The sequence below is a fragment of the Pteropus medius genome, unplaced genomic scaffold (genome assembly GCF_902729225.1).
Source record: "Pteropus medius unplaced genomic scaffold, Ma_sr-lr_union100, whole genome shotgun sequence".
NCBI classification, from domain to species: domain Eukaryota; kingdom Metazoa; phylum Chordata; class Mammalia; order Chiroptera; family Pteropodidae; genus Pteropus; species Pteropus medius.
This window is the reverse complement of record NW_024340701.1, coordinates 89914-231097: the sequence shown is the minus strand read 5'-3', so window position 1 is coordinate 231097 and position 141184 is coordinate 89914. Positions and strand designations below refer to the sequence as shown.

Sequence of the window (141184 nt, the reverse complement as noted above, 5' to 3'; positions counted from 1 at the left end):
TCTCTTGGACTGGGCCCTCACTCTGTAGCCCTAGACACAATAAGATGAGAAGATCATGGGGATACCTGGGTTAGGGAACCCAGAGGCTACTGTAGGGTTACACAGAGGGAGAAGTCAAAGATCCCAGTACCAGGGAGGAACCAGGGATGTCAGGCCTAGGGCCAGTGGGTCACTGGAGTGACATAATTTTCCCAGCACTAGGATAGCAGATCATAAGAAGGGAAGGGTCCAGATCCCCAGTACCAGGGCTCATGTCACTTTCTGGGAGGGGCCTGGGATGCCCTAGCTCCAAGGCAAGGGATCATATGGAGGAAGGGCTTACTGAGACTGACCCCAGGGCCCAGGAGTCCCCATGGGCCCTGCCCTCTCACCGTTGCCCAGGGTGGACTCTTCTACCATGTTGCTCCAGTCACCAGGACCCTGGACACTGGCCCGCACACGGAAGAGGTAGCGCGTGCTGGCATTGAGGCTGCGGACAATGGTGCTTGTCTCCTCAGGCCTGTCCACGTCCATCCACAGTGGGTCTCCTGAGCCCCCGGCCACCTGCACCTCCACAATGTACTTGGATATAGGCCCAGCTGGAGCCTCTGGGCGCTGCCATGTCAGCTGGATCTCAGAGTCTGAGAGGGCCTGGGCATGGAGGTACCGGGGGGCAGGGGGCCCTAGGGAGATGGAGACAGAGAGGCAGCACTCAGGCAGAACCAAGTTACAGAGCTGTGGGGTCAGACGGATCCATCTAGTGGTATCCCCTGCTCTGAGGACCCCAGAATAGGAGCCACCCTGCTAACCTCCTCCTCCCTCCTAGGCTGAATTCTTCTCCCTACGGCCTCTTCCACCCCTGAGCTTCTGCTTCCCCTTATTCTCCTTATGTCCCAAGTCTTTCTGGTGTTCTAGATCCTCCCAGTGTCCTAGGTCCTCCCCATGTTCCCCCTGTGCCCTGTGTTACCCCGTCCCATGTCCTCCCTGTGCCCATGTCCTGTCTGCCTGATGTCCTAAGTCCTCCTATGCCCATGTTTTCCATATGCCCTGGGTTCTCTTCACATCCATCCAGTCTCCTGGAAACTCCCATGTCCTTTTGGGTCTTGTGTGTCCCCTCTGTCTCCTGTCCTCTCCTCATTCTAAGACCATCCCCCTCTCCTGAGCATACCACTGGGGGGCAGAAGCACCCGTGCAGGGGGTGAGGCAGGGCCCAGGAGGGTGCAGTGGTAGAGGCGCACATCCAGCTGGTAGTGGGTGCCAGGTGTGAGTCCGGTCAGGAGGGTGGTTCGGGCCTGGGGGGACGAGACGTTCTCCCGCCGCTCCTGTCCCCGTGTCCCGTCCCACAGGCGCAGCAGGAAACCATCGCCCACCAGTGGCCCAGGCACCGAGGGTAAGGACCAGCTCACTCGCAACCGGTCAGGACCCTCCACATGCCAGCCCTCCAGCCACGGCTGCAACAAGGGCTCTGGGGCCAGAGGTCAGGGGTCAGAACTTGTCTAGGGGGTCCTTGGGGCTGGACAGGACAGTGATCCCCAGGGGAAAGGGTGGGATAACCTCCAATGAGAAAGGCAGGGTCCCCTGGGGTAGATAAGACTTGACAACCCCTGAGTGCACAGGACAGTAACCCCTGGGGTACAGGAAGAGATAACTCTTGGCCTCTCACCAGGACAGTCTGTAGTCATGAGGGTGGGAGGTCCCCAGGCCCCCTCCCCTCCTTCCCCTGGCCGGCTCAGCTGTACACGGACACTGTATCCTGTCTTCGGCCTCAGGTTCATTAACGTCACATTCTCACTTGGGTCCACTGGGGGTGGGGTACACAGCATACATCATTCAGTCCCAGCTCCTTCCAGAAGCTGCTCTTCTCCCTTCAGCTCCTCTCTTCCCCTTGTACCACTCTTCCTCCCCCTCCATTCCCCCCTTCTCCTCTTATTATTACCCAACCCCTGTCCTGCCCCAGCACCCCCTCCTGCCCCAGCTCTTTCCCCACTCACCCACGATGGCGGACCAGGCCATGGTCCTGGGGCTGTCCTGGGGCCGGTAGTGCAGGCGGACAGAGGCAATGGGTCCATCTCCAGAGAAGGAGACCAGTGGGGACACCACAAGCTGGCGACTCTGCTTGGCCAGGAGCCTAGGAGCAGTCAGGGGCACCGGGGGCACTGCCAGGAGACTCAGGGTAAGGCATGGCCCAGAAAGCCAACTTCACCCTTAGAAACGAGGGGACTCTGTGTTTTGGCCAACAAAAATATTTGGGATCTCAGTTTGGATCTGGGGACCCTCTGGGCTGGGCAAAGACCAAGTTCAAGAGATGACCAGAGTGGCCAGGGCCCAAAGAGGATAGAATTCTGTCCCCTGGGCAACTTGGGGCATAAGGATATGGCACTCTGATTTACGTTTAAATGCATTATCAAATTTACTCTTTGAGAAAAAAATGGCGTAGATGATAGAGGCTCTGTTCATCCCTTTTGTGACCAAATCAGAATTGTGATGGAAACAAGGAGCAAACAGCAAGAAAAATCACCTAGGATCTAGATGAACAAGCCCTACAACTAGGAAGAGAAATAAGAAATTACCCTGCAACAGGACAAGGTAGGACAGGGAGTGGACACAAGGCTGCCTGGTCTAGAGCGGCTTAGTGGGACAGAGGTCATGGCAGTGGCAGAAGCCTCTTAAAGGGGCCGTGTCTGCGAGCGGACTTTCGCGGTGACGGACCTGCTCGCTCTGAGCATCAGTAGTGGGTCAGCTGCATACCAGGGACTTACGGGGGACACTGAGTTATCGGAGTGAGGGCCAGAGGCAAGACTCACTCTACAGAAGTGCCAGTGGTATCCACTGTTCCTCTGTTGAGCCCTCCCCCCTCCCAGTGTGAGGACTAAGTGCCGCCATAGCTGAGACGTCATCAAATTGGATAACAGAGGTTGCTCCACCCAGAGGATTCTCTGAAACCCTGCCTCCCCCAACTCCCAGCCCCAGCAAGCCACATCTAGGTGTATCCTCAGCCAGTTTGGTGCCCCTTGCTGAGCAGCGCCTAGACTCACACTGGTGGCAGCTAGCCTCGGTTTCTGATGTGGTTTCTTGAGGCAACTATAAGCACAGCATCTATGAGTTGCTTGCTGAATCTTAACAGGTGGCCCTAGAGGGCCACAGGCTGGGGCTAAATTTGGCCTGCAGCTGAATCCCTTTCAGGACTGTGCCACTGGACACCTACTACGCAAAACCATGCTAAAAAGACTGGGAGATTTAGGAGCTTTGCTTAGTACCTAGAAACAGATACAGAAAGGCAGCCAAAATAGGAAGACAAAGAAGCAGAAACCATACGAGAGAACAGAACAGAGATCCAGAAATAATGGAGTCAAGCAATCTAACAGATGCAGAGTTCAAAACACTGGTTATAAAGATGCTCAATGAAATTAGGGGAAGTGTAGAAGAATTCAGTGAGAACTTTAACAAAGAGATAAAAAAACATAAAAATGGAAATTATAAAAGAGAACCAGTCTGAAATGAAGAACACATTATCTGTGATGAAAAGTATATTAAATGGAATTAACAGAGTGAATAAAGAAGAGGATTGATTGACCTATATAGAGGAGGGGGAAGCCAATCAGAATGGTAAGAAAAAAGAAGTCAAGACTATACTAATAATTTAAGGAGCCTATGGGACACTATTAAATGTAAAAATATCCATGTCATAGGGGTACTTGAAGAAAAACAAGACATTGAAGAGTTATTTGAAGAAATAATGATGGAAAACTTCCCTAACCTGGTGAAGGAAATAGACATAACACCCCAGGAAGCTCAGAGAGTCTCAAAAACTAGGAACCCAAAGAGGCCCACATCAAGACACATCATAATTAAAATGCCAAAGGTTAAATATAAAGAATCTTAAAAGCAGAAGAGAAAAGCAGTTAGTTAACTAAAAGGAAGCACCCATAAGACTGGCAGCTGATTTCACAAAAGAAACTATGCAGGACAGAATGGCTTGGCACAAAATATTCAAAGTGATGAAAACCCAGGATCTACAACCACAAATACTTTATTCAGCAAAGCTATCATTTAGAGTCAAAGGACAGATAAAGAGCTTCCCAGACAAAAATAAGCTGAGGGAATTTATCAACACCAAGCCAGGATTACAGGAAATGTTGGAGGGACTTCTTTAAGAAGAAAAAACTTGTATCAAAAACAGGAATAAAGAATGGTAATAACTACATTCCTATCAACAAGTACCGCAAATGGAAAAGAATTAAGTGCTCTAACCAAAAGACAGAGTGGCTGAATGGATAAGAAAACAAAACCCCTACATATGTTGCCTACAAGAGACTCACTTCAGATTAAAAGACACACACAGACTAAAAGGAAGGGGATAAAAAAGATATTGCTTTGATGGACCCAGAGGGTGTTGCACTGAATGAAATGGGTCAGATAAAGAAAGACAAATATTACATGATTTCGTGGAATCTAAGGAACAAAATAAACAATAAGAAAAGTGGAAATAAACTCATAGATACAGAGAACATTTTGAGGGCTACTAGATGGGAGCGGGGTTGGGGGATGGCAAAAAAGGTAAAGGGATTATAAGGTACAAATGGATAGTTGCAGAATAGACATGGAGATGTAGAGTGTAGCATGGGGAAGATGGTTAATAATGTAATAAATATGTAAGGGGGAAGAGGGGTACTAGATTTAGTGGGGTGATTGCTTTGTGAGTTATGTGGATCTCTGATCACTATGCTATACAACTGAAACTGGTATATTATTGTATGCCAACTATAACTGAAAAAAACTCATTGAATTGTACAATGTAAATACAAGCAACTAATTGTCTATTATATTTCAATAAAGCTGGGGAAGAAATTGAGGAAAAAAAAATTTACTCTTCAACGGCAACCCTATCCAGTGAGCGCTGATATCCTCATTTTGCAGAGAATAACAAGCTATGAGGGACTAAGTAACTTGCTTAAGGTGATGGAGCTAGGAATTTGTAGAGTGAAAATTAGAATCCAAGTTGTCTGGGTCCAAAGCCTAGGGAGAGTGAGAAGAGAGAGGCTGGAGGCGGAGCTCCGGGGCCACGCTAATATTTCCTGGTGGTGGAGGGGGCTGCTGAGTGGCAGGAGGGGGAAGAGTGAGAAAGAGGAAATGAGAGAGAGGTCTGGGCGTATGTGGGGAGGAGGGAGTGCCAGGAGCAGAGGGAAAGAGGAACCAAGAAGTGGCAGGGGGTATGAATGGCCAAGGCTTATGGTGCTGGAGAAGGTGAAGGGACACCTGGGCCTGGGTGGGCATGCTCTGCTCTGAACAATCTCAGGCACTGGCAGCTCCCTCCTCATTCACCTATGCAGCACCTCTGTAAAGGCGAGCAGGTGGCCCTCTGAGCTCTGCAGCCCCATGTGTTCTCGTCTGGCACTGAGTAGCCCGTGGTATGACCCAGAGTGGGAGAAGCATCCCAGAGGCAGAGTTAAAGGCCACCGTGTGTCTCTGTATGGAGGTGGAGAAGGCAAGCAGGGCCAGGAGGGAAGCTGGGTGAGGACAGAGGGTGTCCCATTTCTGGGGCACGGGATGTCCTGTCCAGATGGGACTGAGAAGTGCTCCTACCCTGACAATGCCCAGCCCAAACTCTGGTTAACCACATGCCTTCTTCTTTGCCTGGTGCTGGGCCATGACCTCAGATGCCCTTGACCTTCCTGCTATGATGCTCAGTCTGGGCAGCATTGGCTGGTCCCCACTCTGCCTGCTGCTGTCCATCCTCCATGGCCCTAGGACATCACTGACCTTTGACGTTGACCCTGAAGCGCCGGCTGTCTTGACCACCAGACGTAGACACGCGGCATTCCCAGAGCCCACTGTCCCCAAGAGTCAAGCGTGGCACCTCGAACTCGGCTGTAGTCCTATCTGGCTCCACAATGGCCTTGGTGGACTAAGAGAGAGAGGGGAAGGGGACAAACCACAGACAATGTACATCTGTGTGGCAGATACACTCCTGTCTGGACTGACGAGGGGACAGAGGCCCGGAGGCAGCCCCTCAACAATCGGCCTGGCTACTTTAGAGCTGTGGTCAGGCCAGTGCGTAGATCTTGCAGAGAGCCTTGAAGGGCCAGGGGTCTGAGGGACCAACTGGGAAGCTGGCGATGGGGGGCCCTGCTTGGGGTCACGGGCTGACCAGCAGGACTGTGCCGTCTGGCTTGCGGAGCTCCATGCTTCCCCGCACTGGGAAGGGGTTCCCTGCGGCTGCACAGTTGATCCGGGGCATTGTCTCCAAGTTGAACTCCAGTTCTGAGGCTACGTCCAGGATCTGGGGGATCCGGTCTGGGGAGAGAAAGGACACTCGTCCTGGAGCCACAGGGGCAGTCATGTGACCACCAAAGTGTCCTTTGTCCTGTGTCATTCATCTCGGTGGAGGCACCGCCATCTGACCAGTCACTCAAGCCTGAATGCCAGCAAAGCCCTGCGTGAGTCCTCGAAGGCCCTCGTGCCCCACTTCTGATTAGCTACAGAGTCTACCTCCTGACTCTTCACCTCCTAAGACCTTTTCATACTGAAACCAGTGCCATCACTAGCCTCAGCCTCATGGCCAGGACAACGGTTCAGGCCTCATTCGTTTCTGGGTCCTGCCACGGCTCATCCAGGATCTCCATTCCACTCTCCACCCAGCAGCTGGAGTTTTTTCTCATACGTAAATCTGACCGCTTTGTGCCTCTTCAACAATTCCTTCCTGCCCCTACCATATTAAGTGCAAACCATCTGTGCTGCCATTCGAAGTCCCCAAGATTTGACCTCTCCTGACCACTCCCCAGCCTCCCTTTATTCCACTGTCCTGGTACCCGAGCCTTCGCCCATGCTCTTTCCCCATCCGCCTCTCTCTTGTTCTTCATATCCCATCTCAGATCTTGCCTTTTCCCAGAAGCTCTCTCTGACCCTCTCAGACTGGTCAGGGCCTCCTCTGGGCTCCCACCCACTCTGGGCTGCTGCTCATCTCTCTGTGGATGGTGTGGGCTGAGTGGTGAGAATTCCTTTCAGACCATGAACTCCCTGGGGCAGGATTTAGAGCATTAACAGAGAGATGGTGAGGGCTGGCTTGTCTTGAGGGATCTGAGACCCTTGTGTTCATACCTGACTTCTCACAGTGCACTCCATGCCACCCAGAGGGGCAGACACAGCCACTGAAGCGGTCACAAGTGCCACCATTCTGACACTGGCACTGGAGGCGGCAATCAGCCCCAAAATGACCAGGGGCACAGGCTGAGAACAGAGTGGGCATAGTTAGAGGGGCGCAGGTCAGAGGGCAATGAGGGCACAGCTGGGGCCTGGATAACAATGGGTTGGGTGGAGAGGGCACTGGTTAGGTGAGCAGGGTGCTGTGGAGGGCTTGGTGTGCAAGTCAGGGTCAGAATAAGGGTTCGAGTAGACCTTGGGCTGGCTCTCTGGGTCAGGTACCGTGGAGGGCAGGTTAATGCGTACCTTCTTGGCACTGGCTTCCTCTCCAGCCAGACCCACAAGAACAACCATAGGGATCTGGGAGGCAGAAGGTGAGGCCCCAGCAGCCTGACGTGCCTGGGCACTGCTCCTGGCAGCTCTGCCCAAAACGGCCCTCTCTGCAGGCTGGAAAGAAGGTATGTGGGGCTAGAGGCCTCTGTCAGGCCCCAGGGTTAGGGACCTACTTGGCATTCTCACCCTCCGAGCTCTATCCCATGGTTAAAGGGTCCTCCCTCAGCCGGGCATCCTCTCCTGCCTAGGTCCTGGCTCCCCCTTCTCCTTACCCTGCTCGCAGCGGGTACCAGTGAATCCAGGGGGGCATACACACTCGCCATCCTGGTCATGGCAGACACCTCCATGCAGGCAGCCTGGGCATTCCTTGGTACAGCTTGGTCCCCAGCGTCCTGCCCCACAGCCTGGAGGAATGTGCTTTTAGCAGCTGACCCTCACCCACCTGACCACTGCTGCTAAGGACTGGGGCAGCCCTGGGGACCCAGGGATCTAGGAGAGCCACAGGAAGTACCCACAGGGCTCCCAGCCTCCCACACCACCCACCACTGCTGCTCTCTGCCCCTAACCCCGCACGATGAGCCGAAAGAAGGCACTGCCCAGGGGGCTGGTTTCCAGGTAGGTGGCACTGTAGATGCCACTTGATGATGGTTGCACGTTTGGGAGCTGCAGCAGGAACCGCCCATCTTGGGCTTCATGCCAGTCCAGGGTATAGAAGTAGGATCCTGGGGGCATAAGAGGATCAAGGGCCTCAGCACCATGTGGGAACTGGTGTCCCCTCTCTCTGGTACCTTCCTCCAGATCCAATCACAATGCGTGGCACACATTGATGTGACCTAGGCAGAAGCGAGCAGAGGGAGGGGACACCAGTTCCCACATGGTGCTTCCCACTCACTTCTGCCTAGGTCACATCAATGTGTGCCACGCATTGTGATTGGATCTGGGGGAAGGTACCAGGGAGCGTTTGTACCCAAGTCAGAAAGCTGGGAAACATCCTCTCTCCATGCTCCAGCAGCCGCTCAGTAAGTCACCGGTCCTGCTCAGTCTGTCTCCTCTCATCTCCTGAAGTGTCCTCTTCTCTCCATGCCCACTGCCACTTGCCTTGGTGGTACCCACCTCCCACAGCCTTCTAAGTGGTCATTCTCTCTGCTTCCAGTCTCCCCTTTCTCATCCACTCTCCACTCAGCAGCCACTGTGTTTTCTCTGCAACAGACTCTTCAATAGTTCTCCACTGCCCTCATGACCACATCCAACTCCTGAGCGCATCATTTTCGCCAGTTCGGCCACTGCTTAGCCCTACAGCCCTATACCTCTCCACATCCTGTCTGACTCCTAACGTTCTTGAATTCCTGAATTGCTGGTTTCTCTTCTAGAAACACCAGGGTACTTCAGAGCTTCCTGCCTTTTCTCTCTCTCCTTTGACTAACTCCCACACCTCTTTCTGGGCTCAGTTCAGGTGTCATCTGCTCGGGGATTTCTCCAAGGAGACCCTCCTTCCAGGACTTGCAGGCCCTAATAGTACATGAGTGTCCTTGTCCCTGCCCCTGTCCCACCCTCTCCTTGCCTCTTTGCTCAGGACTTCACAGACTCTAGGGAGCCCAGGTCTACCTGACTATCCACATCTCTGGGCAGTTCAGAGGGCCTGGAGCTCAGGAGGCAACCCCTTGGCCCAAGGGAAGTGTCTTCCTCCTCCAGGAGCCCAGGGATGCAAGAGGCAGCCAAAAGGCTGTGAGTCTCAGGGCTGAGGCAGGAGTCTTTGGGGCCACAGAGGAAAACAGCTTCCTCCCATGGGGTGACCAAGCTCCCCAGGTTTGGCAAGGCCCCAGCACACATCTGGACAGATTTCCAGAAGAGGCTAGACTTCCCCTACCCGTGCTGGGACTTTGTTAACAGTTCTCTTCTTCCCCATGGGGATCGTTGCTCCCCACTATGTGAACTATGTGACAGCACCTGCTAGCTCTCAGGGGAGAGTCAAAGATGAGGGTTTAACATAGTGCTGATTTGGGGGTGACAGGGAAGGAGGTAGCTGATCACAAAGCTGCTGGTCCTCTGGGTGCATCTCAGCTCAGAGCTAGAGATGGATGCAGGTGCATCCCATGGACCTGGTCCAGAACGGTGGGGACCCCGGAGGTTAGCCAGGGTGGGTAACAGGTGTATGGGAGTGACAGGTGTGTTAGGGGCCAAAGCTGAGGATGCCAAGGGCCATGGAGGTATTGAGTGTCAGATCTATGGGTTCCCTTGCCCAGCCAGCTAGGATGCCCCTCTCACCGTTGCTCTTCCAGATCACATCTGTCTGCTTCTCCTTGCGCACACGTGCGGAAAGCACAGCCGTGTCGCCTTTGTTCACTGTGTGTGTAACCTTGTCCGGGATAAGGTGGGCTGCGGGGTGGACGAAGGGTGGGGTCAGAGGTTAACGGCAGCCCTTATTCTCCCTCCTGACCCGTGAGCCAGACTCACCTCCAGGGCTGTTGTGCACGTAGAGAACGCGCGTGCGCCGCGCCCCTGCGCCGCCCACGCAGGAGAAGACACCCACCAGGTCCGAGGGCTTGGAGAATCCGCTCAGCGTAATGCGCTGCGAGCCGTTACGGGTCAGCTGCGGGGGCAGCCAGGGCCGGGGCGTGCGCACGATGCGGTCGTCCTTCTCCAGCAGCAGGGCGGTGCCCCAGGCGTCTGCGCCCCTGCCGGTGCTCGCCTCGCCAGACACGCAGGTCAGGAAGAACCTCTGCGGCTCCGTGCGGCGCAGGTCGGCCAGCAGCGTCAGGTCCACCGCTGCGCCTGGCATAGAACAGCAGTCCTTGGATCTCACGGGGTCCCCGACCTTCCTCCTCCTTTCCCTCCTCTTCCCCCCCATCTCCAGGCTCTGCCCTTGGCAGGTATTTCCGTCCTCCTCCCTTCTCGTCCCTTTCCCCTTCCCGGTGCATTGGCCCCTTTCCCTCAAACCTCTTCATCCTAAAAGAGCAAAAACAAAAACAAAGTCCCCTTCTCTGGCCTCACCCCCTCCCTTCTCCTGCCAGATGGCTTCCCTTTGCAGCCCAGCTTTGGAAAGAATGATCTATGCTCCCTGTCTCCGTTTCCTTTTTATTCCCCACCAGTCCGGTTTCCCTGACCTGTCTTTCAAACTGCTCTGCCAAGGGAAGCCACTCTCCCTGGCCCCCATCCCGAGGGAATAGGCTGGGAGGGCCACAGAGAATAGAGTGCCTTGGAAGGACCCCTCCCTGTCACTTAAGACATTTAGACATGTTTGCTGTGCTTGGGATTTAAGGCGGGAGAGGCTGGGTTCTGCAGCCAGGTGGTTGAGGCACGGAAAGGAAGACAGCTCTGCGGCCAGTGAAAGGCCAGAGACAGAGAGCGCAAGCCTTGAGGTCTCTTCTTTGTTTTCCTAAGAGCTCCCAGCCTTGGCCTTGCTGGAACACAGACATGGACACGTCAGTCAAATGCAGGGCACCACAGAGGATGCAGGGGAGCACAGAGGATGGGTCCCTGACCCATAAGGGGGTGCTGCAGGGGATAAAGAGATGCCTTCTGAGAGATAAAGAACCCCCTGGAAGGTCTTAAAGCTGAACAGGACATAGAGGGATGAGGAGAATGAGGTTGGACAGAGGTAGGAAAGGGCATTCTTCGCAAAGGGCACAGCCTGACTTAAGAAGTGGAATGAAAAATATTATGAATATAAAAATATTCCGTGTGGCTGGGGCATACAGTGTGAGGCAGAAGAGTGGTGAGAGAACTAGAGCTGGAGTCCAGGCCCTACTGTGCTGAGCCTTTCCAGACTCTTCAGCCCCGTGATCCCTCGCCCTTCTGAGTCCCCCCTTCTCTGTCCCTGCCTGTTAGCTGTCAAATAATTAGTTTAAATGTCTCTTAGCTTATCAATTAATATTCTTTGAAAGTCTACCATGAGTCAGTGAAGCTAGCATTTGCTGACCACCTGCCATTTGCCAAGCACCTGATTTCCAAGGGATCCTCACACCCTTCAGTAAAGTTGCTGTCTTTCCATACAGAGGAGGGTAATCATTATTCTACAGGCTTCTCTGAGAGAGCTCATCCACTCCCTTGGCTTTAACTATCAACTCTGAGTCAATAACCCTAGGATACCTTCTCAGCTTGGGTCTGCTTGTCCATCAGCTTTCCCCAAACCCGCTGCTTTCCAGTGCTCCCTGACTCAATGGAGGGTCAAATTTCGGAGTCATCTTGTACTCCTACCGTCACAATAATTAATGTTTATTGGAGGTCAATTGTATGCCAGGCACTTTACTCATGTTTCTTTTTATCATCCTAACTATCTGGCAAGGTGGGTGTTATTACCCTGATTTTATAGCCAGGGAAGGAAGGCTCAGAGAAATAGCTTGCCCAAGGGCATACAATTAGTAACCGGCAGAGCCAGGTTGTCTGACTCTAAAGTCCACACTTTTAAGCATTATGTTGGCTGCCCTAATCCGTCACAAAATTCTATAAGTTCTGTTTCCTCAAAGCCTCTTGACTTTATCCCCATCTCCAAGCCCGCCCTTGCCTAGTCCTCACTCCTTACTCACCTCGACCATCCCTGCATCACACCCCTCCTTCCTCACCTCATCCTCCAAAGCGATCCATCTAAGACCTTGTGACTCTCAAGTCTACAACTTCTCATGGCTCCCCGTTGCCCTCAGAATAAAATGCATGCTCTCGAGCCCCTGCTGCTCACAGCTGTCCTTCCTGCTGCGTTCCCTCCGATGCGCTTCCCTGCCTCTGAGATTTTCATCTATTTCTGGATGCCTGGAATGAAGACCACTGCTCTTAGAGAACCCCCTTCTCACATACTGCCTGAGGTGGGGTAAGCTGACTCCTCCTCAGTACTCCTCTGGAGCTCCTGTGCCTGTGTGGTTAGGCCTCCCCCTGTGTCCTGTATCCTCCACTAGACTATGAATCACTCAAAGGCAGCTACTGTGTTTTAATCTTCTTTGGCCAGCACACTGAAGGAATCAGCTACCACTTACCTAGAAGCCCTTACCAAGTGCCGGGCATTGTGCCAAGCACTCTGTAAATTACCTCATTTAAACCTCATAACAGCCATAGGAGGTCAGCATCATTTAATTTCACTGTGCCGATCTGGAGGCTGCCTGCCTCTCAACTAATGGTCCACCACTTAGCACAGTTCCTGGAATATTGTTGGTTCTTGATAAATATTTGTCAAGTGAATAATTGAATGAATGCAACACACTGACCATATGAGCACCCACTGAAAACTTCACGGGGCCCATGGGTCCTGCTATTCCCCACTGATCTTAAGATCCAACACAATCAATAGTGGCTCTTCTGCCTTCCCCTCCTCCAAACCCAGGCTGCAGTGATTTCTAGCATCTGCTTAGGTTTTCCTGGCCCTGATCCGACTTTCTAGCTCATCAGGGTATGGATGAAAGTGATGGCAGTGATGATACGGTTTACCCTCCTTGGAGGTTCGGTTGGGGCTTGGCTGGAGGGGAGACTTACCAGCATGAGAAGCCAGGAAGATGATGGGAAGCAGCAAAGGGAGTCCCAGCCAGACCATACTCCAGAGGCTGACCAGGCCAGCCAGGACAAGGTAGGCCCACAGTCAGTGACTCTGGGTCTGGCTGCTCAGCCTGTAGTAGTCAGTGTATGTTGGTGCTGGGGAGGAAGAGGAAATGAGGTGGCTTGGGTGGGAGGGGTGGCAGGGGAGAGAGGTGGGAAGGACTTATCCTGCTTCTGGGCCTCTGGGCTCCCCAGTGTGATTCCCAAAAGACTGGGAATTTGTTTGACTTCAAAGACCCTGGAATGGGGTCAAGAGTGGTGGTGGGGAGGTTGTGGGAAGGACAGACCTGGGGCTTATTGGGCTGATTTTTCCATCCCCTCTTTTCCCCTCTGTCCCGAGTCTTGCCAACACTCAGGAGACAGGAGACAGGAAAGGGAGGAAGCCACTGGCTTCCGCCCATTGAGGAGAGATGGGGGGAGGATATTGTTCTGGGGTCTCCCCTCCCCCTCAGCACATACACACAATATGACCCACATGATTCCTCGTGTGGTTCTCAGGACAGTTACATAGGTGTCCTAGAAAGCTGTTCACACATGTAACGAGGATCTGTGTGGGCCTGCGAATGTGCACGCTCAAAGGAACAAAAGAACTCACACTCAGTGCAAAAAAAGATCTTCCATTCCCAGTTCTATCTTGTGTAATTCTCTCTCTCATTTAATGGCTGCAAAACCAAAGCGTGCTGTGCTTGAGGGCAGGCTGAGGTCATGGCAAAGCTGGGGCTCGAACTTCTGATTCGGTCGCTCCTCACAGGGAATGTGTTAAACAGACCCACGGAGTCTTGTATTTATAGTACTCAGCCAAAGCCACTAACAGAGGCTTCAGCTCTTTGTCTGCCTGATGTCATTCATTTTATAGCAAACCCTGCCTGTCCCTGGGTACTGGGGCAGCAGAACCCAGTGAGTGCAGCACGGAGTGCACTCACTCTTGAGGGCTGACAACAGCTCGTGGGCAGTCCCAGCCCTTTGGCAAAGTCTCCAAACCCCATGGTTCTTGCCTTTGCTGTGCCCCCTCATCTCTCACTGCCTTGGCACCAGTGTTCCAACTGGTGCCACCAGTGACAGTTTCTAGAACGGATCATGATCTGCAGGTACGGAATGCCTGCAGGATGTGTGTGTGTGTGTCCGTCCTTGCAGGGAGCAGAGTGAGAAGTCTTGGAGCCATCAGATGTCTGGAGCTTGCTGGTGAAGTCTGTGGCCCCTTTGGCCTGGAATGGATAGTTAGGGTGGGGATGAGACCTGGCGCCAGCTTAAGTGATTCGGGTTTAGAAGTCCAAGGCCTCCCTTTTGTGCCGAAATAGCTTCCCCAAGTCTGTTTCTGGGTGAAGGCTGGACTCTTCTTTGGACGTGTCAGGCTCTAATTCATTGACCTGGGGAAGCTGGGTCCCCATAGCTTGGTTAAGCTGGTTTAGTCCTGGGGCTCTTCTGAAAATCCCTGAAAAGTCCAAGAGAGACTTTGACTCCTGGTATAGCACAAAAAAGGATCACTCTATAGGCCCTTAGACAACCCATTCCTAGGTCTGAGGCTTGGAAAATCTTTCTTCAGATAAGACTTGGGTGGGAGTGGGAATAAGGATGGGGGTGTGTGTGGTTGATGCCTTAGACTTTAGCTCATCTTGGTGACAAGATCTTTGAATCCAGTATGAGAAAGGAGCTGGGAAATGCTAGGGCAGTTTGTCTGGCAGGATTGTAGGCAGAATATTTTTGTGGAACTATTGTTTTGTTTCTGGGAAAAACTGGTGGGCCTGATGTCATTTTGGCAATGTACATAGAACCCTTGGGCAATATCCTTTCTTCTTGAAAATGACACAGATAACTGGCACAGGTGTTTGCTCTGAATGAAGTTTGAGACTGTGACCCCATGGCACATGCAAAAGACTCCAGGCCCGTCTGCCCTCCGTGCTTTCAACTGGGAAACAAAACTCGATAGTAATGATGTGTAGATAAATACAGTGCAAATATTGCAGAGTTTGTATACAAGGATTTATAGTATAAAACAATGTCCTATAAGTGTAAAAGTATATTTTTACATGTGTTTGGTTATGCTGAGAGTAATTTGAATAGCGCCTGTTTACAAATAACATGTCACAAATGAAATATCACCACACAAATTTTGAGTAGTTGTGTATACATTAGCTGTTGCAGTACGAATACTTAGACCATAATGCGTATCTTAAAGTCTCAGTCACTGGAAAACTATAGGTCAAAAATAATGTTAATGCAAATAAGCAGTTCTACACATTGTAAGGCCAACCCTCAAACTGAAAACAAATTAAATTGATAATGATCACACTAAACTAATTTTTTTTTTAAAAAGCAAAAATAGCAGCATGAGCAACTCTACACAAGACTGATAATTCACTGCTAAGGAAGCCACCTTGCTGCAAATAGTAGGAATTCCAGCTGTCAGCACGTGGGCACGTGCAGTTTTGTCAGGTTGCCAGGGGGTTCAGGGTACCTGGGCTTCCTAGTGGAACACTGAAGTCGAGATTTTAGTGACTTCTACATACCGATTTTAGTTTCCAACTGCCAAATTTTAGGGACCTTCAATTCGAAGGTTACTAGTAAGAAGCCTGCAGTTGGACCTAAAAGGGAAAGGTAATGAAATTAGTTATCATTTGCCCGTAACAACTGAAAAAAGGACCTGTGTTTTCCAACTCCCTGAGACCCACCGGGACAGCTTCATGGTCCACTGTGGGCTGCAGAGCTAAATAGGTCTGTGTTTGCTCAATGGTGTCAGCTGTTTTGAATGATAGTGAAAATTATTGTGTATTTTTCATAGCTAATCTATAGATTGGGAGCTGCTTGTTTTGGAGAAGTAGTCTGTCTTGGTCTCTTTGGGCTATGCCATAACAAAACACCAGACGGGGTGGCTTATAAACAACAAACGTTTATTTCTCACAGTTCTGGAGGCTAGAAGTCCATGATCAGGGTGCCAGCATGGTCAGGTGAGGGCCCTCTTCCAGGTCGAAGGTCCTCACACGGTGGATAGGGCAAGGGAGCCCTCCTGGGCCTCTTTTATAAAGGTATTAATATCATTCATATGACCTAACCACCCCCCAAAGACCTCACCTCCCAATTCTATCATATTAGGCATTATAATTTCAACATATGAATTTTAGGGGGACACAAACATTCAGACCATAGCATTGTCTTCTAGGACCAGGTTAACGAAACCAAGGTGGGGCAGTCTGCAGCTTCAGAGGAACCCATGCCTGCCTGCATGTGTTTTCCAAGCCCCTCCTATGAGTGCCAGACCCCGTGCCACAAGCTGAGGATACACTCATGAGGAGGACAGACTTCGTGCTTTGAAATATTTAGCCTGAAAGGCAGGAGAGATCCTTTCATGGCAGACACCTGAAGACTCAAAGCTTCAGGGCATTTGTCCAAAGAATGAGAACCAATGTACTTTGGCAGGCAAGACCCACATTTTACTGGGGTTCCTCTTAGAGACTCAGTATATGATTTAATGACACACATGGTGATGTCTGATCCATATAGAGTTTCCTTTGGAATGATATTTCTTTTAGGGGGGCGTCTAAGTTTCAGAATAACAGCTGCAGAAGCGTAGGAAAGTATACAGAAGCTATGATTTGGCCATAACAATGCACAACCCTGATTGTTTTTTCTTTCTTTGCATGTGCTAGTTATTGCATGTGCTAATAATTAGTGTAAGAAAAATGATAAAATAGAAGCTGTCTTTTCATTTTCCATTTTGGAGAGACATAATTAACCTCTTCAGCCACCCCTCTACACACATGCGCGCGCGCGCGCGCACACACACACACACACACACACACTGTGTGTGCACACACGATGCCCAGCTCCTGCCCAACTATGATGTGTGTGCCTCCTCAGTGACTGTTACATTCTTTTCATGGCTTCCTGTACCTTTCCATTATGTAACCATCAACTTCCTTGAAATACCTGGCCAGTATTGCCTACTGGACAGTGAACTCCGTGTGGGTGGGACCACACCTGCAAATAATTGACAACACTGCAAATAATTGGCTCTCAGTAAATAGTTGGCAAAAAATAAATGTGTGTTTGTTATGACGTATCATGACAGGGAAAGGCATGGGCAGGGTCTAGGTCTTTTTTGAAGAGAATTTCCCGTTTCCATCATCCCAGAAAAGGTGGTCCCCTCACAGGAATCTAGCAGTGATTAGCAGCCTCAATCAGAAGTGGATTCATTCCTGGTGGAGACTGTTTGGGCAGATGCACTGATGGCATGAATATTCATGGAGATTCTCTATCTGATGATCCAGGTTGGGTTGGGGAAGAAGTGAAACAAGAAGGGGAGGGGTAAATGCCTGAACTTTGAAGTGATTCTCTTGGAGAAGCATTTCTTCTCCAGGAATGGGTTACAGGAGGAGCAAGAATTACCTGCTTCAAGGCTACAGACAGGAGAGGTGGAGGAGCATTCTAACACAGCTCCTCAAGTCATATTGACCAATATGTGGTCCTACCATTCATGCCTAAAAGGCAGCTCTTGCCATGTTTTGTTTGAATTCTTTAACATCTGATCTGGTCTATATGAGTCCATTGGTCATGCACTTGGATGTTGCAGCAACATCAATTTGCTATAAAAGTTTCTGAATGCTTACTCTCAGTTTTTGTCCTTGTCTCTTTGTAACAGTTTTTAGACTAGTGCTGGGCCACTGGCCACCTTCTGAGTAGCACTCATCTAATGGCGTAAAGGACAAAGAAGGTTGGGGGATGGATGGCTGACATCAGAGCCAAGGTCTGAATTTGAGAGTTATAGCATTTCCGGGTTGTGACCGGGTCTATGGCTGTGAGAAGGGCAAGGAAGTGAAGGTCAAAAGAGATGGAGAAGTCTTACAGTGTTTTGAAGGACCACCTATAAGGATATGCTCCTTTTCGCCCCCTCACTATTCAGAACACATTGTATCTTTAGATGCGGGCATATAAAGACTCTGCACTGGGCCTTTTCAACCCAGGCCTTCCTAACTTGTGTATCATTTGCATGGTGGTGGTGGCAACACAACAAGAAAGACCTTTAAACTAAAATGGAATTTTGTCTTTTCTACAGAGTGATTCTAGTTCTCATGGCATGGTGATGGGAAGGACAGACTTCCTCTAAAATGACAAGGGTTAGGGTGGCAATGCTGGCCTCCTTCGCCAGGTATGATCGATGTGTGTCCCTGGGGTGCTCAGAGGACCCCAGACCTTGGGAGACCTGCCGTATTTGCTTATTTGGGGCTGAGGACTGCTTTTCTCCATGTTGGAACATGCCCCATCTTCCATCTAGCCTCTACCATTCTCTTCTGTGAATGAAGGACGTGGCGGGAATAGGGAGCAGCAGGCCATGCTGGGTAGTGAACAGGAGCCCAGGTGGGGTAAGGGCTGGCTGGCCGGCCAAGGCTGCACCTAGTTTGTGCTTTAGACGGTGGTGGTCCTGAGAGAAATATCCCTTTTCCTCATCCTAAGTTTAAATCAAGGGGCTGCCTGACTTTTCACCTTGACCTTGTAGAGAAGTCAGGGGTAGGGCTAGTAGTGCCTACCCTAGTAGAAGTCCATAGTTTATCTAGATTTCCTCAGTTCTTCCCTATGCCTTTTTTTCTCTTCCAGCATGCCATCCACATACCATATGACATTTAGTTGTCATGTCTTCTCAGGCTTTTCCTGGTGTGACAGTTTCTCAGACAAAATGTTGCTCACATTGTTCCAGCTTTGGCCATGGAGAGGTCTTTGTTCCTGTGTTCTTTTGACATGTCCCCACCAATGTAGGTTTGTTATTGTTATTTGTTTGTTCTTTAGTACTTCCTTACTTCCTGGCACTAACAAGATTCTCCAGGGTCATCTCGTATTTCTTCTTCTGGTCCTGGAATCAGCCTTCTCTCCAAGGAGCCCTGGTTTCTTTTGAGAATGATGTTACCAACCAAAAGTTGGGTGCCAGGTGTGCTCATTTGCTACTGGAGTATTATTGCTTCTGGGCTCCCTCAGCTGACAGAGCAAGGACATGACGTGTGTTTATAGCAATGTGTGCATATACACGTCTATAAATATATATTTATTTAACAATTTATATTAACGTTAAAGATGAGTTCATAAGGATGTCTCCAACTCTAATCCATTACCACTGTGTCAGGGGCAGCGCTTTTTCATCTCAGAACCACCCTCTCCCCTATCAAACACAACATTCATCCCTATGGTTTGATTTTTTAAAAAGCATATTTTTAGAAATGAATCACATCTGATAGCAAGAGCTTATCCGTAATTAGAACTAAATGTACTTTATGAAAAATGATAAAAGGTTAACACATGATATCAGTGAATTCACCTCAAGTATCAGATTTCTAAAAAGGCTACATGAAAGAAAAGAGTTTTCCCCTGGTAAGAATAGCCAGGAACACTCTGAAATAGATAAGGAAGGATGTGCCAGCCCTATCGGAAAGAAAAATGTCTCAGATTGTATTTTCCCAAGTTGGCTGCAACAGTTTCTCCTCTCCCACGTGTTTTTCTTGCCATGTGACCTTGACATTTGTGCCACTGGGGGGTGGGGTCATGTCTCTTCTCCTTGGATTTGGGTGAGACTGACTTGTCATCAAATGAATGCAAAGAATGTGACGCTATGTGGGTCAGAAAGGTGAGGCGGCTTCTAATTTGTTCTTGGAAGCACTTGCACTGTAACTCTGAGCTGCCATATAAACAGTCCGACTTCTCTGAAGCCACCATGCTTTGAGGAATCCCAAACTAACTCAGGCAGAGAAACCATATAAAGAACTGTTGAAGCTACTCAAGGAGAAAAAGATGCCCTGCAATAAGACTTTCCTGAATTCTTGACTTACGGAGACTGTGAGATATAAAACAATTGTTTTAAATGATTAAGTTTGGGGGTGACTATTTCACAGCAATATTTGCCAGAACATAAAACGTATAAAGTCTCAGTAATTAAAACAATGTGGTACTGGCACTGAAACAGACCAGGAGTAGAGAAAAACCGGAATGGAACCAAATACACATAGGAATTTAGCATACATAAAAAGTGGCATTTCAAATCAGTGGGAAAAGTTGGTCTTTCTAATAAATGATGTTGCAACAATTGGCAACTGTCTGTAAAAAATAAAATTAGATCTATACTCTACATCATATATTAAGATAAACTCCGAATGGGTCAAAGATTTAAATATAAAAAATCAAACCCGTGAAAGAACTAGAAGAAAACATGGATGAATTCCCTTATACCTTTGGATTAGGTAGCCTCTCTAGGCCTCAAAATCTACAGACCTTAAAAAAGAAGATTAATCAAATTGACTACACACACACACACACACACATATATATATATATATATATATATATATATATATATATATACACCACCCAAAAGGCAAAAATACGAGACGAATGTCAAAAATATTTGTAACTCATATTACAGATTAGAAATCAATAAAAACACATAAGATCCAATGGATAAATGGGCAAAGTTCATGGAAAAGACAACATGTTAACACACAATTATGTGATTATGAAAATAAATTTTATAGAAAAATAAATTCAAATGGTCATTTTACAGTCTTGTGTAAATGGTAAAATTGAGACCCGTCTGGGTAAAACTGTTATGCAAATTATGCACAAATAAAATACTGGTGAAATTTAAGTCTGGGTTGATATAGGGGAAGAAAATTCATCTCTACAGGTCGCCTCTCAAAATCGACATCAAGGCCATCTGAAGAGGAGTGTCAAATGGGTTCTCTTGTGAATGACAAATAACTCCTCCCAAGTAAGCCCTTTCAGTGGACTACCTGGAGTGCACACAATTATTTTTCAAAATAAACAGAGTGAGAGTTCCATCTTTGCTCCTTGGATTTAAACTAAGCTATTATGTATAAACTGTGTAAAGTATGTGAAGTTGAATGCTGCTTTGTTTTCCTTAGTGATTTTAAAGGAAATGGGTAGTTTCAATATGCTTCCCCCTCCCCCATCACATTCCTGTTCTTCTAAAGCTGCCCTTGTGTCTTGGCTCCTAGAATATTTTGAAAAGCATTTAAGATATCTCTTTGTTATGTGCCACCCCAAATGCGTGTGTCTTTGTATACTCCATAAATGCTTTAACTCTGCCCTGTTTGTCGCAATTTCTTTTTGAAGAATGCAGTAAAATATTGACCAAACAACATTGCAAAGTTTTCTTTTGGTTGAAATAAGCAACATATTAACTCAGTTCCTAAGTCCTGTCTTTGCCTGAAATTGACTTTACCAATAAATCATTCTTCGTGTTGATAAACGAAGGAAAAAAAAAAAAAAGAAAAAGTAATGCTTTCCATTTTTTTAGGTTAATAGTTGGTAACAATGGGACTTTCACTTAACTTCAGTAGCAACTAAAGCCATATTGTCAACTCAAAAACAGTGTTTGCTGTTCTTCCAGGAAATACCTCTATACTTAGAGGAAGTTGTCAGCAAACACTTTTGGAACTTCAGGCTGAGGTTATGTTCCTGAAGTTAGCAATTGAGTGAGCATATGTGTTTTCACTCTAGGCTGAAAAGATGTGCCAGGTGTTTGTGACAAGCTGTGATGAGGACTATAGATTACTTGGAACCCATTGTGTTCTTTTTCCTTGTTGGAAAAAGAAAGCTTCAGAAAACAAGCCCTTATTTAAAGGAAGCCCCAGTTAATCCAACAAGGCTTTGAATAAAGTCTCTTTTATACAAACTGCTTGACAAAGGCCATTTTTTTCCCCCAAGGAACCCGGTGAGACTAGAAGCTGGAATCAACACTCCTCAGACAGTTCAAAGCTCAGGACCTACTTAAAACATAACAGAATTTTACTGACCTTGATAAGAATGAAATTTACCCAATAATGCAAGCAGAGGTCTTATGTAGAACACCAATAAACCTCAGTTGCAATGACAAATAGTTATGGAACATTTACAGGTGCCAGAAAAGTGTTGATGCCACATCATGGGCTCTCCGCCTGTTGAGGTTGGTTTCAGTATGATTATCCCCATTTTACAGATGAGGAAACCAATACTTTCTAAAGTTAAGTGGTAGAGCTCTGCTCTGACCCCAGACAATCTGATCTACAACCAAAGAGCTTAACTCTGCACAAGACCTGCTAGATGGTCCTACATAGCAAGCAGGTTAAAATTCTCTGCCAGCATTCACAGGTGGGCTGCTATAAAGGTCATCCCTCAAATGCTTAAAAAATGATTTAAGAATGCCAATATTATGTACTTAAAAAGCATGAGAGATTTTATTCTGGAAAAATAATAAACTCCATGCCATGTAATGATCCACTGGGGCTCCTTTAAAAGGCAGAGACAGGCAGGCACCAATTTTCAGAGCATCTCAATTTTAAGGTATACCAGGTTCTTGCTTCACCCCAGGTCACTCTGAAATCCTAGAACCAATAGCACACGACACAAACGACTCATTGTCCTCCTGACTCAACCAACAACAGCAAGCCTACTTAGAATACAAAGCACATTTTATGAGAGAAAGCTGCCACCACAAGCCACAGACACACAGGTTCTTGCAGAATCCACAGCCTGAGTGAACCATGGGGACTGCTTCCTGGTTAGTCAGTCTTATTTTAAATATTGAGGATAAGAGGCAGCAACAGCATAATGAATCTCATGATTCATTTGTGTGACATAGGGATGATAGGAAAACTTTCGAAAGCAGTTTCTCACTCTTTTCTTAGTCTTTTTTACCTAAAGGCGTATTGGGGCTTTGTCATCCCCATCCTAACCTCCACCCTGAGGAAAGAAAGCTAGTGCAACAACTCTGGAAGTGGGTTTCCTGTCCCCAAGGAAAGAGATACCTCCTTCTAAGCTTAAGTGGCACCTGCCACCAGATGAACTGCTTCCAAACCCTTGGGGTCTCAGGTGGGCGCCGACATTTTCCGATCCCCATGAGAAAGCAAGAATGTGGGAAAGATGACCATTCCTATGGCATGGGGCCCGGGGGGTGGGAGGGAGTGCAGCATGATGGAGCCATTTGGACTAGCTGGTCTGCCACCTCTGGCCATTTGCCTGGGCATGACATCTCCCAGGAGAGAGTGTGGTAGTCTCCGGCCACATCTGCTGAGCTCTGTTCTCCTAGACCCAGTAAGCCCAGACATAACCGATCACAGGGGTGCCACAGACTGCCACCTCATCACACTGGGCATGTATAAGGTCTAATTATATATCCAACATGGCAAAATGGAGCTGGTGGCTTAGGACGAATTTGTCCCATAAACCCGGATGCAGGATTCGATGTGGTAACCATATGAGGTAATTCGATGTGGTAACCATATGAGTTTCGGGGTGGTGTATTTGGGGATATAAGAGACTTGGTAAGTTCTCCCTTAGGCCTTCCTGAAATACCTGACAGACTCATCCAACTTGAAGAAGAAACCCTAGAAGCTGCAATCCTCAGTCTCAGGCCTAGGTATGAGAAGCTCCACTGGAGATATGTCCTCTGAGCTTACTTCAGTGAACGGTGACCTCTCAGTGGTGACTAGGTCAAAGGGCTTGTTTTCACCAAGCTTCAAGCCTGTCCCCACTGGGACTACTTTAGAGATGCTCTGAATGCTGGGACATATCCTGGACATCATCAGTGGCAGACCAGGAGTGGGGAAAGGTCAGCCTTTAGGGAAGGTGGGGGTTGAATAAAGGAGGAAGAGTGCAGGGTGGTGCTGAGGAGGTGCTGACTCTACCTCAGGAGGCTGGAAGTGGCTGGAAGCAGGAAATGGGCAGCCTCTCTCCAGAGGCTTGCAAAGAAGAAGGGGGTCCTCTACCTATTCAAAGGGTCATCTTTTTACAATAAGAGAGTGGTTCCTGCACATAGAGTACAAAGAGTTAACACCAGTTCTTAACCTGGAGGGAGCAAGTGAGCCCCCTAGAAATCTAACCATTTATTCATTCATCGGACAAGTTTCTATTGGGTACCTACCACATGCCAGGCTTGTGAGCATATTTGTGACTGGGTGTGCAAATGCATTTCCCTGCTCTCATCGGCTTCTGAAAAGGCAACTACAACACCCCCAAGGTTAAGACCCCCAGTTCTGCTACAGGGAGGAGTTGAGTCAGATGGAGAAGGGAGTGGGTATAAGGTGAGGACTGGGACACCTCCTTTTGCTAGCTTAGCATCCTTTTGAGGTTGGTTGGGAAATATAATCAAATCTTTGAAAGGCAGTGCGATTGCTATCTGTCACTCCAAATGATCGTGAGGAATCAAATACTTTGATGGTAAATTTTACTCTTAGGAGCTGATAATAAAAAAATAATGAGATGTTCTAAATTAATTCACAGCAGCTGGAGAATAAGAGAGAGAGAGAGAACTGGTAGTCTGTTAATGGCTGCTGACCAGCTAACAAAAGACTTCTCACTTTCCTGTTTTGCCTGTTGTAATTTCAAATTTTCAAGTGGCTATTTCTGTAGATTATTTTAGTCAGGCACCATCTAACTCCAGGAACCCACCCCACTTCCCCCACTCCTTTACAGGAGGGCTTCCCTGACTGCTGCCCGGGGGCAGATATTTCTTTATGTGGACTCAGCTATTCCAGAGCTGCCCCCCATCACCTTCCCACACCCCTTTGCCTATAGCTCAGGTAAATTCTTTCTGACCATTTTCTTCTCCCTTCTACATAGCCATGCTGCTGATAGTTTAGACTCCATGCCCAAGACTGGTTTTTCTGGTTAGCATTTTTGGCTCAATGAAACCTTACTTACAAAAAGACTTTCAGTCATGGAAGTGAAAATTTGTTAGTTTGACAGAGTAGAGGGATGTAGTTGGGATAAAATAGAAAGGTGCTGGACCTAGAGTCAGAAGAGCTGGGTTTGAATCCTGGCTCTGCCATTTATAGTAGGGCTATTAGCATGTTATCATTAGACCTCTGATGCAAAAGGTTAAGTTGATCACATGCTTTAGATAATAGTAAAACGCTCATTAGTCTGCAGGCCCTACCTCAAGACCACTTTCTGGTTCATATCTCAGAGCTTGTCTTTACCAAGAATTGCATTCCCTGGTAACCTCCATTTTCATATGTCACCATCTGCTCACCACTTTCTATTTTTTCAACTTACTCTCTCTAGTACCCCAGCAATTGCTCCTGAAATCCACTGATCCTACCTCTTTGTCAGGGCTCCTGACACCTCCCTACCCCGTCCTCACTGCCTTCTTTACTGGGCCCAGATTGCGTGAGTCATCATGGCATTGCTTCTGTGCCTAAAAGTCTGGCTCCCTTGTCCCTCCCTGGCTTTATCTGATTTGCCCCTCAAATCTCCATCCTGGTTAAATCGCTCTCTTCATCTTCTCCCCATCTGCACTTGGAATGGCTACAAAACAAAAATACTCAGCTACTCCAACTGACTTCAGATTCATGTTGCTCACCTCAACAGGGGTCTTGCTACTGCCTGGTGAGCCTCTCACTTGCTGGCAGGTTTGGATGACCGATTCATACCTTCTCTTCTCTCCTTGAACTCCAGTACCTCTCTGCTCTTCACTCTCAGCCAATAACATTGCTCTCTATTTCTCTGGTAAAACAGAAGCCATGAGAAGAAAACTCCCTAAGGCTCCCATCATTTCACCTTTATACTCCACCTTCCTCAGAGGGACTCTCCCTGCTCCTGCTCAAGGTCAACCTGTGCACTGGACCCCATGCCTCTTTACACCTTCAGGACGTCACACCCGCATTGTCCCTTCTCTTTGCCTTCTGCATTGTCAATTTTCTCTCTCTCCTGGATTATTCTGGCCAGCACACACACATGGTCTAACAGCTCCTGGCCTTAAAAAAAAATCCTCCTTTGATTGCACCCTAGCCTCCAGTGTCTGCACCACTTCTCTACTCCTTTTATAGCAAAATTCCTTAAAGAAGTGGTCTCCACTTCCTCTGCTCCCATACTTATGCATTGCTCCAGTCTGGCATTTGTCCCCAACATACCGGTGAAACTGCTCTTGTCAAGGTTACCAGTGACCTCCACATGGCCAACTTCAAAGTCAATTCTCAGTATATATCTTAGTTGCACATATCATCAGCATTTGATGTAGCTGACCAAGGCCTTGCCCTTGAAACACTTTTTCTGGCCTCCAGAACACCTGTCTCACATGTCTTATTCCCACCATGCTGCTGGTCATGCCTCGACCTTATTCCTGCTTCTCCTTCTTCTCCCCCGACTCCCACTGTGCTCCAGGGCTCAGCCCTCAGCCCTTTTTTCTCTCTACACCTAGATGACTAGATTTAAAAATCATCCACATTTTCCTATTCCCAAACATATTTCTAGCCTTCACCTTCCCCTGCATTCTGGCTAAATTATGCTACTGCCTACTTAGGATGCTACCTGGATGTCTCATGGGCATCTATCTCACATCTAGCATGTCCAAAACCAAGGTCCTGATTGCCCTCTCAAATTTGTCTCTTCAGAGTCTTCCCACTTGAATAAATGACAACTCTATCCTACTAGTCGCTCGGGTCGAAACTTTGGAGTTATTCTAGATCCCTTCCCCACCGCCCCCTTGCACCTAGTCAGCAAATTGTGCAGGCTCCACCTTCATAATACATCCAGAATCTGAGTACTTCTCCCCATTTCTACCTGACTACCCTAATGCCACATTCCCTTGTGGGGCAAAAAAAAAAAAAAAATTAGTGCTTTTCCTCCCACTGTCTTAGTTCTTTCAGCTGGGCTAATAATTAAATTAACAGAGACAGATTAATAGGAGAAAAGTCAAATTTTAATACATGTGCATGGGGAATTTACATAACATGAAAATTCCAAAGACAGTGAGGCAACATTGGGGATATGTGACATTTTAGACAAAGGAGAAGGGGGCAGAGTCTTAGATTTCAGAAGTGAGAATGGGCGATTTACAGGTAGTTGAGGAAGAGCAGAACACACTCGAACACACTCGCAGGCAAATTCTTGCTGGGCAACTCCGAAACAATGAGACACGGGATATCTAGTTAACAGGTCCCTGACTGAAGCCCTCCTATTTACCATACTTAATTCAAATTAGGCTATGGATTTCCTTCCTTAATCAGGTTTTTCTGTCTGAATTTCTTGGGCAGGAAAGGGGAAAGAGTGAAAGGTCCTTTCTGAGTTTTGTTTCTTAATAAGCAGATTAACATCAATATCTCAAAAAGGCAGCTTCGGAGAAGCAAAACTTTAGTTCTTTCACTCTCTCTCTTGGGTGATAGCAATAGCTTCCTAACTAGCTTCCTAACTGGCCTCCTTGCGTCTACCCAGGCCTCCTCTAACCCATTTTTCACACAGAAGCCAAAGGACAGTCCTTCAGTCCTCTACTTAGATCAATGGCTTCCCACCTCACTGAGGGAAGGACCTGATGAGCCCGGCCTCTGACAGGCTCCTGATGCAGTTCCTCCCACCTCTCTCCACTTACTGTATCCCACCCATCTGGCCTTCTGCTGTTGCTTGAACAAGCCAGCCATGCTCCTGCCTCTCGGTCTCTGCCCTTTCCCTAGATATGGCATGGTTGCTGTCTCACTCAAACATTCGGCTCAAACATTCCCTCTTTAGTGAACACCCTCTTTTTCTGACTATTTAATATAATGTAGTAGCCCCCTCCACAACTCCCTACCACATGAAGCTATTCTATTTTCTTCGTAGCACTCACCATTATCGGAAATAATTTTATTTATTTCTTCGTGTATTGGCTGTCTTCCCCACCAGAATGAAAGCTGTATGGTGGCAGGAACTCTGTCCCTAGCAGCTAGCACAGTGCCTACCACATAGTTGCCAGGGTTGCCGTAGAAGGTCGTAAAGGTTGTCCACTGCACCAGAGCTCGAGCTCCTGGCTGAGAGGCCAGTGGGTGCCAATACTCAGCCTGCTCTCTGCTCTCCATGCTGTGGGGGCACCCAACAGGTTGCCTTCTGCTATTCTGCCATGCATGCCAATGGGCTGGCTGTGGCTCTGTGGTGGGTGTTCAATAAATATTCATTGAATAAATGACTGACGGATGGATGTGCAGAACTTTACTTGATTTCTTCTGTGGGACTAGGCAAATTCCCTTCTTATGGCCTCATTGTCTTCACCTGTTAAGGGGCTAATTAATATCTAACTAATAGTGTAGTTATAAGGAGTAAATGAAATAGTTCATTAAAAAGCTGGCACGAATATGATTTCATGTGTATGAAATATCGAGAACAGGCAAATCCAAGGAGACAGAAAGCAGATTTGTGGTTGCTGGAGCCTGAGGGGCAGGGAATGAGGCGTGACAGCTCAGTGGGCAGGGGGTATCCTTTCAGTGTGACGAAAACATTTTAGAACGAGATACAGTGATGGTTGTACAACATTCTGAATGTACTATATGTCCCTGAATTGTGCACTGACAATTGCTAAAATGGTGAATTTCTTGTTATGTAAATACAGTTACGTTATATGAATAATTAAAAAAGAAAATCGCAGTGCTCGGGACATGGTAGGTGTTCACTGAATACCTTTTGGATGCTATAATTTCCTTGCTTCAAAATCAAAGGAAACTCTCAACCTCCCTTGACTTCTCACTCCTCCGTCCCGGATAGTATTCACTTTCCTCTCATTCATTCATTTCAGAAGTATTTATTGTCGCTATTTTAGATATTGGGGATTTGAAGGGGAACAAGACAGGTGCAGACCCTATCCTGAGTTCTCAGGTTTGTAAGGGACCCTGCCAAATAAAGAGAAAAATCACAATATTGTGGTCAGGAATATGGGGGAGAGGAGCTGGGGCCTGCGGGGGCACAGAAGAGGGGAGGAGAGACACATACTAGAGTCAGGGAAGGCTGTCTGGGTAAAGAGGCACCTAAACTGGGGCCTGAGTGATGAGTAGGCCTGGGAGGAAAATCAGCCAGGTAGGAGATGGACGAGTCGGGGGAGGAGCTGGAGGGACCGGTTAGAGGAATTCAGAGTCCCAGGAACAGTGCATGTAGAGCCTAGCAGGTGAGAGCATGGTGGGTTCCAGGAACAGAGAACAATTTGGTGTGACTGAAGCAAAGAATTTGAAGTGTAGGTGCTAGACGCGTTGGGAGGAGTAGGAAGGGGTCATTGATAGTAAAAGTTCGGAATCCGTGCTAAAGATTCAAGGTTCTGCATGAACTGGCCTTCACTTTGCCGCTGCAGTTCTGGCAGGCCCCCTTGCAAACCCTGGCTACAGCCCCTGTGCCCTCAGGGTCCCTGTCAATATTTGTGCTTGCTTGGTTTAGCTCTTGCAGTCCTTCCTCCTTTAGATATTTACTGAGAGCCTGCCCTGTGCCAGATGCTGGGAACGCAGAGACTCCACCCTGGGAGAGCTCGCAGGCTAATGTGGGAGGCAGCACAGGAAGAAATCATTACAAGATAGAGAAATGCTGTGATAGAGGGTGCACAGGCATGGAGGAGGCGGGGCTTGCCAGAGTAGACTGAGGACTCAGGGAAGGTGACTCTGGAACTGGGTCTTCAAGGACAAGGAGGCACTAGGCCTGGGGACAAGGAGTAGGGCAAAAGAGGGATTCAGATCCTACCTTTGTGGGGTCCTAGGTTCCTTGACATCCACATGAAGGCCTGAACCCTCTATCCAGGTAAGTACAAACACATGATAACACCCCAAGGGCACATATACGCCCCCCAAAAGGTCTCTGAATACTCCCCATTGACCTCCACATCCCCTCCCCCCACAGGCTTACACACACGTTTGCAGGCAATGATAACTGTCCTGATCTCTGGCTTTGCCTGGAAGAATGCCCACCTCCCATTCCTCCCCCCACCTCCCCCACCTCCCCCCACCCCCACCGCCCCCACCCCTCCCCACCGCCCCCCCTCCAGTTCCGGCCCACCGCCTTCACAGGCCTGCAAAGCTCCCTCTTCAAATCTGGACTTTGTACCTGTTACCGGAAATTCACTGCTTATTAGGGCTGTCAGCCTGAGCAGCTGCCTGCTAATGCGTCCGCCTTTCTAGGGCCTGCTGGACCCCTCTCTGGATCCCAGCTGCACCAACCCACGCCCCTCCCCCAGTACTGGGGGTGGGGGTGAGTCCTGTGCCAGTAAGGTTCTCGGCAAAAGCTTGGTTAGATGTAGAGCGAGTCCTTCCTGTTGGGGGCGTTGCCTGCTGCCCAGCCCTCCTCCCTAACCTGCGCCTCCAGCCCCGCCTGCTGCGTCCCCAGGTAAGACCAGCGGCAGCTCTGGCCCGCCCACCTGTCTGCCCGCCCCAGCCGGAAGCTTTCTCCACGGACTGTATACAGGTCTACAGGTGGGGAGCAGAGGGGAAAAATTGGGGGGCTGGGAAGGAGAACCCACAGATCCCTGAGGGCTCCTGGGAGCGGGAAAGGAGCTACAAATCAGGGTGTATGTCTGTGAAGATCAGAGGGTGTGACCTGAGGGAGTAGGATGACAGCCTGTGGGTGTGGGTATGTGTCCTTGAGAAGAATTCACAGGGACAGAGTAGGAAGGAAAGGAAAAGGAATAATTCTTAGAAACATCTCATCGAATTATATTAATTTCCTTTTTTTTTTGGAGACTCAGTGCATAGTGTAGGCATAGTAGGCACCTAATGAATGTTTGCTAATGAGGAAGTGAATGATTTACCTCTCCTTTCTAATGCCCCACCCCCATATTCACTCTCAGCTCTCTCCCTCACTCTTCTCACAAACACATACTGAGCAGTTGAGTACCAAGCTTTGTGGAAGTCCCAAGATACAGGTTAATCAGCCCAGTCCTTGCCCCCAGGGAGCTAACTGCCCATCTAGTAACTGGCCAGTTCTGACTGGTAGTTGATAGGTTAGGTCAGTAAAGGGGTCCTGGGACAACCTCACAGTCAGGCAGGCATGATCTGATTTGGCCTTGAGGGATGGCAGACAAAAAATTGAGCAGGGATGGGATGGCTGGGAAAGTGGAGGGTGGGTGCTGTGGGAGGTGTGTATGTGTGTTGGGGAGGACATGGTGGAGGGAACTGTGGAGCAGAGAAAGGAGAGTTTGGCCTGAGGGCCATGTGCTGGATTGTGAGGTGGAGGAATTTGCATGTAGCCCTGGCCCTGAGGAGCTTTTGAAGGAATTTTAAGTAGATGGGTCAGATTTGGCTTTAGGTCCATTACTCTGGGGAATGGACTAGCAGTTGGGAGGTTATTGCAAAAATCGAGGTATAAAATGAAGGTGGCTTGGACAAGGGCGGTGGCAGTAGGGATGCTGAGCAGGGGCATAGTTGTTCCAGAGATATTTACAGGGCTTGGTGACTAGTTGGCAGTGAGGAAAGAGGGTCTTGTTAAGGTATCGGAATTAAAGACGATGGTGGAGCACTCCCCTGAACTAGGTACTTCTCTCCTACGTGCTTTCCTATCCTGGATATTCCTCGCCAAGTACTCTTCTGATTCAGGTACTCCACATCTGCAGATAATCTCTAGCCCTAGCTGGTCCTCCAACAGGTACTTCCTAACCTAGGTGCTCTTCCTATAGATACTTCCCTAATTCAGATGTTGCTTCCTCAGAGATTCCTCTGATTCAGGTGCTGCTTCTTCAGGTATTCGCAAGCCTAGATGATTTTCTTCCAGATACTCCCTTAATTCAGGTGCTCCTCTTCTAGATCCTCCCCAGCCTTAGTGATTCTTACCCTGATAATTTCCCGATTCAGGTGATCTGCATTTAGCTACTCCTTGAATACGGTCTGCCTCTGAGGGAGTGTGCCTGAGGGCTGTGGTTAGAGGCGGGGTAGCAGAGGCTTCTAACTTAGGAGCAGAGGGGCCAGGGCTGCTTTGGCTGTGTCTGAGACCCCTGCCCTGGGTGGGGACTGGCACCATCTTCTACATGTGGTCTCCACTTGGCCCATTAGCTGCAAGCAATTGCTGTTTTCCATCTCTGGGAGCCTGGCCTACCTGTGCCCCTTCGTCTCAAACTCAGCTTACCAAGCAGTGTAGCAGACTGGGCTCTGGACCCTGGTATAAGAGACCTGGATTCAAGTCCTGGGACTTTGCCAAATTAGCTACCCTTCTGGGCCTCAGAGTCCCCATCTATAGAGAAGAGATATGTTTATGCCCACATTACAGATTTCTGTGAGCATGTTGCCTGGTGCCTGAATCATAAGACGTGTTCAGTGTAAGTTCTAGCATTGAGTTATTTATTCAGCCACTTCCAGAGCTGGACCTTACAATGTTCCCTTACAAATAGCCCATTTCTGTGGCTCAGCTTGTTTCTCTTGTGAACAACTGGTTATGGTCAGTTGTCCAGTCTCCAGAATTTGTGCAGCACTCTAACATGGCTGTGTGGCCTGAAATGCGTGGCCTGTTGGCCAACCCTGTGTGTGTATGTTCCAGGACTCTGTGCCCCAGGTCTGCTTGGTGCGTGGGGATCTTCTCGGAGCCAGGACTCTTGTGGCCAAGGCAGAGGCTCACCGGTGTCTTCTGGCCCCTCCATGAGTGAGACAAACCAAAGTGAGTGGCAGTGGAAGGGGAGCTGAGGAGCGCGGTGGATCCCCCTTAGATGCTGGGGTTGGGGGAAGGACCTTGTCTGCACTCCTCTCAGTTTCCTCAGGGAGCCCATCTGGGGTCCCTTCCATAATGCTGTCCTTTTCTCCACAGCCATTGTGGGGCCCTCAGAGCTCCCCACAGCATCAGCTATGTCCCCTGAACCAGGCACTGGGGCCCGGGCATGGCCTGTGCTGGTGGGGGTTGTGCTAGGGGCTGTGGTCCTCTCTCTCCTCATTGCACTTGCTGCCAAATGCCACCTCTGCCGCAAATACCGTGCCAGCTACCAGCACCGCCCACTGCCCGAGACCAGGAAGAGGGTATGCCCAGAAGTGGGTGAAGATGACGATGATGATGGCTTCATCGAGGACAATTACATTCAGCCTGGGGCCAGCGGGCTGGGGACAGAGGACAACAGGAACCACTTCTCCCTCTGAAACCTGATCTTTGGACACCCCTGGCCCCCTCATGCCTGACAGCTTAAAGACAGCAGATATTGCATGGGAGCTACTAGCCTCAGGGACAGAGGTGGTTAAGGTTTAAGGGGTGATCAGGGATAGAGCAATCTTCCTTTCCCTGACGCTAGCCATCAAAGTGACAATGACCATCTCTTACTCATCAACCCTCAGTGACTCCCTGCTATTCTCAGGATAAAGCCCACCAAGGGCCTAACTGTGGAAATAAGGCCTCTGTCAGCCTCTTGGTTTCCTTTCTTGCCTTTTTCTATTATACTCCCTATCTATCTACCTAATTATTATTCTTATATGCCAGGTGAAAATCAATGTGCCAAGTTTCCTATTGAATTTTTCCTATCAATAAAGTAGGTAATCTGAATGGTTATAATATATTACCTTTTTCACAGGTATTAATCTATTTTCATTTCAAATAAAAATGAAAAGTTGCTCATTTTTATTTTCCTGAAATAGAACTCATGCATAAAAATGTTCCTTGTCACTCATAGCTGGGAGACACTGCTCGAACATCCCCCTCCTCCAGCATGCCTCCTGTGAGCCCCTCCCTCTCACAGCACCCTGTGAGCTTCTCCATCGTCACCCTTGCCAAATTTTACCTTAATCTTTATTGCAACTTGCACTTACTACTGTGCTAGATTGGGAGCTCCCTGAGGCCACAAACTGTGTCTTATTTGTGTCTTCCGAGTCTTGCACAAGGCGGATGCTAAATAAACACTTGTCAAATTTGTTGAATTACTGTGGGCTCAGGAGTGAGTCGATGAAAAGTAAGGTAGTGGACTTGATCAAGAACTTGACAAAGAGAAGGATAGGGTCATAGCTGCTGGTGTGGATACTGGGGTAAGGGAGACAGTTAAGCTTCTTTTGGTTCTTAGCTTCTTTTGCAAACTATGGAAAGAAGTTAGGGGAGGGGAAGAATCCTAGCTTTGCATAGAGTTAAAGGGATAGCTGACTTGGAAGGGCAGGAAGCAGGTAGTCCCAGCAGCCTAAGTTTGGGCATAATACCTCTAGCATGCTGTCATTTATGGGCATGAATGAGACTCCAGGCCTGGGACCCCTAAACTCTCAATTGAGTTTTGAGTACTCAGGTGAGAAAATCTGGTTGGCTCAGTTTGCGTCGAGTATCCACCCCAGGTCCAGCCAGCTGTGACTGGTGCGGGCAGGTTCCTGTAGCGCATATGTGATTTGGGGAGCCCACCCGTTTGTTCCAGGTCATTCCCAGGGGAAGTCATTATGAACCAGGTGGCCACCCCACATGTGTCTACCTGGATGCAGTGTTAACCTTTGAGGAAAGAGCCAGTGGAGAAGGAAAGTGAGGGATGACTAATGTAGGGAGGTGCTTGAGAAAAAGCAGGAGGTCAAAGTGGGCTGGAACATAGGGTTTGAGTAGTGCAAGTGGCGGTGATAAAGCTGAAGATTGAATCAGATCAGCTAGAGCCTTGGTGCTAAGGTAGAGAGCTGGCACTTCAACTTGGGAGCAACCTAGGCTCACCTGTGAACTAGTTTGGCAAGGGAGTGACAAAATCATGATAGAAAAGTCATTCTGAATGCTGCGCAGAGATGGGTCGGAGGGCAGAGACAGAGAGAGAGAGGTGACTAAGGTGTGGCATGGGCAACACATTCTGGAAATTTGAAGGAGGCGGGGTTGACAGGACTTGTTGACTGCTGGATGTGGGGAGTAGTAAGGAATTAATGAAGCTGCCCTGGTTTCTGGCTCCATGGCTGGGTACATCGAGGAGGAGCAGGTTTCCACGGAATATGGATTCAATGTCAGATGTGGGATTTCTAGGGCAATGCCAAGGAGCAGATGGATTCACAGGGGAGAAGTCCAGTCTGCAGACATGTGTTTGGGAATAGTTGGCCATAGGGTCACTGAGACCCTAGGAATGATTTAGATCATGGAAAGCGGGTAGAGTCAAGCGCTGAAAACTGTGTGGGGAAACACTGACATCTAAGGGCTTGTCAGCAGAGGACGTGGCACAGGAGAAACAGCCAGGGAGGAGGGGAGCCCAGCACATGCAGCCCCAACTCCAGCTACAGGTTCCTGAGTCCAGAGATGGTTGAACTCTCACAGCCCTGAGAAGTCCCTGTGTCTGGCACTGCAGCAGAAGCTGCCCCACGCTGAGGCCTGGAGAAGAACCCCGAGCAGCAGAAGAAGGCCTCCTGGCCTCTGAGAGAAGAGCTGTTGTAAACGCAGTGGGTCTGTCCCTTCTGCTTCCTCAAGGCCCACCTGAAGGAGCTTTCCTGCCTGCAGTTCTGGGCCAGAAAGCAGCTCAGCCCTTCTCGTTTTCATATATTCCTTGGGACCTGAGTCAGAACAACTGAGGGGTCCAGGAGAAGCTAAGGGCCTGATCTCAGATTAGCAGTTGCTTTTCCCGACTCTAGCAACCCACAAAGGTAGGCAAGGAAAACCTTCTCTCAGAACCTGCTGTGGGCATCGAGCCTGGCTGAGCAGGACCCTGGGGTCATGAGAACCTTGGACCCTGTCCTGAGAGGCCTTGCTGGATTCCTCTGAAGAATCATTCCCATCGTGCTCCACATGCCTGGCCCCCGGCACTACAGGTTCCAGGGGTGCTGGAACTGATGGGAGTCCTGGGACTCAGCCAAACCTGGCTCTGGTCTGCTCTCCTCTGGCCTCAGGCCCTGGCCCCAGCCTGCTTCTGCCCTTGGCCTTGTACCCTGTCCTGTATCCCCCAGCAGCTGCCACTACCTACTTTGTCCTGGAAGCCCCAACCCAGACCTGACTACAAGCACAACTCAGCTCCTGGCTGCGTTGTCCTGCTGTCCCCAAAGCAAGGCCAAAACAGGGTCACACAAGCCACTGACATGAAGTTTAAGAAGCTTCGGCAGAGTAGAAAGGTGAGTTGAGAGCACAGAATCCCTGGATTCAAATCCCAGCTCTTCCATATCTGTGATGTGTGACCTTGGGCAAATTACGTAACCCTCAGTGCTCCAATTTCTTCTCAATAAAATAGGGATCAAAATGGCACTGGCCACACATGGTTAGAAGATTAAATGAGTTATATAAGTAAAGGAAAACAGAAGCAGCATCTGCAAGTGTTAGTCATATGCCTATGGGCACCCCCAGGGCAGTGGCTCCCCACAACAGGCAACCAGTCTTAATCCTAAGGGAGGAGCTGGGGATTTGAGTGTCCCTGTTTCCTAGGACTCAGCCCAGAAGATCTGGTAAGGACAGCAGAGGACTTGAATTAGAATCTCAGATGTTCTAGAATATAACAACAACGACAACAACAACAACAACAACAACAGCAACAGCACTGATATCCTCGTACTTCTTACAATAGCTCTCCTAGGCAGTCATCCCTGTTTTATAGACCGAGAAGTTAAGGTTCGAACACAAGTTAACTATAACTTGCTTCTTCACTCAGTGATAATGCCATTATCTCACTCCGAAGTAACAAACAGATCCAGAGAAGGAAACTCCTGGTTGTTATAATGGCATCCACTCTGCCTGGGTAGGCATCTGCCTACCCCTAGTGAATGGGGGCTGAGAAGTCTCCGGATGCAAGCTCCAGATTTGGGAGAGCAGGCTGTGAGGATAGAAGTGGTATGTCCCATCCCTGGAGTGGGGAGCCCTCTGGTCCCTGGGGCTGCCTTCCATGGTCATGCTCAGGGGAGTCTCACAGGTCCTGAGGAATAGTCAGGAAGGGAGCCCCTGTCCTGTGCAGAGAGCTGAGCACGAGGGGGCATGTGTCTGTCCCCTGCAGCCCAGAGGAAGTTCCTCTAGGGAGACCTGAGTGTCCCCAGAAGGCTTAAGGTCTCATGTGGAATGTGCCTGATACGATGTAAGCTCTACCTGGATTGGAACAGATTTGGAAGTTTCTGGGATACATTCTTCCAGTATCCAGGGATCAAGGTGACAAGGCTGAGAACCTAGAGTTTGACTGTTGAGCCCAGGAGGAACATACGGCAGGTCTTGCTCTCCTTTCTATGTCGCCTGCTACCCAACAGGACCTTTAACCCCACTTCACTCCACTCCATCTCCATCAGGCCCTTCTTGTCTTCTATCTTCATGTAATACCAGTTTAGACTTCAGGGTCTCTTATGGGAACTTCTCTGTTGCCAGTATCCTCAACTTACCTGCCCCATTTTCTCACCTTTGCACACTCCAGGTGAATTCCAACCTAGGACCTGGTGGCTGGCCTCTGTGTGCTGTTGAGAAAACCCCACCATCACCCAGGCTGGTGTCTCTATTAATGCCTGGCCTCCAGCCTTCTGTGGGCTCTCAAACCTTCTGGAAATCTTGCTGTTTCCTTGGTCACATCCCTCTCCTATTCTCCACAGTAGCTCTTTCAGACCAACTCTGCCTCACAGAGAGAATAGTTCTTGGTCAGGGTCTCCCTTAAGTTCCTGCTACAAAACTTACAAACTTAACCTGTGTCCATTCTCCCTTCTCTCCCAACAAAACGGTGTTATAAGCCCAGTCCCCTCCACCTTGTGCCTTGGACCAGCCTTCCTTGCCTCCCACTCAGGGACTTTAAGACCAGCTTCTTCTCTTCCTTGTATCTTAAACCTCTTTCTATTAACATTAACCCATCACATCTCTCACATCTTACTAAGCTCCTCCAGTCAGTCACAAAGACCTATCGGTCCCAGCTTCTGAACATCCATCGCATCTGTTCTGTTTCGCTCTGTTTCAACAGCCATCCCATTGTCTAAGCCTCATCATCTTGCATCTGGACTATGGCATTAATCAACGAACTGATTTCCCTACCTCCATTTTGGCCCCTTTCAATTAATTCTCTGTGCTGCAGGCAGAATAATTGTCCTAAACTGCAATTCTGATCATGCCATTTCTCTGCTAACAACCCTTTACTGGCTTCCTTTTGGCCTTGAGAAACTGTGACACCTGCTGAGGAGCTGCTGAAGCCTGGGACTGATCGAGGGTCCCTCTCTATCTGCATCCCCTTGCCTCTTCCCAGAGAATGCTCCGGTAACAGCTACGCAAACCCTTCATGGTTCCTCGAAGGAGTCACGTTCTTTTGTCTCTGAACTCTTCTTCTATTCCTTCTTTCTGAGACACTTCCCACCCTCTCTAGCTTGGCCAGCTGCTTCTTATCCCTCAGCTTCAGCTGAGAAATCACTTCTTCAGGGGCTGTTTGGCCATTTCTTATTCTTTTTTCTCGGAAGGCTAATTCCGTCTCCATACTGCAGCCAGCAGTGAGCCCCAAATCTTATTCGTGTCAGAGTACTTCTCTGATTAAACTCTTCCCATGTTTCTCAGTGTCACGAGGACAAAGTCCAAATTCCTCGGTTGGGCTGCCAAGGCCATGGCGCAGACAGGAATAAGGAGGAGGAATTTTATGGGAGAAAGATGAAAGCTCCCTTTCACGTGACTCTCATTTTCTCATGACGTGGGGGCCATATTGCCTACAGAGAGTGGTGTTGGGGGTGATGCTGGGGTGTGAAGGGAGCGGAAGGAAGTCGAGGGTCACTGAGGGAGCAGAAACTGACCAGGGGAACAGTGTAACTGATGAGCTGTGTTGTGGACACACTTGAGATTGGTGAGGAATTCATGGTGATGCCTGGCTGCCTGGCTCTGCAGACTTCCCTAACGATGGCTCACTGTGACCTGGCAGGTTCAGTGAAGGCAGATGGGTGGATTTGTCTGCAGACTGAGGTTTGCTGGGAGAGTGGTACCAAAGGGACAGAGGGCTAAAGAGTCGAGGACTCTTTCAGGAGTGGGTGAAATGAAGGGTCACAGAATCTGAACCAGCAGGGAGATGAAGACAGGAAGGGGAAGTAAGAGAGGAAGGGGTAGATTTTTAGAGAGAATGGAGGGGCTGGTGGACAGCTGGTTGCAATGTGGGGCAAGATGGTGTTTAGTGAGATGCTTTAAGCAAATAAGCTGGAGGTGGGAGGTTGTGGGGGTGGGCTTTAGTGATTGAAGCAGTAGAATTTTGGCCCTGTCTGTGCTTTGGCTAGCTCTTACTGTTTCGGTACACGTTCCACTTGGCTGTGTAAATGCCAACTCTCCACTGCTCTTTGAAATCGGCCCTTTGCGGGCATGAACCATATTCTTCATCTGGCAACCTTCCCAGGAGAGCCTGACACAGGCCTTGCCTACAGTAGCTGCTCATCTGGCTGTTTGTGCCATGTAACCCTTCCTCTTCCCCATTTTCTAGGCCTCTGTGTTTCTGTTTTCCTTTAGTTTCTTAAAAGAAATATTGTAGAAGAGTGTAATCTTAGCTGAAAAGAAACAGGATTTCTTCCCATATTACAGGATGGAGAAGTGTTCTCTGGTCCTCTAATGGCCCAGGAGTTGGTGATAATGATAGTTGGTGATAATGATAGTTCCCTCTTAGGAACCCAGGAAGAGTAAGAATTTCTGGAGCAGCCAGTGTGTGGAGACTCAGGAGATTCAGGGTCCTCCGTGGACAGTAACCTAACTTCTCTACCTTTCCCAATTATAGGTGGCTCTCTCCTTGTTCCTTGCATACACATTGCCATCTAACCAAGTTGGAGTCCTTCATCCAGCAAAGCACGTACTATCTATCAGGCCTATGTTAGGAACTAGGGACGCACAGGTGAGAAGACCCAAACCTTGCCGGGAGGAGCTCACCAATGGACTAAGGAGATAGGCACACAGAGAAGGGATTGCAGACTGGTGTGTACAGTTGAGGCTTTGGGGCTAGAAAAGGGATAACTCGCTAGTTTAGGGGGAGAGGGTCAGGGAAGACTCCCAGAGAATGTGGTTCCCTAGAGAACTGAGTCTTGAAGGACAAGGAGGCAAGAAGAGAGAACATATGGAGGCTGGAGAAATGAGAACAATGTGAGGTCAGGACAGTCGTTCAGTATGTCTGGCTCACAGGGTGCGTTGAGGGAGAAGGAGGCCAAATGGCGCTAGAAAGTCTGCAGGTTATCTTGAAAGAGGATCCTAGGTAAATCTGCATTTTCATTTTAGGATTGTCACTGGAGCCCAAGTGTACATGTTGGGGTTGGGGAGAGGTGGATTTGAGAGGAGAAAAGAGCAAAAGTAGGAAGAACAGTAATTTGTGCTGCTGCACAAATAGGCAGAGATGAAGAGGACTCTGTCTGGGTAGTGGATGTGTAAGTGTGATTACCACACAAATATCTGCGCAGGAAGTCTGCCGGAGTTGATGTGTGCGTTGGATGCAGGGTGAGGAAAGAGCGAGGGTGCCCTCTGGGACCACGCTGAAGGTTCCGACCTGCACGCTGAGTGAATGGCGAGGGATGGAGGAGCTAGCTCAAGACAGAGAGGAACGGCATTCAATTGTGAAGACGTAGAGTCTGAGGTGCCTTGGAATACACAGTGCTCCTGGACACGCCCTATTCCTTCTGCTCCCGTGGTTCCCTCCCTGGGTCGGCAACGCCCTGCCCCGCATCCATCAGCTCAGAGTTTTCTCCAGGAAATTGCCCTGATCTTGGCAACTGAAAGCAATGTTCTCTTGTTGGGGCCTCTGTAACTCTACTTTCAACATCTCTTAGGAGACGCTCTGGCTTCTCTGCCTCTCTGTCCTCAGAGGCTTCACGTAATCTGCACCTTGTGAGGCAGGAAGTGATGAAACGATAACTGACACTCTTGAGTGCTCTTCCAGTGGAACTTTGTCCTTGCCACCCAGGAAGTGTCCCCGCCCCATAGAAGGAGAGATCCCTTCTAGGGTGAACCCCAAGCAGGAAGTGACTCTTACTGCCCAAGGGGGTTTCAAATACCCCTCCCATGCCCAGGAACCCAGAGGCAGTCCAGCCAGTGCAGAGATTACACAGACCAGGATGTTCTAGTTTCAGAGGAGGGGTCGGGTGCCGCAGCCTCTGAGGAAACCAGCTGAGAAAACCCCAATACTTAAGCTTTCATCTTGAACCGGCACATGAGCAAATGCCAAGGACTCAGCCCCCACTTCTCTCCCTGGGAACAGAAACCCACAACCTTCCGGAAGCTGAGCACCCCTCCCCGCAAGTCCTCTCCAGCTTCATAGTACCCAAGAGGACAAACCACAGGCCTGAGGACACCTTTAAAGCAACTTCTGTCATCCTGAGATGGGCACAAAGTATTCACTTTGGAAGGGGTGGATGTGAGGAAGGGGAAGGGTATCTAGGTGAGATGGGAACGTGAGGACAATAACGATGATAGCAGCCACCACTTTTATCGCACATCTCTTACGTGCCCAGTCCTTCCATACATGACGTCATTTGATCCTCACAATTGATTATCATGACCATGACCATGACTCTCCAGAAACCGAGGCTCAGAGAGGCTAAGTCACTTGCCAAAGTTTCCCCAGCTGGTAAGTGGTAGAGGCAGGATTCCAGTGCAGGCCTGTCATACTCTGGAGCCCGTGTTCTCTCCATTGTGCCACCAGTTACTCTCCTCAGTGAAGACTTGCTGGTGCAGTCTCTGGGGTGGGCAACAGTCACTTCTGGGGAACTCTCTGACGGGTGGTAGAGGGCAGGATTGGCTTTGAAGGGCAGTGAGAACAGGGGACAAGAATCTCCAGGGATCTAACACACTTCTCTGCACAGACCCTAGATACAGACTCTGACAGTTCCATGGACTTAACACCCACTTCCAAGAATATGCACACTCTTCTCCCCACGGTGTGGATGTGTGGGTGCACTTAGGCTCCCATCACACATCGCACAACCCCACAGAAAGACTGGACAGTCCTGGGGACATATACATATTGTATACACTCCCCATCCCCTTTGCATGTGCACACACACACTCGTATACACACTCACTCACGCCCTGGCAGAGCTCTGTGGAGGATGAGGCAGGCTGTGGGAAGGGGTCCGGCTTGGTCAGATGAGGCTGGCGATGCTGGATGTGGTCTCATGACGCTGGCCAGCAGACAACCGTCCTGAAATGCTGAAGATGCTGACATTGTCTCTGTGGGTGGAGGGGGCGGCTGTGCGGATGGTGGGGCAGTGTCCACTCACGCCCACTTGATATAGCAGCAAGCCCAGCAGCAAGAGCGAGCCGGAGGCAGCCAGGGCAATGCCTACAGACAGCATGACGGCCAGTGGCCGGGCAGGGGCAGGGGCAGCGGCCAGCCCAACCAGTGTCAGGCCAGTGACCAGCAGCACCAGGCCACTGAGCAGTACCACGAGGGCGTCGGCACCGCCACCACTGCGCAGCAGGGCCACGTGGTGAGGCTGGCGTATGCAGTTCATGTCCTGCATAGCCGAGCTCATTAGCTGCTTAACCAGAACCAGCAGGGCCAGCAGGCAGAGCACGGTGCCCACTGCCAGTCGCCACTCTCCTGAGCGGCTGCTGGTGGAGGCGAGCAGTACCACACCACCTGCCCCACATCCTGCCACAAGGCCCACAGCCACGGCAAAGCAGAGTGCTGAGCGCCGAGGCTGCTGGGACCACCACAATTCCACCTGTTCCACCAGCATGTCTGGGGGCGGCCCCCAGCCGGGTGGGATTCGAGCTTCTCTTGCAGACATGGCTGGGTCTGGCATGCGTCGGGTCAACAGGCAGTACCTGGGGTTAGAGGGTGTGGGTCATGGCCTGGAGCCCCCACCACCTGCTTGGCAGCTGGAGGTCCAGAGTCCTATTCCTCTCACAGTCCAGGGTAAGGTCACCAACATCTGCGGAGGAGAATCACAGCTGTTACCTCCCCAGCCCACCTGGCCCCATGGTCTCTCCTGAGGGCTATAGGATGACCCCTGGAATCCTCCCATGCCCCTGAACCGCCCCCCCCACCCCAGGAAAGCCCTTTCCCCAGCACTGCCCTTGGGAATGCCTCTCCAATGGCCCTAGGAGAGCTCCCTCACATAAAGCACCACCACCGCTCCAGGGAAGCCCACTTGCCCAGCCCCTGACCTCTCTGGCTCTCTCAGTTGCCTGTCTCATCCCAGCTGGCCGGGGGAACTGGTGCCACGGTGGACGATGACGAAGAGCCAGAGATAAAGCCTCATTCAGGATCCAACTCACATGGCTTCAGCTGTCACTGCTGACTCCTAAGGGGGAGGGCTGTGGGGCGGGAGGGGGCTACAACTTAACCCTTCTGGAACCAGCAGCCTGACACCAGTTCTTCTCTCTTATGGCTGTGGCCTCTTCTCTGTGGGTTAGGGTCTGACCCCTAACACCCTCCTTCCTCAAACATCCCATCAAATCTCACAGCCATGGCTGCTGGTTCCCAAATCCCTCTCTCTCTCTCAAACCAGGATCTTCCTCCCGAGCTCTAGATTCATAAGCCAATAGTCACCTTGATGTCCCATAGTCACCGCTGATGCAACACGTCCAACCCAAGTTCGTCATCTTACCCCAAACCTGCTCCTCCTTTTGTACTCCTCACCTATGCACATTCAGGAGAGGCCACCTCTACACATTTCTCCATCCTGTTCCCTGCCCTCATCTCCACTGCTTCCAGCTCTGCTTCCCACCCCCACCTCCTCACGGGTCTTCCTGTCCCCCACTCTTCCCCCTCTCACCACCTCCCAATGCAATTCTCTTGCAAGATTCTTCTAAAGTGGTGCAAAGGGAAAGGGGGGCTCTGGATTTGAGCCCCAGCTGCAGTCTTTACCACCTGTGGGGACTCGGGTGAGGGACCTCACAGTGGTTACTCATTTAACATGTCTGGGAGGCCAGTCAGCAGCTGGGGTTCCTGTCTCCAAGGAGCCCCAGGTACAGCAGGTGTGTTGGTGTGATAAATGCTGGGTGCGGGTTAGTCAGAAGCGGGGCCTGTGGGAGGGTGAGGGAAGCCCCTATGAGTTCACTTCTTAGAGCCCCAGGCTCCTTATTTGAAAACTGAAGACAATAATGTTTATCTTGAGGAGTGGGGATGAGTCATTTGATATCTCTATTTCAGAATTCCAATGGGAATTCTGGGGCCTGCATAGATGCCTAAGCATGCTTTTTGAATAAAAGAACACAACATTCTCCCCTCCAGTTCGGGATAGGATTCCTGCTTTATACACGGGACACAAGTCCTGGATCATTCCAGGAATGTGCCTACATGGCTGTACATGGGTTACACCCCTGAAGAGGTGTCTGTCCTCCACAACCAGGGGCTGCCAGGCAACCTGGTGGGACAGGCAGGTGCAGGTGCTCCCAAGAGAAGTAGTAGGGGGTGGGGCGGGGAGGGGCCCTGGAGTCAGTCCCATATTCCCTAGAGCGGTGACTTCACTGGGCTGAAAGTGCTTGCACAGGTGTGCTGGGACAGTTGGGTCAGGCTGGGGTGGGGTGGAGGTTCTCAGGGATGGGACAGTGAGAGAAGTTGGGGACGGTGGACGTAGAGGGGATATGGGGCACTCACAAGCCTGGAAGTGCTGGATCCGATCCTAGCCGGGCAGGTAGGTGCTCCAGCTCCGTTTCCGGGGAGGTGCTTCACCTGAGTAACCTGCACCCAGGTAAGCCCTGGGGTGTGTTTGTGGTGGTGGGGGGGAGGGGAATCAACAGGTGTTTCCTAGGTAGGGCTTGAGCTGATTGGCTGACGTGGCACTGCTCCTTTGCCTGCAAAGGCATTCCTGGGAAGGGAGGGGCTTCTGTCAGCTGCAATAAGGGCTCGAATACAATTCCCAGACCTGGGCAGCAGGAGAAATGCTGTCTATTTGCCCCAGAGCCTGGGCCCTAACCCGCTCCAATCCTGTTTTAGCTTTAGCCCCAGCCTCAAACCTAACCCCCACCTCAGCTGCAGCTTCAAATGCTAACTGGATCTTCTAGCCCCAGCTCCTTCCCCACATCTCAGCCCCAACTCGGAATCTTGAATTCCAATCTCAACCTCCAGCCTTATTTCCAAATCCAATTCCAGCCCCTGCTCCAAGTCCCAACCCCAAATCTGGCTTGAAACCTCAGCTCAAGTTCTTCACCCTAACCCCAGCTCCAGATTCTGGTATTAGGTCCTAGACCTTACCTTCACCCTCAGTGCCTACCTTGCCTCCCGTTCCTGGATCCAGCTCCCAAATCCTAAGTCCATCCTAAGTCCGAGCTCAAACCCTGCCTCAGCCCCAATTCCAACACCAGCTGACCTGCAAACCCAGCCACAATTCTCATCCTTTCCTTGGCAGTCCGGAGAATAACAAGCGGAAAGCACAGGTGGAACAGCAGGTCTTCTGTGGCTCCAGGCACTCTTCCCCACCTCCACACTCCGTGAGCGACAGTGCCCCAGACATGTTTTGGGGTATCTGTTCACAATGACCATCTTCACTGCAGAGACGAACCCCAGCAACCAGGAGTCTATTTTGTGATCCACCCCTTTGGGTACTGGTAGCCAATGGTGGGCACTCATAGGTCCACTGTTCAGAACTAGAACCTTGTCCCAATTTAATCCATTTACTACATCAGTTCACACAGTAGGTGCTTTGAATGTACTAGTCTACACTTGTTGCCCCTGCCAAATTTCACCAACTGACACATACTAGATAAGCAATACATTCGTATTAAATTCTTATCCATGACCGGTCATCAGGTGATCAGGACCATTCGTCCTTCCTGCTGTCCGGTACAGAACAGGGTTGTTTCCTTGTAAATCTTCTCCCAGCCCAGCTCAGCTCAGGTGAGGCTGACAGCCTCTCAGACACACTCAAAGCATAAGCAGGCCTCCAAACATCCAATGGTCTAGGGGAGCTCACCCCAATAGAGCTCAGGGAGAATGAACCCCACTCTTGGTCCTGACATGCCTTCTCTCTCACCTCTCACTCCAAATCCAGAGCAATGAATGCAAGGGGGCCCTATGTGAACACACAGATATTCCCAGGCCCACCTGGGCCCCTCAGTCCCTCTTGACAGCAGCTGGTGGGAAATGGCTGGTTCTGCTTTGTGTGGGGAAAGGTAGACTAATGCCAGAACCTCCCAAGGGGCAGGGTCTTTGGTGCTGGGAGAACAGGATGGCAGACGAGGTGCAGCTGGGAGCTCATACCATCTGGCCACAGCTGATGCTGACCCTAGAAGATGGGCAGGGGAGCCAGTGGATGTCTGGGGCCCAGAGAGGGCAGCCTCCAAAGGCACCGATTGTCAGATCAGAATTGAACGAGTCCCCAGAGCTCAATGATGGACTGTAACCAGGACAAGAGTGGAGATCATATGCCAATGCCTCGCCACTTGAGTGACCAGGGAGGTTCCTAAGGCTGCTGCAGGAGAAGGTGACTGCCAGACCCATTCCATCAGTGAGGGGTCAACTGGCTGAAGGGACTCTGTGAAGGAGGAGGTGGCACCAGTGAAGTGAGAACCTCCCCATGGGATCAGGATAGGGAAAGCAGAGGGAGGTCTCAGAGGCAGCAGCCACCCAATCAATGCCACCAAAAGGTTGGCGTAGGAACATGGGAGACAGAACATGGAGAGGTAGACAAGATTGTACCTCTGGCCCAAGATTTGCTAGCATGAGGCTGTGATCATCCTTGTGCTGCCAATAAAACACCTTGCTGACCTGCTGGCCAAGGCACCAGGCCCTACTAGGGTGGGCCTCTCCTTGGCCTGGGCTTTCTCCTCCTCTTTGCCAGCTGGACCTCAGCCAACCACTGAGCTTAGCTGAGAGGTGTCCGCTCCTTTTACTTCTAGTTTAGACTCTCCAGGTGTCACAATCCTAAAACTGCCGCCACTTGGCCCGGTGTTCTGTTTGGGCGCCTCTAGTGCAGGCTTAAGAGCATGGGATGTGGAGGCCATCGGGCAGATGGCCTGTAATCCTGGCCCCGCCAGTGTGAGCCTGTGTCAGTGACTTCACTCCTCCGTGGTTCTGGTTTCCTCATCTGTAACCTAAGGCCCATCTTGTAGGCAAAATGTAATGCCTTGATTCTAGGGTATTTTTAAGTTGAAAAATCTGTCATTTGAGAGTTGCTACATCCTAGTCACAGTGAATTAATTTCCCTTGGCCCCTGAGAAGAGCCTCCATTTCTTTTGGCGTGTTCCTTCTTCCCGGTTCTTCTCCCCACCTCTTTGCGTGGCTCTCTCCAGTCCTAAAGTCAGGAGAAGTCACCTCTCTGCATCTCCACTGCTACCACGTTGGTTCCAGCGACTGTCCTCTCACATGTGGTCAGCCACAGTATCCTCCCAACTGGTCTCCCTGCCTCCACTATCAAGTCCTTCAATCAATGCTCTACTCGGATACCTGAGTGAACTTGAAAAACAGAAACAGCCTTTGTCTCCATGGAACTGAGAGCCAAGGAGGAGAGGCAGCATCGGACAAACGAGCAGATATGTCACGGGGAGGGTGATGAAGAAAACGATATGGTAATTTCGAAGAGGGAGGAGGGATCAGGGACTGTCATTCTGAGGAAGTACATTTCAGCTACTATCTGAAGGAGGAGTAGACGTTCACTGAGTGAGGTGTGGAGGCAAGAGCATTTCAGGCATACAAAACTGTGCGAGAAGGCCTGGAAGCAGGGGAGAACTTGGCCTTTTATAGGGATTGAAAGGAGGCCAGTGTGTCAAGAGCTTGGGAAGTGGTGGGGAGTGACTCTCAGTGGCTCAGCATGGGCCTCTGTAATGAGTCTTCAAGACTCTGCACCATCTGGCCCTGCCGACCTCCTTAACTTCATTTTGAGTCAGTTTCTTCTGCAAAGGTAAAGCCAAGGTGCGAGTTTGGAATGGAGAAGTCTGAGTCCCAGAAATGCCCATCTACCCAGCGTGATAACCTAGTGGGCTGTTGTCTTAGTGGATGAATGTCTCAAGAGGTATCTGAATTATTCCCTGCTCCCTGGGCCTGGTCTCCCAGTGCGCAGAGGACATGGTGGGGTACATGTTGGTCTGGAGGGGATAGGCTGGCTGCTGTGACAGGCTGTGGGCTGGGGGTGGGGGGGGGGAATTAAAAAGGAGAGAGTCCCACGTGTAATTTGCTTTGCGGCTTCTGCTGTGTACCTTCCTTCTGCTCTCCCTAGCCCTCAGGAGAGCCTTGCCAAGTGTGACAGCTATGTCTCAGCTCTCATTGGGGAAACTAACCCAAGAGTAGTACCCACGGTTGGGGTATGGCAGGTTGGGGAAGTTGGGGAGATGCTTTGGAGATTCCAGGTTTAAGACAGCCATCAGGGATGAGCAGGGACTGGGAGCTTAAATATTTGTTATTTGGGTATTAGAAGGGTGCCTGGCCTCTGCAGCTGGGGGAATACAGGGACACCTTTGCTCTTCAGTGCATAAAAAGTGTTTTTTCTGGTATGTGTGGCTGGGTCACCCAGTATGGTGCCCAGAGGAAGAGGTGTCCCATAGAAATGGAAGAGTGGAGTAGGGCCCTGAAGAACAAGGGTGACAAGTCTAAAGTGGCATGGAAGTAAGAGGAATAATTCTAACAACAGGGTCAGCAGATGAGGGAGACTTGGAGTAACTCTAGTAACTTTGCCATGTTCATTATTTTACTCTCATCGTGACACAGACATAAAAATCCTCAGAAAACCTTATCAAGTTTCATAAAGGAGACGAAAATGTAGGTGGCTTTGTCTGGTCCTGACTTGAATGGCAGAGGAGAAAGGCAGGTCAGAAGTGCAGCAGGGAGTGATACGTAGAGTGAGAGCAGGTAGCTCGTTCTTGAAGCCCAGAGAGGAAAGGGGGCAGTAGGGAAGCTAGCTCCAAGTTCGGTGTGATTTCCGCAGGGACAGGCAGTGGTTGCTCTGGATGAGCTGGAGCCCCCAGTCTTCAGGGTCCCCACTTTTTCTTCCCCCTTCTTCAGCTCCCTGTCTAAGCAGAGAGTTGGACACAGTTGTGGGCAAATCCCTTTATTCTGAATGCATCCCAAATTCCTGAAGGCAGGAGAAAGAGGCTGGTGTGGTCAGTGCCGCGGGGACGGCAGCCCACAGTTGGCCCGGGGACGGATGCACAGTGCTTCTTCTAGTGTGGCCGGAGATGGCTCATCAGAGGGGGTCACTTGGTCTGCACCTCAAAGTCCGTTTCTGACCTGGTGAGGGATGGAAGCCGAATTACAGCGACAGGGTGGAACCCCGGGACCTGCTCTTGTTCTTGGATCTGGTCTCTGAGGCGCTGGATTTCTAGGCGTTGCATTTCAATGATTCTCCCAGTTTCTTCTTGTTCATTTAGTCTCATGGTAGGAGCGATGCCGGGCGTGTCCTTGCTGGGCACTGCAAGGGACAGAGCAAGACTAATGTGGGCCTGTCACTGGACTGCAACAAAGCTTATTTGAAACCAGCTTATTCCCCCTTTCTCCCTCCCGGTCCCCTCAAACTTTTATTGACCACCTACACTGGGGTAGACACTCAATCCCAGATGCCAGGGATATACAGATAAGCTATTTCACTGTCTAGCAGAGTTGGAGAAGAGACATACTTCAGAATGATATGATAAAGGCTGTACCCCAGAGTTGAGTCCCATGACCTCAGCCAGGCCCCTCTCCTGAGCCCCCCAATTTGCCTGCCTTGAGGCCCCCACCACTGCAGGCTGCTCATTCTCCCATTCCCCACACCCCAAGCAGGTGGCACTCTCCTGCTGACCTGGGTTGGCATCCATGCTGCCCGTCTCCGACTCAGGTCAAAGCCCTGCTCTGGGAGGCAGACCCCTCTCTACCCTTCTTGATGTGGCCACTCCTACTCACATTCTTGAGGACCTTCCCTGTGATTCTCAGTCATCCTCATGTGCTGCCATCGCCCTGGGCAATGCTGGTGTCCTAGAGGGTTCAGGGCTCATCCCATTACCTCACCTCACAAGGCTGGACTCTCAGCATCAATGTCCTTGACCTCCATACCATGTCAACACCCACTCCTGTGGCTTCCCCTCCTTCATCACACCCAGGACCCTGCATCTTTTAAATCTTTCACTCTCCTATCTTTCAGTACTCCATTCTCTTATCACAACCTCTCTTACTGCCTTATGCTCAAGACATTTGTTCTTTGAATTTAGACCCCTTTTTCCTGGACAACTCCATTTTTCATCTACCAAGTGGGTTCCTTTATCGATTCACTCCCTTTTCTGCCCAGTTAGACCCTGTTAGAAACAGTGAGTTTCTTGCACCATTTTCTCGTACCACCCAGATGCCTTCCACTTCTGCCCCATGTGCTCCGCATAGCCCAAACCCGAGACGATCCAACCACACAGTGTCTCCACTTTCACATCTGGCCTGGTGTGTCCTACTGAATTCTTGGTTTCCAAACCCCAGACAGACTTCATGTCCACGGTCAGCAAACCCTCTCATTCTCCACAGCAGCACTTCCAAACTTCACTCTAACTCTTCTCCCCAACTCTTTAAAAAAAAATTGTGGTAAAATATGTATAACATAAAATTTACCATCTTTTAAGGGTACAGTTTAGTATTGTTAAGTATATTCACATTGTTGTATAATTTATCTCTAAAACTCTTATCTTGCAGAACTGAAACTCTGCACTCATTCAAATACAACTCCGTATTCACCCCCTACCCCAGGGTCTGGCACACCATTCGGCTTTCTATCTCTATGTATTTGACTACTGCTCTAGGTACCTCAGATAAGTGGAATCATGTAGTATTTGTCTTTTTGGGACTGGCTTATTTCACTTACCATAATGTTCTAAAGTTCATTATGTTATATCGTATGTCAAAATTTCCTTCTTTTTTAAGGCTGAATAATATTCTATTGTATGTATATACTACACTTTATTTATTCATTCATCTACTACTGATAGACACTTGGGTTGCTTCTACTTTTGGCTATTGTAAATAGTGCTGTTCTGAACATGGATGTACAAATCTCTTTTTGAGACGCTATTTTTAATTCTTTTGGGTATATACCCAGAGTGGAATTTCTGGTTCATATTGTAATTCTATTTTTAATTTTTTGATGAACTGATGTACAGTTTTCCATAGTGACTATGCTGCTTTACATCCCCACTGATATAGTACACTAGGTTTCCAATCTCTCCAGATCCAGATCCGTGCCAACACTTTTTATTATTATTTTTTGTTTGTTTTTCTTTTGGTTTATTTTGATGGTACCCGTCCTAATGGGTGTGAGGGAGTATTTTATTGTGGTTTTGATTTATATTTCCCTAATGATCAGTAATGTTGAGCATCTTTTCATGTGCTTGTTGGCCATTTGTATATCTTCTTTGGAAAAACGTCTACTCAAGTCCTTTGCCCATTTTTAAATCTTGTTGCTGTTGTTGTAGAAGTTCTTTATCAGATATATGGCTTGTAAATATTTTTCTCCCTTTTTATGGGTTGTCTTTTCACTCTCGTTGATAGTGTTCTTTGATGCACCAAAGTTTTAAATTTTGATGTAGTCCAATTTATTTTTCCTTTCGTTGCCTGTGCTTTTGATGTCATATCTAAAAAATCCTTGCCAAATCCAATGTCATAAAGCTTTCTCCCTATGTTTTTTTTTCTACGATTTTATAGTTTCAGCTCTTACATTTAGGTCTTTGGTTTATTTTGAGTTAATTTTTGTATATGATATAAAGTAAGGGTCCAACTTCATTCTTTTGTGTATGGATATCTTGTTTTCCCAGTACCATTCTTTGAAAAAACTGTCTTTAGCCCATTGAATAGTCTTGGCATCTATGGTGAAAATCTTTTGACCATACACGTGAAGATCTATTACTGGGCTCTCTATTCTATTCCATTAACCTATATGTCTGTTTTTATGCCAGTATCACACTATTTTTATTACTATGCTTTGCAGTAAGTTTTGAAATCAGTGTGAGTGTGAGACCTCCAACTTTGTTCTTTTTCAAGATTGTTTTGGCTATTCAGGGCACATTGAGATTCAATAGGAATTTCAGGATAGATTTTTCTATTTCTGCCAGAAAACATTATTGAGCTTTTGGTAAGTATTGCATTGAACTGGTAGATTGCTTTGGGTAGCATTGACATGTTAACAATATTTAGTCTTCCGATTCATGAACATGAGATGTTTTCCACTTATTGGTGTCTTCTTTAATTTCTTTCAGCAGTGTTTTGTACTTTTCAGTGTAAATGTCTTTTGCCTCCTTGGTTAACTTTACTTCTAAGTATTTTATTCTTTCTGGTGCTATTGTAAATGGAACTGTTTTCTTAATGTTCTCTTCATGTCTTTGTTAGTATATAAAAATGCAACTGATTTTGTGTGTTGACTTTGTATTTTGCAACTGGAATTTTTGATCCTTTACATGAAACCTCTCCCTATTCTCTTTGGAATTTTGAGGGTTTTTTTTTTTTGTATTCTGGTGTTTTGGAATTTCACGATGATGGCCCTGGTAAGGGTCTATCTTTAACCATTGTACTGGATACTAGGTGGATCTAATAGCTTCTTAAAGAATTTCCTTCTTGTTTTCAGCCCCACCTTTACCCCCACTTCCGGAGATATGGCTTTTGCTAATTCCTCAGCCTTTTGAGGGTTCTGTAATGTGTATTAGATTTCCACTAGCTTTCCTACTTCTGGTTTAGGAGTCAGGTTTCTTGTGCCTATGAAGCTGGTTACCGCTATGTATCCATCTTCCAGCTTTCAAAATTTTGTGTGTCTTGTTTCCTTTAGGGTCTTCTTTGACCTTATGGTTTATTTACGACATTTTAGTAGGTTTTCAAGTAGCCATCTTTAATGAGAAGTTCTAATGATATAGTTTTAATAACTGAAAACAAGCAGATGTGTCTATTAGAACCGTTAGTTAATTGTGTGAATGAAAACTTAATAAATGCTGCTAAAACTAAAATGATGGTTTGGGGATGGCAACCTTTCCTGTTTGGATAAAGAATTCTTAAAAACCAACTGAATTGGTCACTTTCTTAAACAACTTGAAGACGTATATTTTGAGCTAACTTGTCTTGTTGGGCCCATGTTCAAAATCAGAGGTCAGACTTGGGTTCTTTATAATCAAGGCAAAAAACTGATAATACCTATTGTCAACTGTTATGAACAAAATCTTCCATGAGAAAAGCTATTATCGCACGAATGATATGATGTTTGGTTTGCTTCAAAATAATCCACAGAGGGTGTGGGAGGAAATAGCTGGGGGGTGGAGATACTGATGAAGCAAGAATGACAGAAATTGATACTTGTTAAAGTTGGGGAATGGATTCATTCGATTTTTCTCTAAATTTTTGTATTTGTCTAAAAAGTTCCATGATAGTAATAAGAAAAATCTAGATATATCATACATCATCCTGAGGAGGTCTCAACTAATTATTTTCTAGGATGCTTGGGCATATTTGAAGTACTTTTTTTAAAAAGAAGTTTTGCAATTGTTCACAGGCATATCTAGGCTTCACCTCCAACTGAAGATGTTTTCACCTCCAAGAAGTCAAGTATCTCAGTCTTTATAAAACATGCTGTATTCTTATGTCAGTTCTTTTGACCTAATATTGACACTTACGGCACTACTCAGAGTTTATGGTTGTCTTAAGTTTTCTTCAACTCTAATAAAAAGGGCACATGAGACAGCAAAATTATATATATGTATACAATTTTGTAATAGTTTAAGACTCATGAGAAGCTATGAGAATAGTACAGAGTTCCTGTGTATTCTTCAGCCACTTTCCCCCAGTGATAGTATCTTATATAACCATAGTACATGAGAAAACTGGTATTTGAAAGATCTAGTCTACAGCCATGGGATGTTCCTGTTCATCAAGGTTTTTCAGGTTTATTCCTGAATGTAAATCACCAGAAAACAATATACTTGAACCACATTGGCTTCATTTTAGAAATACCTTATACTCATGGTTTTTATTGACTGTCCAAATAAGAAATAGATACCTGAAGAATGTTTTTTTTTTTTAATTGTCTGAAAACCTGCAGTTATAGACTCTCCCTTTCATAAGCATCCACGTAATAAGTTTTTCATTGAATTTAGTGCCAGGGAAAGGTTTGTTTCTCCAAAAAAGATTCCTTTTTCCATAAATGAGAACCACATAAACGGCCATATTTCTTTGTTCCCCTTTTGCCTTGGCAGTTGGACATTCGGAGGATCTTTGGGTTGTAATTGCAGTAACTAACTCATTTTCTATTTCTAATTTCATTCTTTCCCCTCTCCCTTTAAATGGTTTCTGGTCTTTCTTTTTGTCTTTAATTGTATAGGTCTACAATCCCTTATCCACAATTCTAAAAGACAAAAAACTCTAAAAATGATAAACATTTTTAAATTATGAAGTTTAGTGTGAATATTCATACCTTTCACAACAGAAATACTAAGATGTTTGATTTAAGGGGACTGCCCCAGACTCCTCTAGGGCTGTCATGTGATACACAGTTTACAGTAAGCTCTACGATCTGAAGGATTCTGAATTCTGACACCATAGCTAACTCCAAGGATTTTGTCTGAATGTGGTAGGGTCTTCACAGATCCTTTGGAAAGCAGGTGTGTGGCATGGAGAGGCTCCCAGAAGGCCATGGAGTGGATGTGACCTGATACAGGAGGACACTTGGGAGAGGCAGCCTTGGAAGCCAAAGGGAGACATGCTCGTGGCTGCCACTGATCCCTTGATCCTAATGCCCACCTCCCTTGACCACTGGTGACATTACCTGTCTCTGTAACTTCTTGTGGTCGGACCTTCTTGGTCAGTTTCAAAGCTGCTTCAAGGTCATAGACTTGGGAGCGAGTGACCTTCAGCTCCCTGCGCAGCTCATTAATCTCCTTGATGAGGGAGACATTTTCCTACAAAAAAAAAAGAAAAAAGAAAAAAGAAAAAGGGAGAGAGGAGAGAGAGACAGACAGACAGACAGACAGACAGACAGACAGACAGACAGTGAGAGACAGTGAGTATGGATGGATGAGTGATTATAGGGCACAGGGCCCACCCTGGCCAGGGGCTAAGAGTGCTGGGAATGGGTGAGGCTCTCCTGGACCCAGATTAACTCTGGTTCCTCTATTGGGGCATGAATCTTTACCCTAGCTCATGGCTCAGCCCTTTGAGGTACCAGCTAACTTACCTTCAGGTGGACTCTGGCAACATAAGATACAGACAATGTACACTATTCCCATCCATCCAGGCTCTTTCCAACATCAACAGCAACAACAACACTTCTCTAAGCACTTAATGTGAATTTAATGCATTGAAGTAGCATAATAATCCTATAATTAGATTCTATTACAATCACCATTTTACAGAAGAGGAAACTTAGGCACAGAGAGGCTATGTAACTTGCCCAAATTACATAGACAGCAAGTGACAGAGCCAGGATTCTGACCCTGAGAGTCTGCTTCCAGAGCTCTTAGCTCTTAAATACTGTGCTATGCTTTATTCATTTTTTCTCATTCATTGTTGAACCTACATTTATAGGGTATTTGCCACATGCCTGAGATGGAGACAGAAATAAGACATGGTTTCTGCTCCAACAGCACACTGTTTACTGTGGAACACAGGAAAATGAATAATTAACATTTGCTACATCCTCTGGAAGTTCATTTCTCTTGTGTTTGACAATATCCTTTCGTCCATGCATCCACCACCCATCCAATATTTATTGAGTACTAATTACGTGCTGGGTACTGTACTGACTCTCAAGTATATAGAAAGTGAGACCTGGCCTCTGCTCTTGAGGAGTTTAGGGTTTAGTGAGGATTCTTTGCACAGTTTAGCATGTTGGCTGCCTTGCTGTGACGCAGGAGCAGGGCACAGAGGAAAGGCACAGAACCTTTCTAGGGTGGATTCCTAGGAACTGACCCTGGGGCTGAGGCTTGAAGGAGTTATCAAGGAGAAGGTAAGAGGGTCCCGGACAACTGGAACTGCAGAAGAAAGGCACAGAAATATGGCATGGCTGGCACGTGTGGGGGACTTGCAGCAATTCTGTATCACTGAGATGTAAAGTGAGAGAGGGGAGTACAGAGGAGTGAGGAAGAAGAACATGCTGGAAGCTGGGTGCTGGGGGCTCTGGCAGCGAGCGATCTTTCCTCTCTTCACTCCCCACACTTCAAATTACTGCCTTCCTTTCCACACTCAGCACGAGGGCACTAAGCGTGGCACCATGGAGGCATCTCCATCACCATGGGCCCAGAGAGACACTGGCCACTTTGCTCTTAGAGCCCCATAGTCCCGGTACTCAGCTTGTCACAGCGGTGCCTCTCATGACTGTATAAACGAATTACCCGAAGATCTTGTGAAATGCGGCTTCTGACCTGGTAGGTCTGGAGTCAGTCCTGAGGTTCTGCATTTCTAACCAGCTCCCAAGAGATACTGCCACTGGTCTGTGAGCCAGATCACCTTAAGGGTCTGAGTACCAAAAAAGGCAAATGCAGGCCAAATCTGTATAAAATAGACTTGTGCCAGGAACAAATTGTGCTTCCACTTGGGACATTCTCTCCGGAGTGGTGAGTGTGGAGTCAAAGCCCAGAGAACAGAATGATCTCAAACACTATTCTCACTGAGTTTTGATAAGCATTCTTGGTTATGGGGAAATGCCCATGGAGCCCTAGAGGGAGCAGGTGCTGAACGGGAGACACCCCATTATATTCTTTCCCTCCAGAGCCTCTTTATCTGAGTATGTCCGATGTGCCTTCCAATTTTCAGATAACTTTAGTATTCCTCATTCCTCTCTCTTAGATGCAATGCCCAATCATTGCCAATCCCTCGTCCTTAGGCTAGGCTTTGTGCTCATTTTTGCATAAAGTCAGCAGGTTTTCTTTATCTGATCTTTTACCCTTTTAACCTACCCAGGCCTAGGTGATCAATCCTCCACATTTCCTTTACAGATATTCTCCAGTAGAATCTCTGCCAAGTTTCCTTCCCCTGGAACTTCTCCATGCAAATTTGATATTATGACACAATTGATTAAACACAAATATATTGGTTCTAAGACCTTGGCCTCTACCTTGCCTGTAAGAGGTGCTCCATAAATATTTGTGGAATGGATAAGCAAATGAATAACTAATGCAGCAGATATCAACTTGAATAAGATGAGATTATTACTAAGGAGGAAATTTCAAAATAGGGAGTAAAGGTCAGGCATTGGAGAACAGACATAAAGGAGTCTCGGGAAAGCCGCAGGGAATTCATAGGCAACCTGAGCTCAGGGGCTCTCTCCACTCCTCCTCTTAGGTGGCATCACTCAGCTTCACTACCTTGCCTCATTCAACATAACAGTAGTAAAAAGAATGAAGATTAGAGGCTGAAAGTATCGTTTTCCCAGCCCCCTCCATAAACATCTTCAGTTACGTCTTCTTGGTCATCTCCATCCATTTTGTCACTGAATCCTGTCAATTTTGTGTCTGAGCTGAAACTTGTGTCCACTCTTACCGCTGTGATTTGTAACCAGCTCTCAGCATCTCTCCCCCTGCTGCTATAATGGCCCCAAGTGGAGCTCCTGGCCTGGTTTCTCCCTGTCCCTCCACCCTAGACAACACTGTCACCATGACTGGGACTTCTGGCTCCTGGTGCCTTTTGGTGTGAATGCCTGTTTCCAACTGCCCTGTCAGCCTTGGACACCTCCATGATGCTGGCCACCTGAATGGACCTCCAGGACATGGCTCAGGCTTTATCAGACTGAGGCCTATGACTCAATACAACCCTATTCTCTTGTTCTGTTTGTTTGTTCGTTCGTTCATTCGTTCGTTCGTTCGTTCGTTCATTCATTCATTCATTCATTCATTCATTCATAAAAATCACTTAAGAACCAGTTCCTGAAAGCCTGCTATGCACTGTTCATTGTGTCAGACACAGTAAGTAGGTCTAGCTTGGATCTAATGCCAAGAGATGCCATGAGAGTCTGAAAAGGGGCACTCATCCTGTGTGAGGAAGGCTCTTGGGGAGGTGGGGACAGGAAGAGGGTTTCAGGCCCAGAGCCAAGAGGGAGCAAGCAGGAGCTGAGGCACTAAATGCTTGATGATGATAAGAGTAATAATAACTTCAAGGGTTGATTGGATCCCTGCACCATATCAAACATTTTGCATATATTATCTCATTTAATCCCTACAACACCCTTATGAGGAAGGTGTTATTAGACTCATTTTCATAAGAGGAAACTGAGGCAGTGCATAAATGGAAGAGCTAGGATTCAAATCTGGTTGTTTGCATCCAAGTGCCTGGTTCCTCTGGGACTGTGGCCTCCCATACTCAACTTTCCCACCTCCATTCCAACACCTCTCATAGTATGATGGCAACAGTAGCCCCCAGAAAGAATATGCCGGGCTCCCTAAAGAGTGCTTTCCAGGGTGGTCCATGTACTGAAGAGTCCAGAGGTCACACTGAGGTCAACTACACAGGCATACCTCAGGGGGATATGGCGGGTTTGGTTCCGGACCACCACAATAAAGCAAGTCACATAATTTTTTTGGTTTCCCAGTGCATATAAAAATTATGTTTATACTATACGGTAGCCTATTAACTGTACAATAGCATTATGTCTAAACAAATGTACATACCTAATTGAAAATACTTTGTTAAAAAATGCTAACCATCATCTGAACTGTTGGAAAAATGCTTGACGCAGGGTTGCCACCAATCTTCAATTTGTAAAAAACACAATATCTGTGAAGTGCAATAAAGCGAGGCTCAATAAAAAAGAGGTATGCTTGTATGTTCTGGGTAGCTTCGTGAATTTAAAATGTGAACGCAACAGGTTTGCTTCGCCTTCTATTCCTGATCTCTCCTTGGTCAGGATGGCCTACAAGAAACCCTTCCAACCCTCCAGAACCACACTTAGCTCCTCTGCAGCAGGGAAAATCTGACCTGGGATCCATCAAGTGCCAAGTAGTGGAGTAGGTAAAAGAGACTGGTTGGGGATGCTAGGGTCTGTTTATACAGAAACCCTTCTACAGAAAGCAGCTATACCAAACTGTCCAGGATTGCCTTTGGTCAAGAGCCACGGCAGAGCGCCACATATGGGAACTTACTGGCAGATCTTTCAGATGCCTACGTTGGGCAGAGAAGAGAAGGAATGCCTATAGCACCCCATACTGGCCTTCCATGAGTTGACATCTTTAAGTATACGGCCATGTCTGGCAGTGTGGAAAGAGCCGGCAACTGATCTGGTTATTCTGTGAACTTGGAAGCACTGCATTGGTGGCATCCTTCTGGAACCCATGGCTGGTGGGCTTGCCATCTAATTACACAAGTGAGCCATTTCTCTGCTTCTCTTTCAACCTGCTTCTCGTGTCTAACCTGACTTTTCTATTAATCACTTCTATCTTTCAACCTGCTTCTCGTGTCTAACCTGACTTCTCTATTAATCACTTCTACTCTGAAATGTCTTTGACGTCACAAGTTCCCACTTCCAAGTGCTCTGCATCTCCCTATCACATGGCAGTCATTTTCTGATAGGTTTCCCTGCCACCTTCCTTTCCCCACCAGCCTTCTCACCTGTCAACTGAATTAACCTTGTCAGAACAGATAACACCTCTACCTACTTAAGAAACCTTGAATGGCACCTGCTTATAAGCTCTACACTTCTTGGTGTGGCATGGAGAGCATTTTCAATGTGACCCCAAGCTACTTATGGCTCCAGTGGGCCCTTTCTCCTTGCCTCCATGCTGTGCAATAAAGTAAAGTCTGTGGGCTCCTGGGTCCCCAAACACCCTGAAAGCCTCGCTCTTCGCCACCTGTTCACAGGTCGAGCCCTCTACCTGGAAGGCTCTTCTCCCATTTGCTCCTGGCCCACACTCTACTTACCCTTCGAGGCTCAAATGCTGCTTCCCCTAATTGAAGTCGGCCTCTATGATGAGCTCACAGCACTGGATCCACTGTGTGGAGCAGCGCTTACTTGCATCTTGCTCAAGCTCAAGCTCCCTTCAAGTAGCTCCCTGAGGGTAGGCAGGCTATCATACTCATCTTGGAATCTTCCATGGCTGGCACAGAGCTTGCTATGTAAGAAGCCCTCAAAATAATGTACAGTGCATGAAGAAAGTATGTGTCCTGGATATTTGTATTCCATAGCAACTCTTGTTTTCATATCTGTAAGTGTGCTGGGGAGTGAGTGGGAAGGCCTCACGCTCCTCTCTGAACACACAAATGAGATAGTGACCTCATTTTCTGTGTTTTCTAATGAGCTTCTCTCAGATGCTATGTCTGCCCAGGCCTTCCTTGGCCTTTTTGGATGGAAGTGTCAGGGCCTTGGAACCTGCAGACACAGCTCCTTACCACTGCATACTAGGTATCAGGTGCCCCGGGCCACCTTTTGCGGGGTCTGGGATCAGCTGTGTCTCCAGCCCACAGGCACCCCTGGTCTGTGCTGTGGGGTCTTTCAGGCTCTCCCACTGGATTTTCACCTTGGTTCTTGAATAGGTCTTTAGCTTGGTGGAGCTGAAGTTGGTATTTTCCTCCCCATTTTACTGATAGGGAAGGAGGTTCCTGAAGTGAAGGAATTTACTCAAGGCCTCCCCACAAGCGTGGCTGAAGCAGGATAAACTGGGTCTACACAGTGGCTTCGCCTGCTCATTTTTAGCCTGCCTTGGAACCTTCCTTGCCTGGCCCCGGCCTGGCCCCTCTCCTTCAACTTCAGATCAAAGAAAGAAACAATTTTTGTGATCCAGAACAGTGGTTTTGAAATTTTTTCTTTCTTTTTTAACTTTCCAAACAAAAAAATTATACAGAGCCCACTGTAATAAGCAAGGAGTCTTTTTGGTTGAGGGGTGGAGACCCATGGCCCTGGCTCCCGAGCCCACTCTTGCTCCTTGAAGTTGTCTGGGGGCACTTCTATGGGTGCATAGGGCTCCACAGCATGTGGGGTTACAATGCTGCTCGAGAAAATGCTCTTCCAGGGATTTCTCTCTGATAGGGCTGGGCAAGCGCCCTGTTGGGTCTCCTTTGCTCCCCCTACCCTGACTTGCACCCTGGTCCAGCAGGAGTGGAGCAGGCAGCCTTTGGGGGTACTGAGGAGCAAAAGAGGACATTACACCTGCCCTGAGCAGCTTCATGCTCATGTTTGCACTCTCTGGCTAGCCTGTGGTCTTCCTTGTCTTTCCTTTTCCTTCTCCGAGGACTGACATTTGCTTTGTGTCTCTGCTTGGTGTGGAGAGAGGCACCCGGCCCCTGGAGGACTCCTCAGGCCTGTGCTCTGATAGCAGTGCATAGATAAGAGCTCGGCCACGTCATCATTTGACAACTGCTCTGACAGATGCACTGGTCCCACTGCCCAGCACACTGCTGTCTAGAGCTTGGTGGGCTCTCGATGCTTGGGGGCACTTGAGACCCTTAGCGATGGCTCTGTGCATCAGTTGCTGGTGCCTAAAGATTCCACCGATTGGATCTACTACTATTTTGGGGGCCTCTGACAGCTTTCATAACCCAGGAGTAGGGCTGTGGTTTGATGGCATGGGGCTGCTTGTAAGATGGCGCGAGACTCACTATACTTGGGCCTGGCCTGAACTGCACTGTGCTCAGTCCAGCTATGTATAGACTGGCCAAACTGTGAACTGGTTTGTTTCAATCTAACTACAGCCCATCCTCAACCCAGTATTTTAATTATGGCATTAAAGAAATATAAGCATATAAAGGTATGTGCCCTACAAATGGGATTTTGATGTTCTCTTTTGATATTAATTCACATGAATTGCCTCAGACGATACTGATACCCAGAGAAATCTGGCAGAAGAAGCCTGACTGGCAGTACTGATAATGTGCTTAAGTGGAGGTGGCAGTAATGGGGTCAGGCTCTCTGCACAGCCTTACAGAGGATCTTTATGGAGGTGGGTGTGAAGAAGTCATTAAATCAGAGTGAGAACAACGCTTAGGCTGGGTGTGGTTGGCTCGGACTCAAGAGATAAGGGTAGGGACCTGAGGCACCAGAAAAGTCAGATGTGGTGGGTGGAGGCAGGCGTATTCCCGAGGAGAAGACCTGGCCAGCGAGGACCATGTGATATCAGTAGCAGCATAAAAAGCAGTAGAACAAAAGTAAGGTGAAGTAAGAGATGGAAACAGGAAAGAAGGAGAGAGTGACTCAGGAGAACCAAAATCATGTGGATGAAGGTCCAGAGGGGACAGGGGTCAACGAGAGAAGTGAGGCAGGACACAGGAGTCCTTTGGATAAAGATGGGGCAGAAAAAAGAAATGGATTCCTGGTGAAGCGAAGCGGGGAGAAATGAATGAGCATCGGTGGGGCAGGGGTGGGCATGGAAATGCCTAGAAAACTTTTGTGGCAGGGCTCTGGGCCTTGGTCACAGCCAGGATGAGCTCTGCTCCCAGAGAAGAAGAGTACAAGAGAACGCTTTAGGAAAAGGTAGTGGGTTCCCTAGACAGTTGGGATGCCCTGAGTATGGGTGGTCTCAGAGGGGCCCTAGACAGGCTCTCTCATCTGCGATGGCTCAGGCTCTGAGGGAGCTGATGGGGAGCATGCAGGTACCTGCATGATGCGGACGTAATCGGTGCGGTGCAGCTCGCTGTCCTTGACCACCTTCTTCTTGAGAGTGGCCAGGTTCCTCTCCAGGTGCTCTCGCTGACGGGCATACTCCTGCTGCAAGTCCGTGTTCATCTCTGCGATCTCCAACTGATGGGCCAGAGGGGGTTCACAGTGAGCAAGGGGAGACCTGGAGAGAAGGGGAAGGCGGGAGAGGGAGGCAGAGCTCACCATGTCTGCCCGCTGCACGTACTTCTCAAAGAGACCTCGGACCTTCTCCTTCAGCTGCCGGGGTTCCTGGATATATGCCACGCAGTTGTGAAGGTCCGTCTTAAACCGTTTGACCAGTGCCTCCAAGTCCCGCTCCTGCAATGAGAGGTGCTTACTCCTGGTGCTGAAGGGATTCTCCAGGGGCAGGGGCTGCAGGTTAATGGCTTCATAAAGAGACAAGAGATGCCTCATCCAGGACTTACAGTTGACCATCAGGACACAGAGACCTAGATAAGCACACAGCCCAGAGGGAGGCACTAAAACTCTTGTGCACCTGGCCTGAACAGCGTCATCCTTAAGAGGCCACACAGAGTGATTCCTTTATTGGCTCTGGGTCCCTTTCAGGACCACAGGCCTTAAAAGATGAAAGGAAGTGCAGTGGTCACCCTTACTCCTTTCTGAGCCAAGACAGAAAGTATCGATTCTCTCTTGCAGGTCCTTGGGCCAGGGCATCCATGCCCCTGTATTAGCTCACCCAGGGGTTATCCTTCCTGGAGGCTGCTGTGAGTGGGTACAGAAAAAATGACAAAAGTGGGCAGACTGATTCATCTGCAAAATTGGGCTAGATTCTCTCTCCTCCGTCATGCTTTCTCTGATACTCATCCTCCCTTACCCCTGACCTTGAGAGTCTCTCCTTTCTCTTGGCTCCCTTAACCCTTTATTCATATTTCATAATTCTCCACTGTGCATTATAATTGTTATGCACTTGGCACAAATCACCTATCAACCTCTTCAGTTAGTAAAGGGCAGGATCATTATCAGTTCACATTTGTAGATCTACGGCTTCTAGTATTACCTAGTACAGAACCAATGTTTAATGTGGGGGATGGAAAAATTCACTCAGAGCCAACCAACATTCCAGGGCGCCCTGATCCAGTGGGTGAGGGTGCAGCTGAGTCTTCGCCCAGAACCAGAAGATCTGGTTCTCAGTTCTGGCTCCCTATGTATGTACTAACTCCTATGGGTGCCAGGTGAAGTTTCTTAATCTCCTAATCATTTTCTCCTGGCTTTCCTTATCTCTTACATAGAGATTGTAATAGGTGATTCCTGAGGTGTTCCAAGCCTCAGCATTGATTTGGTAGTCAAGGCCTTTAACCAGGGACTACAAATGACCTTTCTGAGCATGCTCCGTCTCAGGACAAACAAGCCAATGCTGCACTCCCACAAAACTGGCTTTCCACCTCTCTCAGTCACTTTACCCAAAGTCATTTTATAGTCTCGGATGAATTGTCTTGTAAATTTGCATGGGCCTGTAATCTGGCAGGGCTATGAGCAAGTAAAGGATGTGAGTTAAAATGGGAATGTATCTTAGCAATGGGCTGGCTCTGGCTCTGTTGCAGACAGATGCCAGATCCTGAATCCAAGAACTGTCAGATGCTGAAAATCCTCACACCTTCTGTTTCTCTCTGCGCATCTCCTGATCAGTGGCTCTCAATTTCTGCCACAATTCTGTGATGTTCAGCTCCAGCTGTGTGTTCTGCTTATGGAAACGCTCCAGTTCAGCTTCCATCTATAGAGAGTAAGGGACAGAGAGTCAGGAATAAGAAAGTAAGACAATGAAAATTAACTTTGAGGACTGAAGTTTTCAGTGGGAATGTCTCCCCTGATACCAGAGCACTTATTTTCTAGTTGCCACTTGTCCTCTGGAACAAAACCTTTCTTTCTATTTCTTACCATCCCCAGAGCCCCCACCCTCTTGGCTGATATGTTAACCCAGATCATGTGTTTCTATAGCTGGGCTATAAATTCTTCCCTCTTAGTTGCTCTTTTCCTTCAACCATGCTGATTACCTTCTTTTCTTAAATTCCTTATAAATTGGTAACTCTCAAGTACTGGAATCTCTACTCTGACCTGAGGCAGGGCTTTACAGAGAAGTACCTTCCTTGCCTACTTTGTGAAGTTGTGTGAATCTTGACCTTCTAAGGCCACAAGTCATCAGAGTAGAAAGTTTTGAGAGTGCCGTGTAGGCATCCTCAGTCAAAGGCATAAAACAGAAAAGAGGAAGCTGAGAAGGAACCTCAACCTCATCAGTTCTGTTGAAATAGTCTTAAAAAGTACAATTGAAGAGAGTGTCCCATCTTCAAAAGAAAAAGAGGAAACCACTAGTAGCTTTTGAAAGATTTTTTATGCATTGTTCCATTTGTATTAACCAAAGACATGACAGACAACCAGAGCTTCTGATTAAGATGAGGTCAGTTGTAGGTGAGCTCTCAGTTAATCTAATTCCTCCCAAAGGAAAGGAGTGATGTTTGATTTACACACTAAATCTGGTAGACACTAGTATTCCTGTTAATAGAGAGGTTCGCTATTTTTGGAAGATGGGACAGTCCACTGGTTTTTTCATGGCTGAATGGAGTAGCTCTTCTAGTCTATTCCAGGCCCTTTGTTGATTCCAGGCCCTTCTTGGGTACCGGGAGGTCCTACTGAGCCACATTCATGTTCTGGACATGAAGGCGCAGACTTTAGAAGAATGTCTTCATTATTGAAAGCATTTTGTATAGACAGAGAAGCCCTCTGACCCGATGCCTGTCATAAAGGCAGCACTCAATAAGTATTCGTATGAATGAAGGAATGCCCAAATGTATAAGGCAAGGGGAGCAACAGTGAAGAAAGGGAGGAGGGCCTCAAACAACCTGCCTTCTGGAAGAGGAATGATAAGATAAACACGCAATGTTGGCAGAGCTATGTTCAGCCACCTCGTAAAGTAGGGGTGCCTAACTCCCAGGCCGGATGGGTATTAGTCCATGGCCTGTTAGGAACTGGGCCGCATAGCAGGTGAGCAGCGGTTGAGTGAGTGAAGCTTCATTTGTACTTGCAGCCGCTCCCCAGCACTAGCATCACCGCCTCAGCTCCACCTCAGATCACCAGGCATTAGATTCTCGTAGAAGCACTGGTCCCTGATGCCAACAAGGTTGGGGACCGCTGTTCTTGAGGACATACAGTGAGTGTGGGTATTTGCACTGCTAAAGAAAGAATGTGCCCATTAGAAAGGGCATAGGGCTACAGAACTCATTAAGAGGAAGTTTCTGTCTTCAAGAAGCCTCAGGTCTAGAGGGACAGGAGAGTAGGAAATCAAAAGTTAAAGTGGAATGGGATAAACACCACCTGTGGTTGAGGTAGAAAGGGCCTTGTATGTGCACAGAGGAGGTGAGGAGGTAGTATCCAGAGAAGGAGTGCTCAGTTGGGATTTGTAGGAGGAACAAGTATTAGAGGACAAATTGAGGAAGGAGGATTGTAGGCAGAGAGAACAGCCCATGCACAGAGAAGCAGAGGTGTGGGTGGCTTGGTGCATCTCTGCAGTTACAAGTGGTCCAGGGTGGCTGCAGGAAGGATGCATGTGGGGAAGGCAGAAAGGGGCTGGAGAGGTCGGCTGAGCTTGGTCATGCAGGACCCAAGGGCAGAGGCTTGAATGGTGAAAAAGTCAGCCTTTATCCTGGCCAGAATTTGAAGTGGCCAGAAGTTTGGCCTTTATCCTGAGAGCTCAGGGAACTAGTGAGGGGCTTTACCCAAGGAAGGGCACAATCTGATTTATACCTTAGGAAGCCCGATGCAGAGATTCTGCTGGAGAAAGCAAAACTGGAGCCAGGCAGATCAGCCAGGAGGCTGCCACGGGGGGCCCAGGTGAGAGGATGGTGTCTTAGACCAAGGAAATGGCAGCTGCAAGGGAGAAAGGGCTTCTCCAAGGGTGTCCGAGTGCCTGCAGCTGGCTATATAGAGGTCTTAGCTCTACCAATGAATCCAAATGTGTCTCTGACTCCCCAGAGGGAAGCCCCAAGGTCAGATCAGGCCTAGCTATCAGCCCTGGCAGCAACTGGTACTGGGGTGAGAGTAGGAGGTGCCCTGTTTGAATCATTCCAAGTTGTGGGCATTATCTCTCGCAGAGAGAATCAATGCCATAGTTGGCCCAGTTACTGACAGGAAATGAATAAGCTCTCAGGTATGTCAGGGTGGAAAGTAACTGACCCAATCCTAAATCCAGTTGACAAATATGTCACATGAGGAGAGAGAAGTGGGGCAGTGATTTCCAGGTAGGTGGGACCTCTGCCCTCTCATATGTTCGGGCTACCATTTTTGGGCCCTGAAGTCACTCAAGAATGGCAGGAGGTACAGAGGAGGGAGCTCTGTGGTCAGCTGGGGACATTCTTCCTTATCTCAAAGGCCAGGGAGAAAGTTATTGCCACAAGACATGCCCTCTCTGATCTCCCTTAGTCCTGGACTGATTCCACCATCTGGCTTCTTTTCCGGGCCTCCTAGAGAAAAGGCTTTGCTTTTCTCCACTATAGCTCCTGTGTATCCAATTCTAGTTGGGCCATCAATGTTCTCTGACACCCTTTTACTTGTTATCCTTGCTCAGCACAATGAGAGAAAATGGAAGGGGAGCAGAAGGCTATTTTGGATAGTGTGGTCAGGAAAGGTCTTCTTGAAGAGGTGACATATGTGCTGAGACCTTGAAAGATACAAAGAAGCCAGTCACGTGAAGATCTGGAGCCTCTGGGTACAGAAAGCAGAATTGTAAAGGTCTGGGGATGGGAAAAGTTCAGCTTATCTTTGGAACTATCAGAACGCCTGTGGGCTGGAGCAGGGGAGAGCCTAGAGATGAGGCTGGAGAGGTGCGTAGAGGCTAGATTATGCAGGACCTCCTGGGCTCTGGTAGGGAGTTGGATTTTATTCTAGGTGTAATGGGACACCACAGAGTCTTCACTGTGGCCTCTATGTGGAGAGCAGACGGGAGGCTGGAGTTCAGTCCAGAGATGATGGAAGCTTGAACTGGGATGATGGCAGTAGAGGGGAAGGAAAGCTGGATTTCAGGTATCTTTTTTGAAATCGATCAGAGAGGCATCGGTGATGATTTGGATATAGGAATTAAGAGAAGGGAAGAATCAGAAAGACTTCTACACTTCTGCCTTAAGCACCTGGGTGGATAATGGTACCATTTACTGAGAAACGAGAAGCTGGAGGGAAGGGAAGTCAGGAATTCAATTTTAGATCAACCATGGCCCCCACTGTCCAATGCTTTGCCCAGTGAGGAGTGGCTGATAGGTAAACATGTGTCATAAGGAAATGCAATGTGTATGGGGCAGAGGGGCCAAGGGGCACACTTGTACCTCACTGGACTCTCAGAAGCCCTTGTCCAGTTGCTCTTGCTTTTAATCTCTCCTTTTACCTTCATCCTGTTTGCTTCCCAGAACACACACTTAATTATGCCACTCTCCTGCTCAAGGTCCTTTGATGACTTCCCGTTTCTTATCAGGTGAGGTCAAACACCAGGGCCTACAGAGAGAGCCCCAACCAACACTCCAGTCTGAGAAAAAGTGTTGAATTGGAGGCGGTGTACTTTCTGGTGCCACAGGCTGGTGGCTGAGTACACATTGCCCCCTGGTGGCTGAAAGCCCAACAGCCACGGGGTCCCTTTGAGCATTCAGACAGAGCATGCACCCTGAGACGCTGGTAGGGCCAAAGCATAACCGAGTCAAACCGCAAAGCACTTTGCTTTTGCACAACTGAGCCCCTTGTTGGGCCTTCTATGTGTCATCCTCTGCCGAGTGGAGGCTGGGAGGCTGCATACACCTTGAGAGAAGGGAGGGGCTGTGAGGAGAGATTTCATTCCCCCTGAGGCCAGCCAGGAATGGTCAGGGCAGGAGGTGGCCAGTTGGAGAGGGCATGGTGTGGCAGGTGGCTTCTCACCTCCTGAATCTGTTCCTTCATCACCTTGATCTCATTCTCTCGAGGTTCTATTTGCTTTTTCAGCTCCTTTATTTTGTAGTCAAGCACAAACTTGAATTTCTCTAGTTCTTGATTTTTTTTTTTCAGATCATAAATTCGCTTTTCCTGTGGGTAACAAGAGAGAGAAGTGAGAGATGTCAGGAAGCCCGGGTATACAGGCTTTCCTCGCTGGGGATACAAAGGCTGGCTCCCCCACGAGGCTGTGGCCCTGACTCCTTGGCTCCTGTGCCAGGACTTCATGCATTCACTCACTCGCTCATATGCAGGTTGAGGCTGACTGTTCTAAAACTGGCCTACACAGCATCATCTCTTGTCCCACACGCTGTTGTACGATGTGACCTTATGCTTTTCCATTAGGAGGCAGGATTTGATTCCCTCCTCTTACATCTAGCTGGACTTATGGCTTGTTTGTAACCCAAAAGAATGCAGCTCATACGATGTGTGGCTACCCAGGCTAGCTCAGAAAAGGTTGAGCAGCTGCCACCTAGTTCTCTGGGGGAGTCTATCTGCTCTATGAGAAGTCCCATTACACTGAGATCTCCAGGCTGAAGAACACGTTAGGTGTTCTTGTGGACAGGCCCAGATGATCCTAGCCTCCCAGCCGTCCCTGCCAGGGGGCTGGACATGTGAATGAAGGAGCCACCTTGGATGCTGATCTTCCAGGCCCCAGCTGTTTGAGTCATCCCTGCTAGGCCCCAGACACTGGGACAAAGACAAGCCATCCTGTTGTATCCTGTCCAAATTCCAGACCCATAGAATCTGTGAGCATAGTAAGACAGTTGTTTTTCACCACTAAGTTTTGGGGTAATTTGTTACAAGGCAATAGTAATTAGAATGTAGGTCTATCCATTCAGCAAACATATACTGAATGAAGACGTTTTGCCAAGGTCTGAGATTCCAAATATAAATATGACACAGTTCCTGCCCCTAAGGAGAAAACACTAGCTGGCAAAGCAGATGTGTCAAGAAATGTACCCTATACTGTGATGGGTGTTGTAGCATAGGGTGACACAGAAGGCATAGTGGTATTGAGGGTACTGAGAGTAACTTGTAAAGTGGTGATTCTTGGGATGGTGAGAAATGAGGCTGGAGGGGAGTAGGGGAGGGGGGCGGTGAGGGTCTTGAATGTTGGGTTAAAGATTCAGAATTTATCCAGGAGGCCAGGAGTTGGCAAACCATAGCCCGTGGGTCCATCTGACTTGTTGCTTATTTTCTTAAAGTTTTATTGGACAATAGCCAAACCCATTCATTTGTGATTTTACACTACAATTGCTGACTTGAGCATCTGTGACAGAGACCATACTGCCTGCAAAGACTAAAATATTTACTACCTAGCCCTTTACAGAAAAGAAATAAGTTTGCTGACCCCTGCCATAGGCAATGGGCAACTCCAAAAGAATTTTAAGTGGAGAGTGACATAATTACAGAGCATGGTGGCAGGGAGCAGGGTTGGGGTGGAAAGGAAGGCCCTTTGACTTGTCAGGAGCCCGTTGCAATTTTCAAGATCAGGAGGTCTTAAGCTCTCTCTTGTCAAAACACACTGCTTTGAGAATCTGAAGAGAGTTTTGAACTCTCCCTTAAAAAATGGCTAGGTACATAACATAAACATTCACATGCAGAAATTACATGCAGGCATTACCTCATTTCATCCTTATCAGAGTCCCTGAGGGGCCTATTTCACAGATGAGAAAACAAAGGCTTAGAGAAGTTGCCCTGGCTCTGAGGCTGGTAAATGAAGAGCCTGTGCTAGCACCAAAGCCCAGGCTCTCAGCCCTTGGAGAATTCCTCCTGATTAAGGCATAGTGGTGGAGGGAATGGAGAGGAGGGCACAGAGCCTGGATTTGCTCAGGAGGGTGACACGAAATTTTGGATACTGAGGCGGGATGCCTCACGAAATGTGATATGTCTGTCTCCTAAGTGTTTTGTGAGAAAGGCATCCTAAAAAGTGATACCAGCCTTCTGGAGTGGCCAACAGTTATGGGGCCAATACAGGGAACTAGTTCCTCTCTGACCAGGGGGCACAATGTGGGCAATGGGGCAGGTGAGCTAACTCCAGTCCATGGGGACAGTCACCCTAGGATACCTGGAGCAGTAGAGAGAAGGGGCCTTGCAGTCAACTGACTTCATTCTCAACCCAAGTCTGTCTCCTATAAACTTATAAACTGTATGTATGACCTTGGACAAGATACTTAAGGGCTTGGAGCTCAGTTTCCTGTGCTATACAGCTGGGTTGCTCAGAGCCCCTGGGGTTGCTGGGAGACTTGAATGTGATAGGATTACAGCAATTAGCCAAACACACAGTTAAATAAAGGTGTTCCAAAAGCCAGGGTCCTTCCCTCTGTCTTGGGCTTTGTCCTCATTGCTTGGGTCAGTCTAGGCTGCAGTTGAGGGAGGAGAGAAGATGAGCCATCACCTTATCTTGAATCGTCTCATCTCTCTCCTGGATCTCCCGCTTGAGGCCCAGGATGTCCTTCTCCAGGGACTTAATGACTCCTTGCAGCTTCACCTGCTCTCCCTTCAGGATCTCAATGTCATTGGCTCGCTCTTCAATCTCCTTTTGCAGACTGCTGAACTAAAGATACAAACAGCAACAACAAAGACCACAAAGTTTTTGAACTCATCTCCACTCCTCCCAACTATCTGCAAATTTAAAGAGCTCCCTATTGAAATTTGGGACAGTCAGGAGTTTCCCAGGCCAAATGGATGATGTAGTATTCTGTCTGGTAAGATACGGTCCTGTCCCTATACGCAAAGGCAGACTGTCTGCATCAAGAGGTTCTGGAGACCAGTGCCCCGAGTGGACCCAGAGTTTTCCATGACCACACTGACCTTGAAAAGTTGTAATCCATGCCTATCAAGGTTGTAGAGATAGAGCCCTAGATGAGCCATCTTAGCCATGTCCAAGAAGGGAAGACATGACTGTCTCCTAGACTGACTAGCAGCATGATTTCTAATAGGAAGGAATGCGAGGTTGCTTTGAAACTGGTTTCTCTATCGCTAAACAGTTTTGGGAAAACTGTGGCAATTCTATAAGGATCTGAAAATTGGATCCCTCCTTGTCTTAACCATCAGTGACCAAAAACATCTGCTCTGCCTTGTAAATTAAACACCCCCAAGTTTTCTCCCACCCACGGAGTCTGAACAGGAGTCACCCAGGACTCCCTGGACCAGGAGCCTGAGGACACCTCCAGGTAAAGACTATATCATCTCCAGAAGACCTCATCTCCAATTCTATCAAGGGTTTAGCTCTGAAAACTAGTTGCCAATAAATGAAAGCCCAGAGAGTGCCTATCAGGGTCACAGTGAACCTCATGATCCCTGGAAAAAGAAGGGGAAGCCCCGACTGTTGTAATAATGTGGTAAGAATCTGTCTCTCTGACAGTGCAAAGAGAATCCTCACACCAGGCAGTGCTCTTCTCCCAAACTGCTTGCTGGAGATGAGATCCTCCAGGCATGACTCTGACAGGCCACCCGAGGCAGAGCCGCTGTCAGCAGGCTCCGCTCTCTGACCATGCTCTCCATCCACGTGTTCTCTGCAGTACTGCCCTTGCCCGTGCCCGGCCCCTCAGGGAACACCTCAGTACCTTCTTCCTCATGATGCCTGTTTCTCCTTTGAGCCGCAGGTTTGACTCCTTTTCATCCCGAAGCTTTTTCTCATACTTGGTTTTGATATCTTGGATTTCTCGATCTTCATCTTCTTCAATCTGTTTCTTGGTTTCTTCAAACTCTCGCAGCTGCTGCCTAACGTCTTCCTGTGCCTGGCTCAGAGACAGGGAATGTGTGCTTGGGGAGAAGGGACACATGATGCCTTTATGCTCAGAAGACCTGGGATGAGAGGGACATAGGGGGCCTATCCTGGGGAATGGGAGACGGAGCGTTATTACAGAAATGGAAACCAAAGCCATGGATTCCTTGACCCGTCCGTCCACTTTCCTCCTGTCTGTCCTTCTACCTTCTCTTCTTTCCTTACTAGATTAGGCCTCTGGCTCCATCACTTCAACCACCATCCTACCAACACACCGTACCTTGTTCTGCCTCTGATCTTTACACTGACACCCAGATGTCCTCCATCCTTCCTTCGCTGAACTTGAGACACCTGTAATTTTATATTTACTTGTGAAACTACTTGACTGTCTCTCCCACGAGATGTAAGCTCCTTGAGGGTAGAAGCCCTGTCTATCATGTCCATTGCTGAGTCTCCAATGTGCAACATATGTCAGCGCATAGCAGCTACTCAGCAAATATCCAGATGAATGAATGAATCTTTAATTCTGCCCTCCCACTCCTTATTCCAATCAATCCTGACCTTTCACCTCCCACCTGACCTTTCACCTTCTAATTCCCTTTATGCCTCCACCACTGTCATCTCTTGCCTGGACTGCTGTGTTGGTCTCCTAAGTAGTCTCTAGTCATGCTTCCCTCCAGTCTGTTCCCACTCTCTAGTCAAGGGGAGCCTCTAAATCACGCATGTGATCATGCCATCCCCAACCTGAAAGTCTTCCGCGGCTCACCCTGTCCTCAGGATGGAGTCGGGTCTACAAGGCTCTGCATGAGTTAGCACTGGCTTACCTCTCTGGCCTCAGCTATCACTCCCACCCCAAACTCTTGCCAGAAGTAAACTAACTTCAGTTCATCAAACGTGCACGTCCCTCAATGGCTGGGCTTGGCACATGCTGTCCCTCTGTTTTCAGCCCCCTCTCCTATTCTTCCTTCAGCTCTCGGCTCAACTTTCATTTCCTGTGAGAAGTTTGCCATTCTTCATCACTTTATGTTATAATTGCCTGTTTGACAGATTCCTCCACTGGAATGGAAGCTCCTCGATGGCAGGAGCACACCTTTCTGCTTACCACTGGGAACACCCAGCAGTATCTGGCACATAAATGGTGCTGAATAAGTGAAAGTCTAGAGAGCCCAGATGCTGGAAAAAAACGAACGCAGCCTGGTGGAGTTTGGCAAGTGACTAGAGCACGACTCCTCTTTGCTTACTGCCACCTAGTGGTGGAAATTTTAGATGGTATCAGAATCAACTGCTTTCGTCTGATACAGACCCTGGCACTCTCCCAGGTGGCTCGTACCATCCCTGGACTGTGTGTTTCGGGTATTAAGAGAGACAAGGTGACTTTAAAACTGGACTCAGTGGCCTCTTGAGAAAGGCTTCTCTCTTTGCCCATTACATGTCACCACTCTCCTGCTAGATCAAAGCCTGCCAAGGTCAGCACTGCCTGCAGCCTAGAGTCGCCCACAAACCCCTGCTCTCGATTTGGTAAATATTGCTAAAACGTAAAAGCAGCCCATCCAAATTAGTAAGATGGCATGCCAAGTGGAAGCTTCCTAGGAAAGTTCTGAGTTGAAATCTTACTGACTCAAAAGAAGAAATGCATTGCAACCACTGTGGAAGGTCCTGGAAGGAAGGCCAGCCTCTGTCCCCTCTGGGTAGATTCAATACCCTCGAGGGCAGGGCTCAGTGAACATAGGATGTCACCGTGTAAGCCACATGGTAGAAAGATGTGTAGGGCCCTGAGACTACAAAGGAAGGCTGTTTAGCCCTGTGGGAGGGCAGAGGGGTTAGTGAAGATTTCTTCAAGGAGTTGGCCCTTGTCCTGAGTCTGTAAGAGTTAAGCACAAGTGGCCAGGAAAAGAAGGAAAAGGAGTCCGGGGAACAGAAATCATCCTGAGCAGAGAGGAGCAGAGAAGCTCAGAGGCTCTGTGGGAAACTCCCAGATGCTCCATATTGTTATATTGGATGGGAGGGAGCTGAACAGGGACAACTGGAAATGGGGCTGGGGGAGGGGGGTGTGGGCAGCGCTGAGTCAGAGTGGCTCGTGAGAGCTGTGTTAAGGAACTCTCCTCACATTGTGGAACCTAGAACCAAAGCACACGGGGCTCAAGTGGGGGTGAAATTCCCTTAGTTCTGGCTGCCAGCTGCTCAGGGCTCAGCCTGCTCTGAGGCTCCTGCCCTCAGGAGACCTTCACCCCTACTTCCTACTTCTCACCACATTTATCCCCCACTGCCTGGTCACCTTCCCAGTTCATCAAACATTTCCAGATGCTGACTCACAGTCTCCCTTGCCATCACTGGGGGTGGTTACAGAGGATTCCATAATAACGTCTCCTTTACTGACCCCTCACTGGCTTGGACACAATGGCTGGTCACTGGCTGAACTTTATTTTCTGTGGCACCACTCAAAAAAAACCCCAGTTACAAATGAGGGCTGCTGTGTCTTCCTCACTCACACACCAGCTTGCTGTGCCATGCTGCAGAAAAGCACCCAGGCCGGTGGATTAATGCCTCCAGAATTCATGTCTCAGACCTGAGCTGGGCTCTCAGCCACATACCTGCCAGTCCTCTTCTTGGTCACTCTCTTCCTCATTCCCTTCGAAAACTGCTCCACGCCTTCGTGACTCTCCCACCCACTCACTATCAGCACAACATCTGCCAAAATTTCATGCTGAATAGGAGGCCATGCGGCCTCTCCCAATTTTCTCTTCATCTTGGGAAACTAGATATTTTGGAAACTCAAACTGCTTAAACATTTTATCACATTGCTCTGCCTGGATTCCCTCCTCTCTTGCATTTCCCCGTTTCCTGTTCTGACTTATATTCCCCCTGGATCAGATTAGCACCTGCAAGCCTTCCCCACCTCCAGGCTGGGGCGCACCCTTTGTCTGTATTCCCCGACTGTCCTGATCCATGTGACCACTTCTCTCACCTGACTGAGAACCAGGCCCTGTGTTTTATTTCTGCTGGTTACCTAGCACTCAGGCTGGTTACCTAGCAATAAGGCATGATTTGTGTTTGTTAAATCAGTGAAGAAATGACTTGACCTTGAAAGACATAAGAAGTTACCATGGGGTTTCAGACAACCACCTTCCCCATTATTCAGGGCCGTCGTTCCTCTCTAGGTTCTGTAGGCTTTTTCTAGAAAGGTCTCCCCAGTTCTTAAGGCTTGAAGGTACGTTAAGATAGAACAATAGGTATGAACTGAACTTAGTCTATCCAAGGAATTTCAGCCTCAAATCTGAGCACCTCCTAGCTCTGGGAGTCTTGTGGTCTACAGGGAAACAAATGTGTAAAATTAAGGCCAGAAAACAAGCATGCTGAAAGCAAGCTGGGGAAGGAAAAGGAGGTCAAGGTCAAGCAAGGCTTCCCACAGCTCTTTGGGCTCTTCACAGGCCAGGTCTGCAGGATGGCACCATGGAAGGGAGGCACAGCTTGGCTTCCTGTGAGTACCTCTTCCAGAAGCGTGGTTTTCTCCTGCAGTTTGGCCTCGTAAAACTCCGTTAGCTCCTCCAGGGCCTGGCTCTTGGTCTCATCGTTATCCCGAAGTTGTTTTTCATATTCCTCCTGCATCCTCTGGGACTTGAGCTGCAATTCCTGGTACTTCTCATATTCTAGAAGCAACTTTTGGTTGTTGCAATATTCTAGAGAGAAGAAAGAAAGGTATTTAAGGTGGAACAGTAACACTAATCTCAGAGACACCTAAGAAGCCTGGAGTGCTTTTCCACCCCCTTCCAGCACCAGCTAGAACATCTGCTCGCAAAGCCAAGATTCAAATGCCTGCCCATCTTCCTCATCTACCTCCAACTCTATCATCTCATTAGGCAGCCAAACTCCCTCTCCTTTGCTGTCTAGGCAAAAAGGTTTCCAGGAAAGTGTAGACAGGATGTTTGGGGGTTCAGGGCCAAGAAGAATGTGCTGAGTGTACAAAACAGGTAGTAGTACCTTCATTTTACAGAAGAGTAAACTGAGGCCCAGTGAGGCTGGGTGACTCCTTCAAGCTCCCAGCAAGTACATGGTGAGTCTGGGACCCGAGGCAGTCTATCGGGCTCCAAACCTGAACTTTTCTGTATCTACTACTGGCTTGTGTTTCATCCATGTTTAATGAATGAGTAAATACATAGGAGTAAAAATCATGGTGAGTTCCAGGGGATTCATGTGGTCCGTTAATAGACAAATCCATATCACCTGGGACTTCTGCTGGACTCTTAGAGTCCCTAATCAACCCTTCTGCCCCTAACCAACCACCTCCGCCCATGTGGCCCCTACTTGTGAACTCACCTAGGTCCTGCAGTTCTCGGCTTTGTTTGTCTAGGAGGTCATCTATGCGTTCATGATGAAATATATCCTGCTTTTCTTTTTCTGTTTTTAAAACCTGAAACACAGGGTCAAATGTTCTCATTTCTATACATCTGCTGAAAGCATTACTGAAGCAAGAACGCATTTTACATCTGTCTTTACTCACAAACATTTCTCAAGCTCATATTTTGTACCAAGCATTGTTCTACGAGCAACAACTAAGCTATCACTTTTCTTATTTACATTATATTCTGCTCTGAAAGTTCTATACTTTCGCTATTTATATCCTACTACGTGGGTCTTGTCAATGATGAGTTGTTTCGGACATGTAGCAAATGCATTTTTGGGTGGAAAAAGTAAGGATTCAGTGGAATTCTCTGTTGTTGGCAGATCGCTGTCAACTCAATCCTTGGATCTGTTAATGCGTCAGTTTCTAAAGAGGTGTTTTCTTTGATGGAACCGGAAAGCTCCTTGCAATCAGGGGAAGTGCCATCCCTAGGACACGACTTTATGCTTAGCTTACAGGGGGCACCAAATCAAAGTCTGGTGATTAAATGAATGAAATAATAAAATTAACAGTCAAGGTTTTTTTTTTTTTTAAAGCCAAACTCTGACCCATGGAGATGACATGAAAGAACAAATACCCTTTAAACAATAAATAGGGGGTTTTGGATGAAGGGCCAGGCAGATCTGTGCAGAACAAAAAAAAATTATTCTGAGAGAGTCCTGGGCCAAATCTAACTACAGGAAGACCATTTAGACTAATTTTAATTAACCTACTGACAATTCAGAGATCAATATTCTGCTAACTCTTTTCTTTCTATAGTTAGTTTATCTTGTGACCTTTTCATTTTGTTTTTAAATAAATTTCTCTTGGTCATAAAGGTAATATGTTCTCATTGTAGAGAATCTCAAAATTACAGAAAAGTATTAAGAACAAAATTTAAATGATCCGGAACCCCAATTTCCAGAGATAATCACTCTGTTAGCTAGTTTCTTAAAAACTGTTCTGTGCATATTTATATTACCTAATTAATAATATTCATATATTTCATATTCTGCTTTTTTCTACTTAGTACTTTGTTGTAATTACTTCTGATATTATCGACTGTGCTTTAAAAGCACCCATTATAATATATCTTATTGCATGTATGAGCACATGCCGGTTCCATCTTGAATAAACTGGAGTAAATAGGAAATTTCTTTTGATTTGTGGTTGTTCATTTAGTCTCTCAAACAGACCTGGTTTTTCGTTTTCAAGGACTCCATTTCCTGGATGAACTTGTCTGTTAGCTCCTTAATCTTCTCAGAATAGTTCATATCCTTTAGTCGCAGCTGATACTCATTCTCCATTTTTAATTCTTCCACTCGAGTCTTCAGCTCCAACATGACCTGAGCCTTTGGGGGAAGGATGCAGAATGAAGAGCATTCACAGTGTGGTTCAATTGGACTATTTATATCTGTGGCTTTGAGCTCTCTGAGACCTGCAGCTCTGTTTAGCCTACGACTCATGAGTCTCAACTAAAACTTGTTATCTTTCCCCCACAAGAGACATGCAAACTAAAAACTAAAAGACAGACGAGCTTCTTTTTCTACCCTCACAACATATGTTCAGCAAGCCCTACTGTGTGCCGGGCATTATTAGGCTAATAACTCTCTCATTTCCTTCAAACATGCATAAATGTCAGCTGCTCAGTGAGGTCTACCTGGACCACACTATTTAACCCTGCTCACCTCCCCTTCCCATTCCCAGCACTCATGATCCTCCCCGCTGCCCCACTTTTATTCTTTCCTTAGATCTTGGCACTTTCTAATATATACTTTATTACTTTGTTTATTGTCTTCTGTCTTCTTTCCCAACTAGAAAGTAAGTTCCAAGAAGGCTGAGACCTTTGTTGGGTTTGTACACTGATATATCCCAAGTGCCTAGAAAAGTGCCCAATGCATAGCAGGCATCTGAAAAATATTTGTTGAATCATGATGCCTGCCCCATTACGAACTGTGATATGTGCCTATAGCTGGGCGGTTCTCAGGACTGTCCATTTGTCCCTCTGACCTCACTGTTATTACTTTAAGTCCTAATTTTTACCACTTTGCTGGTTCCTAGGTCTAAGTCTTCTTCCTCTAATCCATTATATTTGCCATTGCCACAGTTTTCTAAAACTAATGTAATACTCATACCTCATTTTTTTAGAGTAAGTGAGAACTCAGGTGTTTTCTTCTTGCTCACCTATGAATACACTCTGTGCATCCCCATTCATCTTTTCTGGTCTGTCTCCCCTACTGCTTATGGACGACTAGAGAACAAGGAAGGTGTTATGTTCGTTTCTGCATTCCTGGCCAGCAGACTAGCGTGAACCTGGCACACAGGAAATACTGAAACAAGAGATGAATACAAGTTGCATGTGCAAAGTCAGGAAGGTAAGAGCGAGGATGCCAGGTCAGGGCACGGCGTATGATTTGGTACAGATGGGAGGCAGAGTGTGAGGGAGGAGGCCGAGACTGGGTCAGACCCTCAAAGTCTCTGTAGGCCCTGCTAAGAAATTTGGATTTTACCCTCGAGGGCCTCCGAAGGTCCTCATCTAACCCAATTCAGTTGACTTTGGCCTCTGAAAGACCTCTCTGATGGCAGAGTGGAGCATGGGCTAGATTAGAGAAGGCTAAAGGCAAGGGTACTGCTTTTCAGGAAGAGGATGGTATGGGCTTCACCAGAGGCAGGGTAGAGGGAGCAAAGCGGAATGGAAAGATTCAAGAGAGAGACTTAAGGGAACATGGTGCCTGATTGTCTGTGTGGTGAAGGTGAGAGAACCGGAGATGAGGACTGTTTCTCCCACCAGATAGGTCCCTGTAGGTGCACTTGGCCTTTCTTGCTTCACTGCCTTATCCCAGAAGCCTGGCACAGGACCAGCAACACTGTCAGCACTAAATAAATATTTATCAGATGAATAAATGACCCAGGGGGTCTGCCTTGGGCTAGTGGAATACATTTACTGGCGGGGATGATCCAGTGTTTGCCATGCTCATTGTCCTTCCTCAATCCCTCCTTCACACTGCTGCACAGCAGTCTCTTCAAAACGTAAATCTCTCAAGTCATTCCCGAACCTAAGTCTGTCAGCGGGTCCTCAGGAACAATTTCCAAAGCCTAAAACATGGTATCAAGAGGCCCCGCACAATCTCTCTCCAGCTTGTTCTCCAACCCCTCTCTTTTCCAGCCCCATCTAGCCAGGAGCATCTTCCCCAGAGCACCCCTCTCTCATCCCTCTGCACGCACTTAGTCCTCGGTGTGCAAGAGCCTTTCCCATTTGTTCTGGAAGGCTCCGTCCAAGGCTCACTTCCTCTGGCACTATCTGGCCTGCATCAGGGTCCTTCCTCCTGTGTTCCAACAACACTGTTCCTTCATCACACTTAATTCCAGTTTTGATTTCACCTATGTTTCCTCCCAGGCTATAAGCTAAAGACAAGACCCTCTTATAGCTTTCATCTCTGTGATCCCAGACCTTAGTACAGTGTCCGATACATAGCGGACCCCTCTGTAAATACTAGTTAGATGAGTAAATGACCGAATGACTGGGTAAATCATGGCCTGAGAGATACTTACATAGAATGTCATAGAATATAAAGGAAAAAGAGAGCTGGGAATTCTGGGGAATGTGACTTTTAAAGGACAGGTGGAGGAAGAGCCAGAAAGGAAGAGTCAGAGAGGCTCACAGAGAATAATAGGAATGACGTCTCGTGGATGCCAAGAGAGACAGGAGTTTTAGGAAGTCAGCAGTACATGTACTTGTCATTTCCAGCCTGGCAGCAGTTCTGGCAGGCCTAGCTGGGGGCTGGGCCAGGAGTCAGCCCAGACACCACAGGCCTTTTGGTGAAGCCTGGTGTCTCCTATTTGGTCTTTTCTCCTATCCCTTGGGAGGAAGAGAGAAGAAAACAGAGAGAAGGAAGAGAAGGAGACATATTTGGCTCCTGCAGTGGGTCAGACCCCAACTCTCAAAGGCTCTCACCCGTTCTTTCCTTCTACTTTGCCTTTCCTGCCCAAAGTTCCAGGGAGCTCTTGGAGGGATCTTGGGAAATGTCAGGGGCCTATCATCCTGTGTGGGGTCCATTTTGGCATTGCTGTTCTGATGATTTTACTTGTCTCTATATCTTACTTGACTGTGAGTTTCCTTGCTCACAGGGCTCATGCCTGTCTTTTTACACATGCATCCCCAGCACCCAGAAAACAGTAGGTGTTCACTAAATGTGCTTTGGCTCCTGGATGAACAGCAATGAGTGCATAGCTTTGTCATCCTCTGTAAGCCTCTTTAGTTTACCATCCATTTGTCTTCTCCCTTAGGGAGTGGAACACACAGCTCCCTCAAAGCTCCCTCAAAACACATCTTTATGGGATGTTTACTACATGAATAGGAGGAAAGGCCCTTTGGGATAGTGATTAAGAGAGCGGGCTCTGGATTAAAACCGGATCAGAACTCTGGTCCAGCTACTTATTAGCTCAGTGACTTTGGACTTACCACTCAACCTCTCTGAAACCAGTTCTTAAAACGTGGGAAAAAAAACAGTTTCTTCTTCATAGAGATGTTGTGAGATATAAATGAGAAAATACTTATAATAAGCATAGTGCCTGGTTCATGGCAAACCTAAAAAATGTTGGTTATTGGTTATTATTAATTGTATTATTGTTTTATTATTGGGGAGTAGTTTTGGGGAATGTTTTCTAAATACCTCTTTTTGTGTGTGTGAGTAAAGAAGGCTTCACATACTAGCAGTTATTAAGTTTCACAGATACAACCGGAATGTTCATTTTGTCAGTTCAATTTTGTAAGTATTGATTGTCTTCCACGTGCTATAAACTGCTGGTCATACGAGAAAATTGTATGTCATGGTTTCCACCCTCGAAGAGTAGGAAGAGGAAAGCTAGTTGATGGGCTAAAAGTAAAGCACAGCATAAGGCAATCATGTGGCTGAATGACAGGCAGGGTGCGGTGGAAACAGATCAAGTAGCAATGAAGAGGGCAGCATGGCAGTGTGGGCAGAGAATATGCAGAGAAAGCTGGGCGCTCGGTGCAGCCAGCTGTAGAGGGCCTCGAATGTTGGCCCAGGAGTATGGATGTTGTCTGGTAATTTCCATGTCCCTCTTCATTAGATCCAATTCTTACCTTCTCTTCCATGTCTGTTTTAGTAACAAGCACTTCTTCGGCAAAGCCTACTTCCCTCTCTCGCTTAATTCCCCGACCATCTTTATCAAAAACCTTCCAGGTGAACAGGCAGCCATCCTTGGCAGCTGTCAGCAGGAATTGGTCATCGAAGGTGAGCAATATCTGAGGAGAAAAAGACCATGGAGAGGAGGCTTTCTGAGGCTGGGATGACCAGGATTGAGCTGGCTATTGTGCAAGGCCTCCCTCCATGTAAGCTTGGGAACAGCCTCACGGGAGGAAGGCTTGATCGTGGGTGAGAATAAGACAGGAGCCCTCGTGGGCCTTTGGTAATGAAAAGAAGAAGCTAGACTATGTCTATATTCACTGTGGATTTAGAATCTTAAGAGTCAGTTATTATTTAGACTATACGAAGAACTCTCAAAACTCAACAGTAAAAATCTCAAATGATTCCACTAGAAAGTGGGCAAAAGATATGAAGACACTTCACAGAAAAGAATATACAGATATGGCAAATAAGGCCATTAAAAGATGTTCAACATTATTAGCTGTTAGGGAACCGCAAATTAAGACCATGATGAGATGTCACAACAACCTGTTAGAACAGCCAAAATAAAAATAGTGACAGTACCAAATGTTGACAACGATTTGGAGAAACTAGCTCTCTCATGCATTGCTGGTAGGAATGGAAAATAGCTTAGCAGTTTCTTAAAAAATGAAACATACACTCACCATATGATCCAGCAATCATACTACTGGGCATTTATCCCAGAGAAGTGAAAATTTAAGTTCACACAAAAGCCTGTACAGTATTGTTCATAGCAGCTTTACTTGTAATAGCCAAAAACTGGGAGAAACTCAGAATATCCTACAGTAGGTGGATAGTTAAATAAACTATGGTACATCCTTACCATGGAATGTGACTTGGCAGTAAAAAGGAATAAACTATTGATACACGAAATAATTTGGATAGATCTCAAGGGCATTATGCTAAGTGAAAAAAGTTACTCTCAAAAGGTCACATACTGCATGATTCCATTTATATAAAATCCTCAAGATGACAAGATTTTAGTAATAGAAAACAAATGAGTGGTTGCTGAGGACTAGGGATGGGGTGGTAAGCGGGGTGGGTGTGAGTATTAAAGGGCAGCATGAGCAAGCTCTTTGTGGTGATGGCACAGTTTTGTATCTCGATTGCAGTGGTGGTTACACTAATCCATGCATGTGATAAAGTGACATAGAACTACACACACTTATTGAACCAATGTCAATTTTCTGATTTGATATCGTATTATAGATACATTAGATGTAATTATTGGGGAATACTGGGGGGAGGGTACATAGGACCTCTACGCTATCTTTAAAATTTCCTGTGAACCCATGATTACTTCAAAATAAAAGGAAAAAAAAAAAAAGAATTAACTATGAAAAATGTCTTCTCACAATCAGCAGTATTTGTTAAAAACTTTAAAAATGGCAATGCTCTTTCTCTCAGGAATTCTATCTCTGTCTAGGAATTCAGCCTTAGAAGGTAATTGGAGATGCCCATGGAAATCTGTAGACTAGCACATTTGTCCGAGTTCATAAGGTAATTTAAATGCCCACTTGTATGAGAAGAGTTAAATAAGTTATAGCCTATCATATGATAGGATATTTGTTTAGATACTAAAATCATGCTTTTGAGGAGTATTTAATTGGCAAGATGCTTACAATAGCATTAAGTAAAAAAAAAAACAAGCAGGCTATGAAAGAGTATACATGTAATATGATATCAATTTATCTAAAACATATATATATATAGAAAACATATACATATATATATATGTAGAAGAAAATGCACCAAAATATTAATGATATTATTATGAGGACTTTATTTCTAAAATAAACATGCATTGCTTTTATCATTAGAAAGATAAACATCTTATCCACAAACTTAGATTTGAAGGGAAGCGGGTGGTGGGAAATAGGTTATAGTAATTTACTTTGGACCTAAGACCCTGGCTCAGTACAAGAATGTTCTAGTTTATAAATGAAAACTCCTTTCTTAATAAAGATAGTGTCTACAGGTAAGTCATTATCGAGTCAGGGTCATAATTGAAAACCTCAGGTGTTGGTGTTTTTCAATCTTGAATAAGAGAAGGGAGGAGGGGTGGGGAGATACACATTTTCCAAGTGCCTGTTCTTCAGAATTCCATGTGCATGGAAACTATTTTTTTAGAAGGGAGAATGAAGGGACAATTTACAAATGAGTGTTCATGTTATTACCCCCAGGGAGGACCTTTTGTACCCCGGGGGAGGGGCAGGAGCTCATCTCCTGGGCTGTGACTCTTTTTAGTCAAGGGCACTTTTGTGGAGCGGGAGGAGAGCTGTGAGCAGCCAACACTCAGCAGCATTAGCCTGGGAGAGGAGATCTGGGTAGAGAGCCTACAGCATCTCTCAAATGGCCCGTTATTATGTTCCCAATATTATGGTGAACAACCTTGTACATAAATCTTTAGGCGCATCTCTATTTCCTAGGGTAAATTCCTGGGAATAATTTAAACAAAGACTATTAACATCCAGTAAATGTTTATTGAATGGATGACTGGATAAATCAATAAGGAGAGAGAAAAGGCCTTGGGAGGTTGATAGGATGAAGAAGGTATGTGGAAGGCAGGATCAAATGGATCTGTTGAGGGCTAGTTCTGGGACTGGGCCCTGAAGAGAGGGTCCCCTCTCACCTTGGTGACAGGACCAGCATGAGCCTGGTACTCATTGAATTCTTTCTGCAAAGACAGAGGGTACTTCATCGCACGGATGGTTCCCACTGAGGTGCCCACAAACATCATGCGCCCGGAGTGTGAGATGACAATGGCTGTGTAAACGACATCGAATGCTGACATCTCTCGAAGGACCTGGAACACAGACAGCTCTGTTCAGTTTGCAGGCCTGAGCCCTGTCCTCAGTGTCCCTGAGTCATTATCCCGTGAAGGAGGGACCCTGTTGTCACAGGCCTTCTTCTCACCACACTCTCTGCAGTAAACATGGGGCTGTCTCCGGCAGATCGTTGTAGCTGCCCAGGGGTGGGGCAAGGGGAGACTCACGGAAGAATCTGCAATCTCCTTGAGGGTCTGGTCAGATCCAACAGCAAAGATAATCTTGGAATCAGGGGAGATGGAAACACAGTTGTAGCTGCAGGACTTGAGCACACATTCTGTCTCTCTTTTTCCCGTGGATAGATTCCATTCATACACAGCACCGTCTGTGCCACAGGAAATCAGTTTGCTGTCATCAACATTCCACACAATGGAATGAATCTACAGGGGAGGAAGACATTCCCAGTGAAGAGTGTGCACACGCAAACACACACACACGCACACACACATGCACACACACGGAAAAGGCAACGTGTGCCTCTAGACTGAGGCAGAACGTCCTTTCCTGGTACAAACCCTTTAGGAAGAACAAGCCATAGCTTTTTGGGAATGTTAGCATTCTGTTTCCCAAGATGCTTATAAAATATTGAAGATGAAATACTCCTATTTCCTTTTCAATTTATGAATGGAAAGATTGAACCAATTGTAACGATTCCTATAATTCTACAACCAATTAATTATGGCGGGGATTGGGGGAGAAACTTATATATTCATGGAATTTGCAAAAATAGGACAGAGAGAAGGGACTTCCAGAATGGAAAAATAGGGACCTCAGCTGACCTTCTCCTCAACCAAATAAGTTGACTGTTAAAATATTATACAAGCAATTATTTAAAGTCTCTGGAAATTGTCCTAAGGGCACACAGCAAATGTAGAAACATTCCTACAGGAAAATCTACTCAGTCTCAGTAAGAACAGAATCTGGCATGTGAGCCGCGATCTGCAGGTGCAACATGTTCTGCATAAAATGCCTTTCTTTTTCAATTGCTTTTTCTCTCCAAATTCATCTGCTGACTTCTTACTCCTTTTAATCATTGGTCCCTCCCTTTTCTTTATGCCCCATATCTACTCTATCTTCAGGAACTATTGGTTTTACTAATTAAGTATCTTTTGAATCCATCCACTTCTCTCTAACTGTACCGCCTCCACCCTGGTCCAAAATACTATCTTCTTTCATGTAGATATCCACAGTAGTTTCCTTACCATTTTTACCCTTGCCCCTTTCAACACATTCTTCACTCTGCAGCCAAAGTAATCTTTTAAAATGCAAGTCTGGTTATAGTATTCCCTGCCCTGGAAGTCTTCAATGATTTTGAGGAACAATAGGATAAAGTACGAAATCCTTAAAAGGCTTACAAGGTTCTATGTACTTGGGCCCCTGCTAACCTATCCAATTTCAGCTCACTCCAAGTTTTGTTCTGATACCTATGTTCTAGCTCCACAGACATTTCAGTTCCTTTGAAATCTCCTATGAGATTTCCCAAGAAATCTCCCATCTCAAGGTCTTTGGATCCCTATCTGCAATGATTATCTCTACCAGCTCTGTCTAGCTACTTCCAACCCACTTCTTTAGGACAAAGCCTTTGTGAATAACCCAATCTCCTTCATTATGCCAATTCCTTCATTATTTCCTTTCATAACACCTCATGTTTTTCTTTTATTGAATTTATTGCAATTAGTAATTAAATTTGTCTGTGCCTTTGTTTTAGCGACTCTTTTCCTAAGTAGACAGTGACCTCCTCAAGGAGAGGAATCACTTCTCTTCTGTTCACTTGTGTCCCACTGGACTAGCAAAATGCTTGGCTCTGCGCCCCTTGTTTCTCTGGACACTGTTCATTCACTTACCTTCCCTGTGTGTCCTTTCAGGTTTGAGATGTTCTCCAGGCTTGTGGTGGTAAAAATCTGAATCACATTTCCATTGACTGCAGCGAACAGGTGACCTCCATTGCTAAAAGCACACTACAAAAAAATACATCCAGAGAGCAAGAATGAAAGAAATGAGCAGTCTCGTTAAAGGTTACAGTCAAGAGCTCTTTTTCTCAAAAGAGGTGGGAATCTGGGGAAGGTACAAATAGAACGAGAATCGGCTGATATTTTCAGACCCTTTCACTATTCCTACAGCTCGTACTGGCTAAGATGCTTACACTGCCATATGTGCTTACGCATGAAGCTGCTTGAATCATAGAAGAGAACATTCATTTCATTTGTAGAAGTTTCGGAACGGGGAAGCGGTTCCTGGAATCATTGTCTTGTTTCTGCGAATCATCTCGGGGAAAGATGGTGGGCTGCTTAGTACCTCTCACTATTGCTTGTTTTCCCTGGCTCTACCCAGTCTCCAACCTGGCTTTCCCAGCTGTGCCTCTGATTCTGTGGTAACTTTTTTTTTTCCAGTGCTTTTGTATTACTCCACAACCATAGAGAGGATCTGTCACAGGGCTTTGGGCTCGCTTAAATACATTAGGGAGAATAAGAAAAGGGTGATAGAGCCATACACTCAATAAGTTTGGTGGAAGAACTGAATTTTTTTTTTTTTTTAAAAAAAGGCACTAAAGTTCTCTAAGATATACTTTGGTCTCACCTCCCCAGAGCATGTTAGTTCTTGATATTTCAACCCTGGTTTCCCAAGAAACTGGATGTTTATCTCCAGCAGTTCTTACCTCTCTGCATCCTCTGACAGAGTATTCTTTGAAAGAACGTATATCATCAATGAGTAGATTCATAAGGCGTAGTTTGTCAGCAAACCCTGCCACAATGAAGTGGCCAGATGGATGAAGGCTGATTGTATATGCCTCTTCTTGGTATTCCTTATATAGTTCCAAAGTGCTGTGAATATCAGTTCTTGAATTATAAATCTAGCTCGCTAAATCCCTCAAGCTCTCCATTGTATCTAGTATGTATTTTTATCATAGCATTTGAGATACTTTATTGCTTGCAATGAATGCGTCCTCCCTTTTCTATATTTTGAGTATTTGAGGATAGTATCCAACAATGAGAATAGCAAGTAGGGGGACTGAACAAGGAATTGTCTGTTGGTGTTAAATGCACAGCTCCATTTAGATTTCTTAAATCAAAAGGATTGCACTTTTTTTTTTTTTTCCCAGCAGCTCCAGCGGAACAAAGAAATTACAGTGTAGGGCCATCTAGGTTGGAGATTCTCAGGGTAGCTATGACAGAAGGATAAAATCACTAGGAAATTGAGGGGGCTTGGGGCGGTGATGAGGAGAAAGAGGAGAAATACATGCTCTGGTGAGCTCCATGAGGCCAAAAACAGATCAAGTAGGAGTAAGGGAATAGGAAAGCTGGAAGGACATAGGATGTCCTGGAAGAAAGTGAGATACTAGAGTGTTATCTCTATGTCCCTAGAGCTGGTATAGTGTCTGGCAAGTAGTTAAGCATTTAATAAAGCACAAAGTAATTTTCTAGCCCATCCAGGAATGAAAAGAGAAGGTAGGTTGACTGACTTGATTAAAAATTTTTTTTTCCAACTGAAAGCTTCTAAGTAATGCAAATTTAAAATTCTCTAAAGTAATGCACATGAAAAATTTAACAACCCAAATCCTGCATATTATAGTATCAAAGCCTTTCATTCCTTACTTTGATTCATAATTCCAGATGCGAATGGATCGATCCAGAGAACAGGTGGCAATGAGGGGTTTGCGGATGCAAGTAGATAGACCAGTGATGGATGCTGAGTGTAATGGGTACATCAGATACTCAAAGTGGGCTGGCTCCCCCTAGAGAAATCATACAGAATGAGATTCGGCAGGGTAAGCAAAAGGCTAGCTATGCACTTTAGCTCTCATTACTACCCATGAACATTAACTAGCCTGGGTGTGCAAAATCAGGTGGTGAACAAACTGTTTTAATATCATTCATTTTTTCTTATTCCATTATTATTTAAAAACAGTATTTTAATGGCAATAAAATATTTGGTTCCACAAATATACCAGAACTTAATTTAGCCATTTCTCTACTGTGGGGACACTTAAGTGGTCTTTAATTTTTGTTATTTAGGAATACCTAGAATAAATATCTTTGCAGGTAAGTTTTTGTACCTCTCTCTTTACTTCCTTAGATACTGTAGTGTGAGTGCAGGTATTATTAAGCTTTCTGATTGTAGTGTAAGTGCCTGACATTCAGCTTTTGATTGTCAAAGCATCCATTTTAAGACATCCACCTTGAATAAACATATTGCCAGCTGTACGGTACGGCTACTAGCAAAATGACCAGATAAGGAAATAGGCTGCCCCCTGTGGAGGTCCCTCTTTCTGAGAACCTTGAATAACCTAGATAACTGATGGCTTGAGTGACCCCTTCTCCCTTTCTGTGCCCTAATTCCTGCTCTTATGCTTCAAATCAGCCAACAAAGAGTGAACCCATGAAAATCTAGATACTCCACCCCTGGACTCTAATAAAGGCCAAGCCCCAGGTCTATGCTCTCTTTCTACCTGTGACCTCTCTGTGTGGCCCCTGGACACACGTGCCAGGTCCCCTTCAGGACCTGTGAATAATAAATCTTGTTCCTCAAAGGTCCCTGATGGCTTTTGCTGAAGTGCATCCTGCAATCATAATAAGAGCCATGAAGGCCAGTCCAGCCACAACATAGGCCCCTGTGGGGGAAATGTACAGTCCTAGGCCAGTACCTGGGCTCTCCTAGCTTATAGCATCACTATCAATTGGCTGGGACTGACATAACAGATACATTTGTAGAAGCAGAACATAGGCAAAAACAGTATGAATAATTTTAAGGGTATTGATAAGTACTTCCAAATTTCTCCCCAGGGTGACTATATTACTCTATTGCCAGCAGCAGTGAGAGTTGGGTGAATGATTTTAAATTAAAATGTATCCTGATATATTGGTTGTATAGGTTTCAGATGTCTATTATGAGGCATTACACCTGGGACACCTGAATGAGGAGTGATGATTGGGAAATTTAATGAGGTACACATATTTTGGGTCTGTTCACAAGCCAAGACAAAGTCTGCAATGGGATTCCCTCAAATTCTGGCTCTCTTCCCCTTATAAACTTATCTGCATCACTCTATCTTCTACTATCTTATAAAAAGAGGTACTGTGCTGCGGTGGGGGGGCAGGCACAGATTATTCCCATTCTTCTCTATCTGTTACCCCTTCTTTCTCCAATATCTTCAACCTCCTTGCCTCTACTAGCACATTCCTATTAGCTGCTTTTATTTTTTTCTTTCCTGAAGGATGAGCAAGAAAGAACCAATATGGGGAAGAAGGAAGGGAAGACTGTTCCAGGCAGAGGGAACAGTATGTGTAAGAGCCTTTGGCAGGAGGGAATCTGCAGATCCATGGTGGTTGGAAAGGCCAGTCCTATTAGATGGAACGATGGGATGAGGCAGCCAGGACCAGACCATTCCTAGCCCTGTGCACTCAAGTCTAGTTCTTCTCAAAGCACTGGGAAGCCACGAAGGGATCACAGCAGTGATGGTGGTACTGGTAGAGGATGTGTATCTTGCAGTAACCAGACCTGGGTTTTGAAAAGACCACTCTAGCATCAAAATGGAGTATAGCTCAGGTGCAGGAGGGCACAGTGTATATACGGAAATAGGCATGAGGCTTTTACAGCGGAGGAGAATGGAAATGCTTTCTTCTACAGAAGACCCAACCCCTCTGGTCTAGTTCCCTCCTCCCTTTGCGGCCTTCCTTCTGGGAGGCCCTGCCTGAGGGGAGACAGGATCTGTGTGATGCGCTCACCCCTCCAGACAGAGAAAGCAAACAAAGTGGAGATCTGGCCATCAAATTTGTCCTTTCTGAATCCATGCAAATCAGTTCCACCCAGGTGAAATGATAAAAAAATAGTTTCTAAATCTGCAGGTTAAAAACAGCCCTGGATTTATGGTGACCCCAAATATAGGTGGCCTAAAAGGCCCCACCTGAGACGATCTCCTTCACTCACCTCTTACGGAAACAATCTGTGTTCACTGATGGATGAATGGATAAAGAAGATGTGGGGTACACACACACACACACACACACACACACACACACACACACTACTACTCAGCTATCAAAAGAGGTGAAATCCTGCCATCTGCCACAACACGAATGGACCTTGAGGGTATTACGCTAAATGATATAAGTCAGACAGAAAAAGACAAATACCATATGACTTCACTTATATGTAGAATGTTAAAAACAAAAACAAACAACAAAACCCAAAAATGAACTCATAGAGGCAGACAACAGAGGTGTGGTTAGCAGAGGGGAAGAGTGGAGGGAGGGCAAAACAGGGGAATGGGGTCAACTGCACGGTGACAGACAAAAACTAGACTTTTGGTGGTGCGCACGATGTAGTATACACAGATGTCAAATTATGACGTTGCACACCTGAAACTTACATATAATGTTACCTCAAAAAAAGAAAAAAGAAAAAAGAGGCCATCTCTTATAACCTCTCACTGAAAACATGTGGAAAGTGATGTTCAGAAAGGTTTAATCCGAAGAGATTTGTCTAAAGTCACATAGTAGCTTTTAAGAACCTGTTTCCCGAATTTTCTACAATTCATTAGGTGTGTGATACTTTCAAAATGCTCTACTGGTCAGAATCTTTTTTTTTTTTAATTGAGATATAACTGACATATAACGTATTCGTTTGAGGGTATACAACATAATGATTTATTAGCCTATTACCTTTTAAATACACTTAAATCTCTCTCATCTTACAAACAAAACAATTCTTTCTCTTCTGCCTCATCTCTGCACTTCATTCTATGAGGCCAGTATTATCCTGATACCAAAAGCAGTCAAAGGCATCAAGAAAGAAGCTACAGACCAATTCTGTTATGAATACAGATGAAAAAATCTAGAAGGAAATGTTGCTGGGGAAGACTCACCTTGCTGATTTCTGTTAGAGACATGGTGATGCTATAGAGTTGGTTCTTACTGGTGCTGGCAATCAGGGTTTCCTCAGAGGGGCTGAAGCACATGCAGAGAATGTCCTGTTTGTCAGACTGACTCGGGTCATTGCTCTGCGGGTCCACAGGAATCTGCCCAAGACACAAGACAGCTATCAGTGATGCCCCTACATTGTCAGTGGGTCCTTGAGCTTTCAGAGTTCTCTTGTATACTTTGAGCGTATGGACTCCCAGATAAGCATGCTTCCAGGATCTGCCTCAGATCTGAGAAGGGAGGGCTTGAGTTGCTGCTGTTTCTGTGGGTTTTATATTCACCTTTAAGCGATTAGTGGATGAATAATAAGACAGCGGCATACGCTAAAAAAAATGATCGATCTATACCTCTCAATCTATACCTCCAAAGACAAGCATTAGTTTAAATCCCACTCTCGCCCACCTGTTGGAATCCTCGTGCGGGAGCCCACCTGCACCAAGTACACCAGTATGTGTACTTCAGAAGGTGACAGCCCTTCTTCCACGTGAGGTGGGTGACAGGACAGAGAAAAGGAAAGGGGTCACACAGGTCTTGCCAGCAGTCTCTGGGAGGACCTGTAGTTCCAAGTAGACATGATAAAATTAGATTTCCTTTTCCCTGCTATTGCTTTTCTTCTATTAACAACCGCACGTCTTGAAACGTTGGCTTGCACGTACCATCTCTATTTCCTTATCAACTACTGCTATTAATTCCTTATAATTTGATAAATAAAATTTCCTTCCGCTGCATCATCTACTGAAACTGTCTTCATGAACATTAGAGACCCTTTCTCACCAAGCCAGACACCCCTGCTCGGTTCTCATCTTCTCGACTTTTCTAGAGCCTGTAGCAGCGATGTGGCATCCACCTCCCTGGGGTCCAGGACACTGAGCTCTCGTGTTTCCCTCCCCCTGTCTAGAGTTCTGTCTTCCTATATACCCCTCGCTTTTCCTCATATAGTCAACTCCCCCTTCTCCACCAGGACAGCAAGGGCTCTGGGAAGCCGCTCTGACCCGCCCTGGGCCAGGTGGGCCCTGATACTCCCTCAATGTACCCATGGCACCCAAGAGTTCCCTCTACTGTCACATTTATCATGCTGTGTAAAGTAGAATGGGAGCCCTCAGACTAAAGGCCTTGTCTGTGTTGTCCCATCCCTGTGCTTGGAACAGTGCCTGGCACATAGCAGGTGCTCAGTGAATGAATGGGTGTTGCCTTGCTGCCCGACTCCAGAAACAGGTGCTTGAGGGAAGCAGCCATGTCTGATACATCTCTTAGGCACCCGGCCCAGAGCCTGGCCCATGGTGGATGCACAGTAAACACTTGCTGAATGAATGAGTGATTGACCACTACTTCTTAGCATCCTCTGCTGAGTCTCTAAATTAGGAAATACTGTTTTGTACTTAGTCTTCTTTCTTTCTATTTTCTCTCTCAGTGATTTTACCTAATATAAGGGTTTCAATGAAAACAATAGCAGTGAAAGTAATTACAATGATAAATATCTAGAATAGTAAAAATAAAGCGTCAACTACATGCCAGACATAAGCTAAGCACTGTGTGTGTACATACTGATCACACTCCTAAAGTCTAAACCATATTTCTGATGGTTTCACTTTATTCCAGGAGTCAAATGTCAACTTCCTCAGAGAGGCCTTTTGCCCCCTGTCCTTTCCCTGGCTTTGTTTCTCATAATGTTGATCCGCACCTGACAATCGGTTCATATTTGTCTGTTTGCTTGTTGACTGAGCTCTAAGTACAGACAGGCTCTTAGTGTGTTTGCTTCCCTACTGTGTCCCTCCCAGCCCTTAGCCCAGAGCCTGGCACAAAGTAAACCCTCAATAAATAGTTGTTAAATAAATGAATAAACAAAAGAATAAACTGCTTCTCCTTGGTCCCCACCCACCTTGCTCTTACCCCTAATTTTCCTTCTCTGGCATCTTTTTCAGGCATCCAGTCTTAAAACTGAGGCATCCTCTCTGGGAGCTCCTTATCTCTGGTCTCACACATCTACTCAGGGAAAGTCCTATAGACTTAACCTTCACAAAGTGTCTTTCCCTTCCCACTTCCCCTGCTACTCACTGCTGAGATCCTAGACCTCACTACATGGCTTCAGTTAAAAAAAAAAAAAGTCTTTTAACTGATTCCTAACCATGGCAATATAAATACTATCATTTACTAGCACCAAGCCCTGTGTTGTTTCATCCTTTTGATAACCACAAGGGATAGGTTATTTTCTCAATGAAGACACACAGGTTTTGCTAGATGCAGCTACTCACCTGAAATCACTTAGCCAAAAAGCAAGAGTCATGTCTAACTCATTCAATGAGTTTTTAACCAGGACACGTCCATTGAATCGCCCCTGGTATCATAGGCAGAGTACTGTTCTTAAGCATATGCTTCCCCATTCACAAACAGGTTGCCTGCAGAATTACACACATACTCCTCAAGTTGGCATTTGAGATCTTTTACCAACTTTAGCTCCTATCTTTTTCCTTCAGGTGACTTTAGTGCCTCCCAAATACACTCTGTCAGTGGTACGTTGTTTAATTTGTTCCTTCCATCTGTAATTCTTAATCTGTTTCTTCCTGTCAAATATCATCCATCCTCTAAGACCTTTCCTCAAAGATTACCATCAAACATCCAGAGCCTTCTAGGTTCTTCCCCAACCAGATATGATCTCTCTCTATAACAGTGTGCATTGTTTTTTCCACAAACATTTACTAAATGCTTACTATGTGCTGGGTAGTATGCTGGACATTAAATATCGATATGTATCATAACAATACAGTTTTTATGGGGACACTAAGCTTCAAAGAAAAAACAGAATTTGCCAAAGTTCTCTCCTAGGATTCAAATTCACATCTTTCTAATTCTAAACTCCAATTCTGTACAACCCATCCTAAAACTTCCCTCAGGACAAATGGCTCAAGTCCCCATTTCTGCTCAGTCCCTCTCTTCCCCATCAAACTTGCCAGCGCTCTGCTGCTGGAGAACAAATGCCAGTAGGACCCCAGTTTTGCTTCTTCCTCCCCTCCTTACCCGGATTTCCCTGCTCTCGTGGTAAAAATCCTTCTCCTCCGTCCTTTCAAATAGTAGAACTCTGCCTGGCCCAGCTGAACAGGCAAATCCCTTTGAATAGGCTGCAACGGCAAACACCTGGGGCATGGTCAGCTGGCTGTGGCTACTGGCCGTCATGATCTGTTCATAGGAAGGGAGTGGGGAACTGATGGTTGGAAATTCGATCAAACTAGAAAAAGAAAAGAGCATATAAAGTTTAGAGAGACAATCCCAAGGAGATGAATTCTGCTAGGGATGAGAAAGAAGAGCTGTTTTAAGGTGGGAGAAATCACCCGATGTGAGCTCCTTTCCCATAACCAAAACGCTACCCTTCGGTTCAGGAATGCCACACAAACTCCAAAGAGAAACTGGAAGGTTGCAATTTATCTGGTGGTCTCACAACCCTGCGTGGTCACTATAACTATTGCTATTATTATTATTATCATCCTCACTTTATTGTTTACAAAAAAGTGGTTCAGAGGGATTGAGTTTTCTAAGATCACACAATCAGTAAGTGGAAGAGCTAAGAATTGAACCCGGGTGTCCATTTCCTTCCTTCCTCCCTCTCTACCTCCTTCCCTACCTCCTTCCCCCCTCATTTATTCATTCAATCATTCATTCATATAACAATATGTATTGGCGTCATACTGTGTTAACAATTCTGTGAGACAATGGTACATGAGACTGACACAGTTTCTGCCCTGGGAAACTTAGTCTAGGGGGCATGTGATAAGGACTGCTGGGGAGAGCTGAGTAGGATGGGAGCAGCTAGTCAGCAGGTAGCAAGGATTTTCTGAAGACAGTTACAGGGGAGGTACATCCCAGAGGCATGAGCAGAGGCTGAGAGCTCCCAGCTGAGATCTGAAGGACGAGCAGCAGTATGTCAGGTATGTGTATCAAGGGGAGTGGGATGGGGGTACGGGGACAGGGGAACTACACATGACCAAGCCCAGAGGCAAGAGCATGCACAGAAGATGTGTGGTCAATAGAGGCCAGAGCTCATGATCCAGATGTAAAGGGTCAGGAACATGTGGGCCAAGTTCAGGAGTCTGGGCTTCATTGTTGGAGCCCTGGATCCACTAAAGGATTGTGAACACAGCAAACTGGAGGGCATGGAGATTTATTAGGAAGCTCTTAACCAAATCATGACTGAAAAGGAGATGTCCCTGGTGTGGGGGATGGTGAAAATGGGTGGACTGAAAGTTACTGAGGAAGAAGGATCTACAGTATGCGATTATGTTGAGGGCTCAGGCTCTGGAGTCAGACAGACCTAGGTTTAAATTTTGACCCTGCCACTTAACAGTGCTGTGATCTTGGGAACCTCTTTAAGCCTCAGTTTCTTTGTCTATAAAATGGGAATGACAATAATATGTACTATATAGGGTAAGACTCAAATGAGAATACATATACAGTGCTCAAGGCAGTGCCTAGTACATGCAGTGGTACATTCTAATATGTGTGAGACACAATTATTAGTTGTAGTAGAGTTAAAATTGACAGCTCCCTCCTGAGCCCTCACTTTGGCCCATATGCTTCTGTCGGATTTACTGACATTTCCTTGCACTTCTCCATTGGTCTGCTGCCTCCTACCGAACTGCAAGCTCCTGGAGGATCTTTGTTCCCAGCACCCAGATGCCTTGCACATTGCAAAGGCTAGGTGGACATTTAATTAATTGGTTCAGTAAATGGGCAGCCATTAGAAAATATATTTTTGAAAATTTGTAGTTTTGAAAGCTAGCGATACTAAAATGCTTCTAAAATAAAGTTAGGTGTGAAATAAAAAGAACTGTATCCAGACGATGGTCATAACTATCAAATTTGTGCTTGAACAGAGATGAACATTAGAAAGGCAGAGGGAAAATGAGCTGATTTTTTTTCCCCTCTTTAATTCACTCCCCACCCCCCGCACTTCCACCCCTGACCTACGGATGTTGCCGTTTTCTCTTAAGAACTGGATCTCTGAAGGCCGGGAGTCTCCTCCCACGCCTGGGGCCCCTGGGATATGATCTGTGGCCCCACCTGGGGTACGAACCCAGGACCTTCTGCGTGTAAAGCAGATGTGCTAACCACTACACTATGGAGCCACTCCCAATTTTTTTTTTTTTTTTAAATTTTTTAGGCGAGGCAACCCTTGGTTGACCTCACAGATTGCAAGGACCTTGTCAGTTTACAATCTCTTATTTTTTATTGTTTACGCCTATAGCACCTGATCTTCCTAGGTGGTCTCCAAAATGAGTTGATTTTTAAGGTAAAGAGGTTATAAGTGATTTTTAAAGAATGCTGTTTTTGGTGTATTGCTACTAGTACAATGAGTATATTTTTACACAAGCATGGGCCCAGAGGGGCACCATTACCTCTCTGATTCCTGAATCACCTCCAGGTTCTTCAGGTCGCTGGTGGGCTCCTTGACCATTATACTTGTCTCCCAGCGTTGATCGCCAGATTCAAAGAGGAAGAGCCTGCCTGTATCAGTGCCAACGACAATCTTGTCTTCAGATACCCAGGTATGGGATAGGTAGTTTTGGGGTTCTCCCCTCTGAAAGTTGGTTTGCTTCAGGGTTCCCTCAGCAAAACGGAGAAGTTTAAATATCCCATTTCCAGTGACACAAACCTGTGTGTTATCCTGGGGACTAAAGCTCACCTGTAAAATGTGAAAGAATAAAAAACAAAGATTTATAAAACTAATCTTGATGGAATTATTTCCCATTTTACTAATTAATATTTATTTCAGGTAGCTCAGAGTAGCCTTTAAACATTACTAAATCATGTAATTTTGATACCATATTGGATAAGAGCACAGATCTATATTCATTACATTTGTGGGGCCAAGAGTCTTAAACAAGGAAACCTACAGAAGTCATTTTACAAAGGCCAAAAACCAAAATGAGCAGGTCTTGACAATGGCCAAACTCTGTGCTCCTGATACACAGAAAACATTCAATAAAAGACAGCTCTTACTATTTTTTATAATTTGTGTGATACTTGTTATGCTGGGAGGTACCTGGTAGACAGTATTGTTCTGAGAGTCAGTTCTAATGATGGCCATTACTTTCTGTTTTTCCCATAGCCAATAGACAAGGTTGGACTCTGGTGGTGATGTCTGAGTCAACAAGTATTTAGAGTCTGGAGAAAAAGCCATGCTAGTAAATCTCTGAACTGGGAAGTCAAAATTACTAAGGATTTTGCGCTTCCGGCAAGGGATGGATGACAGTTCATAAATGGTGATAACAGGTTTTTCTTGCACCGTCTCAGAGATAGCGAGGTATCGTCGATTGGGACTGATGGACAAGGCCAACATGCCTTGACTCTTGTCTGAGCCTGAAAACAGAGATAAAAGGGGATAATGAGAGTAGATCATGCTTTTACCAAGATTCAACATGAACCAGGCACAGTGGTAGACACTGCCGATGCAACAGGAGAAAAGTGCAGAAATAGGGAATTGCCAATCTGTGAAGCCCCTTGGTACAACTGTCTGGGGTATTATGAAAATGACTAGGATGGGCACTTCCCTGAGGCTGAGGTGGGAGAAATCAGGGAATGATTCCTGAAAGAGGACAAAGTGGGACAGGGAGTGGGGTAGGGCAGGTGGCAGGAAGAGCAAAGGTGTGGATGTGAGAAAGTGGGATGTTGCCAGAGCATTGCATGAGACAAAAAATGGATCTAGAGGGGTGGAATAGGGTCAGATCATAGAGTCCTTTATGTCCTGAGTGGGTGATACTCAATACTCTTCCTGTATTTTCAAGGCTGGGATGCTAACTACTGGATTCCTCAGCCTCCCTTGCAGTTAGGTGATCTATGTGACATACTGGCCATGAGATAAATGCAGAAGTATGCTGGACTGGCTTTATGGTAAAGCTGTGCTTTCTTGAAAACCAGGTATGGAAGCATTCTATCCCCCTTTTCCTGGAATACAGAAGTGATATCTGGAGATATAGAAGCCATCTTGCAATCATGCAGTAACAAGCATGAGAATGAAAGCCCTATGTTCTCCAAACAGCAGCGCCTGGGGCAAAGATTAAAGTGCAAATACTTTATTTGGGAAATGTGATCAGGGCTGTGTTATAATTTTCGTGGGCTCTAGGTATTTTTGCTTTCAGGGACCCCTGCCTTTATCAAAAAGATTAAAAATTATATTTTGTGACTGCACTGGTATAAAGAGGAATAGATCCAGGCTGGATTCATTATGATATAGTCATTATTATAATATTCACTTTTTCCTGATTTTCAAATAAATTAAAACTAACTTAATATATGAGAAAGGAGGCAAGATATACAATGTAGTAGAGACAGTCTCTTCAATAAATTGGACAGATATATGCAAAATAAAAGAAACTGTATACAAGAATGCGCTCAAAATGGATTAAAGACTTAAATGTAAGACCCGAAACCATAAAACTTCTAGAAGAAAACACAGGCAGTAAACTCTCTGATATTGCTAACAGTAATTTCTTTTTGGATATATCTCCCCGGGCTAGGGAAACAAAACAAAACAAACAAACAAAAAGAAAAATAAACAAATGGGACTACATCAAATTAAAGAGTTTTTGTACAGCAAAGGAAACCATCAACAAAACAGAGACAACGAACTGATTGGAAGAAGATATTTGCTAATGATACATCTGGTAAGAGGTTAATATACAAAATATATCAAAAACTCATACAACTCAACAACAACAAAAACAAACAATCCAATTAAAAAATGGGCAGAAAACCTCCAAAGATGTTTCTCCAAAGAGGAAATACAGATGGCTAATAGACATATGAAAAGATGCTCAAGGTCACTAATTATCAGAGAAATGCAAATTAAAACCACAATGAGATATATCATCTCATATCTGTCAGAATGGCTTTCACCAATAAATCAAAGAACAAGTGTTGGTGAGGATTTGGAGAAAAGGGAACTCTCATACACTGTTGAGACTCTTATACAGTGGTGGGACTGCAAATTGGAACAGCTACTATGGAAAACAGTCTGGAGGTTTCTCAAAAAATTAAAAATGGATATGCCTTTTGACCCAGCAATTGCACTTCTGTCCAAAGAAAACCAAAAAGTAATTCGTAAAGATCTATGCACCCCTATGTTCATGGCAGCACAATTTACAATGGCCAAGATAAGGAAGCAACTTAAATGCCCATCATTTATATAACGGATATATGTATATACATATATATATATATATACATATATACCAGAAACTATCCGGTATATATACAATGGACTATTACTCAGCCATTAAAAAAATGAAATCCTGCTATATGCAATGACATGGATGGACCTAAAGGTTATTATGCTGAGTGAAATAAGTCAGATAGAGAAAGCTAAATACCGTATGATTTCACTTATATGTAGAATCACAAATATAAAGGACAATTTGGTGATGGCCAGAGGGGAGGGGGATTGGAGGGCTGGGAAAATGGGGTGAAAGGTTAAAGAAGTACAAATTAGTAGTTGATAGATGGCCACAGGGATGGGAAACACGGCATAGGGAATGCAGTTAGCATTAATGTATTGGCTAGGTGGAGAGCCAGGGGTGAGAAAGAACAATTACGAGAATTGTTTTATAAACTATATAAATGTCTAACCAATGTACTGTATACTTGAAACTAATGAAATAAAATAAAAAATTAAAAAAATAAATTGAAATGAAAACATTTTCTTGGATCCCTAAATGTACCACGGGCCTTAGGCTGTGTGTCTATTGTGCCTTGTGGATAAATCCTCAACTCAGTTAACAGCAACCTCATCCTTCTGGTTAATCAGGCCAAAAACCTTGCTGCTTCTTTTTCTCTTCTACCCTCATAAGGTCTGTGAGGAAATCTGTCACCACCACTTTCAAAATATATCCAGAATTTTATCTCTTCTTACCATTCCTATTGCCTACAACCTGCTCCATGACACCATTTTCTCTCACCTGGATTATAGCAATAGTCTCTCAACTGGTCTCCTGTTGAAACATGAGTCAGATTATGTTATTTTGCTCAGAATCCCCTCATGATTTCTCATTTCACTCAGAGTAAGAGCCTATGACTTACAAAGCCCTATGTGATGTTGTTCCCCATTACTTGTCTGCACCTTTCGCTTCTACTCCATTCACTCCACTCTAGCCACACTGGCCTCCTTGCTACTCCTCTAACATAATGAGCATCCTCTTAACTCTGAGCCTCAAAGGTGAAAGGCAAAACTATAAAGCATAAAAGAGATAATATAGGAGAACACTGATAATCTTGGCTTAAGGAACAACTACTGAACAAGACACAAGAATGAAAATGTTAATAAACTTGACTTCATTAAAACTAAGAATTTGTGTCCATTAAGATACCATAAGGAATGAGAAAACACAAGCCCCAAACTGGAAGAAATTACTTGCAATACATATATCTGACAAAGGATTTGTACACCATATATAAAGCGTGCTCATAAGTATAAGAAAATTACCTGAAAAAGCATAGAAAATGAGTAAAAGTCATGAATAGGCATTTCACAGAGAACTAAATAGGAATAGCCCATAAACATGTGAAAAAAACATTCATCTTCGTTAATAATAGAAATGCATACTAAAACCAATAAGATACCCTTTCTCAATTACTAGATTAGTAAAAAATTAGGAAGTTGGACAATACCAAAGGCTGGTGAGGGTGTGGAGGGATGGCAACTCTCATGAGCTCTTGATTAGAGTGTAAACTGTCACTACCACATTAACCAGTAATTTTAGTCCTGGCTGTGTGCCCTGGAGAATTGCCGTTCAAGTGGATGAGCATACATGGATGAGAGAATTTTATATTGACATGGTTTGCAAAAGAAAAAAAAAATCAGTGTTTCTCAAATGTCCATCAACACCAGAATAGACAGATATATTTGGGACATTAGATTCATAGGATGGGATAAAATAAACTCAAGATGCATGTAATATGTATGAAGATGTATGGTCTCAAAAGCATGAACAAAAGAAGTCAAAGAATATACATACTATGATTCCATTTATGCAAACTTAGTAAATAGTGAAAACAAAACTTTATCTTACATGGGGTTACACAAGTGTGGTAAAACTATATGCAAGAAAGAGGGGGAAAAAGAGAATAAGTTGTGGAAATCATGTATATCATCAACAGTGAACAAAAACAAATGTAACATTATACAAATGATTATTTGTGACTTCAGATAATATCGCTAGTGTCTTAATCATACATGAATTCAAAAGGTGCTGGAATGAGGGTGGTGTACACTGGAAAACTGTGTTAGACAATTCAAAAAGTGGCCCTGGTAATGACAAAGACAATGATATTGATGATGCATGAAAAGAGACTCTTAAAAATAAAACTTTCCCATTAAATCACAGTGAAAAAAGTACTTTTAAATTAACACTCTTTTACATGTGATTTTAACTGTGTATGTGTGATTAAGCTATATATTAAATAATGCAAGTAGGTATGTATTTCGTCTACATTTATAAAGCTATACGATTATTCAAGTTGGACAAAAAACTTTTCTTTTCAATCGTGCTGGGATTACGGAGTTATATTTGCCACATAAGGTCAATGTATGTGTCAGGATAGAAAGGATTTTACCTGGAATGAATTTTTGCCACTTCTGATCCATATTGTACTTCACACAGTGATTTCCTGAAGGAAATATAATGATCTGTTCATCGAAGAAGAAGATATTGTTGGCCACGTGAGACTGAAGACCAAAAACATGCAGTGATTGAGCTACTACGGTCGACATGGTCCTTGGCCAAAGAGTTCTGTAAAGAAGACACAGCGCCGCAGGTAGAGAATCGCCCCGCCCCGGACACGCCCCCCGGCCCCCCCCCCGACTTTTCCTCCTCCGCCCCCTCCACGCCCCTCATCCCCGCCCCCTCCCCGAGACTCCTGCTTCTCCCCTTTCCTTTGCACCCTCGCGACTTCCTGCTCCTCCGGACGACCCCTAGGTAGGTACCCGCTCCCACCTCTCCTCTTCTCCGAGTCACCAGCTCACACGTGTTTCCAGGGGTAGTACTCCTACCGTAGCACTCTTACGGAACCTAAGCAACCCGGACACTTTCCAATGCGGGAGCGGTTCCTATAGCAACGGCAAACAGGAAGTGTGGGTCTGCGGCCGGAAGCGGAAGTTGCTGTCAGGAAGTTTCGCAGCCGTAGTTAGTAGTTGGCGTTAGAGTGTTTCGGGTCCACGTGGAGTCGCGGCGTGAGGGTAGGGGGCTGAAGGCAGGCGACAGAGGGGAAAGGCGCCCTTTTCCTGCGGCGCGGGCCTTGGCCTACTCCGCTTCCTCCGGTAGGTGTTGGACGTGCGCGCTGCCAGATGGACACTCCCCCGCTTTCAGGTTCGGACTCGGATTCTGATGATTCTCTTGTCACAGACCGAGAGGTAGGTGTCAGCCGAGCTGGAGGGCTCGGTGCGGGAAGTCCTTACTCCTCTAGTACTTACCGCGGATCTTGTCCTGCAGTTGCAGGATGCGTTTTCTCGAGGGCTTCTGAAGCCAGGCCTAAATGTCGTGCTAGAAGGGCCGAAGAAAGCCGTGAACGACGTGGTGAGCTCGGGCGCCAGGTCAGGGGTTCTCGGACGTGAGATAAGCACAAGGAACGGTTGTGCTTGGGTGACCCAGTTCTTGTTCCAGGAAAGACGCAATCTGCGCATTGTCAAGAGGGTCAATTACCTGTCAGGATATTGGGGGTTAGCACTTTGTCGGTTGGCCTAGCACCCTGGGCTTGGGAGACACATATTCAAGTTTCCATTCTTAGGAGCTCAGTCTCTGAATTTCTTAGAATGGCCTGAAGCAATGTTTGGCTGAATTCAAGCGGGATCTGGAATGGGTTGAAAGGCTTGATGTTACCCTCGGTCCGGTGCCAGAAATCAGTGGACCTCAGTCAACATCTCAGAACAAGGATCAGAAAACTGTTGATCCAGAAGATGACTTCCAGCGGGAGATGAGCTTGTATGTATCTTTTCAAATGTGGGAGCAGTTGTGGGTCCCTATACTAGAGAAGGGGGAGAGGAGGAAAGTGGTGAGCCTGTACTTTTCAGAAGTTATCTTAAGCCTCGGAGCAGGGAGGAAGGCTTCTTTTGACTAAGAAGAGCTAAAGTTTTTTTTTTTGTGCATTCAATTATTAGAACAAAAATTTGTTTATGAAAGGTTCTTATATGAACTTTTTTAGTGACTACCTAAGAATTCATAATTGGCATTAGTTTATACTTTTAGAGTGGCCATTCTCTTAAACTACTAATTTATTTTCAGCAGTACTCCTCGCCCCCCTTTTTAAAAAGAGCATTTGGTTAAATTTCTCATAGATACCAAGTTAATGGGGTTTTATTACAGTTTTTGTTTGTGTGTGTGTTCTTGCTAGTGTTGAGTCTTTCTGACCGTGGGTAACTCGTGAGAAGCAGTGTGAAGGAATGTAAGGCCTCTTCCCCTTAGATTATTCACACTTTGTCCTATATCCTCAGCTACCGTCAGGCCCAGGCCGCAGTGCTTGCAGTATTACCCCGCCTCCATCAGCTCAAAGTCCCTACCAAGCGGCCCACTGATTATTTTGCAGAGATGGCCAAATCTGATCAGCAGATGCAGAAGGTAAGAAACAGGGACTTTTTTTCTGGAAATCCGGGGCATTGTGCTTAAATATATTCAGCTGGCTTACCTTCTATAATGTTTTAAAAAAGAGTAAGCCTAAAAATAGGGAACTGGTTGTTAGAGGACAGTTATTTTCTCTGTTGTCTATTTTAGACTCATGCCAGTCACCACCAATTAGGTAAATATAAGGATGACTTTTTCCTAATTTAAACAATTAAGTGGAGGAAAAGTACTGGAAAAAGTGTGGTCCCTGGGATAAAGGTGGTCTTTGTATTTTCTAGTTGGCATGATCATGGCATGGTGTGTAGAAAAAACACAGTTCTTGTCCTTACTAGTGGGCAGTGCTACAACTTGTAGACAATTTATTTTGTCTGGGTCTCAGTTTTCTGTAAAATGAGCGATTAGTGTATGGCTCAGATATAGTATAATTTATCAGAGTTACGTAGAACTTGGTCCTCATTTAACTTTGGGAGGAAGAGAATTGCCAAAATCTAATCCAAGATGTTTTGAAATAGTTCCTTTGGGTCATAAGCTGGATTTTAGGGAGCTCTTATCTTGGTGGTACTTAGGGAAGCTAATCTAAAGATAAGCCCAGACACACCTCTTTACATTCACACTAACTGCTCCCCATCCTTTAACTGAAATGTGTATGTTTGGTGGAAAAGGCTAGGTGCCTGATACCTGTTGGAGTTTATGTGGTATATTGGAGAAGGGAACTGGGGCTACATGCTGGGTTCACTTCAGTCTGCACACAGTAGGGATGGGGAGAAGGTAATTTCACCTGGCAGAACCGCAAACAGGCTGTTTTGTATAATGGAACAAATAGCACACTGGGAGTGGGACGGTCGCTTTAAAGTTCTAGTTTCACCACTGATACATTTGGTATCTTGGACAAAGTGCTTAGCCTTTGGGCCTCATTGTCCTCATGTGTAAAACACAAGGCTTGGAATAAATGATTTACAAGGTTCCTTTGAGCTCCATAGTTTGCAGAACTGGGAATATCTGTCTTCTGCTCCAGTGCACCCTAGGTAGTGGTCATCCCAGATTCAAATAACATAAGCTGACAACATTCATTTTGTGTTTTAGATTCGACAGAAACTGCAGGCTAAACAGGCTGCCATGGAGAAATCTGAAAAAGCTAAGCAACTGCGAGCACTTAGGAAATACGGAAAGAAGGTGAGAAGGAAAGTGCGCGGAGGATAGGATGAGGCTGAGTGTGTTTGTCAGGCCAGATTGCCATGGTCTGATTTGGTTCCATGCCCCGTATGTGTTCAGTCATGTGTTTATTATCTCACAGTGGGTAGTGCATGCTAGTATTCATGAGCACAGTCTTTCCTTGATGCCAGCATGTCACCAGGAGTAGTGTGGTAACTGCAAGCGAGTCATTTACCTCTCTGGGCGTCAGTTTGCACATTTAAACAGTGAAGAGTTGGATCCAGGTCAGTAGTTCCCAAACCTGATCTCATAGCAGAAACACCTGGGGAAATTTTTTAAAACAGATTTCCAGGCTTCAGAATCTCTGGGAGTTTGTATGTTTTCTTCCATTCCCCAAAAGCTTCTCAAATGATTCCACTATGCATCCCGGTTTGAGAATCACTGGCCTGGATGATTATAGAGTCCTTAAAGGAATCATATTGTTGATTGTCATCCAGTCTGAGAGAAAAAAAATGGCACCTGTGTATTTGAACTGTGAATGTTTGAGTTGTAATGTAAAATCCGAGCAGGCATACCACAAAACTTTAGGGTTATGAGTAGAAACATGTGTGAGGAAGATAGCATGGATGTTAAGACTTTGTCAACATTTTGGACATAACCATTGTGATCTGGGGTGCTGAGCTGCTGTCCTCATTTGGTCATTTCACCTGTCCTCTGCAAACCGGCAGCTGTGGGTTTTTTTGGATTGATCTGGTGGTCGATAACTGCGATCAGCTCAAAACCATGGGTAATTGGATTGACAATTTATCTAAAGCAAAGAAAAATTCATTCGGTCCTATTGGTTCACTGTTTTCTAATTTGAGGAAACCTCAGGGCAGTGGTTCTCGACAAGGGATGATTTTGCTTCCCAGGGAGCATTTGGCAATGTCTGGAGGCATTTTTGGTTGCCTCACTGGCATCTAGTGGGCAGAGGGCAGAGAGGCTGCTAAATATCCTATAATGCACAGGACAGGCCACCCACCCCCAACAGTTACCCTTTCCAAACTGTCAGTAGTGCTGAGAACGAGAAACTCAGCCCTAGAGTAATAACATCTCTTTTTGTCCTTAAAGCTTTTTGTTTTTTAGGGAGGTTTTTTTTGTTGTCGTTGTTGGTGGTGGTATTTTTACACCTAGTAACAGTAGGTTAGGTAATTAATCTGCCCAGATTCCATTAATGGGGAGACTTGGATGTGGACTTAAACATGATTTGCTACAGTTTTGTAGGCAGGATTGTGTAATGGGGGAAGAATGCAAATTGCCTGGTGTGAATCTAACCTTTGCACTTTCCCACTGTGCTTTAGTTTGGGGGATGATAAGAAGATCTGCTTCACTTGGTTGTTGAGAAGCTAAACTGAGAATGTACTTAGAGCCCGAGCATAGTTTTGGCACACAGTAGACGTTCAGTGGTGGTGACCACAGTGCTATTACTGGGAGAATGCAGACACTTGCAGTGATGGTTTGGAATGGGTGTAACAGTCCCATGTCCATGTTCCAGGTGCAAACAGAGGTTCTTCAGAAGAGGCAGCGGGAGAAAACACACATGATGAATGCCATTAAAAAATATCAGAAAGGTCAGTATATCTCTCTCCTAAGGATGTAGGGGAGCAGGTTGCCTGCTAATTAGTGCTCTGAAGCCTTAATTGATTTGGAACTATTGGACCTAAAGTTTGGGAATAATGTGGGGAGCAAGATGTGCCTCTTAAAATCAATTCAATAAACAACAATCTTCTTTTGATGTTTAAGTGTTTTGTAAAATGTGATGGTGCTGACCAAAGTACTTCTTTATTCTCAGGCTTCTCTGATAAACTAGATTTCCTTGACGGAGATCAGAAACCTGTTGCACGGGGCTCGAAGGAAGGAGCTAAAGGCCAGCAGACGAAGAAGGGGTATTAAATGTTTTATTGTTTTGTCGTGTGTGCTGAGCCTGCAGTTCATGGGTGTGGCAGGGACCACCACAAGGAGCGGCCTCAGAGTTGAGAGAGTGTAGCTGCTGCCTGTGGCTCAGATTTGCAGGACTGTATGATGGGTTTTTTTTAGCTATATCAGTCTTTGAAGATTAGCGTAAGATGACTTAAGGATTTGGCGCATTTTAAGTGAATGCTTAGTAAAAGTTGATTCCTCACCTCGAAGTGTGATGTTTGAGTACAGACCTCGGGTTCAGATCCAGACTCTGCCAGTCATTGGGGAGTAGCTCTAAGCAAGTTACTAAATGTTAATTTTCTTATCTATGACAATAAGAAAATTGTTACATGCCTCATAGTATTATGAAGATTAAAAGGGATAATGTTGAATATTATAATTGTTCTTTTTAGTTCGCCTTTATGCATTCCTGGACACGAGGCCCGTAATGGATCATTTCTGTATAATATAGTAAATGCTGTGATAAGGCATTTAGGGAGTAGCATGGAGATACATTGTAGAAATATCTAACACTGTCTGGGGTGGCTTCCTGGAGGAGGGGCCCATCTGAGCTTAGTCTGAAGGATAAGTAAGAATTAGCCACGAGAATAGGAGAAATGCAGGTTTTGGGAAGAAAAAAGAACACGAATAAGCAAAAGCTTAGAGATGAGCCAGCAGTTTTGGATGTGAAGAACAGGAAGCATTTGGTATTACTGGGAATATAGTATAAGGCAAGGAGTGATGAGATGTAGCTGGAGGGGGACATAGGTCAAGTCACAGAGGCAAAGTGTTTGCCTTGTCGAGAAGCTTGGGTTTTTCCAGTAGGCAGTGGGAAGATAGTGATGGGCTTTACTCAAAATAATGAGCAGTTCATATTCATGTTTAAAAGACATTACAGTGGTTCTTGTGTAAATGACAGACTTGAGGGAGGCGGGGAAATCAATTAGGGGACTATTAGAAAAGTCCAGACACGTAATGGCAGTGACCTGAAAGTGGTCATTGAGGTAGAGAGGAGAAAATGGATTGAAGGAATATTCAAGAGGTTAAATTAGCAGGATGCGTTAGTTAGTTCAAGTGGGTGTAGAGAGTGAAAGAAGGAAGAATCAGGGCCCACCCCCAGGTTTCTAGTCTGGTGGCTAGGGCGTAAATACAGGAGATGAGACCAGACTGGGAAGGAGGACGATATGTGATTTTGGAATGCTGAATTTGAGATTCCTGTGGGATGAGCGGTTTTAAGATTTATTACATTCGAATGTTAACTGCTTGTATATGTCCCTGAAAGGAATAAAAACAACTGAGGATGATTTAGCAAGATTTAATTAGAATAGAAAGCTTTCCAAAGATAACTGGTGAGCCACAAAAATGTATGTGGATCCTTTCCTAGTCCTTGCTTTGTTTTCCTGCTCTGGTGTTAAAACCATAAATAGATGAGCTTGCCTAGGGAGTTTAAGTAGGAATGTAGGGCCAAGGATGAGATTGTGGGTAACAGTAGTGCCTGCTTGCAGACAGAGCAATGAAGGCATTGTTGAGCCGTAAGATAGATCAGGATTTGTAGTGCTGTGGGTAACTTGTAAGACCACTTTTTTCCAGTCCCAATGCCAAACGACGCTATAAAAACCAGAAGTTTGGTTTTGGTGGAAAGAAGAAAGGCTCCAAGTGGAATACTCGTGAGAGCTACGATGATGTGTCCAGCTTCCGGGCCAAGAAGGCTCATGGCAAGGGCCTCAAGAGGCCTGGAAAGAAAGGATCAAATGTAAGTGAGCCGGGGGGCCAGGTGTGGGCCTGTATCAGCCTCCTCTCCCACCCCACACCTACCCACTCCCCATCTTTCCCTTGACCCTGGGGCAGAAGGCCAAGCTGCTTTGTTGACCACATGTGGTATTTCTTTTTCTGTAGAAGAGACCTGGAAAACGGACAAGAGAAAAAATGAAGAATAGAGCACATTAAGCAGCATCTTTGTATACAAAGAACCAAGAAAAAAGAATGAAGAATCGGGATCTCACTGTATAGTTGAATCCCTTAGGTTGGTTTCTTTTTATAAAAAATTAATTCAATAAACTAAAAAATTATCAAAAAAAAAAAATACACCCTTGGGTGAAAACTCAGTTAAGACTAAAAGATTTAGAAGTTACTTTTCCATATTAAATAATACTTTTATTTATTGATAATAATGTAGACATTGAGTCCAAATTGCCTTCTTTTTATGTAGATGAAGATTTAACACCGTCATCAGTTTCTCTTCCTGTCTTCCCAATTACATCATTATTTCACGTAAATCAATACCTAGTGTTTATGTCATTATGGTTGCTTAAGGACCAATCAATCACCAGAGAGCTTGATGTGCTATGATAATACTTCCTTTGTAGTACACTTTTTGGTTTTTCTTTGAGATAATTATCACCTTATATTCCTTCTACATTGTTATTTTTTTCTAGATGTTTCATCCTTTGCCCATCTTTTAATTTTTCTGCTGTAAGCAAGGTCTGTCATACAGCTGTCACTCTGTCTCTTTTCTAAACTTTCTAGGTTGGCTCCACTATTTCCTGGATCCCGTATTTTCCTGTCTTAGCTTATGCCTCCTTTGCTCTACACCATCTTCTAGTATCTTCCTAAGAATGGGAACATAGGAGTTGAATTTTTGTTTCTTTGCATTTCTGCAATTCCCTTTAATGCAGCTGGTATGAATTTTCCCTGGGAATGTTGCAGGCGTGCCTCTTTGTCTTATAGCCTCCTATGTTGCCGATGAGAAGATGGTGCCATTTTAGTTCTCACTCTTCTCTCTGGAAGGTTTGTTTCTCCCTGTGATCTGAAATTATTCCATGATGTGCCTTGATGTGTGCTTGTTTTTGTTCTTTAAGTAGGGTATTTGGAAAGATTCAGGCTCTTCGGTTCTGGGAATATTTATTTGATAACTTCCCCCTTATTTTCTTTGTTCTAATTCTAATTTCTGTTTGTCAAATGTTGCACCTCTTCTGATCTCCTAAGTTTGTGTTTGTATTTAAATTACTCTTTGGGAGAAAGACCCTTGATTTTTTTCCTAATCATTTTATTGAATATATATTTTAGCTTTCATTTTTTACTTTGTCCTCCAAGCATTCTTTCTTCTCTAATTGGTCCTTATTCAGATCATTCTACTCTTATTCTGCAGATGTGGTTTCCAATCATATCTCTCAGAATGTGAATTATAGTTTTAGTTTCTTAAAAGAAGTTTCTTCTTTTCTCTTCATTCTGGTACCTTGGGATTCCTTGAACCCCACTGTGTGCATTTAGGTCTCCAAAAATAAACTTCTTTTTAATAAACTAATTTCACTTAACGGAAGTCTGAGCAAAGAGGTCATATTTTCAGAAGATCACGGTATTTTCCCCCGACCTATTTTTGACAATCTGTATAATATTAGTGAATGGAGTAAAGTGTAGGAATTCAGATAAGGAGCCTCAGGATCAATTGGAAACTTTGAATTCTGTTTGGAAGATATTGAGAGTTTTAAGAAAGGAGGATGTAGGTTAATAGCAATTCATGCTGGTGAGGTCAAAAGTAAGTTATTAATACTAAGTACTTAAAAAAGAAACTATGTCCCTTTCTTTCTTTTTTCTTTCTTTTTTTTTTTTTTGGTATAGCAGAGACTTGCAAATGGAATAACTTTTCTTAATTTCAGAGATATACTCTGTATAACTCATTTATATCACTACTAATATTCCAGCCTTCAAAATATAGTCAAGGTGCAGGTGCTATATTTGTCATATTCATGCATGGAAAGGTGGGAACCTAGCATTTCCCACTACCTAGTACAGGCTGTTCTTGTTTTGCTTCGTTCCCGTAGGCATGGATTTCAGTTATCAAGGTACAATTAAAATAAGAGTAGTTTCTCAATAAATTGTTCACATTTAGTTACCAAGCATTGTTAACTGTACCTGCAGAAAGTAGAAACCCTTCAGTCCTCAAATCACTAAATAAATTAAAGATGTATAATGATTTCAAAGTCTGTTGGCGATTGGTCCCTGCACATCTGTTACTTGAATCCAAATTTAGAAAGGATTAAGACAATTTGCTGAGGCATAGAAACAATGCTTGCTCCACGTTATGTACAACAAGAAAAATAAGGCTAGTACTGTTTTATTTTTATAAATGAATAAATAAAACACTTGATTCTCATTGTGTTTTTTTCCCCCTCTTTAATTCCACCCCCGCAACTTCCACCCCTGACCTATGGATATTGCCATTTCCCCTTAAGAACTGGATCTCTGAAGGAAAGGCTTCTCCCACGAGCTCATGGTGAGCACTCGGGGCCTGGGGCCTGGTGCCCCCAGGTATGGTCTGTGGCTCTACCTAGGGCGCAAACCCAGGACCTGCGTGTAAAGCAGATGTACTAACCACTATACTATGGAGCCACCCCATTTTTCAATATTTTTAATGTTTTAAATTACAGTCTACTAAATAATAGTGTTGCTATTTTTCATTTTCTTATGCATTTAAAGTTTTAAAAATTCATCATGTAAATATTTTGAGGAAAGCATAGAAAGTGGATTATTTGATATGCAGAGTCTATGATTTAGCATAAATTATAAAATAGATTCGATTTCTGAATCTCATTCATCACAAAGTTAGCTCTGAAAGTGGTCATTGTGCTCCTGCTTGTCTGTTCCTTTAAATAGAGCAACCACGTCTTCTACTGTAACCTTCCTGACAGCACTAAAAAAAAAAAAAGCTGTTACTTTGTACATTCAACTCATATAAAAAAAGTATATGTAGGCAGTCTTCAATTTGCATAGCAGTGCAAAGTGACCTGCTTGCTGAAACCATGCAGTCATCTTAATAAATTAAAGGCTTGGTACATAGACGTCCATGCCATGCCTGGGCACGCCGCCCTCCCAGCACCTTGATGTGTTCACCAACCTGGAAGCTCTCCAAACCCTGTAGTTTAGGGGTTTTTGTGGAGGACTCACGACATCTGCGTTATTGATTAAATCATTGTCACTGGTGATTAGCTCAATCTTAAGCCCCTCTTCTTTCCCCAGAGGTTGGTGGTAGGGCTGAAAGTTCCAAGTTTCTAATCAAGGCTTGGTCTTTCCGGCAAATAGCACCCCCGTCCTGAAACTAGACACTGCCAAGAGTCATCTTGTTAGGAAAACACACTCTTATCACCACTATCACTTAGGAAATTGCAAGGGATTTAGAAACTCTGTGTTAAGAACCAGGGACAAAAAATATTTTTTCATGATATTACAGGGTCACCCTCTGTTCTTGGACCATGGATCCCTTGTAGCAAAAAGGTTGTAAAGTTCAGAGATGCCGGTACAGTTTTAGATTCCCATGTAGTCATTAATAATTACTCTAGCCCCTCATATTGTATGAAAGTATCTTTTAGGGCTGGGCTACTCAGGTTTGCACAGAGCTTTTATGTTCCCCCTGGGTGTATGTCACTCTCCCAACACCTCCATGTGTTCACCTCCTGGAAATGTCCTGGCTCTTTTTTCACAGGATCTTAAAATGATACTATGTCCAGGTCTTTTTAAAGAGCCGCTTTATTTTTCCAGACAGGATTTTATCAGCTTCAAATCCAGGGTCAATCTACAATATGAGTGTGGGCTAGGGGTTTAGCCTTCCCTTCCCAGATTTTCATTGTTTTCAGTCTCACACCTCATTTCTAACTTGTGTTTTACTTAATGTCCCTGAGGCCCGGGCTTTTCCCATTCTCCAAGAACCACCCTCCAATGTGGAAGATGTTACCTGCCTGGCTGCTGATGTCTGTGGAGTGGGACTTCCTGCAGACCTCCTGCCAATGGCCACTTTCAGTTTCCTGCTTTCACATCCACTCTGTCTAGGAGGCCTGGGAGTACTGGGGCATGGGCTCCATGCTCAGGTATCCCATTCTCTCTGTTGTGGGCTCATACCTTTTATATCCCTCTATTATCCTTTATTGGGGTCTGGAAAGGCAGAGGAGAGAATGTTCACACTCAGTTTGCATCTTTAACTGGAATTCTCCCTCTAGTTTATAAGACTGAGGATGTGAACCAGTAGACTTTGGCAGAAAGGAAAAATAGGAGACTCGGGATAGAAGTTTAGGCTTTAAAGTAACTTTATTGATCTGGACAGCACACACTTTGGGCATTAAAGATGGTTGACACCACTGCTGGAAAACTACTTGTGGCGATCATCTTCTCCCAGGCTCCACATTTTAGCTTTGTACAGAGTGATGTCTTTGTAGACCCTGAAGTGGTTCAGCCTGTGGTCATTGCGTTCTGGGTTGACCTAGAAAGGAGAGTGTAAGTGTCAAAAAGAAGCCCGTGGGGAAGAGGAAAATCTGGGTTTGAAGTCAATGGACCTGGGCTTGAATCAAGCCTTACTCTGCTGTTATATGGCCCCTGGTGCTCTTCCTTGCTGGCCTGGTTTGTAGAATGAAGATGACAACATTGACATCAAAAGAGCTGCAGGACTGAAAGAATAACCCATGTAGAGTTGCTGCACTTCCCTTGCCACTGCCTGAGTTGGAGGCCTACAGATTCCTTCCCCACTGGGATGTAAAGTCCAGGAGGGCAGGTGCTGTGTCTGTTTTAGTCACCGCTTAGTCCCAGCACCTAGAACAGTGTCCAGCACACACTAGGGACTCAATATATATTTGTGAAATGAATGAGTGTGTTGAGGTAGTTACACAGAGAAGAGTGAGCACTCTGACACATAAATCTTATAGAAGCTCCACTGTGCAGTTAACTTAGAGGATACTCTATCAACACATTGCCAAGGACATCAGAGGCTGAGCGGTACTTCATCAACCGTGGTTTCCCTAGTTCCCCTGTTTTGGGGTTGTAGGTTCTCTGTCTGTCCAGGGTGAGGTCCTGCCAGGGAGTCCAAAGTGAAGCCGGGCTGATGAAGCCCCTTTTGCCCCCCACCACATCACTCTGAAACTCCTGCATAATTTATCCTTTAGGGTTGTTGCATAACTCCTGGATATAACGGTTTGTTTGTTTGTTTGTTTGTTTTTGCTTACTTTATTACTAGTCACCAGTGCCATCTGATGGTGTTGTCCTCAGTTTATAATGATGAACAGGCTTGGTGTATTTGCAGACCCTTTGCAACTCCTAGTGATGACTCATCTGGCAGCCATGCAGTCGGTTATCTGCAAGGCCTAGGAGGGTCCATGCAGGGCAGGGCTGGCCAGGGCAGCTACATTGTCCTTCCTTGTCATGGTGTGGTGAGCTTGCCATGAATTGTGCAGGTCAAAGATGTAGCCTTCCCACATGTACACCTTGTACTTAAAGGACATAGTCCTTTACTCTTTAGAAAAGTGAAGATTAGCGAGTTAAATTATAGTGCTCTGTCATACTTTTCTAAGTTGCTAAATCATCTAACTTGGATGATTTTTATCTTCACCTTCACCTGCATTCCTTCACAAATCTCCAGTCCCCTTATTCACTATAAGTCAACCTCCCTACATACACACATCCTCTTCTATTTCCCTTTGAGCATTTCTCTCTTCTCTAGCTGTCTAACCCAACCTCTCCCTCTTGGATTCAGGCCTCCTCACATAAATGGTGGGGCTCCCGCTGGAACCCCTCGCCCCATCTCCTGCAGTCTCCTCTCTCCAAGATGATGCCCCATGTCTGAAGAGGAACGGTTGCAAATGGGCAGCTATTAGCTCTCCTCCTCACTGGTAAAACCTGACTTACTGAGCCCCTTATTCCCATCTGCTTGCAGTACCCCTGTGGCAGAGCCACATGACCCAGACTGGAGTTGTATAAATGGGCAAGAAGGCCAGGCCCTTGCGTCAGAAATAAGAGGACTGCTTGGAGTGGGGAGTTTCTGGGAAGGGAGCACACCAGAAAACTACTCGGTGAATGATTTTAACAGGTACAAGCCAAGGGACTGGGAGAAGAACCTCATTGGTCCTCCTTTTTATTCTTCCTCACGGACATCATAGTAGCCCGCATTTACTAATTACCCTCTACGTGCTAGGTACTGTCTTTGCAGTCTATTTACATTGTCTTAGTTAATCCTCAGAACAAACTTTGAAGTATTGATAGTACTATCCCATTTTAAGGTAAATAAACGGAAGTTGAGAGGTTCAGAGAGAACTCAGGCTGTCCGGCTCCAGAGCCACCACGTTACATTGACACACTGAGTGGGTTGATTGATGCTGCAACAGCTGGAAGGACATGGTGCTATAGAAGCGCAGGGGCCAGTGCCCAACTCTACCTGGTGGGGCGTGAGGGCCAGGAGTCCCTTAATGGGACTCGATGGAAGAGGTGACTCCTGAGCTGCGTGGGAGGATGAGTAGGCGTCCCTGGGGAGTTTGGTCTGGGTGTCAGGAGGTGGCTGCAGGAGCAGGACATGTGGGGACACAGAGTGTGCAAGATCCTGGTGCCTTCGAGGCAGTGAAGGAACCTTCCATACAGCTGAGGAACAGTGTTTCCAACTTCGCATCACCGACAAAATACACAGACGGACTAAGAGCCAAGTGTTAAAAAGAAAACTTAGGGGAATTATAGAGGAATAGTTAGTTGTCTTGTAAGTCTTGGTGTTGAAGGTTTTCCTGAGCAAGGCACAAAACAGATGCCGTAAAGGGGGGAAAAAAAGGTACATTAATTACTTAAAAATTAAAATCTTCTATGTGATGAAAGACATAAACAGAGTTAAAAGACGGGAGTGGCAGAAAGTTCTTCAAGTTGTCTATTCAAAAGTCTGCATTTGTTCTGTAGTAACAGGAGCCCTATATCATTTAGGGTGATGATGCACCAAAGGATACATTTCCCAGGCTCCTAGCAGCTAGTGGCACCCTTTCTATCAAATGGGGTGAGTCCTGTGACTCCTGCATCACAGGTAAGGGAGCAGAACTTAGAGATATGAAGTGAAATGCCCAAGATCACCCTGTTGATTACTGGTAGGGCAAATGAGGCAGTCTGTCATCAGCAATCTTTGTTTAGTGAACATACACTGTATTTACCATGTGCCAGCTGTTCTTACCCCTTACAAATCCTACCTCATTCATTCCACATAACGACCTTATGAAGTTAGTACTGTATGATCTCCGTTTTACACTGAGAAAACTGAGTCATAAAAGAGCTGAGTCACTTACCCACCGTTACACAGCTGGTAAGTCGTAGGCAGAGTTCACACCCAGCAGTCTGGCCCATACTCTGCTCTCCCACCCCCACCTCTATTGCCTCTGTGCTAAGTCAAGGAGCCACACTTACCAAGGGATCTGAGTCCCATCCAATTTCGTGGCTTTCAGTCTGTGTCTCTGAGTATTTCATCCTTGGTCCCTGGGAAGCATGGTGAATAAGATTCAGAAACCTGTCTGGGAGATGAGGCATGAGTTATGGAGGACTCTGGCTTTGGAACAACCAAGTGGTCCTGGGCTTTTTACTCTGGCCACATCCTTTTCTAGAGGCACAGCACTCAGCCTCAGAGGTTTGGTTGGGCCTTGAGACATGGGTGTCTGCCTTTTCCACTCATCTTTCAGTAAATGTTTGTCGAGCCCAACTCTGTGCCAGGCACTGTTCTGGGCCCTGGAGGGAGAGCAGAGTAGGTAGACATGATCCCTGTTCTCCTGAAGCTCGTGGTCTAGGTGTGGGGACAGGGGACATGCTGCACATTACACAAGCAAACTCCATGGTGGAAACAGTGATAGGAGCTGTGATGAAGGGAGTAGGCAAAGGGGCCTGAGGAGGCAGAGCTGGCTACTTCAGACTAGATGGTGACAGGCTGCCTCTCTGGATGCCAAGCAGGAGCCAAGTCTGAGAAAGAGGCAGAGGAAAAGCATACTACAGGCAGTGAGGACAAAGGCCCTGAGGCCATAGTGAGTTTGGCCAATGTAGCTGCAGCCCAGAGTGTGAGGAAGAGGGCTGAGAGAAGTGAGGTTAGATCCTTCTGTATCGAAATAAGTTTGGCTACTAACACTGGGTATATTTGTATCTCTGCAGCTTAAAGATTTAAAACATTTTTATTTTTATTCAATATCTACATTCCTGGACCTCCACTACTAGCTTATCAGGGGGCTTAAGTTCCCTGGGCCTCACTTGGCTCATCTATAAAATGGGAGAAAAATATCCACCCCAGGAAAATGTCTGCAAATGGAATTAAAGACTGTGAAAAGGCAACTGGCATTTGGCTGAGCTCATCTTGATACAAGGAAGCCAGTACTGAACTCCTGCCACATTTTCGAGACCCTTACCACTTGCTATTTTCCTTATTGCTACAAGTCCCCAACTTCTGTCCTTCATTCTAAGTAGGCTGATGTCTTCACTACTGATGAGAATCTTACCTACTTTGATTATGCTCTCTTGATTAGTCTATTCAGGTGTCTGTCTCCAGTATGCTGTGCAACCCTCCACGTTCCCCCTCCCCACGCCACTGTACCCCACACTTTCCTTCCCCATCCTCCTATATGTCCTATATTTTTCCTCTATCATAATCTACTCTCAGAAGGTAGAGATGAAGGAGAGCATCCTTCCAGGAAGGATTAGCCTTTCCATCAACTCTCTCCTTCATGCCCAAATGTGGCCCCCGCTCACCTGAAGTAGCCAGCTCTGCCTCCCCAGGCCCCTTTGCATAGAAGCCAAACTACTCACAGTTCTAGGCCTATGGTGGTTTCTTTCATATCTGTGCCTTTCCATATAACTTGGAATGTCCTTCCACAGTTCTATACTTGCCATTCTTCTTCTCACTGTGTCACCAACTCCTTTAAGATGACTTCCCAGAACTCTGCTACCTGACTTAGGTGCCTGTTTTATATACTGTTACCATCACAATCCCAATTAGATCCTAATTTATTAGTCTTCTTCACTAATGTATGAGATCCCCACCCCATACAGTGACTATCACATAGTATAATGAAAATAATATTAACTAACATTTATTGATCATTATGTACCACCTACTGTTCAAAGCACTTGCATTATTTATTTTTTTTCTCACAACAATCCTAGGTGATAAGCTCAGAGAAGTTTTAAAAACTTGCCCCAAATCATAGTTAATGAGTGGCAGAATCAGGATTTGAACTCAGTATGACTTGAGAACATGAGCTTGTAACAGCTAAATGTTTGATGAATGAATGAATACAACGCGAAGGCCATTTGGAACATATTTGTTGGCTAAGGAGTTAATAAACTGGCAGCATGGTTGAATATGTCAGTCTCTTGTGAGCTTAGTTATCATGAGTCCAGTTTTCAGATGATCAAAGCAGAGGACCGATGTTTGCCCCAAGGTAATACCACCCTGAGAGGTCTCTCCAGCCATCTGCCTCTGTGTGCTGTAGCTCATTGTTGTTCTCAAGCCCCAGGACTTACCATCTTCAGGTTCCTCCAGGTTATCATGCCAAGACATGGGCTTTCTGGTGATCGTGTGAACTAGAGAAAAACAGCATCACAGGTTCAAGTTTAAACATTAACTCCCTGCCCTCTTTAAGACTCACCTTAAACCAGACACTCATTTAGCATTTTCTCAGTGTGTCGCATTTCAGGTCTTATGTTGGGCACTACAGAATAAGATCTTTGAGGACCTCACAGTCTAGAGTGACAATGTCCAATTCAGTGGTCATTAGCCACATGTGGCTACTTGAATTTGAATCATTAAAATTAAATACAATTAAAATTGATTTCTAAGTCATAGGAGCTACATTTCAAATGTTCTATAACCTCATGTGGCTAATGGCTACCATTTTGGGCAGCAGAGATATAGTATATTTTAATCATTGCAGAATTTTCTCTTGGCCAGCACTGGCCTGCAGAGATATAGACATACCAGGCAGGCAAAAAATGTTAGACAGATAGTAATATATTCCCAGGAAGCCATGTGATAACAGAGGTACAGACTCCACAGACACACACTCAGGTCATAATTACTGGTAAACTGATGGGTCTGGGCTGTAAACTAAGGTTCCTATACTCCCTGAACTTCCATTCTATTTGTGGTGACAGAAAACATACGAATACATAATTTCCGGCTAATATAAGTGATGCAGAATAATAAAGCAGGTGCTGTGCATAGAGAGTTGACGGTGGGGTGGGGCTATGGGTGATGTGTCTCTAAGGAGATGCATTAGAACACTGTCCTGAATAAAGTGAGAGAAGAATCTGAGAGTGACCTTGGTGAGTTTGAGAAACATGCAAATGGCCAGAGTAATTCAAGAGGAGTGAGCTAGGTAGAAAGTGGTAGGAAATGAGCAGAGGCCAGAAAGAACCAATGGTCACCAAAGTGATTTTATCTCCAACTCCTATCAGTAAAAAAACTTCTGAGCATGCATTGCTAATATGTGTATATTATATGTATATTTATATAGTCTCTATGTATGATTATCAATATATTAGCAAAGCATATTTCCTTTCTTTTTACATAAAAGTAAACATAAATACAAGTTTTAATATTTTCTCACTGTACCACAATGGATCATATTAATCAGGTGCCCAAGGGACACAAGCTGTGAGATCAGCACTTTTCCTGGAAATCCTGAAGGCTGACTGAGCGATTATTTGAATTATTGGAATGGACCAAGTTTAAACAAAATTTGACATTAATTTGTTTTCCTGAAATTAGTGGTTGGGGAATCCAGTGGAAAACCAGGTTAAGTTGTAAGGAAAGCGAAGACATTATATTTTCTGTGCTCTCACCACACACACACGGTAACTATGTGAGAAGATGGGTATGCTATTTTGCTTGACTGTTGTAATCAACAACTATGTATTTTACTATGTTTATCGAATGGTAAGAGAGAAGCGTGTATATAGTTGCTGCAAAGCAAGTATCAAAATATTTCTTAAAGGAGGGGAATGGGGATGAAGCTGGGTGGGCAGCAGAGCCAGATCCACAAGGGTCTTCTGTACAGTTCTGTTCAAACCTCACCCCAGAAGCTGTGGAGCCACTGAGGCGTTTACAGAGGAATGGCAGGATCAAACTCACCTATTAGGATAGCTGTAGCCAGCAGTGGTGCAGGGGATGGATTGGGGGATGCTTAGAGGAAAAGAATAGTTAGGAGTCCATCAGATCAATCTAGGCAGAAGGGAGAATGGCTCTGCTGAGCCTTGGGGGTGAGGATGGAGAGAGAGGCAGACTCAGGTGCTATTTAGAGGTCAGAATTAAGTGAAGAGAGGTAGCTATGCCTACACATGCATGATGGTGTCTTTCACTGAGGTAGGGACATGGGAAGGGGCAGATGAGAGAAATGTTAACCAGGACTGCGATGACTTAGGTGTGTGAGTGAAGGAGAGAGAGACTGGGGATGACTCCTAGGCTTCTAACTTTGGAGAGTGAATAGTTGTGGTACTCTTTTAAGAAAAGATATTCCAGAGTAGTTGCAGGTGGGAGAAAAGGGTGAGATGTGCCTAATTTTGGAACTAGTGAGTCTGAGATACCCATGGGTATTCCAGGGGAAGGGAGCTGGGAGGTGTTTGGGCCCATGGGTCTGGGGCTCCATTTGAGCCTTGATGGTGTTGGGGAGGAGCTGATGTTACAGGACCAGATAAAACCGCCCAAGGAATGTGCAGTGAGGAGTGGAGGGTTGGGCCGTTTTATCAGGGGACACTATGGGCCCTGAGTCTACTACCCCGAACTTTCCAAAGGTATAGGATAATTATTAGAAGCCTGAAAAAAAACCTTAAACTTAAGCTTATTAAAAACAAAACCACAAACAAAACATAACAAATCATAAAACCCTGCCAAATATAATTAGTTCAGAAGCAAAATTATAAAAAGCAGTTTAATGTATCTAATATATTTGATGTGATGTACGGCGAGACACTCCTAACCCCCGCTAAAAGTCGGAGTTCCCAAAATCTAGGAAGTGGGGCTCGGTCAGAGAAGGCGCCTCCTACTGTGCTCCGCCCCAACCCCGCCTCCCTCTGCCCAGCACCCCAGATGACTCCTTGGTCCCGGGAGCCACCCTCTTCCCTTCCTTCACCCAGTGGCGCCCCTCACCCTTGCGCAGGGGATTCACGTGATACTGCGTGTAGAGTTTCTGGGTTCGTAGTTCTTTGAGGTACAATTCCCGCAAGATCTGGTTCTGATGGACTTCATCTGCTATCACCTTTTGCCGTCCGGCCATGGCCTTGGCCCTGCTGGGTCTGGCTCGGCTTCCTCTAACAGCCCTCTCGGCTCTCGCCTACTGCGGGACCACCAGCCGTCTCCAGGCAACGTTGCACCAGGCGGTCTCCAGGCAACAGCGTCCTAGATGACCCTCCTTCCTCAGACGTCACTCCCACCCGTCCGTAACCCCTCCCAGATCTTATTCCAGGTCCCACCCCCTTGGAGAGCAGAACTCACCTTCCGCAGCTTTTCTAGAAGTAGCGTGGTTACTGGGACGGCCCTTGGAGACGGCCAGAAAAGGACTCGCCATCCAATGGCCCACCCAGGCGGTAATGAATTTATGATTGGACCTCACCTTGGCCAACAGTTTTCTAAAAAAGATTTTGGAAGGAGTCAGAAACTTCTCCCACTTTAGGCATTCCCCGCCGGCCGCAACCCGAGCCCCGGCGCGGCCCTCTTCATCCCCTTCCGTCTCCCATAGCCGCCTCTCTCAGGCCCGCCTCAGGGCCGGGTCTCACTATGACAGCAGCGCGACACAGCACGCTCGACTTCCTGCTGGGCGCCCAAGCCGGCTGCGAGACCATTCTAAAAGGCCTGCGGTCCATTTTCCAGGAGCAGGGGATGACCGAGTCGCTGCACACCTGGCAGGACCATGGCTATTTAGTGACCTACATCAACAAAAATGGCAGCTTTGCCAACTTGTGGATTTACTCACGTGGTTTGATGTCGCTGGACCTTCAGAGTTACAGTGGCGATGCGCAAGCCAAAGAAGTTGACGGTCTTTTGAACAAAGTAGAAGGAAGAATGAAATAATTGAATCAGGACAGCCCCTGTCAGGTGAAACGATTACCACCCATAGTTCGGGGAGGGGCCATCGACAGATACTGGCCTACTGTACTGATGGCTGCCTGGTTGAGTATGACACAGATGAAGTGGCGTATGATGAAGATTCACCTTATCAGAATATTAAAATTCTACATTCAAAACAATATGGAAATATTCTCATCCTGAGTGGGGATGTAAATCTGGCAGAGAGCGATTGGGGGTATACCCAGGCCATCATAGGCAGTGATAAAGAGGCTTATGCTGGCAAAGACGTGCTGATTCTGGGTGGTGGAGATGGGGGCATATTACATGAAGTAGTCAAACCGAAACCAAAGATGGCCACTATGGTAGAGATTGACCAAATGGTGATTGACGGATGTACGAAATACATGTGAAAAACGTGTGGCGATATCTTGGATGATCTTACAGGAGACTGCTATCGGGTTCTCAGAGAATACTGTGTTCCAGCACTGAAGAGGTACACCAAAGAAGGCAGAGAGTTTGATTATGTGATTAATGATTTGACGGCTGTTCCAATCCCCACTTCTCCAGAAGAAGATTCCACATAGGAGTTTCTCAGGCTGATTCTTGACCTATCAATGAGAGTACTGAAGCAGGATGGGAAGTGTTTTACACAAGGGAACTGTGTCAATTTGACAGAAGCCCTTTCACTCTATGAAGAACAACTCCAGTGCCTATATTGTCCTGTGGAATTCTCAAAGGAGGTCGTCTGCGTCCCTTTGTACTTCGAGTTGTGAGTATTTTACACAGTTTGAAAGAAAGCCCAGCCTTGAAGATCAACATGCGCTCATCCTGTGTGCTGCAGATAGATAGCCTTCCTGACCTTCATACGCTGCATGTGACTTTGAAACGTGTCAGGCAATTGATAGTGAATTCCTTCAAGTCTTTTTTTGTAATTATTATTTTTAATTTTAAAAAGCACAATGGAAAATGTATATTTGGATGAGCTAGGGTCCTGTTTTTTGAAAGTCAGCTGAAGGATAACGAGAGCACAGAGAAGGCTGCTAAATGCACTGAATCCCTAGAATGTGATTTTATTACTTTTTTTCTTTGTGGGCTTTTCTTGTTTTTGTTTTGTTAGACTTTGAATTTGATTGTTTGGAGGCATAGACATCATTGCTTTGTCCAAGACATTGCCACATGTTTTTCGCATGGACATCTTAGAGAGAAGTTCTTGATGGTGTTTCTTTCCCCCAAAAATTGAGTTAGATATTAAAATTCGGTGCTTATAAGAGTTAAAAAAGAATAATTAGCAAGACTTTGATTAAAATTGCAAAGGAGAAAAGAAAGAAACTTCTCCACTTCAAAGCAGCTGCCGAGAAAAAAAATCATGACGTCTAGCTCAAAACAGCTGGGGTTTCACATCTGAGAAGGCATTCAGGCCCATATCACCCAGTGATAATACAGACAGAATAACCCTTTCCTAATCTAAGTAACTGGGGACTTTATAGTTTATTTTTTAAAAATTTTAATTGTGGTAAAATACACATAAACAATTTATCACCTGAACCATTCCTAAGTATATAATTCAGTAGTGTTAAGTATTCACATTGTGTGAGACCCATCTCCAGAACTTTTTCATATCCATTAAACAACAATTCCCCATTTTCCCCTACCCCCAGCTCCTGGCAACCATTTTACCTTCTCTTTCTATGAATTTGACTACTCTAGATACTTTATATAATATAGTTTGTTTTACTGTGATTTTCTTCTGTTTATATCATTACATACATAAACTCTTACATCATTCAGAAATGCAAACACATTGAGCTATTTGCATATCCAGGGGCTGTCCCAGTAACCACGCTACATGCTGATTGAGCTGGAGAAGTTCCTTTGTTACTTGTTATTGTGAACCATGCCTGGGTCCCTTTTCTTAGCAAGGCTCAAATAGCCTCCTGAAGTCTTCACTACCTTCCTAAAACAGAAGAAAGTCGTCATTCTGCTAAGGAGCCACACTGTTAGCTTTGATGCAACTAGCAAGACTATATTTGTCTCAGTCAAACAGACATTTGTTCAGCCTGGGCTCAGTGGTCCAGCAGCCCTCCCTCCACACAGGGCTATTGGCTAGGCCGAGTCTCAGAAGGAAAAGGGATTGGAATTGCTGTAGCTTCATCTTCTGTCCACCTGAGCTCCACATTCTTAGGTTTCCCAGATGCCCTGATATGGACTCTAAATATATCACAGCCCAGCTCTGTGCAGGCCAGCCCAGTGACTCTGGGGCTGTTTCTGCTTACCTTGGGTCATTCCAGGGCTCAGTGTGCTTCTAAACTCTGAGACTATATAATGAGAAATACGAAAGAGCTGAAAAACGTAGTATTCCAGACCATCTAGCTTCTCATATAGTGTCTGTGGTTGCAGATTTTTCTTGAAATTTCTGGGTACCTCTCACTTAGGATCAGATGCAGAGACTCAGATAACTGAAAAATCAACTAGAAAATAGAAAATAATAGAAACTAGAAAATAATAGAAAATAAAATACCATTCACATTAGCAACAAACTGAACTCTAGGAATTAATCTAACAAGGAATGCGCAAAACCTTTATGAGGAAAAAAATTGCTACGATTTCATAACATACAAACAATCTAATAAATAAGGAGATATATAGTATGTAGGTGAGACAACTATGCAGCGGTTAGAACCACAAACCCGATGTACTAAAGCAATATGGACAGACCTGTGAAAACAACATTGCTTGAAAAAAATAGAAAGGTTAAGGTTTATAATATACTACTATTAATTAAAACTGCAAGCAGAACAACTCTATATGGTACAAGACCAGTTCTACGTGGTATAGCATTAATGTCTATTTGGGTAAAGAGATTGGAGAGGCAGAATATAGGGTGAAAAAAAAAAACCCAAGACTTTTATTTCTAGCCACCCATAGAGTAACTGGGACTGGGCTTGCCCTCCTGCTGCAAACAACTGGACAAAATACATGAAATGACTGTTTTCAGACATTGGATAACAAGCAGCGCTGGCCTGTGATTTCTTGAGAGAAAGGAAAAAAAAAAATGAGATAATCCCTACAATTGCCCTAAATTTCCGCCTAGAGACACTTTCTGAAATAAAGGAAAGGGGAACCCAAGCTGAGAATGACAATATTGTGTGGTTGAGGAGACACAGACTGAGAGGTTCAGGAAGTATGAAGCAGCTAAAAATTTGTGAAGCAGCAAACTGGAGAGGAGGGAGATGGGGTGGGGAGAAAGGAAATTCATATCTTTAAATATTGATATTAGAAAGAACCAAAGTACAATATTGGTGGACTGGGCTTCTACATTAGGAAGCTAGAAGAAGAAGAGATAATTTTAGTAAAAATTAATAAGTAGAAGGAAAGAATAAAGAGTGGAAATCAACCCATGGAAAATAGGCAAATAATAGATAAAGCCAATAAAACCAAAAGCTGTTTGATGGAATTATTGACAACAAGGTTAAACTTCTGGTTAGACTAATCAAGGGAAAAAAAAAGAGAAGAAGAAAAGACAGAAAGGACTTTGAATGAATGAAAGTGGGGCATTACTACATATTATAAAACATTAAATGGACAATAAGGAAATATTATAAAGGATTTTGTCAATCAATTTAACAATTTAGACAAAATGGATAACTTCTATGAAGATATAAATTTCCAGAAATGAAAAAAGTGGGAAATATGCAATGCTTTATATTTATTTAAAAATCGAATTTTTAATTGAAAAACTTCCCACGATATAAAACCTCCAAGCCCTGATGGCTTTTCTGGTTAATCTGTCAAAAATATAATGAAGATAATACCAACCCTAACACTAACTCTTTCAGAAAACAAGCAGACTGAATATAATCCCAACATTTTATGAGGTCAGCATTACATTGATACTAAAATCAGACAAATTGTTATAAAAAGGAAAACTAAATATAAATATTTGTCACGAACACAGATGCGATATCCTTAAATATTTAGAAAATAATGTTCAGCAATAGGTAGGAAATAATAAATCATGACCAAATGAAGTTTGTGAAACAGACGCAAGGATAGTTTCATGTTTGGAAATATCAATTCGCCATATTAACAAATAAAAGAGAAAAGCCATGTGATCTCTGTCTACATTTGATAGATAGGGAGAGAAGGAAAAAGGGGAGAACCTCTGCCTCCTTCATGGGAGACCCTTGCACCCTCCCCTGTGACACCGCAACTTGTCAAAACTCAATCACAAGTCAGGGATTCTTGATAAGAACTCACACTTGAAAAAAAAAGAATATAAAAACTTTTTATTGTGAAACATCACACATACTCAGAAAAGTGCTTTCCTCCAAAATGTCTAGCTCATGTTGATTTACCACATAGGACACATTTAACCGTCATACAAGCCAAGAAATAAACCTTTGACCACATTCCAGAAGAGAAGCCCCTCTCACGCTCCTCCCCAAACACGTCTTCTCCTGTCTCCTCAAGGGTACTCACTATTCCGACTTCTAACACCATATATTTTAACTATTTTTTCACTTTCTATAATGGAATCAACAGTATGCATGCTTTTGTGTTTGCCTTCTTTCCTTCAACATTATGTTTATGAAATTCAAATGTTTTAATACTTTTCATTAGTGTGTAGTGTTCCCTTTCTGACTAAACCACAATTCATTTATGCGTTCTACTACTGATAAACACTGGGTTGTTTCAGTAAGTACTATTATAAGTAATGCTGCGTGAACACTTTTGTAGATGTTTTGTGGTGCATAAATGCGGATATTTTGGATATACTTAGGAACCAAACTTTTAGTGGATGATACCGAGCTGTTTTCCAAAGTGGTAGAGCTGAGGGACTCTGTGACTGGGGTTCTTGTTGCTCCACATTTTAGCCGACAATGGGCATTGTCAGTCTTTTTAATTATAGCCATCTGGCGGGCATGTAGTGAAATCTCATTATGGTTTTAATATGCATTTTCCTAATACTAGTGTGGTTAACCAACTCTTTTTTGCATGTTTATTGGTCATTTGGATAGCCTCTTTTGTGAAGTATCTGCTCCAAGTCTTTTACTATTTTTGGATTGTTTGTATTTATCAGTTTATTGGAGTTCTTTATATATTATTGATATAGGCCATTTCAGAATTGTCCGTGCTGCAAATTTATAGTCCTGCTATGGCTGCCCTTTTAAAAGTCTCTTAATAGTGTCTTTTAAAAATTTAATTGTGGTCCAATGTATCAGTCTTTTCCTTAATAGTACTTTCTAAATGCTGCTTAATCATTTTTTCCTAAGATATATTTTCCTAATTTGATGTTATGAAGATATTTTCTTCTATTACCTTCTAGAGCAGTGCTATTCAATAAAAAATATAAAGCAAGCCACATATGTAATTTAAAACTTTTTAGTATCTAATTATAAGAGCATAAAGAAACAGATTAAAATGAATATTTAAAATGTTTTAATTTACCCAATATACCTGAATTGTTATCTGTTAGCATTCCATTGTAAAAATTACTGAAATATTTTATTGTTTTTTTCATACTAAGTGTTTAAAATCCAGTGTGACTTTTATTCTTAATAGGACATTTCAAATACTCAATAGCCATGCATGACCAGAACGATTCTAGAAGATATATTGTTTTTAACCTTTTATATTAGATCTTTTACCTGAAATTGATTTTTGAGTTAAGTGTGAAGGTGTCTAGCTGAAATTTTGTTAACATAGTATTCCATAGACCCAGAATCAATGCATTGAAAAGATAGTCCTATCCCCACTGTTTTACTATGCCACTCTTGTCTTAAATGTCCACATATTTGTGAGTCTGTTTCTGGACTCTCTTCCATGCCAGTTGTTGATTTGTGCTTGTACCAGTTCTACACTATCTTAATTATTCTAATTTTTGTAATAAATTCTGCTTTCGTGTAGGGAAGTTGTTTCTACCAGTTCTTAAGAGATTCCTGGCTATTGTTGGCCCTTTTCCTTTATTATGATTAGCTTGTCCAGGTCCCTAAAAATATATGTTAGAATTGTTCTTTTGATTGATATAGGTTTGAAGAGAGCACTTTCATATGTCCTAGATATAGACATGTCCTTGACTGCTAGACTCTACTACCAGTGACATTCTGGGGTGTGGGCAGCAGACTGAGAGAGGCACTCAACCTTCAGAATTTGGATAAGACACAATGGAGGCCCACTCTCTCTTCCCATAGGAGGCATTTCTCAAGGGCAGAAAGGCCCTGGTAAGCTTCTAGAATCCCAGGATACAAAGAAATGGAGTCTTGGAGGAATGAGACTAAAAAATCTTGAGTCCCCATCTGTTTATAATAGGGGCTTTGTGCCCTGTGTGTGAGTTCTCAGAGTTCACCCATTCTTGCATGCCCTTTAACCCAGAGTAGGTCAATTAGACTTACCCTCCTGGAGATCAGATTAGATGCTTTCCACTCTTCACTCTTCTCTATCTTCTCTGTGACTGGTCTGGCTGTTTGCCCTGTGGTCACAGGCCAAGTTTAATGGAGAAACCAATTACAAAGGTAGAAGCCTCTGTAGGCTGGCTGATCAGGCAGGAGAGGAAAAGATCAGATTCTCGAGACAAAGGAACGCATTAAAGGTGTCTCTGGCTCCTGCTGAGGACTGATAAGATGTGGATGGAGACAAAATACAGAGAGTTGCAGGATAACCAGAATCTGGTCATGGCTGAAAACACCATCATGGAAAGGGGGTCCGGTAATTAACAGAGCTTACTCTCCTAGCTGAATGAATGTTCGTTGTTCCATTATCACCAATTTCCTCTGTTCACCAGGTCAGGCTACTGGCAATCCATAGTCCTGGAAATTCTGAACTGCACCAGAACCGTCCCAGTAGTAGGGAGACCATCTCTCCAGGATGATATTTGTGAATCATCAGGTCTGGTTGGGATGGTGGAGTGTTGACAAGGATCAGGGTCCAAAGGATTAGAAAGGGGATTTAGGAGGAGGTTTAGGGGTGTAGACAGAGGGGTAACAGGAAAGGGGACGAGATGAACAAGGCTACTAGGAGGAAAAGAGGAAGAGCTGGTCAGGGAAATCTTTAAGGTAGAGTAGCGGGAATGGTTGCTACTAGTCAGAGAAGGGAAACTGGTAGGGCAGAAAGCTGAAAGAGGTGAGTGGCACTGGGGAGTAAGCTGAGGGACAGAAGAGTGAGAAAGTAGGGAAGGAAGGTGGGGAAGGGTTGAATAATGAGGGTGTGAAGGAAGAGGAGGCAAAGGCTGGGGTTGAGGTGGGGAAATTTGAGGTTGCTTTCTTTTCATTTTTCCAAATGGCATATGACTAGTTATTCATCCTCTCAAAATAAGCAACTGGACATAAGTTCCGACACAGCCACCAGCTATCACGCCCGCCACCCCTTGCATCATCCCATATGAAACATACATACTCCTCCCTTCAGGGAAAGTCAGTGGGCCCCACTCACCAAGGAAATGGTCCCAGTTTCTGGATTGAGGAGTGATCATGGGAAATAGCAAAGAGCAGAAATGGGGCGGTAATATCAGTCTCTATTCCTTTTTGATAACATGTAGTTATGTTCCTCAGTTGACAAAGATTGATCAAAGGACTAGGATAGAGTTACGGGGTTGGGACCTAGGGGAATGGATCTGAGGCAGGAATGGGCAAAGCGGGAGAAGTCAGTTCCCCTATCCATTTAATTTACTATTTTTTCAAAGGCCTTTCACATCATTTACATCACTGCGTGAATGTGAGGCAATCAGAGAAGACATATGATGTCCATTTTATGATGAGGATACTGAAGCCAGAGAAGGAAGTATATAGGAAAGCAGTGGATGACACAAAATAGATAGGACTAGAATGTGAGCCAAAAATCCAAAAATCCAAAAATTGGAGAGCAAAATTCAACAATATAGCTTTTGTGTTAATCCCTGTGGTTCCTTGATTTGTTGCCCGACCCTTAACTGGAACCAAAAATATAGGGCCAGAGCCAATGGAATGCCTGCCCACTATTGGATGCCTAGTGGCCAGTTTGGGACTTTCTTGCTCAGTACTTGTGATACCTAACTTTATGGTAGATGATTTAGGAGGCTGCTGTCCCCTCCCTTCTATGTTGTCTGATGTAGCAACTCTCTCTGCTTGTCATTCCTGGTATATGTGACCACCACCCAAATCGTAAGCCCCTTCGGTCCCCTATCCTCTCCTATACTTTTAACACCATAATGTTCTGATAACTCTCCCTTGACCCAATACCCCTTCCTTTCATACTTCACTAAAGTTTCAGTTGTTATCCTTGGAAAAAGTCTCTATTTCTTTAGGCCATTTCTTTGTTGACTGTTCCTTGCATCTCCTGGCTTTATCTGTAACTTAGATTTCCCTTGAGGACATTGCTTCCCTTGCGCGTCCCTCAGTAGAGACTTCTTTTTGTCTCAAGCTCTAAAGTATTTCATGGTGGGATGTGGTGTGTTCTCCTTGTTCCTTCTGACTTCTTTCAAACCATTATCCCTCTCTTTCTTCTAGCAAACCTCCTGCTTCATAGAAGCTTTGTTACTCACCACCACATTCCTGGCACTGTCACCTCGAGAGCTCCTGGATACTCTCTTTTTTTATAAAAACTTTGTTTTTTTGCTCAAAGCCTTAGTATTGTGTCCATCATCCTGAGTGATTTCTGTGTCCATGTAGATGACCTCATTTAATGCTCTAGCCTCTCCTTTCCTTGATTTATTACTAAAGCCCACCACTCACATACTCCTTTAGCTGCTTATAGCACACCTATTTTTTTCATTACCCCCAAATTATCCCACTTCTGAGATTGCTTATTCAGACACCGTATTCTCTGACCAGTACTTTTTTAACAGTGTAATCACTCAATTGCTTTCACTTCCCTGGAAACTCCAACCCACTGACTCTTACTTTCTTCTTGTTTATCAACTCTGATTCCCCTGTTTCTATTTCTCTTTCTACCCACTTTAGAGTCTATGATTTATAATTTCAGTGACTTTCTTACCAGGATTCTAAACTGTGTTGTCATAACTTCTTTTTATTGTACTTTCCTGGGGTTAAAGACCCTAACCTGAGTGATTTTATGTGACTCCTCTGTGTTTTCAGATGAATGCTGCTGAGATAATTTTATACTACCTGGAAGACTGATACTAAACTAATGGTCTAACTTTAACTTTATTCTAAATAATACCCACAATACTCAATACCCAGGAGAATGTTCATGGCCATATTGTTTATTAGAGTAAAAAATCGGAAAACAACCTAAATGCTTATGAATAAAAACTTGGGTAAATCATAGTGTAGTCCCACCATGAAATATGAATAGGAAATTTCTATATGTAAAAAATAAAGACAGAGAAGTACTTGAAGAGACACTATGGCAGTCTAGGATGGATTGTGTTTGGGGGGATGTTGAATTTGATAATTGATAGAATCTTTGATTTTCCTGCCTAACAGATGAATCTAAGAAAAAAAACTGTCTTTCGTCACAGGAAATGACAAGATTTCTGAGTATGATTCTGACAGGGAAATTACAAAAAAAGGTACACTACAGGCCAATATTAATCATGAACACAGGTTCAGAAATCCTAAACAAGATATTAGCTTACTTAAACCTGCAGTACATACAGAGGCTAATACATCAGGACCATGATGGGTTATTTGAAGACCTTAAGATTGACCTCACATTTGAGAATCCATTAATGTAATTTACATTATTAACATAATACAGGGGGAAAGTCGTATTACCATCTTAATAGTTGCAAAAAAAGCATTTGATGAAGTTCAGCTATTTGTCTATGCTTGATAAACTCTTTTGAAAATTAGGAATAGTAAAGAACTTCCTTAATCTGCTAAAAAAATTTCTACACAAAACCAATGGCAAGCTATAGTAACATGTTGATATCTTTCCCTTTAAGATTAGGAATGAGACGAAAAAGTCTACTATCAGCACTTCTATTTATAGTGTAATATAAATAGGTACTAGTAGTTGAATGAGGCAAGAGAAAAATAAAAGGTACAAATACTTTTAGAAAAAGAAGAAAAAACAAGAACATGGCTGTATATATAGAAAATCCAAAAGAATTTAGAGATTAACTATTAGAAAAAAATGAATTTATTACTGTCATCAGATCAAGCTCAAAATACAAAATTAATTGTATTTCTTCTTGCCAGCAATAATTAGAAAATAAAAAATTTGAAGAAATCATTCCATTCACAATAGTATCAAACTTATCAAGTACTTAAGAATGAATCAAATGTGCAAGATCTTATACAAAAATTTGTTAATTATTATTGAGAGAAACTAAAGATCTAAATAAATGGAGTGATATAACATGTTCATTGATTGGAAGGCTCAATATTGTCAATTCCTAATTTTCTCTAATTTGATAAACAGTGCAATAGCAAACAAAATACTAGCAAGTCTGATTTTTTTTTTAAAAAAATTGGAAGATGGATGAAGATGACAACCTGATTTTAGAATTTATATAGAAATGCCAAGAATTAAGACGATCCAAGACAATTTTGAAGAATAATACAGTTGGAGTACCTACTTTAGTGGACATCAAACCTTTATTATAAAGCTACAGTAATTAAGACAGCATAGTACAGTAATTAAGACAGCAAGGATAGATAAAAATAGACCAATGAAAAAGAATAGAGTCCAGAAACAGACCTATGTACATATGGACACTTGATTTATGATGAGGAGGCCACTGCAGAGCAGTGGGGAAATGATAATTTGTTCAATAAATTATGCTGAACAATTGGATATCCATAAAAAAAAAATGAAATGAGACCCCTACCTCACTCCAGACATAAAAATGAATTCTAGGTTGATTACTAATCTAAATGTGAAAGAGAAAACAAAACACAATAAAAATCCAAGAAATAATAAGGTACTTTTATTATAACCAATAACCATGTCCCAAAGAAGAAATCAACATGGAAAATTAGAAAATATTTTGAACTGAATGAAGAATCCACATACAAGAGAAATAGCATAAAATCCATATACTAGAAAAGAAGAAAGGCCTGACATCAATGACCTCAGCTTCTGCCTTAAGAAAATAGAAAAAGAAAAGCAGATTAAACTCAAAAGAAAAATCTCTTTTGCTTCAAAGAAATGAGGTAATGAAGTGGAAATCAATGAAGCAGAAAACAGTAAAATAGAAAATTCATTAATGATTCTTGAGTAATCAATGCTCACTCAAGAAGAATTATAGTCAAAGGCCTTTATTTTTGAATAAATTAAATTTTTAGTTAGAAACATTCTCACAAAGTTCCAGCTTAGACAGCATCTGTTGTGAACTCTACCAAACATTTAAGGAGGAAATAATACAAATTCTACACAAATTCTTCTAAAATAATAAAGAGAAAGGAATACTTCCCAACTTGATCTATGAGGCAATCATTACTCCAATATCAAAACCAGACAAAACATTATAAGAAAAGAAAACCATGGATCAATGTTCCTTATGAACATAGATGAGAAACTCTGAGCAAAATTTTAGCAAATCAAACTCAACAGTATAATAAAAGAATAATACATCATAACCAAGTAGGATTTATTATAGGGATGCAAAGTTGATTTGACATTAGAAAATCAACCAGTGTAATTCATCATATTAACAAACTACAAAAACACATGATCATCTCAACAGATGCAGAAAAAGCATTGATAAAATCCAACATCCATTTCTCATAAAACTCTCAGCTAAGTAGGAATAGAGGGACTTCCTTACCCTGATAAAGAGCATCTATGTGAACTCTATAGCTAAAATTATACTTAACAGTGAAAAGCATAAATGATTTTGCAGTGATGATGGGAATGATGATATTACTGATGACGATGATGATGAGATGATGAGTTGGGTGATACTATTCAGAATAACAATGCAATAGGGAAAGGATGATATGTTGGGGGTGATGATGAGAATACTAATGGGGCAATGAGGTTATGATGATGTAATGTATGATGAAAATAACAGGGTGATGGTGGTGGCGAAAGTGAAGGTGCTTTGGGTATGTGCTTAGTAGCTAGTGTACACACTTGGGATAATTTAGGTAAAAGTTAAAACGAGTTTCTTTAGATGCCTCTGAGGGATACTGAGTCACTTCTGGTCTTCCTGCTTAGCTGCTGATGTTGGCCCAGCTACCTAATAAGCTGAAGTTCTTAATGATGTTCCTTCCATATTCTTAAGAACTGAATTTAACAAGCCTCCCAGGACTTTGCACTTCAGAGCAATTCAACTGTGGCTTAATTGGCCGCAACTAGGAGGAGGACTCCTGGGGCTGAGGGACCCAGGAGTGGCTCCTAGGAACTGGGGAATAAACCTGGAAACTCACAGCGGGGCGGAAGGGGGTGGGGAAGTGATCAAGATATTACTTGTAGCTTAATTGGGATTAGAAGAGTGTAGCTCTCTATATAATTAACAGTCCTTATATCCTCCTGGAACGTCTCAAGCTAATACAGAGTTTGTGGGGATTTCTCAGTAGCTCAAAGTCTGAGGCCTATGATAGCTCTTAACAAGCCACATACACAATCCCAAGGCAGGCCCTGAATTCAGGTAGCATACGTTGCCTGAGAAATTTTTCTCCACCTTGAGCTAGGCTTGACATCAAGTCAGTTACTAAAAATCAGAGCTATTAGGAGTCTAAAAGGTGACAGTGATAGCCTGATTACATCAGAAATCCCTAAAGTGTTTTTATTGCTGTTATTTGTCATTCTTTTTTATTATCAGGTAAACAATACACTCATTATAAACATTGAAACAATACAGATAAGTAAAAGTCCCCTTTTACTCTCTCTTCAATACTAGTCTCCACACCAGAGATTAAATTTGCTTACAGATTTTAAAAAACATATGCTTTAACATTGCATGTACCTGAATATATAGAAATATAATTTTGTTTTTTTTTTTCCCAAGGTGGAGGGCTATAATGACATCATAATATAACATAGTAATACATTATTTTTACTGCTAGGACAAAAGGTATATATACTTTAAAAAATTTTTCAGCTTTATTGAGGTAAAATTGACATACAAATTGTAAGATATCTAAAGTGTGCATCGTGGTGATTTGATATACATATGTATTATGGAAGGATTCCTCCCACCTAGTTAATTAACACATCCACCGCCTCACATATTTATCTTTTCTTTCTTTTGGTTGGGAGCGGATGACAGCATTCAAGTTCTACTCTCTTAGCAAACTTCAATTCTAAAATACGTAGTGTTATTAACTGTAGTTTTCATGTTTTCCATTAGTTCCTCAGAACTTATTCATCTTATAGCTAAAATTTTGTACCCTTTTACCAACCTCTCCATATTTCCCCTACTCCTGTTTCTTTTTACCCCGTTTCTATGATTTTGACAGTTTTTTTCTTTTTTTAGATTCCACATGTAAATGATATCATAGAGTATTTGTCTTATTTCACTTAACATAATGCCCTTAAGTTCCATCCGTTTTGTAGCAAATGGCAGGATTTCCTTTTCTCCTGGCTGACTAATATTCCATTATATATATCACATATAACACATTATATAAATGTGTGTGTGTGTGTGTGTGTGTGTGTGTGTGTGTGTGTGTATACACACCACTTTGTTTTTATCCATTTAAGTGTTGATGGACATTTAGTTTGTTTTCATATCTTGGCTATTATGAATAATGAATGCTGCATTAAACATAGGAGTATATATATCTTTTTAATATCCTGTTTCAATTTCCTTTGGATATATACCCAGAAGTAGAATTGTTGAATCATAGATAGTTCTAATTTTTTAAATTTATGAGAAATTTCCATACTCTTTTCCATAGTGGCTGCATCAATTTCTATTCCCACCAACGGTGCACCAGAGTTCCCTTTTCTTTACATCCTGTCAATACCTGTTATCTCTTGTCTTTTTTATTATAGCCATCCTAATAGGTGTGCGATGATATCTCATACAGTTCTGAATTCTATTTTCACGATGTTTAGTGATGTTGAACAACTTTTCATATACATGGTGGCCATTTGTAAATCTTTTTTGGAAAAATGTATATTCAGACCCTTTATCCATTTTGATCGGTTATTTATTTATTTATTTATTTATTTATTTATTTATTTATTTATTGCTTTCGTAATATATGAGTTCTTTACAAATTTTGGATATTAACCCCTTGTGAAATACAGGGTTTATAATATTTTCTATGTAGAATCTATGTCTGCCATTCTGTTATTTGTTTTCTATATAGAGTATGAATTTTTTTATTCCTCGTTTGCAGCCTTCTTTTGTGTTAAACAGATATATTCTAGTTTACCAATGTAATTCCCTCATTTCTTTTATGATAGTTTTTAAGTTATTTTTTTTAGTGGTTCCCTTGAGGATTACAATTAATTTCTTAACATATAACCATCTAATCTACTGAAGCTTAATTTCAATAGTAAAAAAAAACCCTTTTGGTCCTCTATAACTTCATTTCCTTCCTGCATGTTTGTGCTCTTATTGACATTTTAACTGCATCTTTCTTATTGCCCATCAACACAGCTTTATAATTATTTTACGCAATTGTTTTCTAAATTGGGAGAATAAAATTTGCTAACAAAAAATACACATACTGACTTTTATATTTCCCTGTGTAATCACCTCTGCCAGTGCTCTTTCTTACTTCATGCAGATCTGACATACTGCCTAATGTCCTTTCATTTCAGCCTGATGGACTCTCTGTAGTGTTTCATGTAGGGCGGGTTTATTAACAACAAATTCTTTGAGTTTTTGTTTATTTGGAAATGCCTTAATTCCTTCTTCACTTTTGAAGGATAGTTTTACTCAACATAGAATTCTTGGTTGAAAGTCTTTTTTTTTCTTTCAGCATCTTGAATTTGTCATTTCATTGGCTATTGCTTACACGGTTTCAATGACAGCTGTTATTGTTGAGTATCCTTTGTATGTGACAAGTCACTTCTCTTTCTACTTTATAGATTATGTCTTTGGTTTTTGACAGTTTATGATGTGTCTAGATGTGGGTCTCTATATTTATTTTACCTGGAGTTCATTAAACTTCTAAGATGTATAGAATAATGTTTTTCATCAAATGGGAAGTTTGAGGCATTATTTCTTAACATATTTATGTCTCTTTCTCACTGATAATTCTAGGATTTTCATTAAATGTAGGTTGGTAAACTTGTGTACGATAGATCTCTGAGGCTCTGTTCATTTTCCTTTATTCTTTTTTTCTGTTTTTTGGATTCTTTAATCTCAATTGACCTGTCTTCAAATGTGCTGATTTTTTTGTTCTTTCTACTAAAATATGCTATTGTTTAAATAGAACCTTCTAGTTAATATAACTCCTCTAGTCAATATAACCCCTCCAGTAAATTTTTCATTTCAATTATTTGGTTTTCTTTAATAATTTGTCTCTTTATTGATATTTTCTATTTGGTGATACATTGGTGATTTTATTCTTTCCTTGAGTTATTTTGGCACGGTTTACTTAGTTCTTTGAACTTATTTAAAATAGCTGATTTTAAACCCTTGTTTAGTAAGCTCAACATATATTGCCTCCTCAGGAACAGTTTCTATTGATATGATTATTCCCTGTATGTATGGGCAACACTTTGTTTTCATGTTGCATTTTTGTTGTTGTTGAAAATTGGACATAATATAAAGTGGAAACTCTGAGAATAAAATTATCCATGCTCCCAAAGTTTTGTGATAATTTGTTTTGTTACTTTTCTGAGCTAATTCTTTAAAATCTGTATTCTTTGTCATGTGTCATGGGCTACTGACATCTCCGTTCAGCTAGCTTAGTGGCCAGATACTGATTGGACAGAGATTTCCTTACACTCTTGAAACCAAAAAGTTTCCCAGTCTTTGCTGAGGGACTCTGTGTGCATGTGGGGCATCCCTTCAACTCTGCAGGCATTTGACTACTCTGCCTTAGCTCGCTCGTACTTCGTTATTATTCAGGACCTTGAGATCAGTCCGAGGTGAGAACTTAGGACCTTTCAGGTCTTTTCTGAGCATGCTCATAGCCATAGGCATATGCCCAGCCCTACACATATGACAAAGCTTTTAAAAGTCTTAATAAACATCTCATTCGACAGCTTTTTCTTTTTAAGCTTTTGACTCTTTTCATACTTGTCGAGAAGGCCTTGATCTGCTTCTGTGCTGAGTGAATCCTTATGATGATGGCAAAGGTACTGGCACAGATAATGACAACAGGGGAGAGTGGGCCCACAATGACGCTGAAGCCCGTGATGAAGTTCAAAAGTCATTGAGGGATGCGTCTGAATAGGCCAGCTTCAGGCCAGCAGGAACTTCACAAAAGTAGTGGTCAGTTTTATTAGGGCCACAGTTGCGCAGGTACATAGCAAAGAAGGTACAGCACAGCCCACCCACAAACCACAGGCTGCACAGACACCCACCAGGAGGAGACACACAGAAAGCCTTATGATGACTTTGTACTGAAAAGGGTGGCAGATCGCCGTGTACCCGTCCACAGACATGATGAAGAAAAGCCAAGACTCAGTGATTATAGAAGAGGAAGATGTACATCTGGGCCATACATCTAGCAAAAGAGATGACCCTCTTCTGTTGAGAATATGCATGAGCCTCTAGGGCATAGTAGTGGTGCTGTAGCACACTTCTAGCATGGAGAGAACAACAGACAGTGGAGGTGCAAGTCCTGGTGAATGAGGGTGATGAGGAGGCTGTTGTTTACAAGGAACAGCAGGTAAAAGACTGGAAAGAAGGTGAAGAGCAGAGGATTGATTGTGGGGTTGGGGCGAAGCCTAATACTATGAATTCTGTCACGGTGCGCTGGTTGACTTTCTGCATTGTGATCTGCCTGTTTAAAGAATTTTGGAGATATGTAATTTACTGAGTGACTGTGTCATGGGTGTGTAAGAAAATTTCACACTCATTGTCTCATTTACGTTTACTAACAGGAAGTTTGGATTGGCAGATGGCAGCACGAGGTAAGTCCTTATAGTAGTTTGAGTGGTATTGGTGGTTGGTTCAGGATTTAGTTGAGGATCATCATGACAAAAATGGTGAAGACCAAGTCAGGGAAGTGCTATATGCTGTGTTCCATTCTTGTCTGTGGGTACCTATGCCTTCTTTTCCTGACACAACCTTGCTTTTCTCTCTATTATTCACCCCATTTTCTGTTTTCTCTTGTTATTACAGAAGGAAATAAGCCTTGGTTTAAGATTAGGGCCAAGGTTTGGACTATTATACTCATTATTTGGGTTAAGGTATTTATCACTGTTGGGATTGGACTAAGGGTAGAATCGAGGATTAGAATCAATGCTCTGTAGGACAAAAGTTAGAGTTAATATTTAAGATGTAGCTTTTTCTGGTGAATGAGAGTTCACTGGTGTTTGTTAATTATGTCATTTGTTCAATGCATTTTTACCCAATGCTTATTATTTATTATAAATCAGGGACAAAGAAGAGTTATAAATAATCTAGGTGGAAAAAGTGATTTCACAGTCTACCAAGATATATTCTAAATATGTTGAAGAGTTATATGCAAAAAGTAAAACTATAAAGCAACCTAGGAGAAAAGATATGAGTGAATGTTGATTATATGGTGGGACAGAGAAAGGCCTTTTAAGCATCACCTGAGTGTTTCCCAGTAAGTCCTTCAGCCTCATGGTGATGACCCTTTTCTCGTTTATATGCCAATAAAACAACATAGCTCCTCATCAGTCTGCTGTAAAGTCTAATACTTTCCCTAATATTTTGGAAGATTCCTCATGCATCCCTGGTCACTTTGCTCTAAAATCCATGCTCTCATTGAATCCTTGACCCCTCCCCTCAACTGCCTTGCTTTGTGTGGGTACTGATTCTTTTCAAGGTTCATTCCTGTTCTCTTTCTCTTTTATTCCCCAAGCCTCACCAATACCAGATGGTCTTTTGTAGACTTTCTTGAAGGCATGTTGACTTACAGTGCAGCACAGAATAGAAAATCATTTATCGTCGAATATTTAATGTTATATAGTCCCTAAGTCATCTCTGCAGTTTTGTCTAGCGTTTTCCTCTCTAGCCTCTAATTACTGTTACTGGGGTCTGGTCTCCTTCCTGGAATCTCCTTCCATCTCCCTTGTGTCCCTGTTTAAGAGTTCTTACCCCCGTCTCCTGGTTAGCCAGCCACAACTTCCAAGTCCTCCATCTCAGTGCTTCCAAATGATTCATGCATCAGAATCACCTAGAGGGCTTGTCGCATGTTGCTGCGCCTCGAGCCAGAGTTTGGATTCATTAGGTCTGGGGTGGAGCCGAGAATTTTCATATCTAACAAGTTCCCAGGTGTTGCAGATGCTGCCATACCTCGAGAACCATTGATCCACTCAATTGTACAGGGAAAGTTGGCTCTCTTGCAATTTCCCTGTGTCCTTATTATGCTCAGGCTGTTCGCATTCCCCCACCTAAATATCGATATTATTTTCCCCTCACAGAAGCATAAAAACAAAGGAAGAAATGGTAAAGGAAAAGATGAATATTTTTAGCCACATAAAAAAGAAAATTTTCTCTGTTAAAAAAAAAAGTTTGTGACATATGGGAAGACAAGTGATTAATGTTATGAGAACATAAAAATCTCTTCGAATACATAAAGAAACATTAACAACTGAGACTGAGATATGAATAATAAATTCAAAAAGAAAGATTCAAAAGTTCAATGAAACCACAAGTTTAACCTTTATAATTATTGAAGATTGCAAGTTAAAACATCAATGAAATAATAGGTTTTTTTAACCTATAAAATCGGCAAAAAAAATTCTTTTAAAATAATAATTCCTGGCATTGGCCAGTTTATAGTTAAATAGAAATTCTGATCTACTGCTATGGGAAATAAATTACTAACATTTTTCTGCAGGAAAATTTGTCAATACGTAATTTTACTTTAAAGAATTTTGCATAGGGAGTAAATCAGAGATATGGAAAGAGATTTTCATCAAGGATGTTGTTCATTGCATATTATTTCTAATAGGGAAAATGGAAAACAACCTAAATGTCTTATAATAGGGGACTGGTTAAATAAATTATGGCGTATTGATATGATTGAATACCTGTAGCCTTAAAAATCACATTTTGGAAACTATTTTTACATTGTGGGACAATGCTCCAATAGATTATTTGACCCAATTCTAATAGTATAAGGATTTATGGGCATAGACAAAAATCAAAAAGGAGTATACCAAAATGTTAACAATGGTCATTTCTGGTGATTAGATTTGTAGGTGATATTTGTTTTCCTACATCCTCTGAACTTACCAAATTTTCCTCGATGAACATGAACTACTTTTATAATGAGGAATAAAGTTTAAAATGATACCCTGAAGAGGGAATATACAGGGATTTGGCTTCTTAGGGTGGATATGAGAGAGGAGGATCTGAGATGAAGAAAGACGAGAACACAGAGAGACCAGAGGGGAATGGAATGGAGGCTTCTCTCATTGTCCTGGATCATCCCCTCCACTGAGCTGCATTCGGGAATCAGGTGATGTGGTTTAACGCAAATGCAGTTACTGCTTAAGGTAAAAGTGTTTTGCATAGGAGATTTCCTGAGTGGTAAACGCCTAGGTTGACTCCAGTGTGTGAGAAGTTAGATTGGGAGACAGAACGGAAACTCAAGTTAGCAGGACTCAGTCCAGGGTGGGAGCAGAGGGCATGAGTGTGATCATAAAAACAAAAGAGAGGTGAATTTGGTTTCTAGATTCAAGAGGCCCGTAGACCTCTGGGGCTGGCAAACCAAGGAGAAATGGGGCTTGAGCTCCGGC

General features: G+C 44.9%; 6 protein-coding genes, 1 non-coding gene and 1 pseudogene across 19 annotated transcripts in view; 3 read left to right on the top strand and 5 right to left on the bottom strand.

The window, feature by feature from the left end:
* The window catches only part of TIE1 (tyrosine kinase with immunoglobulin like and EGF like domains 1), a 20942-nt gene extending 7720 nt beyond the window's left edge, over nt 1–13222 (bottom strand). The window contains exons 1-14 of one of the 2 annotated variants that reach the window (XM_039883403.1): nt 12913–13220; nt 9907–10224; nt 9718–9828; nt 8019–8174; nt 7725–7856; nt 7426–7566; nt 7078–7206; nt 6128–6273; nt 5740–5884; nt 1971–2135; nt 1643–1780; nt 1148–1444; nt 372–662; nt 1–30 (exon numbers count right to left, since the gene is read on the bottom strand). The exon at nt 1–30 is cut by the window's left edge and continues 161 nt beyond it. In XM_039883403.1, the coding sequence (XP_039739337.1) occupies nt 1–30; nt 372–662; nt 1148–1444; nt 1643–1780; nt 1971–2135; nt 5740–5884; nt 6128–6273; nt 7078–7206; nt 7426–7566; nt 7725–7856; nt 8019–8174; nt 9718–9828; nt 9907–10224; nt 12913–12970 (2257 nt within the window). In that variant the 5' untranslated portion in view covers nt 12971–13220. Of the gene's footprint in view, nt 31–371; nt 663–1147; nt 1445–1642; nt 1781–1970; nt 2136–5739; nt 5885–6127; nt 6274–7077; nt 7207–7425; nt 7567–7724; nt 7857–8018; nt 8175–9717; nt 9829–9906; nt 10225–12912 lie in introns of both variants that reach the window. The other variant, XM_039883407.1, reaches the window with a different exon arrangement.
* A 16042-nt stretch (nt 13223–29264) lies between these two features.
* Nucleotides 29265–33106, top strand: CUNH1orf210 (chromosome unknown C1orf210 homolog). 3 transcript variants are annotated; one of them, XM_039883384.1, is made up of 4 exons: nt 29265–29469; nt 29847–30051; nt 32191–32307; nt 32455–33106. In XM_039883384.1, exons 3-4 carry the CDS (start codon nt 32289–32291, stop codon nt 32775–32777), a joined length of 342 nt encoding a protein of 113 aa, XP_039739318.1. In that variant the 5' UTR covers nt 29265–29469; nt 29847–30051; nt 32191–32288; the 3' UTR covers nt 32778–33106. The 3 variants fall into 3 exon arrangements, with proteins under 3 accessions (XP_039739318.1, XP_039739328.1, XP_039739336.1); XM_039883394.1 differs by having other exon boundaries at nt 29847–30137; XM_039883402.1 differs by lacking the exon at nt 29847–30051 and having other exon boundaries at nt 29278–29469.
* A 7528-nt stretch (nt 33107–40634) lies between these two features.
* Nucleotides 40635–44157, bottom strand: TMEM125 (transmembrane protein 125). Of its 3 annotated transcripts, XM_039883352.1 has the most exons (4): nt 44057–44075; nt 43328–43482; nt 42622–42758; nt 40635–42386 (listed from the first exon to the last, which is right to left on the bottom strand). In XM_039883352.1, the coding sequence occupies exon 4, from the start codon at nt 42255–42257 to the stop codon at nt 41592–41594; it is 666 nt and encodes a 221-aa protein (XP_039739286.1). In that variant the 5' UTR covers nt 42258–42386; nt 42622–42758; nt 43328–43482; nt 44057–44075; the 3' UTR covers nt 40635–41591. The 3 variants fall into 3 exon arrangements, with proteins under 3 accessions (XP_039739286.1, XP_039739277.1, XP_039739269.1); XM_039883343.1 differs by lacking the exon at nt 43328–43482 and having other exon boundaries at nt 44057–44157; XM_039883335.1 differs by lacking the exon at nt 43328–43482 and having other exon boundaries at nt 42622–42771; nt 44057–44122.
* Nucleotides 44158–48086: 3929 nt separating this feature from the next.
* Nucleotides 48087–102049, bottom strand: CFAP57 (cilia and flagella associated protein 57). Of its 7 annotated transcripts, none has more exons than XM_039883273.1 (23): nt 101920–102049; nt 101540–101715; nt 96975–97291; nt 96328–96614; nt 93956–94163; nt 90886–91038; nt 87617–87756; nt 86680–86845; nt 85868–85981; nt 84191–84403; nt 83828–84001; nt 81111–81272; nt 77200–77355; nt 75940–76033; nt 75112–75302; nt 71465–71638; nt 70294–70452; nt 67842–67985; nt 63550–63666; nt 62118–62252; nt 61893–62036; nt 54144–54276; nt 48090–48800 (listed from the first exon to the last, which is right to left on the bottom strand). In XM_039883273.1, exons 2-23 carry the CDS (start codon nt 101694–101696, stop codon nt 48586–48588), a joined length of 3753 nt encoding a protein of 1250 aa, XP_039739207.1. In that variant the 5' UTR covers nt 101697–101715; nt 101920–102049; the 3' UTR covers nt 48090–48585. The 7 variants fall into 7 exon arrangements, 6 of the variants coding, with proteins under 6 accessions (XP_039739237.1, XP_039739245.1, XP_039739207.1 ...); XM_039883295.1 differs by having other exon boundaries at nt 101540–101612; XM_039883289.1 differs by having other exon boundaries at nt 101540–101593.
* On the bottom strand, nt 95984–96057 carry TRNAV-UAC (transfer RNA valine (anticodon UAC)). The gene has a single exon. It is a non-coding gene; the product is annotated as a tRNA-Val (tRNA).
* A 43-nt stretch (nt 102050–102092) lies between the features above and the next one.
* On the top strand, nt 102093–110612 carry EBNA1BP2 (EBNA1 binding protein 2). Its single transcript, XM_039883324.1, has 9 exons — nt 102093–102335; nt 102415–102498; nt 102734–102903; nt 103413–103536; nt 104623–104712; nt 106226–106301; nt 106523–106616; nt 108220–108382; nt 108526–110612. The coding sequence occupies exons 1-9, from the start codon at nt 102270–102272 to the stop codon at nt 108574–108576; spliced, it is 918 nt and encodes a 305-aa protein (XP_039739258.1). The 5' UTR covers nt 102093–102269; the 3' UTR covers nt 108577–110612.
* A 2076-nt stretch (nt 110613–112688) lies between these two features.
* CFAP144 (cilia and flagella associated protein 144) lies at nt 112689–121114 on the bottom strand. 2 transcript variants are annotated; one of them, XM_039883370.1, is made up of 4 exons: nt 120881–121114; nt 117913–117972; nt 115819–115922; nt 112689–112879 (listed from the first exon to the last, which is right to left on the bottom strand). In XM_039883370.1, the coding sequence occupies exons 1-4, from the start codon at nt 120951–120953 to the stop codon at nt 112769–112771; spliced, it is 348 nt and encodes a 115-aa protein (XP_039739304.1). In that variant the 5' UTR covers nt 120954–121114; the 3' UTR covers nt 112689–112768. The 2 variants fall into 2 exon arrangements, with proteins under 2 accessions (XP_039739304.1, XP_039739293.1); XM_039883359.1 differs by lacking the exon at nt 120881–121114 and adding an exon at nt 120536–120798.
* A 48-nt stretch (nt 121115–121162) lies between these two features.
* Nucleotides 121163–122262, top strand: LOC120618936 (spermine synthase-like; annotated as a pseudogene).
* The last annotated feature ends 18922 nt before the right edge of the window (nt 122263–141184 follow it).

Coding starts and splice junctions, on each gene's coding strand:
- CFAP57 (XM_039883273.1), bottom strand. CDS start 101,696: ATGTCGACCGTAGTAGCTCAATCACTGCATGTTTTTGGTCTTCAGTCT. Junction 70,453..71,464: donor CAGGCATCATGAGGAAGAAG/GTACTGAGGTGT, acceptor TTGTATCTTTAG/TTCAGCAGTCTGCAAAAGGA. Junction 62,037..62,117: donor ACGTGCAGCGGGCAGACATG/GTGAGCTCTGCC, acceptor CTGGCCCATCAG/TTGGAGATCGCAGAGATGAA.
- CFAP144 (XM_039883359.1), bottom strand. CDS start 120,662: ATGGCCGGACGGCAAAAGGTGATAGCAGATGAAGTCCATCAGAACCAG. Junction 117,973..120,535: donor CGTGAATCCCCTGCGCAAGG/GTGAGGGGCGCC, acceptor GTTTTTCTCTAG/TTCACACGATCACCAGAAAG. Junction 115,923..117,912: donor CCTGGAGGAACCTGAAGATG/GTAAGTCCTGGG, acceptor CTCATCTCCCAG/ACAGGTTTCTGAATCTTATT.
- TMEM125 (XM_039883343.1), bottom strand. CDS start 42,257: ATGCCAGACCCAGCCATGTCTGCAAGAGAAGCTCGAATCCCACCCGGC.
- EBNA1BP2 (XM_039883324.1), top strand. CDS start 102,270: ATGGACACTCCCCCGCTTTCAGGTTCGGACTCGGATTCTGATGATTCT. Junction 104,713..106,225: donor TTAGGAAATACGGAAAGAAG/GTGAGAAGGAAA, acceptor TCCATGTTCCAG/GTGCAAACAGAGGTTCTTCA. Junction 106,617..108,219: donor GGCCAGCAGACGAAGAAGGG/GTATTAAATGTT, acceptor ACTTTTTTCCAG/TCCCAATGCCAAACGACGCT.